Source organism: Emys orbicularis, chromosome 10 (assembly GCF_028017835.1).
Source record: "Emys orbicularis isolate rEmyOrb1 chromosome 10, rEmyOrb1.hap1, whole genome shotgun sequence".
Taxonomy (NCBI): domain Eukaryota; kingdom Metazoa; phylum Chordata; order Testudines; family Emydidae; genus Emys; species Emys orbicularis.
Genome location: NC_088692.1, coordinates 54270981 through 54415159, shown reverse-complemented (window position 1 = coordinate 54415159; position 144179 = coordinate 54270981). Strand labels below are relative to the sequence as shown.

The following is a 144179-nucleotide window of genomic DNA, read 5'->3' as shown; positions in this document are numbered from 1 at the left end:
GGCTTGCTGGAGAGGACTCTGAAGGCCACCATCCACCCGCTGTACGTGGAAACCCTGAAGCGTAAACCGGACCAGGGTAAAGCCTTTGAGTTGACCAGCAAGTGGGACCAGGGTAAAGCCTTTGAGTTGACCAGCAAGTGGGATGCCAGCAACCACTTCCTCGCCGGGGGCGGCTTCACCCATTTCGCCGACTGGCGGTTCATCCACCATGCCCGGCTCAACTGCATCCCGGTCAACGGAGCTTTTCTTGGTCATGGAAAGCCAAAGCTGAAATAACACAGGAAGTGTGAGAGAGAAAAGTATGAACTTTTGAGGAAGGACTTGGAAGTATAGTGCTAGAAGATAAGCGTGTGAAGAGCCTGTGGATGGAAGTCGGGCGCAGGGAATTCCTGTTGAAAGTCTGTAGCAGAACCACATTGGTCGTGTGGGCTCAGGAGAGACAAGATGAGTCATATAGAAAACCATCAAATGAATTTCAGACTCCACCCAACTGGCAATATATGCAAACAAAGGGGAGTACATAGGCCCATGGACTTCTGAGGAACATCTTATTCTTCTTATGGTTTTATGTACATGTGTGTATGAGCTTGGTAGGTATTCTAGAGACGAATAAAACAGCAGCCTTTTGTTTTGTTTTGTTTTGTTTTGTTTTGTTTTGTGAGAATAGAACCAAAGAGTAAGGACACAATGAAGGATAGAGAATGAGAGAGAAGGCCATGAGATGATGTTGGGCTTCAGCAAGTTACTAGGCTCCACACATGAATCACTAGTTGGAATTCTATGGCTGTGTTATTCAGGAAGTCACACTAGACAAAGGTCCCTTCTGGTCTTATGGTCCATTAACCTAATTATTAAGACTATTAAAGAGTAAAGGCTAATACTTTAAATTGTGTTACATACTGATGTAACATTTCAGGGTAATGTCAAGATCCTTCTCCCCCTCTTCTAGAAAGCCCTAAGCTTTGTGAATGAGGCTTAAATATCGAAGGCTTGATGCTCCTCCCTCCACTGCTGGAGGAGAGCAAAAGCAAGGAGAACTGAGTAGGGGACTATGGAAGTGGGGAGGAGCAGCTCTGTGGCATGTTGTCCCTTTCCTCCCCCTCACCCCTCAGAACATAAAAGCCTCTTCACAGACATACCAAGCAGTTAGGATCTGCAGTTCAGAAGGGAATGTGTTGTAGCAGAAGGGAGCCAGGGAAAAGATGGTCTACATGGCATGATCACTTCCTAGCCTGGTAGATTCCTTTGTGGAAGTGAATGCTGCTCTAAACAGCATTAACTCTTAATAGGCAGTAGGCTTAAAACAACCAAAGGGAAGTACTTCTTCACACAACACACAGTCAACCTATGGAACCCATTGTCAGGGGATGTTGTAAAGGCCAAAAGAATGACTGGGTTTAAAAAAGAATTAGATAAATTCATGGAGGATAGGTCCATCAATGGCTATTAATCAAGACGGTCAGGGATGCAACCCCATGTCCTCTGTAAACTTCTGACTGCCAGAAGCTGGGATGGGATGACAGGGGATGGATCACTCAATAAATTTCCCTTTCTGTTCATTCCCTATGAAGCATCTGGCATTGGCCACTGTCGGAAGACAGGATACCTCGCGAGATAGACCATTGGTCTGACCCAGTATGGCGTTCTTATGTTCTAACTCTTTCCTCTGCATCTCTGAACTATCTTGGAGATGAGTAGGGCTCAGGAGCCTATGCTGACACGGATCCTTGAAAAGCTAAGATCTAATATTGTGGCTCTTTAAAAAGGGTGTAGCTCACAGTAGTGAATGCCACCTTGTGTAGCTATTTTTTGTTCTATGTTTCATGACCTATGAGAGAAGATTGAAAAAATTGAGTTTGTTCAGTCTGGAGAAGAGAAGACTTGGGAGGGGACATGACAACAGTTTTCAAGTACATAAAAGGTTATTACAAAGAGGAGGGAGAAAAATTGTTCTCCTTCACCTCTGAGGATAGATTAAGAAGCAATGGGCTTAAAGTGTAGCAAGGGCGGTTTAGGCTGGACATTAGGAAAAACTTCCTAACTGTCAGGTTAGTTAAGTACTAGGAATAAATTGCCTAGGTAGGTTGTGGAATCTCCATCATTGGAGATTTTTTAAGAGAAGGTTAGACAAACGCCTGTCAGGAGGAGGAAATCTGGAGGACTCAGCAGTGATATTTCGATGAAGAAATCCTGCAGAAGCCAGCCATGTGACTTGATGTTCGTTCTATATTTTTCTCCTATTAAGTATGATATGGAAGGATCAGATGCACTTTATACACTAGGAGCAGCAGCTAGGGATAAATCAGAATGGATGATGATGATGAAGTATATATAGATCACTTTACATCTCTGCAAAGTGATTTACAAACATTAGTTACTTAATCCTCACAAACACCTGTGTGAAGTATAGAAGTATTATCCCTGTTTACAAGATGGGGACTGAAACACTTGTTTGTTGATTAGTAAATCCTCTTTACATAACATATAATTTAAAGACCAATATAAACTTAATAGGAGAAGATTTATAATGAACTCTGCAAAGTTCAGGTCTTTCTCTTGACTTCAGTGTTTAATGTAGGGGAGTACTTGGATCATACTGTTTCTGATTCAACTGACACCTTTGTGTGAGTCCAAGCATATAACTGTGAGTCACTCTCTGGTGACTGACACGAGTCGCTATTCATTTCTCTGTTTTTCCTAACATACTGGATTCCATTTATACTCTTTCAACTCAGTACCCTTTATTTGTGCCAAAGTATCAGCTCGTACAAACCCTTGATGAGGAATCTGGCAATCTTCTCTTCAGGTAGCAATTAACTAAATATACACATTTCATTATGTAACATACAATGTAATCTCCATGATGAGACATATTTAACTTCAGTAGAGGATGCATATCTTCCCTGAGGAAAATTCTCTTTAATGGTGCATTAACACTAGTTTGGAATCCTGTAGCCATAACTCAGATAGATAGAAGATTTTTTTTTCTTTAAAATGAACTCCATGAGATCATTAAGGAGCTGATCTTGAAAGGTCACGAGCATCCACAACTTCTTTTGGATTTCCACTCAGGATTGGGCCCCAGGTCTGAAAATCTCACCAGCTACTCAGTGTGCAACTTCTTAATGACATTACATCTGTTTCTATAACATTGTCCCAATGATCTCAGAATGTCAATGCAAGCATATCGAGACCCTGTTATCACAGAAAAACAATTTGGAAGGAACTCTCTGAAAACCCCTTGATGATTCTGTTATAATATGCATACCAAGAAAAGATTATAAAGTTGAAAAACAGTCTGAGTTTTGGATGTCTATTAGAATGTCATTATGAGGCCATTATATAAGATTACAATGGGAAAATGACTTTAATGCAAGTCAGGAGAGACCTGCTGATGATAATTCAATATGACATTATAACAACAGTACATGCAACAGCTTCCGGTGGAATTGTTGTCACAGGGAAAATGAAAGGATTTCAACACACATTATGCTGCCTTTAAAGAACAAAGGGAATTAAACACTAAAATTTATACTGACATGATATTATGAGTGATGTATAATCCTACAAATGCAAGGAAACATTGAGTTAAGGCAACCATGGCCATGTGTACTCAGCCCTTCTGGGGAAAAAAAGGCCTCTCTTAGAGGGTTCATAATACAGTGGGCTATTTACAAATGAAAAAATATATATCACTCACATGGGCTACACTTCCAATGCCCTGTGTGTGTCATGGTATTACAATCCAGATGTGAAGGAAATTGTTAAGATACCACAGTGATAAGCACAATATAAACTAACACAGTCAAAGAATTTCAAAACCGTAGCGTGCAATGCAGATCACCTGTATGACAAAAATATTCCTGTACCCATAGAAAAACAAGAGCCAAATCCTCAAGAGCCACCCAAGGAAGGAAGGAAAGAAAGAGCACAGCATACTGGAAATGGCATTGCGGATCAGCACAGCAGTGATGAGGAGTATTCAGCCCCAAGGAGATGATGCAGATTAAATTGCACAAGTGGCCCAAACAGTAGAGCTGTACTGGACATAGCATGGCAATTACAGTACATTGGGGGAACAGCCTCTGAATTTAGACCCCAATTCAGCAAAGCACTTAAGCACATACGTTACTATAAGCACATGACTCAAGTTATGCCTAAGTGCTTTGCTGAAAATGAATGGACTGATGAATGAGGGCCTTATGTGGGAGATGAATTTATTGTCTTTGCCCCATCACTATTTGCCTTTCTGCATGCAACTGCACTCATGCAGCTTTCTGACATATATTTGGTTTTCGAGAGTATTCCAGTGCATCAGTGATGCAAAGCTTTAAAAGTTTGCACACCTGGAAGGAGAGTGTGAGCAGAGAGGCAGGTCCTGGGTGCTATGGACAAAACACATTTCTAGCCCAGAAAAACTCTACTACAAATTCCCAAGGTATCATGGGAGACAGTGGCTCTCAACCTTTCCAGACTACTGTACCCCTTTTGGGAGTCTGATTTATCTTGCCTGCCCCAAGTTTAACCTCACTTAAAAGCTACTTGCTTACAAAATCAGACATAAAAATACAAAAATGTCACAGCACACTGGTACTGAAAAATTGCTTACTTTCTCATTTTTACCATATAATTATAAAATAAATTGATTGAAATATAAATATTGTACTTACGTTTCAGTGTATGTTATATAGAGCAGTACAAATAAGTCATAGTCTGTATGAAATTTTAGTTTGTACTGACTTCGCTAGTGCTTTTTCTGTAGCCTGTTGTAAAACTAGGCAAATTGAATTGATGTACCCCCGGAAGACCTCTGCATACTCCCAGGGATATGTGTACCCTGCTTGAGAACCGCTGACCTAGAGGATAGAGTACTGGACAGAGAGACAGGAAACCTGGATTCTACTACAGCTGGGCCATGGACCTGGAGTGTGACCCTGAGCAAGTCAGTTCCCCTCTGTGCCTGTTTCCCCTCCTATGTTTTGTCTATTTAGGTTGTAAACTTCTTGAGGAAGGGAGTCCTCTCTTACTAATTACCAGACCAGTGCCCAGCACAATGGGGCCATGATCTCAGCTGTGGCATCTAGGTACTACTGTACTACAAATAACTAATGATAAAAGTGCTTCTGCAGCTTTCCAGTCTCACATCAGCTCATCTTTGAGCTAAAATAGGCTTCGTTTAAAACTCTCACACGCTGTATGACATGTGTAAAGCTGATTCTTAAAGTTTTTATCATTTTAGCTCAGGTGGGCAGAATATTAGCAGCACCTGTGCGCTGACTGACACATCAGCCAAATGCACTGCAATTCATTTATCACAGCTCCAGCAAAACTAGAGACCATGGAAAATGAGATCTGCCAGTTATCATAATCCAGATAAAAAATATCTGCAGTTTAACCACAGAAAGTTAATGCCTTTATTGCAGTTTGGCTGTAACTTTTATTACCCTGAAGAGGAAACTGTCCACTGATGAAATCTGCTTGCACAGAAATTGATGTGTGTAATCAAAGAATTGTGACAGTTTAGTTTAATGGCCCAGCTGTTTGATTAATTACTAAATATAATGGCAGGTTTACAATGTTTTGATAGTTCTTTCCATTAAAATGTTATGTCAGAATTTTTCACATTAATTATAATTTGATGAAAAGACATCAAATTTAATTCATTTTAGAATAATTTATAGTTAGTGTAGGTACAGCTGACAATTTCACAGTGGAGTTAAAGCTGAAAATTCATTGTTCTAGGTGCTAAATAATAGAGATCGTTTGGTAACATATTTGGGTTGATTACTATTCATTTGATGTTAGTGTAAAATGAGCCCAATCCTTCTCCCGTTCAAGTCAGTGGCAAAACTCCGAAAGACTTCAGTGGAAGAAGGCTGGGGGCCATTATTTCTGTCTGTCAAAAAGGCTATACTGGAAATTAAACACCTTTTCATCCTTCCTTCTGAGAAATAAGATGTAATTGAAAATGCAGAACCAGAATGAAGAACACAATGCAGAGCATAAGGCCAAATTCTTCAGTGGATGTCTACATTACTTTTGGCAGTGATTTAATAGGGTTGTGGTGTTGCACTCTATATGATTTTATGAAAATATGCTAATGTAACTGGAATATGCTTCATGCAAAAGGTCTCTTGTAAGGTATCATTACAAAGCTTATAATCTACTGAGTGTGATCATCCTATTTGTATAAATGTACCACTCTTGTATCTGAAACTAGAAATATGAAATATAACTCTGAGGGCCTATTTTAATTATGCAAAGTGTGGGCCATTAATGGTGGTTTGGAATCTTGATGACTCCCATTAACCAGGACAATTGACTGCAGATGGCTCTGTTTTACCTGTAAGTCTTCCTGTATAAGTGTGTGCTGGCAAGTGGGCAATGAAGTCTTACAGTGACATGTGATCATGTCACCTGAACTGGAATCCATCTTTAACCTGGTGCTTTTCCATTGAGACCGGGGGGGGGGGGGAGGAGGGAGAACCCAGAGGGACAAAGGATTCCCGCCTTATGCAAAATATATATAAGTGGGTGGAACAGAGAAAAGGGAGAGCCATCATGAGGAATCCCCTAGCTACCACCTGAGCTGGAACAAGGGCTGTACCAGGGGAAAGGATTGTGCCCAGACTAGGAAGGCATCCAGTCTGTGAAATAAATGTATTGAAACATCTCTGAGAGTGAGATCTTATCTGTATTCAGTTTCTTACTGTATTAGACATAGACTTGCGTGTTTTGTTTTATTTTATTTTACTTGGTAATTCACTTTGTTTTGTCTGTTACTACTTGGAACCACTTAAATCCTACTTTCTGTATTTAATAAAATCACTTTTTACGTATTAATTAACCCAGAGTATGTATTAATACCTGGGGGGGGGGGGGAACAGCTGTGCATATCTCTCTATCAGTGTTCTAGAAGGCGAACAATTTATGAGTTTACCCTGTATAAGCGTTATACAGGGTAAAACGGATTTATTTGGGTTTAGACCCCACTGGGAGTTGGGCATCTGAGTGTTAAAGATAAGAACACTTCTGTAAGCTGCTTTCAGTCAAGTCTACAGCTGTTAGGGGACGTGATTCAGACCTGGGTCTGGGTTTGCAGCAGGCTAGCGAGTCTGGCTCAAACCAGGCAGGGCACTGAAGTCCTAAGCTAACAGGGCAGGAAAGCTGGGGCAGAAGTAGTCTTGGCACATCAGTTGGCAGCTCCCAAGGGGGTTTCTGTGATTCAAACTGTCACAGGGGCGTAGTCGAGCAGGGTCTGTGCACAGCTGATTGCTTTGAGATACTGGTAGTGATTTTAAGTGAGTTTTAAGTGTGGTGGCTGGAGAACAGACAAAGTGGTTACTGGTTTGATATTTTCTGTTTGCTTATTTCGGGCAAGGGAAGTAGGGACAGAAAAGGAAGCAAAATAAATAAGATTAAAGATCAGAAGAAGCTAGAACTATACAAGCTGCAAATTGCCCAGAAAGGCTGAACACTGGGCACTGGAAGAAGCCCCTGAGCTGAGTGCATCTCAGTTTCAGTGAATTGCAGATGGGTGTGGCCCAACCTCTGTGTCTGTCCTGAAGCCGACTGGAGTGTCTAATTTAGCAAGACAGGAGTGTAGGGGTGCCTGTTCTGGCAGGAGGGGGTTCTCTGTGGTATCCCAGTTCATCGAGTGACGGTCTCAAGGGAAGACAAATGGTTCCAAGTAGTAACAGACAGAACAAAGTGAATTACCAAGTAAAATAAAACAAAACACGCAAGTCTGTGTCTAATACAGTAAGGGCACGTCTTCACTACCCGCTGGATCGGCGGGTAGCGATCGATCTATCGGGGATCGATTTATCGCGTCTAGTGATACCTTACAAGATACCTTTTGCATGAAGCATATTCCAGTTACATTAGCATATTTTCATAAAATCATATAGAGTGCAACGCCACAAGGGTTACTGTAGATTTAGATCAGAGTAACACAGCAGAACTTGGTCCTTACTCTTACAGCCCTTTGTTAGTTGCTTTGCCTCTTTCTCCCACTCTAAGGCTATGTCTACACTATGCAGCTTTTAGCAACACAGCTGTGTCGCTACAGCCGTACTGCTAAAAGGCGCACAGTGTAGCCGCTGTTTTTGTCAGCAGGAGAGCTCTCTCACCGACAAAAAAGTTCCACCCCCAACGAGCGGCATTAGCTTTGTCAGCAGGAGAGCACACCTGCCGACAAAGCACTGTTCACACCGGTGCTTGTCATCAGCAAAACTTTTGTCCTTCCGGGGGCTGGGGGGTCTAACACCTCTGAAAGACAAAAGTTTTGTCATTCAGTTGCTAGTATAGACAAAGCCTAAGGGGAATTCACTGTTGGTCTGCATGAGCTATGCCAGTGCAAATGGGCTGCAAAGACCTTCCCCAGTGCAAGAGACCTCTCTGAGAAGCACAGAGCCAACTCTCTGCCCCTCTCCCTCACAAGCAGGAGCGGCGCCAGGGTTTTTGGCACCCTAGGCGGGGATCTTTCCGTGAGCCCGGTCGTCGTCGTCAATTCTGCGGCGGGGGGGGGGGGTCCTTCTGTGCTCCCGGTCTTTGGGGCACTTCGGCGGCGGGTCCCGGAGCGAGTGAAGGACCCGCCGCAGAATTGCCGCCGAAGATCCGGAGCACGGAAGGACCCCCCGCCACCGAATTGCCGCCAAGGGCGGCAAAAATGCCACCTACCCAAATCCTGGTGCCCTAGGCAACCGCCTAGGTCGCCTAAATGGAAGCGCCGGCCCTGCTCACAAGAGCCTCCAGTGTTGTGGGTATGCTGCGGAGGACAAGAGAAAGTAAGACTGGGGCATATATCCTGGCTGTTGCAACACTCACTGGGGCAATGGCAGATGGGGTGCAAGTTGCTCCACATTTACACCAATGTAACTGAGTGCAGAATTTGGCACTTGACTTCTGTAGAATGCCAATTCATGGAGAACCTTTGGCACACTATGTTTAAACATCATAAAGGATTTATAAGATAGAACTAGCATTTTACTAAATATAACAGAGAAGTAGCCGGATGTTTTTTTCCAGGTCCCTGAGGTATAATGAATAACAGCAAACTTTCCTTTCCACTTTTAAGAGAAAGCATATTCATGGAAAAATTGTTCCAGAACTTCTCTTCTATCTATCACCTCTTTGATATTTAAGAATCTTTAGTGATGTGAGACAAAGCTGAAAAATGGTGGGAAGTCTATTATTAAAACGGTCATAGACTGATATTTCAGTGCGAGAACAGCCAAGCAGTAGGAAAGCTCATGTGTTACATAGATGGAACCCACTTTATGTTCTACAGTTGCCTCACTATTTTTAACTCATACAACTTGTAGCATAAATTTACTCCCTCATCTCTATGACAAACAATGAAATTATGCTGAGCGTCTGAAGTGTTCATGCCCTAAACTTACTAGGTTGCCTTTCTGTTTTTTTATTTTGTAACATAAATGTTATAGTCCCCTCCTATTCTTAAGAAGTCCTGTTTTGTTTGTTTGTTTTAAAGCCGCATCCAGGATTACAGCTGGAATGTGGTTCCCTTCATCATTTAGAAGAGTACAGCTGTTTGACAGTGTTCAGGGCAGTCTATGTATACATGGTTAAACTTAGTTGCATTAAGGACTCCTTCATTTCATTGATGGGAAACTCATTGTACACCTTGAGAAGGAGAAAGGTGTAACACAGGAATAAATCAGGGACAAAGCGAGTAGGAAAAAGGAAGAGAAGGAAAAAAGAGACCAAAGGAACAGAGGGGAGGAAGAAAGGCTGGGACTAAACAAAACCAAGAAAGAAAAAGTATTTGGAAAATACTGTTGAAACATGTTTAATATAAAGCCCTCTCCAGAAAAGAAAAGCTGAGTTGACAGCATCCTCCAGCTCTTCCAGTGTTTTTAGTCTTATCTGTGACTGTGCTTTAGACTGTAAATTTCTTCAGGTCATAGACTCCTTATATTTATATTTTGTACAGGTCTGGTGAGGGAGGGGAAGCAGGATGAAGGGGGTGGAGTTTGGGAAAAGGGAAATCTTCTTCTGAATTTAAAATATTGAGTGCCGACTTAGTGGTGTATGCTTTTAAACCCATTCTGCTAATATAAAGGAAATATGGGGCAGAAAGAACCTAGTGTGACCTTCAGATCCCAGGTTGAATACCATCCTTCCTGAGCCACTACAGGCCAGGCATATTTTGTGGCTGGATTTGCTCATTTTCTTTTGGGAGAGACACAACATTATGAAACTGGGGATTTAGGGCCATTCTCTCACAGCTCCATACCATACCAGTGCTAGTCTCTATGGGCTTCCCCATGCTGGCTGAAGAGGAAGGCTAAGCAGATACAACAGAGACGGAAAGACCTTTCATAAAGCCTGGTTATGCTCAGGGACAGCTTTTTTTAAATGTCAACAAAACCCCATTGTGAAAGCTGTCTGTTGTATTGCAGGGTAGATGCCTTGTCTGCATACTACAGTGGCTTCAGGTAGCTTGTCTGCATGCTGAAAAACCCCCTTCTTTATATCTTCCATGAAGGTTGTGTATTGCCTGGTGTTAGGTTATGTCACTACATGGTTCTGAAAAACAACAAGGAGTCCAGAGGCACCTTAAAGACTAACAGATTTATTTGGGCATAAGCTTTCGTGGGTAAAAACCCCACTTCTTCAGATGCATGGAGTGAAAATTACACTATATAATTTTCTCTCCATGCATCTGAAGTAGTGGGTTTTTTACCCACAAAAGCTTATGCCCAAATAAATCTGTTAGTCTTTAAGGTGCCACCGGACTCCTTGTTGTTTTTATGGATACAGACTAACACGGCCACCCCCTGATACTTGACACCATACGTGGTCCTGTTTAACCTGGTGCAGTGTTATGCAAAGCACTGTATCAGAAATGAAAAGAGAGGGAATGGATATTTTTTTCATCCACATCAGGCTAACACTACTCACAAGACACATATAACTCTGAAATGCCAGTGGTTCTCACAGTCTTTCTTTCAAATCAGCATGTAACTCCCATTGACTTTTCAGTCCAGCAATAGTAGATTAAGGTGGAGATTTTCAAACCCACCTATAAGAAATTAAGGGGAATTGAATGACCAAATCACATCAGTAGCTTTGAAAACTCCTCCCCAATGGCCCACTTTTGCTACCTTTATTTACATGGAGTAATGTCTTACTCCTTGAGTACTCCCATTGAAATCAGTGAGACTACTCAACAAGTAAGGGAGGCAGAAGCAATAGGCTTTGGCAAAGAGGGGTAATATGCTCCACATGGCTATATCAGCTGGCAGCTGTGCATCATCCGATGTTTTCAGATGGTCTTCAAGGAGCCATATAAGGCCCAATCCTGTACCACTGAAGTCAATGGAAGTTTTAACATGAATGCCAGCGGTGGCGGTGTCTGACCCACAGAATGTGTAGCAAGAATATATTCTATTACAGAAGAACATTATTCCACCCCAAGGTGATGTAAGGAGGGAAATTGTGTTGAAGTGCAAAGTGACTGCAAAAATGTCATTGTGGGTTTCCGTGCTTGTCATCTCTGTGACTCCAGATCAAATCAGCTCAGATTCCAAGTAAACAGGTGTTTTTTCTAACTGCCAGCCCTGCAAATTGATCCCGGGATCTAAAGGTCATGCTGGTTTCTTTTTGCCTCACCCATCAACAACAGTAAAGATTCTGCAATGGGAGCTTAGATGATAATTGTTGACAGGTCCGTCCATCAGAGCAGAAATGCCTCTGGAGTGCTAAGAGTGAAATACTGTAAACAAATATTTCTGTCAATAACATGAGCAGATGTCCTATTTGATAACTGGGAGCAGACTTACTGAGGAGGAAGGTGCCACTTTTGGAGTAGAGCTGTACTTTACAGCCTGCTACAGGAAATGATGTGATGGTGCTCAACAGGCCAGGTCATATTGGAACAGTGGTCTAACTAACCCTCCAGTCGTTCAGAAAAATAGACAGTCTTCCCATAAACCTCATTCCAAATCTTCCCCAATTTCCCTTGTTCCCCTCTCCATCACGTAAAGGCAATTCTGTAGACATTGGCTGTATGCTTACCCCCAGTCCTGCCACCCGGGGGCTGTATGTTATTACCAGTGCTGGAGGTATAGTGCTGAATATAGGGTCTATGGCCCATGATAAGTTTATCTGAATTCTAGTCTAAGGTGCTCCTAATATGTCCTTTGACAAAGCTTTTTTGATCTCTGCAACCTGGTACAATGAATACGGATGCAAAACCTTGAAGTAGATCAAATCTATTATTTTTGTAGCTTAACTCTTATAATTTGTGTTATGGTAGTGTCTGGAGGCCCCGACTGAGATTGTATACATATTTATAGTGAAAAACAGGTCATGTCCTGAAGAGCTTAACGGCTAAATAGACAAGGCAGACAAAGGGCAGGAGGGAAAACAGGCACAGAGAGGTGACGTGGCCTGCCCAAGGACACACACTAGGTCCGTAACAGAGTTCACAAAAGAACCCAGGTTTCCTGATGCTGAGCCCTTTGATCTGTTCTCTAGACCGCACAGCCTCCCCAGTAAATCAGTTGCTATACCTAATAAATTGTCTAATGATGTGGTCAAGATGCATATCAAAATAATATAAATCTCTGTTATTCCATGAAAGACTATTGAAAGAAACTGTCTACTTACTTTAGGGCTACATTAGCATTTGTATCTTAAACAGGCTTGTTGGGAATCTGTGTTCTCTCACTTCCAGGGAGGCAGGAATTGAGAACATCATGGAGATTCAGAGGGTGAGACACACACCTCTACAGAGGAGGGAAGAACTAATTGTATGGCTTTGAAAGTAGCCCCAAGCTGGCCATGTATAAAAAGATGGTATACATGTTCCAGCTTGAGCCCTCTACCGGTGCTGTATGCCTGCTAAGGAGTAAATGGGATGTTCCTGTTGGATGAGCTAAAGGGTTCTGTTGGAAATATCCCCCTTGATTGGGAGGTGGGAGGAGGGGTTTTGATTAAAAAAGAGAAATACAGCTTTCTAAATGGTCAGACCATCCTCCCTCTCAAAGTCCTGACTCTGTGCCCAGACAAGTTTGGCATGGCCAGGAAGCAGGTGTGAATGGGGAAATCAGATGTATTTATGGGGAAGGGGGAAGCTCAGGATATTACTTCATGTGAATTTGCTTAAAATTGAGTAAGAACCTCAGGATTCGGCCCATAAAGTATTAGTAATTGTCTAATTAATTTCCATTGTTATAAAATGCTTTGAGATCTTCTGTTGAGAGGCACTGGGTATTTGCAAATGATTATTGTTGTTGCTTTTTAATATTATCATTTCATGATATTGACAACATCACTCCAAAGACCCAGTCGGATTAAAGCCCTGCCAAGCAGTCTTCTCTTTTTACAAATAGCATGCCTTAGATGTCATTCTTTTGGGAATGAGACTTCAGCACCAGAAAATATGATTGGACAGGGTTGCAACCTCACTTTTGGAGATGGTACTTCTAAACATAATTTAGTACAGCACGTTAGTGCACAAAAGGGATGATATCTACCATAGACCTGGTTAATGGGCATTTTACTAATTCCGCTTGCTATGCTGTTAATGAACTATAAAATCAAATTGTGAAATGCTTGAAATTGATCACCAGCAAACTAGCATTCACCAGTGTTAAAAGGCTAAAACTGGAAACAGGATGCAGCTGGGACTGGAATACATTTTCCAATGGATTTAACAATATTTACACCTTGCCACTGCAGTATGATGGGGCATGTTTAGTCCAAAATACAAGGATGCACTCTTGTGGCTATGAGTTGCCATTAGGGAATATATCTCATTGAAATCATCTTCCTTAATTGTTTTTTAGAAAATATATACTTTGCATTAAAATATGTACAAGAGAATATCTACCCTACCATCACACATTTCCACAGACATATCAGTGGCAATGTATTGTATCGTTGTAGTGTATGCTCCTTTCACTTGTGGGGAGGGGAATCCCATCATTTCCCCTTTTCCCACCCCCAGTTAACACTGTTTTGTCTTATAAGGCTCATGTAGCAGCAACTTTCCCTCAGCAATGGGGTGCTGCATGGGCTTCATCAAAGCCATTCCTGAATGGTTGCTGTAGATTTGGTTAGCTCTTTTGGATAATGCACTTGTACCACTAGTTTTCTGAAATTTTTTATGGGGCGATGCATGCCCTGAAGTGATATACCTCTGTCAAACTTTCACAGCTGCCTGGTAAACAGATGCTTCTCTTGAGGGAGGGAAGCTATGTAAGAACAAACATCTGTGATAACAGAGCCAGCTGTCTCACCCATGTGCTGTGTGTGCTGGGTTTTGCCTTCTCTCCTGATAACCACTGTGACTCTGTCGCTACTGCAGACAATGGAAAGAACCCACAATCAAGGCCTTAGGTGATTGTCATCTACCCTCTCGTGACAATATATTTTACATTGGTGGAGAGGAGAAGTTCAGTGATGGGATCAAGCAGAAAATGGCTAGGAGTCAGTGCAGCTATTGCATGTTGACATTGACCAATGAGTAGCAGAATCACAGCCAGGGGATTGAGAGGAAAAAGATAGGTTAAGGTAGCAGATGGAGACTAAGGAAATCCTTTAGTTCTGAATTAATTTTTTTATTCAGTTATCCTTTCTTGCAAGTAAATAATGCAAATATTGGCCCATGGATACATGGATAGAAGCTTTATAGTCCCAAGGAAAAAGCTTTCCACAAACAATATCAGAAAATAAAGATTATAATAGTAGATTTCACGTGGCGTTCATTGGGCAGGCATATACAGAAAATGCCATATACTGTACATAACTTGTATACATTTTAACAACTGTTAACAGGCCGATAAATTTAACATTGATGAATATACATAATTGTCCAGAAATTATTTTCTTTGCTTGAACTTTATAGTTCTGTTTTACCTTAGGCACATTCAGCTCTGCTATACCAGCAGAACTAAAACATAAGCTTAGTAGGAGATGAGCCAAACTCCCTCCATGGCAAATCATACATACATATGTTTGGTGGTCTGGTCTCAGTTAAACGGGTATAAATCCAGAGTAACTCCGATGTATTCAGTGGGATTACTCCATATTTGCACCAGTGGAACTGAAAGCAGAATCTGGCACAGACCTACATCTTTATCAGAAGGCCATGGCTGGAGACTTTCTTTGATAACTGTTGTTCAGGCGCCATCTCCTGGCTGCCTGTTCCATATTAACTGTTTCTCAGTTCGAGAGACATCCCCGACCCCTTCCCTAGTCTTTTGCCCACAGGGGTGAGTCAAGATGTAAAATGATCTTGCTAGGGATGATAGTTATGATTTCTTTTGCTTTCTTTTTGTGTCTCTTGCTTTCCCCTGGGAAACATAGGACTAATGATAAACAAAGGATACAAAAGGCACCTGAGTTGCTGTACTTGCCTACAGATAAATGCACTGAAGAGGGTATTATTTATTAAGGGTCAAGAGAGCTTGGATATGTACAAACCATGGGATACAACATGGTCTCTTCCCCAAGGACCATACAGTCTAAATAAATGGGCAGCACAGAACATATTGGGTGACCCAAAGGAAGGCTCTCTTTCCAGTGTTTGGTTTTGTTTCATAATGGGCAGAAAGAGGGGCATCATGGAGGAAGTTATTCCATAGTTGGTTACTTTGAGGTTTCTTGCAAATTCCATTGAATCAGCTGTGCCTGGCCACTGTCAGACACAGGGTATTTGATTAGAAGGACCATTGGTCTGAACTCATATGGCAATTCCTATATTCCACAGTAGGAGCAGGAGGCCACAGAAGGGAGTTGCATGGAGGGGAGCTGAACAGCCCAAAAGCACATAGAAGGGAGCTGGGAGGGGTCAGTGCAGGAGAGAAAGGCAACAGGACAGCATGTGCCTCCCTCCTACCTCAGAGCTGCTCTGCACTACCTGCCTTGTACGGCCATTACTCCATATGGCTGAAAGGGGCAGGGCCAAGAGAGTGAGGGAAACATCCTCTCCATGCAGCAAGTTATTCTTCCAATCCATTGAGATGCAAGGTGCTTTAAGCAGACCACTTGAGAATAGAGTTGACTATAGGAATCTCATCTCCACGGGGAGTCATATTTTGCCCGTCTTAGTGGAAGAAATTTTCAGCCCAATGTGTGGTTGACATTAGTGGAAATAAAGGAGGGGACATAGTGGAGATCCTCTGTGCTTAGGAGAACGTCTAGGGGGAAAAAAGTCAATGTTGGATTTTCCATCTTTAAAAAAATTATTTTCTTTATACTTTTTCATCAGAAACAAAAATCGTCTTCTAGATACTAACAGACTCCTGCATGCATTACTATTAATTTCTGCAGCTTCCATTTTTAAAAGTGTTTAAAAGAACATAAACAATTTCTACGCCAAAATTAACTTGGTCACTGAATTTAAAAGAATTGAGTCTTTTGTTGTCACATAATCTCACTATTGTCTAACCAGTGTAGATTAATTCATGTTTCCTTAACTCATTTTGACATTGTGACAGATGGTGGCAGTTTGGTGACCCAAACTCCTATCTTTCATTATAGAAAGACAAAGAGTCCCTCCATACTTAAAGGGACACAGTCAATTTGAAATCCAGTCAATTTAAAAATCATTGGTTAAAAGGAATTTCAGGTACTACACCTGCCCATGTCCCCCATTGCTCTGTGTTTTACAGTCAAATTTTCCTATTTAAAAAAATGTTTTTTTGTTCTCTGCTGCTGTGTGAACCCCTCCTCCTTCCCCTCTCCATAAACAAAGGAAACTGATTGACAATACCAAGGAAACAGAGAAAATCTAGCTGCAAAGTGCTGCCACATAGACAAAGTAAACTGGCTAAAAACAACAGAGAAAGGTGTTTGTTCCCTCTACTCTCTCTGTTACAGTCAGGGCCGGCTCCAGGCACCAGCCGAGCAAGCTGGTGCTTGGAGCGGCAGCTTGTAGGAGGCGGCATTCCGCCCAATCCTAGGGCGGCACGGCCGCTTTTTTTTTTGTTCCGCTCCGGCCGCCCTGTAGGGGGCGGCGGCGCGGAGGAGGGGAGCACCCTGCAGCAAGCCCAGCAGGGCAGCCCGCGTCCTTCCCTCCCCGCCGACTGGAGCGGCGCGGAGCCCTCCCAGCAGGCGGCCCAGCAGGAGGGGCCGCGTGGCAGCGCCCCGCCGAAGCCCTGGCCGCCCCCGTTCTCTCTCCTCCCCCCGTCCCCGCCCCCCGCTAGCTGGGGCACATCTGCAGTGCAGGGAGTCCCCCTGCACCCTGGCTCCGGCCGTGCCGCAGGGTTTTTTTTTGTTTGTTTGTTTTTTGCTTTGCCGTTCTGGCCGCCCCGTTTTTTTTTTTTTTGTTTGGGACGGCCAAAAAGCCAGAGCCGGCCCTGGTTACAGTAATCTTAGATGTGATACTTGTGGCAATAGTAGACTAAATAAATTCTGATAGAGGTGTGGTTTTTAAAATAGTCTGTGTTCACTACAGCTGAAGCTTTCCACATTAATAAGCCTGATTTTGATCCTCTCCCTTAATTTCACTAAAACCAAAGTGATCCTCTGGAAATTTCAAAGGCCAGATCTTAATCCAGGACTGAGATAGAGCTTCCAAAGATGCTTCTCCATTGAAGATTTTCCTAAAAAAAATTTGGCTCACCATAACTATATGGTGAGTGTAAGGCAGGGGTCACATCTGGGTGGGGAAATTGTATGCAGGGCCATGAATGTAGGGCTGGGGCAGGGTGTTGGGGTGCGGGAGGGAGTGCGGGGTTTGGGAGGGGTGTGTGATCAGGAAGGGGCTCAGGGCAAGGGGCTGGGAGGGTGCGGGGTGCAGGAGGGAGCTCAGGGCAGGGGGTAGGGTGCATGGTGGAGGGATTTGGGGTGCGGGCTCCGGCCCGGTGCCACTTACCTCGAGCAGCTCTGGGGTGGCAGCGGTGCGCAGTGGGGCTAAGGCAGGCTCCCTGCCTGTCCTGGCCCCATGCTGCTCCCGGAAGTGGCCAGCATGTCCGGCAGTGGCTCTGGGGGCTGAGGTGGGGCAGGCGACTCCGCCGCACGCTGCCCTTGCCTGCAGGTACCACCCCCGAAGCTCCCATTGGCTGTGGGTCCCCATTCCCGGCCAAAGGGAGCTGCAGGGGGCGGTGCCTGCAGGCGAGGGTAGTGCCCAGAGCCCTCAGCCCCACCCCTCCCCCAGAGGCCACAGGGACGTGGTGCCGGCCACTTCCAGGACCGATGTGAGGCCAGGGCAGGCAGGGACCCTGCCTTAGCCCCGCTGCGCCACAGGGCTGGCAATCCCGCAGGCTGGACTGAAAGCGCTGACGGGCCGGATCCAGCCCGCGGGCCGTAGTTTGCTCTCCCCAGGTGTAAGGGATAGCCATGAACCAAGGGTTCTTTAGAACACATACTCTCATCCTAGGAGTGACAACATGCTCTTCTTTATCACCATTCCTACAGCAACTGCACTGAGATATGGATTCTTGACTGAATTTAAAGTGAACATGATCATCTCTTCAGCCATGGATTTCTCTATTATAAGCAAATTAGGAGGCTGGTAATCAACCTGTTCATCTTTTCCTCTTCCCTTGAAGGATTCAAATATCATGATCTTCAAATGCCATCTGACCCTTCTCAACTACACAAAGCAAATTAGAACTCCAGGTAGATGGAAATTCCTTAAAAATGGAATTGGATCTCGGATCTGAAGTATCAGTGCTCTCTCAAAAGGATTTTGATGTATTCTACAACAGTCTACCTTTGGACTTCGATGCATAAGAAGTAATAAAGTCAGCAGTGGGTACTGCATGTGTCTAGGTATACTTAATCCTGCCTCAGTACAGAGGGATGGAGTAAATCATAGAATCATAGAAGATTAGAGTTGGAAGAGACCTCAGGAGGTCATCTAGTCTAACCCCCTGCTCAAAGCAGGACCAATCCCAATTAAATCATCCCAGCCAGGGCTTTGTCAAGCTGGGCCTTAAAAACCTCTAAGGATGGAGATTCCATCACCTCCTTAGGTAACTCATTCCAGTGCTTCACCACCCTCCTAGTGAAATAGTTTTTCCTACTATCCAACCTAGACCTCCCCCACTGCAACTTGAGACCATTGCTCCTTATTCTGTCATCTGCCACCACTGAGAACAGTCTACCTCCATCCTCTTTGGAACCCCCTTTCAGGTAGTTGAAGGCTGTTATCAAATCCCCCTCACTCTTCTCTTCTGCAGACTAAATAAGCGCAGTTCCCTCAGCCTCTCCTCATAAGTCATGTGCCCCAACCCCCTAATCATTTTTGTTGCCCTCCGCTGGACTCTCTCCAATTTGTCCACATCCTTTCTGTAGTGGGGGGCCCAAAACTGGACACAGTACTCTAGATGTGGCCTCATCAGTGCCAAATAGAGGGGAATAATCACTTCCCTCGATCTGCCGGCAATGCTCCTACTAATGCAGCCCAGTATGCTGTTAGCCTTCTTGGCAACAAGGGCACACTGTTGACTCATATACAGCTTCTCATCCACTGTACTCTCCAGATCCTTTTCTGCAAAACTGCCGCTTAGCCAGTCAGTCCCCAGCCTGTACCAGTGCATGGGATTCTTCTGATCTAAGTGCAGGACTCTGCACTTGTCCTTACTGAACCTCATCAGATTTCTTTTCGCCCAATCCTCCAATTTTGTCTAGGTCAGTCTGGACCCTATCCCTACCCTCTAGTGTATCTACCTCTCTCCCCAGCTTAGTGTCATCTGCGAACTTGCTGAGGGTGCAATCCATCTCATCGTCCAGATTATTAATGAAGATGTTGAACAAAACCAACCCCGGGGCACTCTGCTTGATACTTGCTGCCAACTAGACATTGAGCCATTGATCACTACCCATTGAGCCCAATGATCTAGCCAGCTTTCTATCCACTTTATAGTCCATTCATCCAATCCATACTGTTTTAACTAGCTGGCAAGAATACTATGGGAGACTGTATCAAAAGCTTTGCTAAAGTCAAGGTATATTATGTCCACCACTTTCCCCATATCCACAGAGCCAGTTGTCTCATCATAGAAGGCAATCAGGTTGGTCAGGTATGACTTGCCCTTGGTGAATCCATGTTGACTGTTCCTGATCACCTTCCTCTCCTCCAAGTGCTTCAAAATGGATTCCTTGAGGACCTGCTCCCTGACTTTTCTGGGGACTGAGGTGAGGCTGTAGTTCCCCGGATTCTCCTTCTTCCCTTTTTTAAAGATGGGCACTATATTTGCCTTTTTCTAATTGTCCGGGACCTCCCCCGATTGCCACGAGTTTTCAAAGATAATGGCCAATGGCTCTGCAATCACATCAGCCAACTCCCTCAGCACTCTCGGATGCATTGCATCTGGCCCCTTGGACTTGTGCATGTCCAGCTTTTCTAAATAGTCCTTAACCTGTTCTTTTACCACTGAGGGCTGCTCACCTCCTCTCCATACTGTGCTACCCAGTACAGCAGTCTGGGAGCTGAGCTTATTTGTGAAGACTGAGGCCTGGTCTACACTACGAGTTTAGGTCGACTTTAGCAGCGTTAAATCGAATTAAGCCTGGACACGTTCACACGACAAAGCCCTTTCTTTCGACTTAAAGGGCCCTTTAAACCGGTTTCTTTACTCCACCTCCGACGAGGGGATTAGCGATCAAATCGGCCTTAGCGGGTCGGAATTGGGGTAGTGTGGATGGAATTCGACGTTATTGGCCTCCGGGAGCTATCCCACAGTGCTTCATTGTGACCGCTCTGGACAGCACTCTCAACTCAGATCCACTGACCAGGTAGACAGGAAAAGCCCCGCGAACTTTTGAATTTCATTTCCTGTTTGCCCAGCATGGAGAGCACAGGTGACCACGCAGAGCTCATCAGCACAGGTAACCATGATGGAGTCCCAGGATCGCAAAAGAGCTCCAGCATGGACAGAACGGGAGGTACGGGATCTGCTCGCCATATGGGGAGACGAATCAGTGCTAGCTGAACTCCGTAGCAGTAAACGAAATGGCAAAATATTAGAAAAGGTCTCCAAGGCCATGAAGGACAGAGGCCATAACAGAGACGCACAGCAGTGCCGCGTGAAAATTAAGGAGCTAAGGCAAGCCTACCACAAAGCCAGAGAAGCAAACGGAAGGTCCGGGGCAGAGCCGCAAACATGCCGCTTCTACGTGGAGCTGCATGCCATTCTAGGGGGTGCAGCCACCACTACCCCAACCGTGTGCTATGACTCCCTCACTGGAGAAACACACAGGGAAGCGGGTTCGGGGTACGAGGAAGATGAGGATGGAGATAATGTAGATAGCTCACAGCAGCAAGGAAGTGGAGAAACCGGTTTCCCCAACAGCCAGGATATGTTTATCACCCTGGACCTGGAACCAGTAACCCCCGAACTCACCCAAGGCGTGCTCCCAGACCCTGAAGGCGCACAGGGGACCTCTGGTGAGTGTACCTTTGTAAATATTACACATGGTTTAAAAGCAAGCGTGTTTAATGATTAATGATTAATTTGCCCTGGCAATCGCGGCCAGTACAGCTACTGGAAAAGTCTGTTAACGTGTATGGGGATGGAGCGGAAATCCTCCAGGGACATCTCCAGAAAACTCTCCTTCATGTACTCCCAAAGCCTTTGCAAAAGGTTTCTGGGGAGGGCTGCCTTATCCTGTCCGCCATGGTAGGACACTTTACCACGCCAGGCCAGTAGCACGTAGTCTGGAATCATTGCATAACAAAGCATGGCAGCGTATGGTCCCGGTGTTTGCTGGCATGCAGACAACATCCATTCCTTATCGCTCTTTGTTATCCTCAGGAGAGTGATATCATTCACGGTCACCTGGTTGAAATGGGGCGATTTTATTAAGGGGGGACATTCAGAGGTGCCCGTTCCTGCTCTGCTGAACAGAAATATTCCCCGCTGTTAGCCACGCGGTGGGGGGGAGGGGTGAAGTGATCATCCCAGAGAATTGGGTGTGGGGGGGCAGGGGAGTTAGTTGGGTATGTGCTGCATGTTAACCCGGAAACCGCAGCCCCTCCTTTTACATTGCAAACCCATTTTAAATGGCCAACCCAACGGGTGCTTGGTATGGGAAATGAGAGCGCTACTGTTTGAAACCATTCCCACGTGTTAAGAAGGTTAAAAAAGCCAAAAGACTGTGGCTTACCATGGCTGCCTGCAAGCCGAAATCTGTGGCCTGGCACTGCGTGAGTGATCTCTCACACCAAACCGGCAGGCCCTCAATATAAGAGGAAAAATGCGACCTTGTAACGAAAGCACATGTGCTGTGTAATGTGAACAGCAAAATTTAACGTGAAAGAGTGTACCCATTGTTCTCTAAAATGTGTCTTTTTTAACCACCTCTCCCTTCTCCTCCACCAGCTGCAAATGTTTCTCCTTCACAGAGGCTAGTGAAGATTAGAAGGAGAAAACGGAGGACGCAGGATGATATGTTCACAGAACTCCAGATATCCTCCCACGCTGACAGAGCACAGCAGAATGCGTGGAGGCAGTCAATGTCAGACTACAGAAAAGCACAATATGAACGAGAGGAGAGGTGGCGGGCTGAATCGCGGGATGAACAGAGCAAGTTGCGGGCTGAAGATGATAGGTGGCATCAGCTTGCAGACAGAAGGCAAGAGTCGATGCTCCGGCTGCTGGAGCATCAAACTGATATGCTCCAGCGTATGATTGAGCTGCAGGAAAGGCAGCAGGAGCAGAGACCGCCGCTACAGCCCCTGTATAACCAACAGCCCTCCTCCCCAAGTTCCATAGCCTCCTCACCCAGACGCCCAAGAACACGGTGGGGAGGCCTCCGGCCACCCAGTCACTCCACCCCAGATGATTGCCCGAGCATCAGAAGGCTGGCCTTCAATAAGAGTTAAAGTTTTAAACTGCAGTGTGTCCTTTTCCTTCCCTCCTCCCCCATCCATCCCGGGCTACCTTGGCAATTATCCCCCTAGTTGTGTGATGAATTAATAAAGAATGCATGAATGTGAAGTAACAATGACTTTATTGCCTCTGCAAGCGGTGCTCGAAGGGGGGAGGGGAGAGTGGGGTGGTTGGCTTACAGGGAAGTAGAGTGAACCGGGTGGGGGGGGCAGAGGGTTCATCAAGGAGTAACAAACAGAAGTTTCACACCGTAGCCTGGCCAGTCACAAAACTGGTTTTCAAAGCTTCTCTGATGCGCACCGCGCCCTGCTGTGCTCCTCTAACCGCCCTGGTGTCTGGCTGCGCGTAATCAGCGGCCAGGCGATTTGCCTCAACCTCCCACCTCGCCATAAATGTCTCCCCCTTACTCACAGATATTGTGGAGCGCACAGCAAGCAGCAATAACAATGGGGATATTCTTTTCGCTAAGGTCTGAGCGAGTCAGTAAGCTGCGCCAGCGCGCTTTTAAACGTCCAAATGCACATTCCACCACCATTCGGCACTTGCTCAGCCTGTAGTTGAACAGGTCCTGACTCCTGTCCAGGCTGCCTGTGTACGGCTTCATGAGCCATGGCATTAAGGGGTAGGCTGGGTCCCCAAGGATCACGATAGGCATTTCAACATCCCCAACGGTTACTTTCTGGTCCGGGAAGAAAGTCCCTTCCTCCAGCTTTCGAAACAGAGCAGAGTGCCTGAAGACGCGAGCATCATGTACCTTTCCCGGCCATCCCACGTTGATGTTGGTGAAACGTCCCTTGTGATCCACCAGGGCTTGCAGCAGCATTGAAAAGTACCCCTTGCGGTTTATGTACTCGGTGGCTTGGTGCTCCGGTGACAAGATAGGGATATGGGTTCCGTCTATGGCCCCACCACAGTTTGGGAATCCCATTGCAGCAAAGCCATCCACTATGGCCTGCACGTTTCCCAGAGTCACTACCCTTGATATCACCAGGTCTTTCATTGCCCTGGCAACTTGGATCACAGCAGCCCCCACAGTAGATTTGCCCACTCCAAATTGATTCCCGACTGACCGGTAGCTGTCTGGCGTTGCAAGCTTCCACAGGGCTATCACCACTCGCTTCTCAACTGTGAGGGCTGCTCTCATCCTAGTATTCTGGCGCTTCAGGGCAGGGGAAAGCAAGTCACAAAGTTCCATGAAAGTGCCCTTACGCATGCGAAAGTTTCGCAGCCACTGGGAATCGTCCCACACCTGCAGCACGATGCGGTCCCACCAGTCTGTGCTTGTTTCCCGGGCCCAGAATCGGCGTTCCACGGCATGAACCTGCCCCAGTAACACCATGATTTCCACATTGCTGGGGCCTGTGCCTTGTGAGAGGTCTATGTCCATGTCAATTTCCTCATCACTCTCGTCGCCGCGCTGCAATCGCCTCCTCGGCTGGTCCTGGTTTTGCTTTGGCAAGTCCTGGCTCTGCATATACTCCAGGACAATGCGCGTGGTGTTCATAGTGCTCATAATTGCCGCAGTGATCTGAGCGGGCTCCATGATCCCAGTGCTAGCTATGGCGCCTGGTCTGAAAAAAGGCGCGAAACTAGTATCTGACGGACCAGGGGAAGGAGGGAGGGAGGGAGGGGCGAGTGACGACATGGCGTACAGGTACAGGGAATTAAAATCAACAAAGGTGGCTGTGCATCAGGGAGAAACACAAACAACTGTCACACAGAATGGCCCCCCCCCAAAGATTGAACTCAAAACCCTGGGTTTAGCAGGCCGTTGATTTCACGGAGGGAGGGGGAAGTTAATGAATACAGAACAAATCTATTTTTTACATCTTAAGCTGGCAGCCAACGGTGCAGCATGACTGATAGCCACTGCAGTATGATGACGATGGATACCAGTCGTAATATACCATCTTCTACCAAAAGGCAAGGGGCTGCTGCTGTGTAGCAATGCAGCCCCACGTCTGCCAGCCCCACGTCTGCCAGCACCCAGATCGCCCTCGGCCTCTTCTGGGTGCTTAGCAGAAAATACTGGGCGCTTGGCAGAAAATAGCATACTACGACCGATAGCCATCATCGTCAAGACAGTTCAATAGGACTGAGCATGTCTGCCCAGGTGCCCATGATCGACAGCCACTGCAGTACGATGACGATGGATACCAATCGTAATATACCATCTTCTACCAAAAGGCAAGGGGCTGGTGCAATGCAGCCCTACGGCTGCCAGCCCCACGGCTACCAGTCATGCTGCACCGTCTACCGCCAAAAGGCAGTTAGCTGCTGCTGCTGTGTAGCAATGCAGTCCCACGTCTGCTGGCACCCAGATGACATATGGTGACGGTGAGCTGAGCTGAGCGGGCTCCATGCTTGCTGTGGTATGTTGTCTGCACAGGTAACCCAGGTAAAAAGGCGCGAATCTATTGTCTGCCGTTGCTCTGACGGAGGGGGAGGGGCCTGACGACATGTACCCAGAACCCCCCGCGACACTGTTTTGCATCATTCGGGCATTGGGATCTCAACCCAGAATTCCAATGGGTGGCAGAGACTGCGGGAACTGTGGGATAGCTACCCATAGTGCAATGCCCCGGAAGTCGACGCTAGCCTCGGTACTGTGGACGCGGTCCGCCGACTAGAGCACTTAGAGCATTTTATGTGGGGACACACACAATCGGCTGTATACAACCGATTTCTATAAAACCGGCTTCTATAAATTCGACCTAATTTCGCAGTGTAGACATACCCTGAGGCAAAAAAAGCATTGAGTACTTCAGCTTTTTCCACATCATCTGTCACTAGGTTGCCTCCCTCATCCAGTAAGGGTCCCACACTTTTCCTGACCTCCTTCTTGTTGCTAACATACCTGTAGAAACCCTTCTTGTTACCCTTCACATCCCTTGCTAGCTGCAACTCCAATTGTGCTTTGGCCTTCCTGATTACACCCCTGCATGCTCTAGCAATATTTTTATACTCCTCTCTAGTCATCTGTCCAAATTTCCACTTCCTGTAAGTTTCCTTTTTTTAGTTTAAGCTCACCGAAGATTTCACTGTTAAGCCAAGCTGGTCGCCTGCCATATTTGCTGTTCTTTCTGCACATTGGGATGGTTTGTTCCCGCACCCTCAATAAGGCTTCTTTAAAATACAGCCAGCTCTCCCCACTCCTTTCCCCCTCATATTAGCCTCCCAGGGGATCCTACCCATCAGTTCCCTGAGGGAGTCAAAGTCTGCTTTTCTGAAGTCCAGGGTCTGTATTCTGCTGCTCTCCTTTCTTCCTTTTGTCAGGATCCTGAACTCGACCATCTCATGATCACTGCTGCCCAGATTGCTACCCACTTCTACTTCCCCTACCAATTCTTCCCTGTTTGTAAGCAGCAGGTGAATAGGAGCACAGCCCCTAGTTGGTTCCTCCAGCACTTGCACCAGGAAGTTGTCCCCAACACTCTCCAAAAACTTCCTGGATTGTCTGTGCACTGCTGTATTGCTCTCCCAGCAGATGTCAGTGTGATTGAAGTCCCCCAGGAGAACCAGGGCCTGTGATCTGGAAACTTCTGTTAGTTGTCCGAAGAAAGCCTCGTCTACTTCATCCTCCTGGTCTGGTGATCTATAGCAGTCGCCCACCGCGACATCACCTTTGTTGCTTTCTCCTCTAAACTTAACCCAAAGATTCTCAACAGCCTTTTCTCCAGTTTCATACTGGAGCTCTGAGCAATCATACTGCTCTCTTACATACAGTGCAACTCCTCCACACTAGGTTAACAAGCCTGCCTGCAAAGCTGCTCTTCCCTCTCTTCGTTAGGTGGATCCCATCTCTTCCTAGCAATCCTTCTTCCTGGAACAACATCCCATGGTCGAAGAATCCAAAGCCCTCTCTCCGACACCACCTGCTTAACCATGCATTTACTTCCACAATTTGATGGTCCCTACCTGGGCCTTTTCCTTCAACAGGGAGGATGGACAAGAACACAACTTGCGCCTCAAACTCCTTTATCCTTCTTCCCAGAGCCACATAGTCTGCAGTGACCCGCTCATGGTCATTCTTGGCAGTATCATTGGTGCCCATGTGGAGAAGTAGGAAGGGGTAGCGGTCTGAGGACTTGATCAGTCTCGGCAGACAGTCTGTCACATCCTGAATTCTAGCTCCAGGCAAGCAGCACACTTCTCGAGTTTCCCGGTCTGGATAGCAGATGGAAGATTCCGTCCCCCTTAGGGAGGGAGTCCCTGATCACCACCATCCATCTCCTCCTCTTGGGAGTGGTGGTCATGGGATTCCCATCCCTAGGACAATGCATCCCATGCCTTCTGGTCGATGGGGTCTCATTCTGATGCCTTTCCTCAGATGACTCTTCCAAACCATTCTCCACCATCTGTGCAGAGACCCTGAAAACGGTTTCTTACCTCTATCTGAACTGGGGTTTCATGGGTTCTCCTCGTTCTTCTTCTGGAGGTCACATGATGCCAGTTTTCTTCCCCATTCTGCACTGCCCTCTCTGATTCTTCAGCATGCTGTACCTCCAGTACCAAATGCTGACTTCTATCCAGAAAGTCTTCATTTTATCTGATGAAACGCAGGGTTGATACTTGGGTCTCTAGTCCTTTAACCTTCTCTTCCAATATGGAGACCAGCTTGCACTTCGTACAGATGAACCCGCTTCTGTCCTCTGGGAGAAAGACAAACATGGCACATCCTGTGCATGTCACAACAGCTGATCACTCACTATCCATATTGTCTTCCTTCTAAGAGCCTCTTCAGATGTTGTATTTACAGCTCACTAGGTTCGGTTTGCAACTGGCTGCTCTTTTATAAGGCTGCTGGCTCGAAGCAGTTGCCCCCGGCTCATAGACTTCCATCCAATCAACCACTCAAGGCCCACCTGGAACAAAGCACTCCCAATTCACACTTTTCAAACAACCAACCACACGGTCAAACAGTCCCTGCAACTAGCACCAGTCAAACAAATGGTCACAGCAGACAGACACTTGGATATTCACCCCACCAGCTCACAACACAGCCCCCCAATGCAGTACTCACCTTAGCTCCTCTCGGACAGTTCCCAGGCAAACTCCCTCTGTTGGCTTCTCCTCTATTCACAGATGACCTTGAGTTCCCTTGCAGCTCTACATTTCTGTGATTCTTTGTTGATGGCTGTCAGGGGCCTGTTGCCTTTGCATATCTGCCATTAGCACCAGTTGGAGAGAGTGATGCACAAATAGAGAGGCCCTCTGCTTGCTTTGAAGAGTGAGAAGACATACTGCCAGCATATTTATGGCCCACCATTTGACCTTAATGATAGACCATAAGCCTATAACATTCAGATCCCAAAAAGCTATTCCTATAATAGCTGATGTACTTGTGCAGCACTCAACTTTGTTCTTTCAAGTACTAGGATGAGATTGGCTTATAGGAACAGGTCAGAGCATTCAAGGGTTCTGCTGACTACCACCAGACAGTGTCGAATTAACTTCTAGAGCAGGCTCAGTGGATGTGTTTAAATTATCTCAAGTAGAGACCTTAACAATCACTTGAGCAATGCACCTCTTTACACAGGTATCTGTGGCTAATCCTATGTCCAAAATGTCACAGACGCACACAAAATCAAGATGTATAGGGTGGTGTTGAACAGAAAATTTAGCTTGCATGCAGAGATGCGTTGAAATTCAACCATTTTGCCATACAGATGGTTCAGCAAACTTTCTAAAAATGTTTGTGGTTTTGGTTTGAGTACTCTGCTTTGGCTTTTGTATTGGAGCAAACAACAAACATTCTAAGTAAAACTCAGTGAAGCTCACTAAAATATGTGTGGGTTTCACTGAAACTATAAATCCTTCCCAGAAAGCTGGGTAGGGTGGGGCTCACCTGAAGCGTTCATGAACCTTGATGTATCTGGGATGAGTTTTAGGGTATAGAACAAAATATGACATCAGATGAGATTTTGTCTAACTTCTGGTCTTCTTCTGAAAATTTGCACTTTTCTGTGTATTCTCTAATCCACTGCATGTGATTAAAACAGATTGCAGCTAGACCCACCATCCTAAACAAGAAAACCAAGGATCTGATTCTCCATTAGCCTGCAAATTGTGCAGCATTTACACCTTTGCAAAGTGGGTGAGAAAAATTCTGCTTTGCTAGCCTAACACCTGTTTTGCACTAAAGCCCAGATCCACAAAGGTAGTTAGGCACCTCACTCTTATTGATTTCAAAGGGAATGAGGTATCTAATTACCTTTGAGGATCTGGGCTTAAATAACTGCATATAGGGCAATGGCGAATCAGGCCCTTTGATTAGAAAAAAAAAGTGACTGCTGCCAATTAGATAACATAGGTGCTAAGTGCTAAATGAGAGAGGCTCCTGCAACAGTTCATCTACTATTGAAGTTCAGTCTTTCCCATTGTGAGAATGCTTGCTACCCAAAACCTAGCACTGTGTGGCACTTCAGATCAGCTGTATGTGCCAAACAATGGAAACTTCCTTAAAATTGTGGAGCTGATGGCTGAGTTTGATGCTGTACTCCAGGAGCACTAAGAAGAGTCACCTCCCAAGAAATGTACACACACCACTACCTTGGAAAAACAATTCAAAATGAGATCATACAGTTACTGGCAACAAAAGTCAAACAGAAGATTGTGGCAGATCTGAAGTCAGCAAGATATTACTCTGTTATTCTGGACTGCACACCTGACATCAGCCATACGGAACAAATGACTTTAATGGTGCGTTTTGTAACAACAGCAGAATCTAGTGAAAATGTCCTTGCAATGGTGACTGTCAGAGAGCATTTTCTAGAATTTATTGACATTGATGATACTACAGGAGCTGGTATGACAAATGTGCTTCTTAAAAAGCTGGAAGATACGGGAATTGCAATAGCTGACATGAGAGGTCAGGGCTACGATAATGGTGCCAACATGAGAGGAAAGAACAGAGGAGTGCAGACACAGACCTGAGAGTTAAACCCTCGAGCGTTTTTTGTCCCATGCAGTTCTCATTCATTGAACTTGGTGGTCAGTGATGCAGCATCAGCTTCTAGTGAGGCTGCTGAATTTTTTAATGTAATTCAAAGCATCTATGTATTTTTCTCTGCATCAACTCATCGATGGCAAATTTTGAAGCAACATCTGGGAACATCCTCTCTGACACTGAAACCACTGAATGCCACACGATGGGAAAGTCGAGTGGAGGTGATAAAGCTTATCAAACACCAAATTGGGAAAATAGATGATTCCATTGTTGCCATTGCTATGACAGGAACTGTTCGTGGGAGAAGAGTGGCAGAGGGAAATGGAATCACCAGAAACATACATAATTTCAAATTTCTGTGTGGCTTAGTGTTCTGGCATGACATACTGTTTGAAATAAATGTTGTAAGCAAGAGACTCCCAGGTGTTGACCTTGATATATCTGAAGCAATGGAACAACTGGACAAAGCAAAGTCATACCTACAGTCTTACTGGTCAGATGAGGGATTTCAAAACGTTCTGAAGAGTGCACAGAAGTTGGCAGAGGAACTTCACACTGAAGCTATTTTCCCACCCATTCAAGAATACAAGAGTCACCGAAGAAGAAGACATTTTGATTACGAGGCACGGGATAATCCCATAAGAGACCCCAAACAACAATTCAAAGTTGAATTCTTTAACCAGGTGCTAGATTGTGCAATACAGTCAGTTGAAGAACGTTTCATGCAGCTCAAGGAACACAGCAGTATATTTGGGATGTTGTATGTGTCGGAGAATAACAGAGTTCTCACTTTTTGTTTGGGTACAGCAAATCAGATACTTTATTTTCTCTAACAATTGCTTAGAGGGAGAGAGCTAAACAGGTCTCTCAACAGGTAAACAATTACAGCAAGCATTTATACCTTTTGTTACAGACAATAATGAGCAACAGCTGCATTTTGTTTATACATAGGTCATTCTGATATCTTGTTTTGCTCACTAATGTAGACTCTTAGTCTACATTCCATTTTATCTACACATTATCTACACAAGGTCGCAACAACTTCTCACACAGTTCTTTCCCACTCGCCTCACACATTCCTCGCTTCTCCAAATCTCACGTTATTAGGGTTACAGTTAGCCTGACTCTTGCTAACGAACTGTCATGCATTGCATCCCCTTCCTGTCAGTTCTTTCTCTGCTTCCACATATGATATTCCAAAACTTCTCACTATATCTGAAGAAGATCTACACCAGCAATGCAGGGCACTAGAGATAGTGTTGACACATGATGACATGCATGATATTGATGTGAGTGATTGAGGTGATGAACTAAAAGCCCTTTCAAGATACATTTCAGCAGGATCAACTCCAAAGACTGTTCTGGAATATATGTGCACAAATAAGATGACCACCCTCTTTCCAAATGCTTTTGTTGCTCTGTGCATACTTCTAACACTTCCTGTAACTGTTGCCAGTGGAGAACGCAGCTTCTCCAAGCTGATGTTAATAAAAACACATCTACGCTCCACAATGACACAGGAGAGGCTGGTCAGCCTTGCAATCATCTCAATAGAGCATGAGCTGGCCCAGACTGTGGACCTTCAGGAAGCAGTTCAAATCTTTGCAACCAAGAAGGCACGGAAAGCACCACTTTGATTATTCAAACAGATAAAAATGACAGTATTTACTATGCAGACAAGAAAAGTTACATTTGCTGTTCAGGCATTTGAAAGTTAAGTGTTACTTAAAATTTTTGAATCAGGCATTTTAAGTTGTTAGTTCTCCTTTATTGGGGTAGGTAGCAGAGCAGTACCATGAGAGGAGTAGAACAGGAAAAAGGGAGAAGTGAGACCTTTCAAAGTTTTGGCCCAAGCGAGGGAGTATGGGGTATCATTTGAGCTCCCCGCTTCAGGTGCCAATATGTTGTGGGCTGACACTGGTGAGAACAGGCATTTTCATGGCACTTTTGTAGCCAGCATTACAAGGTATTTACGTGCCAGATATGCTAAACATTCGTATGCCCCTTCATGCTTCGGCCACCATTAAAGAGGACATGCTTCCATGCTGATGACGCTCGTTAAAAAAAATAATGCGTTAATTAAATTTGTGACTGAACTCCTCGGGGGAGAATTGTATGTCCCCTGCTCTGTTTTACCCACATTCTGCCATATATTTCATGTTATAGCAGTCTCGGATGATGACCCAGCACATGTTGTTCATTTTAAGAACACTTTCACTGCAGATTTCACAAAACGCAAAGAAGGTACCAATGTGAGATTTCTAAAGATAGCTACAGCACTCGACCCAAGATTTAAGAATCTGAAGTGCCTTCCAAAATCTGAGAGGGATGAGTTGTGAAGCGTGCTTTCAGAAGTCTTAAAAGAGCAACACTCTGATGCGGAAACTACAGAACCCGAACCACCAAAAAAGAAAATCAACCTTCTGCTGGTTTCAGCTGACTCAGATAATGAAAATAAACATGTGTCGGTCCGCACTGGTTTTCGAGCAGAACAGTCATCAACATGGATGCATGTCCCCTGGAATGGTGGTTGACGCATGCGCATCTGGCATGTAAATATCTTGTGATGCCGGCTACCACATTGCCATGAGAATGCCTGTTCTCACTTTCAGGTGACATTGTAAACAAGAAGCGGGCAGCATTATCTCCTGCAAATGTAAACAAACTTGTTTGTCTAAGCAATTGGCTGGACAAGAAGTAGGACTGAGTGGACTTGCAAACTCTAAAATTTTACATTGTTTTATTTTTGATTGCAGTATTTTTGTATATAATTCTACATTTGTAAATTCAATTTCATGATAAAGAGATTGCACTAGAATACATGTATTAGGTGAATTGAAAAATACTATTTCTTTTGTCTTTTTACAGTGCAAACACTTGTAATCAAAAATAAATATAAAGTGAGCACTGTACACTTTGTATTCTGTGTTGTAATTTAAATCAATATATTTGAAAATGTAGAAAAGTACAATTTATTTAAATAATTTTGGATTTCTATTATTGTTTAACAGTGCGATTAATCGCAATTAATTTTTTTAAGCGCTTTAATTTTTTGCAATTAACGTTCTTAAGCGCTTGACAGCCCTATTTATATCCTTAAGCTCTTTACATCTAAACTAAAATAAATTGGGTCACATCTTTCAAACCCTACAGATATTAGTTTATATCATTGCACTACTACACAGTATGGCTGCTTGATAAAGTTGGCAGTTTTTGCTCACAGAGACCTTTTTCTGGAAGTGGAGTGGTACTGCAGGTGTGCACTGGAGTACAAGAAAAGGGGTATGGACAGAGTCAGAAGGAAAAGGGAAAGTTTATTAGTATTGTAGTAGTGCCAAGAAATCCTAATCAAGATCAGGACCCCATTGTGTTAGGAACTGCACAAACACAGAGGAAGAGACAGCCTCTGCCTCAAAGAGCTCACAAGCTAAATAAACAAGATAGACAAAAGAATTATTATCCCCATTTTACAGAATGGGATCTGAGACCCAGAGAAATTAAGTGACTTTTCCAAGGTCTCACAGGAAATCAGCAACTGAGCATGGAATTGAGCCTGGGTTCCTTGAGTTCTAGGATAGTGCCTTAACCTCAAGACCACCTCCCCTATCTAAGTCTATACTACTATAATAATAGTATATTACACCAACACAGTTCTTGGTTGCAGTGTGCACTATCCGCTCTCAGCTGTAGTGAATGCCTAAATGAAGAAAAGAAACACTAGATAAAAATGATGAGGCTTGGTATCCCAGAAATCCAGCCATTTCCTGGAAGAGTTAACTCATTTATAAACCTTTTAGTGAGCCTTATTGACTACAGGGCAGTGCACATACCAGCTGTGGATGATGAACAAACAATGAACAAAGAGGTAGATTTATCTGAGTATAAGTTATTTCCTGATACAAAAAGGAACCTTAATTGGGCTAATGATGATGGGCTCAACCTTACATTGAGACTATCCAGTTATCATGAAATTATCTTACAGTGAGCTCATCTGTTTGCCAGGGAGGAGGCTTGCATAGTAACAGCATCTGGTAGAAGATACAGTGGTTATTTATAGTCTGTGACTGTATTTTTAAAGAACAAGATGACTTAACCACAGGATCTATTTCAAAGCACAGTGGCACTAACCTCTCTGGTAAAGCATGTCTCTGACTCTAAAGAGGAGTACCTGCTAGAAAGGAGGTTCCTTGCTTAAAAGCAACTGTTGAGCTCCTTTGCAATACTGAGGGCCTTATCTGTATGGGCCAATTGCTGGACAGAGCAGTTCGAGGACTTCCTTGGGCTGTTATGAATATGTATGGTGTCTTGAGGAGGCTGGCAAAGTACTGCAACCCCAACTGCCAGAGTTGTTCTGTGAAACAATTTTCTGTTAAAATGTAGGCTAGTGTTCCTAAAGGGGAGGAGTGTGAGATCTCACTTCCTGACATGCATTTCCTGTCTCACTCAGCCGAGCCACGCTGCGGGTAGCAAACTAAGTTTTCAAACTTGTTTTTGGCTCCTGTTCCAAAAGCCATCTGTATGGATCCTTTGAAAACCCTTCTCAAGTTATATTTGTGAACGTGGATGCTTTCTTCAGAGAAGTGATTATGAGAATTGCCTAGTTCCTGGACCAAACATAACAAGTTAACCACAAGGCAGTGATGAAACGGAACCTCCAGTATCTAGAAGTTCAACTTCATCCTCTCATGCTGGGTGGAACGTTATCACAGTGCACTGAACCACCCTCTAGCTGCTTCTTGCCCAGAGCTGGACAATTTGGCAGCAACTGTGGTTTCATACCCCTGACACTTGTAGTGACACACCAACGTTGGGTGAAGTGAAGCACATGCAATTTGCAAACTGAAAAATGGACGTGCAGCCAGCTCTGATGGTATACCTCCAGAGCTGCTAAAATGTGCTTTTGACCCTGTAGCGGAATCACTTCTGGCCATATTTCACCTGGTTTGGAGAACTGGAACCTTCCCAACTGCCTGGAAGGACAGTATTGTGATCTCACTTTATAAGCGCAAGGCACCACATAGCGAATGTAAGAGCTACAAGCTGATCACCTTGTTGTCCATGCCAGGGAAGGTGTTTGTGCGTGTTCTGCTGGCATGTTTGGAGCCCCTGCTCTTTAGAAGCATTGCCCTCAACAGTCAGGCTTTACAAAGAACAGGTCCACATTAGATGCCATTTTGGCCCTCCACTTGTTGTCAGAGATACTATACACCGCAAGCTCAAGAAGCCCCTGCATGTGGCGTATGTCAGTCTTAAGGATGTGTTTGATTCATTTGACTGAGTTGCGCTATGGAAGGCCTTAAAAAGTGTATGTGTCCCAACCACTATTCTAGACTTGATTAGTGAGCTGCATAGTGGAACGACTGCCCATGTACATCTGCGGAATTGGATGTCAGCACCTTTTAAATTAGTATCTGGTGTCAGGCAGGGCTGTGTCTTGGCCCCTGCACCCTTTTGTTGGGCAATGGACTTCATAATGCAACATTCTGTCAGGTCCATAGGCATTCAGATCGGTGATCTCTCACTCTCAGATCTTGACTATACTGATGACGTTGTTCTCCTAGTACAGAGAGAACAAAAGGCACTCCATGAGTGCCTCCATGAGGCACTCCAGCAAATGGAGGAGGAGTCAGCTAAGGTCAGCTTCCATGTTTCATGGTCAAAGACAAAGTTGTAAAACCTAGGATCAGGTCCACTCACAACTCCAATCTCTTTGAATAATGAAACTGTCAAAGCAGTCTCCAGCTTTTGCTATTTGGGTTCTATACTTACCAGTTCCTCCAGTTCTCATATGGAGGTTCTTCTCCGGATTGGCATCACAGCGTCTGCCATAGATCGTTTACGACGAATATGGAATCAACATCATCTCGGCATGACAACCAAGTTCAGGATTTATTCGAGCTGTATCCTCTCTGACTGTTGTATGGTTGTGAAACATGGATGCTATGCCTCTTAGACTGGACAAAGTTGGAGGCTTTCCACACAAAATGCCAACCTTGTATTTTGGGCATAAAGTGGAATGACTTTATTCATTAAGTAGATGTTGGTGGTCACTCCAGTCTACAGACTATTGGGGCCTTGCCCGCAGCTGGCATCTTATGCTTTTCAAACATGTTGCCAGAATGCCATAATACATTCCAGCAAATGCCATTCTCTCAGTGGCTTGTTACATCTGGGATAAAATTGCACCCACCAAGGGGTGTGGGCAGCCCTGTACCCCTATTACATGGGTGCATGCGGTCTGTTCCGACGTTGGACTTTCAGCCCGTCAAGCCCTTGAGGCTGCACAAGAACAGACCAAATGGCCAACGATCACTATGGCCAACCGTTCGGCTAAGTGTTGAAGAAGAAGTGTCTAGAAGGCTGAAATCATGCTGCTAACCATGATCAGTTAGTGGCCTTTTCCAGGAGTGTTTCTGTTATGTTCAAACAATAGCTTTGTTGGCAACTTGTCAGGAGCATGAGGCCTTGGCCTAATGGATTTATTGTAGCCATCCATGTCTTTAATATGGCTGTGTGATCCATAGAAAAAACCTGCAGGTGAATCCCTATCCATCATCTCATCGTGGGGGCTGGGATTCCTCCTCCCTTGCGAGAAAGGCCTTGTGGATCGTAGGGGCTCTGCAGGAGGCCTGGGCCAATAGCACAGAGCCACTGTGCCTCCATACTGGCTTTGTACTTGGCAGAGCCCTCCAACTCCAAGCTCCCTGGCAGTGCAGCTCCATCATAGCCACTCTACCAGGACTCCCCCAGGCTACAGTTCCCCATGGGAGTCCTAGGGGAGGTTCACTCAAAAGAGATTACAGCCTGAAGCTGAATTTATGTTTTTCCCTATAATCTGCAGGGCCAGAGAAGGGATAATGTGCATCCACCCACTCCTCCTCCCAGTCTCCACCTCCTGCCCTCACACAGACCCTGGACTCCATGGAGAGAGTGGGATGGTGCCTGGAAATGGCAGAGTCCCCGTCCACCTTGAAGGAAGATTCACACACAGAGGGGCCAAGGTAGATAATCTGCTAGGTCCATGTCAATCAGAGAGGCCATAATCCTCTCTTCATAATGTCACAGCTGGTTGCTGTGGAAATGATGATGACATCCCAAAGGTTTAAGGCCCTGATTCAGCAAAGTAGTTAAGCATTGACTTTTAGCTTTAAATGTGTGCTGAAATCCTGTTGATTTCAATGGCCTGCTCACAGGCTTAAAATTAAATGTGTACTTAAGTATTTGTTGAACGTGGGCCTATGTGATGTGCCCTGTTTAAACCCTCTGCATTGGCCTGATGATGCCATGCTCAGAAGTCGGTTGCTCAATTATATCACATCACCTCACCTCCTTCTGAGACCAGGAAAAGAGTCAGTGTAACAAGAGCAGTTTTCATGAATACCTTGGTAATTGGACATGGGGAGATAAGGGCATCTTTTAATTCAGTTTGCCACATTAAAGGAATCCAACATTAAATACTGGGTATGGAGAAGTTTGATAGTGATGAGCAGCCACACTTTAAATTAATATGTTTGTAATCTAAGGAATATTTCAGTGTTGCCAAATCTTCTGACATTTAGCAGTTTTTTTTAAAGCCTCCATTCCTGGAGTTATGCAGTTACATCAGAATCTCTTTTTTCATTTAAAAATAAAAAGGTTTTAACCCTTTGTGAGAAAAGCTTGGAAATGTGGTATTTTAAAATCTCAACAACAACCCCCCCCAGAAGTTAAATAAAAAGAACTCAAAATGTATTGTTTTAAAAAATCTCATGATTTCTCAGCTAATCTCGTGCTTTTGGGGCCTGAGTATTCCATTCATATTTGAAATATCATTTGAAATCTAACGTGGGAAATTTTACAGATTTACATCAGCAAGGTTCACACAGCACAGCCACTATATTTAGTTACCTGAATTTTAGTACAAATGAAATAGCTTCAATAGGCTACGTTCCTCTGCAACATGGGCACAGGTCACTTGCAGGTTTAAACTAGTGTAAATGGTGGATTCTCTGTAACTTGAAGTCTTTAAATTGTGATTTGAAGACTCCAGTAACTCAGCCAGAGGTTAGGGGTCTATTACAGGAGTGGGTGGGTGAGGTTCTGGGGCCTGTGATGTGCAGGAGGTCAGACTAGATCAGGGGTTCTCAAACTGGGGTGCGGGACCCCTCAGGGGGTCATGAGGTTATTACATGGGGGTCGCGAGCTGTCAACCTCCATCCCAAACCCTGCTTGCCTCCAGCATTTATAATGGTGTTAAGTATATAAAAAAGTGTGTTTAATTTATTAGGGGGGTTGCACTCATAGGCTTGCTGTGTGAAAGGGGTCACCAGTAAAAAAGTTTGAGACCCACTGGACTAGATGATCATGATGGTGCCTTCTGACCTTAAAGTCTATGAGACAGCACAGCTAACTGAGCACAAACGGATAACTTATATTAGCTAGTAAAGCCAAGTGAGCAATCCACAATTACTTACTTATTTAACACATGTTGTTTTTTATCTTATTCTGAAATGATCAGATTTATTTGCTATTTGAAATTATTTGTATATTTCTTCAGGAAATACATTTTGCTCTGTAGATACAGTAGAACCTCAGAGTCATGAACACCTCAGGAACAGAGGTTATTCGTAACTCTGAACAAAATGTTATGGTTGGTCTTTCAAAAGTTTATACCTGAGCATTGACTTGATACATCTTTGAAACTTAAGTATGCAGAAAAAAATGCTACTTTCCCTTTATTCTTTTAGTAGTTTACATTTAACACAGTACTGTGCTGTATTTGGTGGTTTGTTGTTGTTGGGGGTTTTTTTTGGGGGGGGGGGAGGAGTGTCTCTGCTGCTGCCTGATTGTGTCCTTCCAGTTCCAAATGAGGTGTGTGGTTGACTGGTCAGTTCATAATGCTGGTGTTCATAACTCTGAGGTTCTATGGCACAGCCTGATCCAAAGCCCGTTGAAGACAAAAGAAGGAAGCAAGCAGTTTATTGCATATATTCACAGCTTGGATTGTGTTGGTTAGTTATGTGAGTCACAAGGGGTTGTTTCTATTGACCTGGTTGACTGATTTATGTAACTATACAGCAAGTAGCTTGAAATACAATTTGAAATCCACTGTCAGTGCCAGATCCAAAGTCCATTAAAGTCAAGGGGAGCCTTTTTGTTGATTTCATTGGGTGAAGTATTGGACCTAAAATGAATACTCCACTATTCAAGATAAAAATTCATGTTTTGTGGATATTTGTGCTACTAAAGCTCAAGGGGTAGATCTTCAGCTGGTGTAAATTGTCATAGCTCCAGTGAGTTCAATATGGCTAAGACAGTTTACACCAGCTGAGGATCTGCCCGAGAGCTCAAATGTTCATGGGAAATGAATGTGAAAGGTCACAAATTCGAGTCACAATTTGCTTTCAAAATCAAAGAAATATTTGTGGAGAATTCTTTCCACTATTTGCTCTGCTCTGACATCCAGTATAACATTGTACTTTTCCAAGAGCTTTGTTTGCAAACAGCTAAGATTTTTATGAATGAAAAGGATCTTAAAATATTACAGGCTAATCTCCTTCCTGGAAGGGCTGTGAGTCTTAACACATTACATATAAATCAATGATCATTCAGGTGGGTTTGCTGATTCTCAAATATCAAGACAATAAGACAGAAACAAACCAATCCACAATCGCATCTTATTAACGAGTCACACTGATCTAAGGAATGAATGAGACCTTGTAGTCAGCATTATCCAGTTTCATGGACAAGGCCAAAAGGAGAACAGAAAGGCCCTGTTAACTCCACCCTGAGGTCATCACAAAGCAGGGGGGCTGGAACAATTTGTATAATGGGAGTCCTGAGAGCCATTGAACCTAATTGTAAACCCTGTATATGCTGGAAACCACTTCAAGATAAGGGGTGCGGCAGAACTATGTCACAAAGGGAGAGCTGCTCCGTGAGACAGATTAGGATTAACTGTACTGTATAAACCTTGGGCTCAAATCCTCAACTGTGCCCATTTTATATCTGTGCAGTTAAGGAGGGCAGAAGCAAAGGTGACCTTAAGCCACTTTTCTGCTTCTTAATTATGGGGCTGGCCAAGGGCCAATTCAGCCACTGGCACAAATCAGTGCAGTCTAAGGACTCACACCATTTCAGTGCATTTCCTTCAACCCTTGCCACCTTTCTCAGGTGATGGGTAAAATGTGACTGACCATGCTGAATACTGCAAAGGGATTCAGGAATATGAAAATGGTTGTCTGCCCTCCTTCTTTTGGCAGCTATTCATCCCAACTGGCATTGTGTTTCCCCTCCCCTGGCACAAGAAATGTACATGTCTCTAGGACAGAGATGACAGCATCATTAAAACTTGCCTGTGTCTGCTTCACCTCCCAAGTGACTATGTACTGACCAAATATAAATGAAGTCACCCAGACTGCAAACAGCTGCAGAAACATACAACATATTAAATAGAGGAGTCATGCATTTGGCCAGAACTGTGGACCTGGACTGCACTTTTCCATGCCAGAGCTGACCTTCCCTGGAAAAGCTACTAGTTTTTAATCCTCTTCCTGCAGCAAAATTTTTAGCCGCCAAGTGGCAGTGTGAGCTCACTCAATAACTCCAGTTTCATGCTTGCTGAGAGGATCTGGTTAATACAGCATCTGAGTGGGATTCTTTTCTCTGCTGTCTGCTCTTTACAGGGCTGTTAACACTGTCAGGAGTAAATCAAAGATTAAAAGTGTGTACCCAAGTGTATTTAGTAGTTTGGACTTTGTTGAGGTTGGGAGGGAAAGCTCTCCGATTGGCTCTCTAATCTAGCTCCCTGCATCAGACCTAGATGGCTCATTCTCCTGTAACAATCCCCACTAGGTGGAGGCCTAACCTCAGCCTTCAATAGCTCAAGATAGAGCAGTGGTTTTCAACCTGTGGTCTGTGGACACCTCGGGGTCCACAGATGACATCTAAGATTTCTAAAGGGATCTGTGCCTTCATATGAAATTTGTTAGGGGTCTGCAAATGAAAAAAGGTTGAAAACCACTGAGTTAGCGTGATTCCAAACCTCCTCCGGGCAGCTTGTCCTGTGCCCAAACTGGCCTTAAAGTTTTTCATAATGCTAACCGTAATTTTTCTCTGCTACAGTTGTAGCCCTTTACTGATTGTCCTATCCCCCAAAAAATCACAGACTCTGTAAATGGAAAAGGAGTGGTAGGTCCCACCTAGCCCACATCTCTGCTCATACAGGATCATTCCCTCCAGCACCAAGGATTCCTTTGGGAGACTATTCCACAGCTTAATGCATCTCACTGTCAGGAAGCTTTTTTTCTGACATTTAGGCTACATTTATCCTTTCTTAATTTTATTTCCTTCCTCCTACTTAGGGCAGCTCCCCCTCTCCCCTCGTGTCGTGCTAAAAAATCTTCCCCTTGCTTGATGTTCACAACCTGCAAATACACTTCTCCCTCGATATAACGCTGTCCTCGGGAGCCAAAAAATCTTACCATGTTATAGGTGAAACTGCGTTATATTGAACTTGCTTTGATCCACCGGAGTGCACAGCCCCGCCCACCCAGAGCACTGCTTTACCGCGTTATATCCTAATTCGTGTTATATCGGGTCGCGTTATATTGGGGTAGAGGTGTAGCTGTAGACTTATGTCATCCTGAGTTATCATTTAGCCAAAGTATTCGCATGAAGCCAGTTCCTCAACCCTGCTAAATCTGCTTAAGCTAGATGAGCAAAGGTCATCTTCCAATGATGCACAGCCGCCTTAACCAGCCCTACATCACCACCCTGGCAACCTCCTGCAGAGGAGGCAGGTGAGAGTCTTGGCTAGGAGATAGGGTGTATGACTGGAGCACTGCCACACTCTGGTGATCCTGTGCTAGCCACACTTAAATTTCAGCCTTATACTCTGAGGCTGATGTATGTTGTGCCAGGGACTAAAATGACCTCCAGACAGCTCCAGGAGGGACATAAAGGAAGGTCTTTCACTGAGTGGAGCTTGATTAGGCCTGAGAATCAAGCCCATGATATTTATCTCTTTTAATCTCTCTTTGTAAATTTGCCCATCCAAGCCCCATGATAATTTTTGTTGTTGTTCCCTGATCTCTCTGCAATTTGTCAATAACTTTCTGTCCAGAACCAAGTGCAGTATTCCAGATGCAGCTGCAGCACAGTGGTGTAGAGAGGGACCATCCCCTCCCTGTACCATGATGGAATGACCCAGCATATGCAGACTAACATTGCACTGACCTTTTTTTTTACTGCCATGTCAAATTGCAAATTCATGTTGTTGTAGAAGCAGCAGTGACCTGTATGCTCTGTATAACTATGCTATGTATAATCTGTATACTCAAAAGGTCTGTTATACTTTCCCCCCCCCCCCCCCGTCTCCTCTCCCTCTCTGAATACCTGTGACGTGGCTTTCCCTCTCCCCCTCCCTCCTGGAATGCTTGTGGGATGAAGGGGCTGGTTGAACAGCTGGAAGATCAGAAGAGCTTCCAGGTAGACAAGGTGTTTGGGACTCTAATTAGGCAGCACTCACACACCCAATGCATGGACACTGCCAGCGGCGGCTCCGGGCACCAGCGCTCCAAGCGCGTGCCTGGGGCGGCAAGCCGCGAGGGGTGCCCTGCCGGTGCCTGCGAGGGCGGCAGTAAGGCAGCCTTTGGCGGCATGCCTGCGGGAGGTCCTCCGGTCCCACGGATTCGGTGGCAATTCGGCGGCGGATACGCCAAAGCCGCGGTACTGGCGGACCTCCCGCAGGCAGGCCGCCGAAGGCAGCCTGCCTGCCATGCTTGGGGCGGCAAAAAAGCTAGAGCCGCCCCTGGACGCTGCATGGACACTGCCCGAGATGGAGTGTAACCAACCAGATGTGGCCAAGTAATCTCTAGTCGCAGGCCATGAGGAGCAGGTCCTTAAAAGGGGAAGGGGCCATGTGCTCAGGAGTGCACTCACAAGCTTGTACCTCCCGTGAAGGCCCTTCGCCTGGACCGCTTTGCCAGTGGTTCACTGCATTGCATTCCGTCGTGCCTCAGGAAGACTTACCTTCATCGCACCATCCAGCGCTGTGCTGTGGGACACTTACCTTGAAGAATCCTGACATCTCCAGTGCCGTGCCTGTCCTGGGAACATGAGTATGCGAGTGTGAGTGTGACACCCCCCACCCTTCTTTTGAGCTTAGCTATCAGTATAATAAAAGTACTGCTTTCTGCCAAATTCTGGTGGGTCATTAGTTCTCCCTAAGCTTACTAGCTGGCCCAATTTCGGGTAACACATGTCTAATTTCTAGCCCATAAGGACTTGTCTATACGATAGTTTAGTCCCACCAGAAACGTGTAAATTTTTGTCTACGTTAGCATGTCATGCATTAACTGGTCTGTGTGGACGCTGGTGTCATGTACTAAATGTTCCCCAGTGCATGTTAATGTAGTCCCATTTCAAGCAATACTACATTCACACACACTAGGGAACATCAAGTATGTGCCAGCAGGGTCCACAAGGGCCAGTTAGTGCATGACATACTAGTGCAGACTAGTAGACAAACCCTTGGTCTCATCAGGCATCATTCTTTCCCAGGTTTCTACCTCCCTTTGGATTCATTTATTTTCTTCTCCTGTTTCTGATCTCTCTAGATCCCTTTGTGTTATTTCTCTGTCCTCACTAGTATTCACACTTCTACTCACTTTAGTATCCTCTGCTAATTTTATCAATGTAGTATTCACTCCTCTCCCAGATCATTAATGAAGACATCAGATCAGACCTAACACAGATCCCTTCAGTACTGGACTAAACACCTCTGCCAGCTCAATAATTTGCTACTTATTGTCCCTTGTTCACTGTTCTTAAACCAGCTTTCAAGTCATGCAAGTGCTCAGTTATGTCCAAACTGATCTGAATTAAATTTAGTTAGATTTTTGTGAGTCAGTCTCAAATGCTTTATTAAATCCAAATATATTACTTCTGCCACTTTCCTTTCATCTATCAAAACAAACACTAAAATTTGCCAATATAATTGCTTGTGGTTCCATTATCCTACAGATGTTTAGTGGAGACGGGAGGATTCTCTCCATATTTGTTCCATTGTTTTAGTTGGGAGAGAGGTCAGATTTACAGAATGGTGATTACTAGGATCATGCTTCCCTTTTTCTGAAGATTGGCATTACATTTGCTTTCCTGGGACCTCTCCGGTTTTCTGTGACTTTTCTTCAGTAACACAAGAAAATAATTGGATCCACTTTTCATATCGTCCTATAAACTGTCTGTATTTAGGCCCAGTTGTAATATCACCCTTATTTATAAATTATAGGAGCTAATTTTCCAAATGTTGTTGACTACGCTTTTAATGCTACACTTTACAGGGCTAGTTATCATGCATTCGATACTTAAAAGTTGGTTGTAGTTATTGTGATTTATCATGTATGTATATTATCATAGTTATTGTGATTTAACATGTATGTACCAGATGTATCTTTATTACCTACTTAATCAGTGTCTTAATTCTGAACAATGCGGTGTGGTTTAGAGGAACGAGAACAGGAAGTTCTTCTTCGAGTGCTGTCCCTGTGGGTGCTCCACTTCAGGTGTTGGTGTTTCCCGGTGCCACTGATTGGAGATTTTTGGTAGCAGTGCCTGGTCAGGACGTGCATGTGCAGTAGCTGTCTCACAGTACCATTGGCACTTCATCTAGCACTGGTGCATCCCGACCCCCTCAGTTCCTTCTCAACCGTCCTCAGTTGCAGATGGAGCTCCAACAGCAGTGTCAGATATTTACCTAGAAAAGATTTAGAAATAGTTATTGTTAAGTTTAGTTCTCAGTAGTTAGTAGTTAGTTAGTCTTAGGTTTCCATTTAACCACTTAGACTTTCCCTGTTTAAAAAAAAAAATCCTTGGAGAGCTCTCCTGTCCGTTTCTATCTCCTTGTACCATGACAAAATTGAACAATGAAAATGCCAGGCTTCCCTGGTTTTAAACACTGCACTTCATGTAAGGATGCTATGCCTGTCTTCGATGGACACTCACCCTGTGTTCATTGCCTGGGGAAGGCGAACATCCCTCAGAAATGTAACCACTGCAGCAATCTTAAACCCAAAGCGAGGAGAGAGAGGGATCTCAGACTTAAAATGATCCTTATGGAGAAATCCCTAACGCCGCAGTCAACCTCGGGAAAAACCCCATCGGGGGATTCCCCGGGTGCCTCCTCACTGGATAGAGCAAGTTCCCTTTCCCACAGAAAATTGAGGTAGAGAGAGGCATCTCCGACCCACGGAGAGCTATTGAAGAGGAAATGATCTTCAGCACAATCACTACCCTCGGTGCCGACAGCCAGCAGGGTGAGCATGTTTGATGCTCCGGGAACCTGTGGCACCGTCCGTACCAGGACCTCTGCCGGCAGAGATAAGGAGTCGAGTAGTAGGCACAAATCAGCCTCCTCCTCCACGGCACCAAATACCCCGAGGAAGGACACGGTGCCGGCAGCATCTCTGCTCGCCATGCCACCTCCACCGATTCCCCATAATACAGAGCTGATGCCTGACCACATTAAGTTGGCACCACCAGCCAAGGCCACACACAAGCAGAGAGCACCGATGGGATCGACCTCCCAGGCGCCTACACATACAATCACAGCACCACTGCCCACGGCACCATGCTCCCTCACTCAATCAGCTGACATTGAAATTTCATCCATGCCGGGATAGCCTATACTCGGCACCAACAGTTCTCCGGTGCCGATGGCACTGGTACAGCCAGACTCATCAAGTGCCCCGCAATTCTCCAGTGATGAGGAAGCTGATCTGGATGAGGCAGTCTTCTACTCCGGACATTCCTCTCCATCAGGCACCGAGCCACCGCCGTCACATGCAAGTGCCAGGGACCATCTACATAGGGACATGCCCCCATTGCTGGCTAAATCGTGGATGTGCCCCCCCATGCCATTCCCAATGCACTGGGCACAGTGGGACCCAGGGGTGGTCTACAGAGCTCAGGTCCAAAAGCCCAACACCTCACAGAGGCAACAGATACACCCTCCTACAGCTACTGCACTGCGCCTCAGAGTCACATGAGGATTCTGTAGAAGAATTGGATGATTCCAATACACAAGACTCCTCACCAACCCACAACTCATCTTCATCTCCAGATGAGGTGGTAATTCCGCCCACCGTCGCAGATGACTCAAAGCAATTTCAAGACTTATTCAAACGGGTGGCACAAAGCCAGAACATCCCACTGGAAGAGGTGGCTGAAAACCAAAATCAGCTCCTCAAAATACTACACCCAGCATCCTCGACAAAGATTGTGCTGCCAATTAATAGTGCCCCGATGGAGCCGGCAGAATCAGTGTGGCAAACACCAGCTACCATACCTCCGACGTGCAAAAGGGCGGATAGGAAGTATTATGTGCCAAATAAAGGTATGGACTTCCTATTTTCGCACCCTCAGCCAAACTCCTTGGTGGTGGATGCGGTGAACCAACAGGGGAAACAACCCCATTTTAAACCCATCCCATAGGACAAGGACTCTAAGAGATTGAATTTGTTCGGCTGCAAAATCTATTAGTCTGCAACCCTTCAGTTTCGCACAGCCAACTACACCACCGTACTGGCTAAGTACGACCATAACAATTATGAGAAACTTAACGAGTTAACTGTGGACATCCCAGAAGATAGAAGGGAGCAATTCCAATCTATACTAACCAAAGGACAGCTAGTCGCAAGGACAGCACTACAAGCGTACCTTGACATCGCGGACACGTCCGCTCGCATGACAGCTACAGCTATAGTCATGAGAGGGGAATCATGGTTATAATCCTCCAGAATCCCAAAGGACCTCCAGATTAAAGTCGAAGACTTTCCCTTTGACAGAGAAAAATTATTTTCCGCAAAGATTGACAATGTCCTACACTCACTAAAGGACTCTTGAACGACGCTCCAAACCCTGGGCATATATACGCTCCCTAATAGACATAGGAGATACCAAACTCATAACCGAAACAGGGACACATCGGTTCACCAACACAGAGACCATTTAACAATTCATGCCAAAGACATCAGCCACAGAGACGCCAACCACATCAGTCCCAGTCAACTGCATCAAAGGCATTACCGGCCAAGACGCAATTTTGAAGATTTGGTCGAGGGTCTGATCGACCTCCCCTGACAACCAGCGCATGTTACACAAACTGCCCAGATGTTTGGCCACCGACTACAGCCATTTTACCAAGCGTGGGCATCCATCACCACAGATCACTGGTTACTGGAGATAGTACAATCTGGTTAACTATGTCCTTCATCTCTATCCCGCCTACCCATCCCCCTTCCCTGTCCCTCTTCAGGGACCCATCTCATAAGCATCTTCTACAACAAGAAGTAAACCATCATGTACAGGTAGGTTTCGTGGAACATGTTCCAGTACAGCACAGGGGGAAGGGATTCTACTCAACTACTTCTTGACTCAGAAGAAAAATGGAGGATGGAGACCCCATTTTAGATCTCAGAAAACTCAACAAATTTATATGTTCCCAAAAATTCAGAATGGTGATGCTGGCGTCAATAATTCTGGCGCTGAAAGAAAGGGACTGGTTTTCAGCCCACGACCCACAAGATGCATATTTCCATATCACTATACACAGACGATTCCTGTGGTTCACAGTTGGGAGAGACCACTTCCAATACAGAGTGTTACCATTAGGACTCTCGACAGCTCCAAGAGTCTTTACCAAACCCTGGCCATAGTAGCAGCACACCTACGCAGACAGGGAATTATGATATTCCCATACTTGGATGATTGTCTATTGAAGGGTCGCACTCAAACAGAAGCAATACATGTCACACAAATGACTATGACACTTTTCCACACCCTAGGGTTACAAGTAAATGAGAAGAAATCTACCCTAGATCTGGTTCAACAACTAGAATTCATCGGAGCTTACCTAGACTTGATAGAAGCCAAAGCTTCATTACCAATGACCAGATTCTCCACAATGACCACTCTCATATCGGTAGTCACAAACAGTCCAAGGGTCTCTGCACGCACCTGTCTACAACTATTAGGACATATGGCGGACTCTAGCTTTGTGGTCAAACACGCATGACTACACATGCACGGTCTCCAGGGATGGCTGAGCACAGTCTACATACCATGCAAGCACAGTCTAAACAGACTCCTGTCACCACCACCAAAAGTCATACAATCACTACAATGGTGGATAAACCAACGCAATTTGTGCACAGGGGTCCTGTTTCACCAAGGCCCAGCATCCATCCTGATCACTACAGATGCATTACTGATCGGATGGGGTGAACACTTGAACCAACACACAATACAAGGGAAATGGTCTGCTGCGGAGTTGTTATTACACATCAATCTATTCAAACTAAAAGCAGTCTGAAATGCATGCCAACATTTCCTACCAATGATAAGAAACAAATCAGTAAGAATAATGACAGATAACATGGTCTGTATGTTCTACATGAACAGACAAGAGGGAGCTTGATCTCATTCCCTATGCACAGAAGCCATAAAATTATGGAACTGGTGCATTACCCACAATATTACCATTACTGCGTCGTACCTCCTGGGCCAACAGAACACAATGGAGACACATTGAGCAGACAGTTTTCCCAAGAACACAAATGGGAATTGAACGACGACATTGCACAACATGGCCCAGATAGACGTCGTTTCCATACCTGAACTGCATGGCGCTTTGTACCCCTTCCTCTCCGGCAGGATCTTCTCTCTCAGGACAAGGGTCATGTTCTTCACCCGAATCTGAGAAAACTCCACCTGAACGCATGGCTCCTCCATGGCTCCATCATGACAAACTAACTTGTTCGGAAGAGGTGTTGCTAAGCAGCAGGAAACTTACCATGCATATCATTACTTCCATAAATGGGAAAGGTTCTCCTTGGGTTGTCACAACAGACACATACCAGCACTTACAGGGCCAATACATTCGATTTTGGAGTACATGTTGCATTTGAAACACTTGGGGGTTATCTGTTAGTCCACTTTGGGTACACCTCACAGCCATAGCTGCTTTTTGCCACAAGATAGATGGTTTTTCAGCCCTTGTGCACCTGATTACAAAATGCTTCCTTGCAGGCATTCAGAACATGTACCCTGAAGTCTGCAACCCTACACCAGCATGGGACCTAAAGCTAGTCCTCGGAGGCCTTACTAGAGCCCCTTTCAAACCATTTGCTACCTGTTCTCTACTACATTTATCAATGAAGGTAGTGTTCCTGGTCACGATCACCTCAGCACATAGAGTGGGTGAAATTGGGGCCCTCATGGCCCATCCTCCTTACACCATATTTTTTAAAGACAAGTGACTATGTGACCACATCCTAAATTCATACCGAAGGTACCTTAATCATTCCATCTCAATTGATCTATTCATCTACCTACGTTTTACCCTAAGCCACATGGGTCTACACAGGAATCTATTCTCCACACTGAAGGGCACTAGCATTCTACCTAGATAGAATGAAACTTTTCCGTAAGTCACCAAGACTCTTCATTTCCACGACTGAATGATCAAAGGGTGCAGCCTTTTCCAAACAAAGACTATCGAAATGGTGTGACGGGTTGGATCACAGAAACCCCCTTGGGAACAGCCAGCTGATGTGCCAAGACTACTTCTGCCCCTGCTTTCCCTGCCAGCCTGAGACTCCAGCACCCTGTCTTGTTGAGCCAGACATGCCAGTCTGCTCCAACACAGACCCAGGGTCTGAATCACGTCCCCTAACAGCTGTAAGCTTAAACTGAAAGCAGCTTACAGAAGTGTTCCTGTCTTTAACACTCTGATGCCCAACTCCCAATGGGGTCCAAACCCCAAATAAATAGAAGCTTATACAGGGTAAACTCATAAATTGTTTGCCGTCTATAACACTGATAGAGAGATAGGCACAGCTGTTTCCCGCCCCCCCCCCCCGGTATTAATACATACTCTAGGTTAATTACTAAGTAAAAAGTGATTTTATTAAATACAGAAAGTAGGATTTAAGTGGTTCCAAGTAATAGCAAATAGAACAAAGTGAATTACCAAGTAAAATAAAATAAAACACGCAAGTCTATGTCTAAGAAAACTGAATACAGATAAAACCTCACCCTTAGAGTAATTCCAGTAAGCTTCCTTTTATAGACTAGTCTCCTTCTAGTCTGGGTCCAGCAATCAGTCACATCCCCTGTAGTAACTGTCCTTTGTTCCAGTTTCTTTCAGGTATCCTTGGGGGTGGAGAGGTTATCTCTTTAGCCAGCCGAAGACAAAATGGATGGGTCTCCCAGGGGTTTAAATAGACTTTCTCTTGTGGGTGGAGACCCCCTCCTATCTCCTATGCAAAGTCCAGCTCCAAGATGGAGTTTTGGAGTCACATGGGCAAGTCACATGTCCATGCATGACTCAGTTTTTACCAACCAAGCCACATTCCTAGGAAAGCTCAGATGTGGATTGGCATCTTCAAGTTCATTGTTGGCTTAAGTGGTTCTTGATTGGGCACTTAATTTGCACATTTCTTTCTCAAGAAGCTGACCAAATGCTCTACTAGGCTAGTTAAAATCAAGCAAGTACACAGCCAATATTCATAACTTTGAATACAAAAATGACACATGCATACAAATAGGATGAATATATTCAGTAGATCATAACCTTTACATAGATATGGTACATGGCATATGTAGCATAAAACATATTCCAGTTATGTCACATATACATTCATAAGCATATTTCCCTAAAGCCTTATGGAGTGCATCGTCACAAATGGATTTTGAATTGCATCCATTTATGTTACCAACAACAAAATATAGAACTCCTGACAGGGATCAGAGCTCATTCAACGAGATAAATTTCTACCTCGACCGCATTCTTACATAACGTTCCAATCAGAGAAATATGCCAAGCCGCCACTTGGGCTTCCGTACACACATTCACAAACCACTACACAATAACTCAGAGTTCAGAGGCCGATGTGATACTTGGCCTTACTGTATTAGCCTCAACTGTACAGCCAACTCCGAAACCCATCCTTCCATAATGGAGTACTGCTCTAGAGTCACGTGAAGTGGAGAACCCACAGGGACAGCACTCGAAGAAGAAGAGAAGGTTACTCTTCTTGTGCAGTAACTGAGGTTCTTCGAGATGTGTCCCCCTGTGGGTGCTCCACTACCCTCCCCTCTACTTCAGAGTTCACAGAAAGGACTCTATGGTAGAGAAGGAACTGAGGGGGTCGGGACATGCAAGCGCTAGAGGAAGCGCCAACAGTACTGCAAGACAGCTACTGTGCATGCACTGCTACTGAAAATCTCCAATCAGCGGCGCCAGAACGCACCAACACCTAAAGTGGAGCACCCACAGGGGGACACATCTCAAAGAACCTCAGTTACTGTACAAGGTGAGTAACCTTCTCTTCTGTTGTGGTGCTGGTGAGAGCAAGGAGCACAGAGAAGCACATTTGGTTACAGGAGAGGGTAACAGCTGTACTAATGGTAACCCAGAGTTATACAGAAGAACCAGCACTATTTCTAACTGGAGTGAGACCTTCTACATTAATCCTATAAGGCCCAGTCCTGATCCCTGTTCAACTCCCTTGTAATCAAATCTCCTTTGCTGGGGGTTCCCAGAATGAGGGAACTACTAATAACCATAAAGCATGAATAGCCAGCTTCTGTGGTATCTTCTTGGCAACCTTTGGCCTAGGGCAGTGGTCCCCAAACTGTGGGGCATGCTCCCTAGGGGGGTGCAGAGGAACATCCAGGGGAGTGCAGCAGGGTCCGGGCCAGCCCCCACGAAGGGGCGGGGAGGGAGCGCCACCCAGGCCCGCTCTGCCCCGAGCTCCACTCCAGCCCCACCTCTGGCCACAGCCCCCAGCCCCAGCTATAGTCCCAGCTGCAGTCCCAGCTCCATTCCCAGCCCTGGCCCCTGCTCTTGGCTCCTGGCTATAGCTCTGCTTCCAGTCCCGACAGCAGCCCCCGGCCTGGCTGCGACTTCGCTCCCAGCCCGAGTGGGGCACAGACACATTCTATTATTGGTAAGGGGGGGACGCAAGAGGAAAAGTTTGGGGACCACTGGCATAGGGGGTGTGTTGGAGTGGGGGTATGATTTGCCAGAGACTGCTGGTGTAGTAGAGCAGCTTCTGCTCTAATCTATGATGAGGCCAGGGCTGGGACTTGTGGAGCCCTGGCCCCGGAATTAGGGATCCTCTACCAACTGCGTTGCACCCTCCCCTCAAACAGAAGCTGGGCGCAGCTGAGAAACTGGTACTAAGTTTCTTTTAGCATGAATCCCAGCTTTGCTCACTGAGTCAGATTCTGATCTCACTCTCAGGAATCACTCGAATGGAATCAGCTGAGTTACACCATTGTTAGTGAGATCACAGTTAGGCTCTTTGGATCTGATTTTCCCCATCCAAGAATGGGATAGTAATACATGCTGTGACTGCTTCACAGGGGTACTGGAATGATTAGTGTTTGTACGGCACTTTGAACACGTACATTCAGGGCTTGGATTAAGCCAGTATGGTGACTGGCACCTCATTCGTGCCACCACCTTATGCTCCAAAATTGAAGCTTACTCTTTTTTTTTTTATGAGAGATCCTAGCTGTTTTGGTTGCTGAGCTACATTCAGTTCATGTTTTCAAGGCTAACTGATGCAGTGATGTCTGGCTGCATTTGCAGAACTTGAAACAATAACTCTGTGATCTGCCTCATTCATCTCAGTGGGCACCAGCTCAGATGTCCGAATATGATACATGGTTAACTATTTCAGTGCTCATCAGAGCGTATAAGAAAGGAGAGGGATGATCACAGTATGAAGAGCTGCATAATCTACTGTGTAACAGCTTATTTTGGCACCTCCCCCTTTCCCACCAGTCAAGTCCAAGGAATCTAACAGAACCCAGCATCGCATCTGAGCTCCTCCTTTCCCCTCTTTCTAAACTCAATAAGCCCCATTGGGCGTATGAGCCTTACCAAGGGGAAGACAAGCATGAGGAGTCTAGCAGAGCCCATGTGTGTAATTTGGAACCCAGAGAAGAGGAGCCATGCCTGAGGAACCCAGATGGCATGTGTGATCATATTTTGAACATCTTTACAATCTGTTGTGAGCAGCATCCCAGGTGGTTATTTTGGGGGTGGAGTTTTTCTTTTTTCCAATCTGCCTTCTGATTACATTATTATTACAGTATTAGTCCGCACACTTAGAATACGACTGCATAGTCTTTGTTGTTATAGAGCATTTTTTATCCATTGTTGAGATATTGCATCAGTTTTTTAAATACTGAGGGAATACTGGGCATATTTGATGGCAAACCTGCATTTTTAAGCTGGCACATGCCCAGTTAGGTATATGATACATTTGTATAGAGGGGTCTAATCCACATCTAAAGCATCTTGATATTGTGAGTAACATTGCTTTGCATTTCTATAACACCTTTCTACTAATGAATTAAACTCCACAACCTTCCTCTGGGGCAGAGAAGTATCATTAGCCCCAGTTTGCAGAGACCTACTGACTATTTCAGCACTTCACAAAAAATAGTCAGAGCTACAGATCTAGGGGTACTAATGAAATCTTTAAAAAATGTTTGATGTTTCCTGCTTAGGGTTATGGAGTTAACAAAATTCTTCCATATTCTGAGCAAAAACTTCCTAGCTAAGGAGATACTTGACCCTATTACTGTTAGCCACAAAAGGAGCAAGAAAGGGCTAAGAGAAAGTGTAACTGAAATTTTCTTCTGCAGTCCTTTGACCATTCTGCCTATCTGTCTCTCTGTGTCTTTATACTGAGCTCATCACCATGCTATCCAAGTGCTTACTGACATCTCCCCAACACCTCTGCATGAAAGCCTGGGCAACAGCAAAACCAGCTGCCCTAGCTGGGTGAAGATGTAAATAGGTTTTGAAATGTCATTTCATGAGAACTATATCTTTTGTAAGTAATCCAGTTATTTGAGGGGCTAAGCTATTGCATATCCACCATATGCATGGAGTCGCCCAGTGTTTTTTGGAATTACATTGATGCCCTGCGCAGTAGTTTCAGTGCCTTTTATGTCTTGATCAGTTGCATTGGTGTCCTCAGATTATTTGAAAGTGGCTTCAGTATCCTGGCAGAGATTTTGATTCTCTGAGTCCTGGGCAGTGGTTCAGAGGTTTCAGTGGCCTGGCTAAAACTTGGGTGCCTGAAGTGACCTGGACAGCTTGAATCATCATAGCCTGAGCAAGGAGGATCTTGGCACTAGCCCTCTTGGCTCCAAGTTGTGCTTGATCCACTGCTTTTCTGTTCATGATGGAACCTTCCTGTGCCCAAGCTGCCAGGTTCTTGGCTTCGTCTGTTTCTACATGGGCCATGGCAATTATTTTTTTCTGTTCTCAGGGTTCTGCTGTTGCCTCCGTAAAACCATAACAGTGTGTGTTCATGTTCCGGGATCCAGCTATTAGCAAGTGGTCTGATAAATAACCTCCTCCTTCATTAAAACCAATTTACTCCTCCTCAGATCCCATAAGCCTCTCCCTTCCTCTTCTCCCCCTCCTCGATGACTCAAAGGTATTAAGGGAGGGGGACTTGTTTCTAAAATGGCAGCTCTTTCCTCAACAACTTCTGTTGCTGAAACTCACCAACCAATTCAACCCTCTCATGGAGCTGCATTGGGGCCCAGACTGTGGGAACCTTTCTAAAGGGTGGGGAGTGAATTGGACAAACAGCAGCAATCTGTAAAATACTTCCAGAGAAAGAAATAGATCCTGTGCCAGGTTGCAGAGTCTCAATAAAAAGAGCAGCCGCTCTGCATAAAATGTGTAGGAGGTTGAGGGGTAAAAGTGGAAATGCAACAAGAGCTGACAGAATTCACAGGAAAAAAAGACTGTCTGACTAACCATGACATTCATCCCTTCACTGATAATTCCCTTCCCAGAGTCCCCTGATAACTCCCACAAAGCTGTGCTACTCTGCCTCTCCTGTCTATATCCACTCACCTCCTCCCCAATGGCACCCCAGATTCCCATCTCTTTCCCAGAGATTCCCCTCCACATACCCCTTTGCTGCCTAGCCAGCCTCATATGCTCACTAGGCATATGTGCCACTGATGAGTCAGGGACAGAGCCGGTTGTAAAATGCTGATGGAAAGAAAATTTCAACAAAAAAAGAAAAAAGAAACCAAAATTTCTGATGATGTTTTTCCTGTTTTCTGGTCAGCTGTAGGCAAGAAAGCAGTAGCAGGAAAAAGTAGCTGATGGAGCTGAGCAGTTTCTTTGGCTACTCTTAGTGAAATTCAGTTAAATTACCCTAAATAAGGGGAATTGCCTTTTTCGTGTTTAATTTTGGGTGGGGGCACAGGTTGTGGCGTCTGTAGCTATTTAACTGGATGAACCCAAAGAAATGTGATGAAAACAGGACAAAATTTCTCAAAGAAATTCAAATTTCAAAATTTAACCTCTACAAAAATTAGTAAATATTTACTTTATAAATTGTATAATTGTTCTCTGAAGTCAAAACTGTCCACTGTGCTAAATTTTGAGACTAAATTCAATCACTGAAGTGTGCAAAAAGGAATTTTAGTCTTGCTTAAAATAATCTCAATGCAGCCCTGACTGCAGTCAGTACAGATGCCTCCATAATGCCAGGAGTGATTGATAGAATCTCACACAACATTCCTGAGGATCTCCTCATGGATAAGCCTCCCCCATTCACTATCTATCTCTATCTCCTCATGCCCTGCTAACTTTAGATGCCAAATAATTCAAGGCTCCTGTGTTACCTAGATGTGGCTCTCGGCACACAATCCCAGCCCAACAGGGATGAATCAGACACGATGAAGACCTTCATACACCTCTAAAGCAGTATACTTTATTCCAGAGAGCAAAGGATCCCTGATGTGTTCTGAAGGTCTTTATCACAGGAATGAATTCACAGGAGGTCCTATTACATTGCAGCTTGAACAATGTAGAACTAAATATAGATAACTGTTACGGGAGATTTATAGAAGAGTGGAGTCTGTGTAGACGTGTATTGTTTCTTTAAATCTGTAGCAGGAAGGCAGGCAGAAGGGGGCCGGGAAGGATCTAGGCAGAAACTCTATAACAAATCTAAATAGATCAGCTTTAGAGATAATATAGTTTTCCTTATTCTAATAAAGTTCCATGTTCAGTCTTAGAAGAACTCAACTCTGTGATTCTTTTCTATTGTCATATGGCTGGACCAAGGAACGGAGTTTCTTTCCAATCCAGTATTTTGGTTTGGACTGCTAGAGAGAGTGGGACTATCTAAATCGTTTGTATCTAGATCTAACTTTCCTCAACATTTGGGAGTGTTTAGAAATGGAATTTGGTTTGGGACTTTATTTCAAAATGAGACATTTAGAAATCTCAATTTAAAATAAACCCTCTTGTGTATTATTTATATGGAGCATTGCCCTCCATGTACTAGGTGCTTTCAAAACACTCAGGAAGTTTTTGATATGAGGGGCTCACGATCTAAGAAATTTATATAGATTGTGAAATATAATAATCTAATGTATTCATATTGTCACAGCTTCATACAGTGTTAGAAATACAAATGAACCTCATCAGATCCGAAGGTCTTTCAAATGGAACCTGAAAAAATAGGTCCTGTCCACACTCTGGATGCTAAAAGACCCCATGTCACCTTTTTAAAAGTAGAGGTTTGCCTTTGGCCAACATTGCCCTGTCCTGCTAGTGTAGAGAAGCATGCTGGGTACTAGTTCCATGCTTCTCTGTATGCTGGAGACATATCTGTGGTGGAGGGATATAAAGGTGCTGAAAACTCTGGTCCTAATCTGATCTGAGTTCAATGGGACTACTTATATGATTAAAGCTAGCCAGGTGCACAGCTGTTTTGCTTGATAAGGGCTAGAGTGCTCCTCACCTTACAAGATTGAGCTCATAGTTTGTGGTGTGCTGTCAGACCCTTTTTCATTCAAAATTTCAGACCTTTACTTCCCTGCTTATGCTGGAGAACCTTTTGGAAGACTAGAGAATTAATGGGATAGTGAAATCAACGTAAAAGATTAATTTTGCTGGGAAAGCTGCAATTCAAGTCCATTGAGAAAGGAAGATTATGGGCTTTTTGAGGGGATGGGGAAAGCAATGGGAGAAACAAACATGTTATGTTTCAGGGGGTAGCCGTGTTAGTCTGTATCTACAAAAACAACAAGGAGTCTGGTGGCACCTTAAAGACTAACAGATTTATTTGGGCATAAGCTTTCATGGGTAAAAACCTCACTTCTTCGGATGCATAGAGTGAAAGTTACAGATGCAGGCATTATATACTGACACATGGAGAGCAGGGAGTTACATTGTTATGTTAGACAACAATAACTGTGTTTAATAAAGGATAACTGAAAAGCTGCTAATAAACAGAACAGGATGGGGGGGGGGTAACTGGGAAGCTTGCAGAAGCAGCCCAGCAGAGTGTGTGTGTGTGAGCCGGGGAGCAGTTAGAGGGAAATTGGCAACCTGGTGGGATTAGCAGAGCAGGGATGGCTGGGGGTAGGGTGACCAGACGTCCCATTTTTAAGCGGACAGTCCCATATTTAAGACCTCCTGCAGATGTCCTGACTTTTTCTTAAAAATGGGCAAATTGTCCTGTATTTTCTGTCTCCCCCTATCAGTACTGGCAGATCCTGCTGCTGGCCGGATCCCAGCTGCCCTCCCACCAGCAGTGAGTGGGGGGTTCCAGTGGCTGATGATGATGAGGGTGAGTGTGCAATGCTGGTGACGGGGCCGGACGCTCCCCCTGCTGGTCCATCAGCGCAGCCCCTGCTGCATGCTGGCTTTTGGCCAACAGGGCCTTGCCCCCCCCCCCCCATTTCTGGCCGGAACTGGCTGTGCACTGCAGTGGCTGGTAAGTACAGGCAGGCGCAAGGCAGCAGCTGGTTATGTGTCGCCTGTGCTGCCCACCCATCCAGGGCCGGCTTTAAGCCAATTGGGCCGATTCCCCGGAATGGGGTCCTGCGCCTAAGAGGGCCCCGCAAAATCCGGGACTGCCGGCGGAGCGGAAAAAAAAAAAAAAAGCCGCGTCCTGCTTCTCCCCCCTCCCTCCAGCGCTTGCGCTGCCATACAGCTGATCAGAGCAAGCCTGGGAGGGAGGGGTGAGGAGGAAGAATGCAGCGTGCTTGGGGAAGACATGGGGCCAGGGCGGGGATTTGGGGAGGGATCCAATGGGGCAGTGAAGGGGCGGGGCCAGGGCGGGGATTTGGGGAGGGATCCAATGGGGCAGTGAGGGGGCAGGGCCAGGGCGGGGATTTGGGGAGGGATCCAATGGGGCAGGGAGGGGGCGGAGTTGGGGCGGAGGGGCGCTAGACAATTCGCGTCCCGGCGTGGGGCCCCGCACGTGCTAAAGCCGGCCCTGCACCCATCAGCCCTTTATGTGCTCCCCCTCTCACTGTCCTCTCCCTGCTTTTGCCCCTTCGCCTCCCCCAGCTCTGCTGCTCCTCCATTTCCCTCCTCTGCCCCCCGGCGGGGCGCATCCTGCTCCCAGTGCTGTGTGGAGAACCAGCCCTGGGTCAGAATGCTCAGCTCACTAACAGCCTGGCCGGCAGGCTCCTTCCTTCCCCCACTGCCTCTGGCTGGGCTGGCGCCCCGGAAAAGCCCAAGACCCTCCGGCCTGGGGTGCTGGCCAGGAGGAGCCAAGCCCTGCATGTGCCAAAGCCCCACACAGTGCTGGCATGGGGAAGCCTCTCTGCCCCTCATCTAAGCTCTGGGGTGCTGGGGGGAAGCGATTTCTAGCCTGTTCAAGCCCTAAACCTGCAGTCTCCACAGCAGCCCCCTGGGGCAGGGGCTTAGCACTCGCTCCCCCCCCCCCCCCAGACCCCTGCCCTGGGTCCTGCCTCCAGGGAGCACGGGTCTGTTCCATCCCCTAGGCACCCTGCCCTGCTGAGCCCCTCTCTGGCCTGGTTTGCTGAAGCCCCTGCAGTCAGGTTCCCTGGGCCCTGGTGCACAATGCATCTTTAGGGCTTAACCCCTTCCTGCCTGTGCTGTAGCCAGGGGACAGGAGGCACCTGGGTTATGTAAGTGACCAGCAACAGCCTGGAGGTGTTAGCTGCCTTTCCACACTGTGCGGGCAGAAAGGGACAAGCTGCTTCCAGCCACGGGCGGGGGGGGGGGGGGGAGAGAGGCGTGGGAGCATGGAGGAAGAGATGAGCTCTGCAAAGATGGGGGCCAGGTCATCCCTTCCCCCTTCCCCCACCCCCGTGACTGGAAGTAGCTCCCGTCCCTTCCCTCGCGCACAGTGCCGAAAGGCTGCTGCTGGCCACATTCTGGTGTGAATCCTGGCAGAAATCTGGGGGGGGGGCATGCAACCCTGTGTGCCCCCCACGGATTGCATAGGGAAGACGCGGTGCCAAGTACCAGGAGAGGCGGGTCCATCCTGGGGGCCCAGCCAGGCATAGAGGGTAGAGAGTGCCGGGCAAAGAGGTTCAGCTTGGTCAGTCACCCCGCCCCCCCGTGTAAGAGAGGTGTACAGGAGTGTGTGTGTGTGTGTGTCACCTCTCCCCATGTGTGTGTGTGTGGGTAGGGGTGTGTGTGTAACCCCTCCTTGTGTGAACCCTAAAGCCTTAAAGATAAGAAGGTAAATAAAAATAATTCAACTACACAGTATTTTTTAATGGGGGCTCAGTCAACTTGATGTTAATTTGAACGTTTGTACTGCATAGTTCTGATTGATTACTGTTGAACTCGCTTGAATACAAGTAATTTACTATGTGTCCCATATTCAGTATAGGAAAATATGGTCACCGTAGCTGGGGGAGAGAGTGGGAGACTGGTAAGGCTAGTGAGTTTGTCAGGCATGATAGGAGTTGCTGTTACAGAACAGTGAAAACCCTTTGCAAGGACCACGAAGCTGGTAGGGCTAGTGGATGGGGATGGAGTAGGGAGTCAGGTCAGCCCTGATGTGCGTAGCAGACCTAGTGGACCAGGTTGGACCAGACCTAGTATATATGTCTTTGGAGTGGGAAGGCGAGTAGGGACCCCACTCTGCCCTGTGGCTGCTGGGTGAGGGGTTGTAAGTACAGGGCTAGCCCTACTCTGGTGTGTATGAGTGGAGAAGTACCAATTGGGCTTCAGGAAGTGGGCGGGCATAAGCCCGCCCACTGCTAAAGGATCCCCCCCCCCCAGCCTAAGGGGAGGACCCACAGGGCCTAAAACCCAAATGATTACGGGGGACAACTAATGTAAAAACAGGGACAGGAGTGCGGTCAAAGGGTCAAAAGAAGGGAACCTGACGGGGACACCGAGCAGAGAACCCTGGACAGCGCCCACTGCTCCTCAAAGGTGTCAAGGGAGCCAGTGGACGCCGCCCAGAGGAACTCTGCCCGGATACGTGAACGGACAGAGGATTGGAAACAGGCCCCACAGTCACAGGAACCTCCATCGGTCAACCTCCTCTCCCTGGTTTTATAGACGGCCTGTTTAGCCAGGGCCAAGAGGAAGTTGACCAGGAGGTCCCGTGACTTTGTGGGGCCACGGATAGGGAGTGCATAAATGAGAAGGTGAGGGGAAAAGTGTAACCAAAAATGAGTGGAGAAGTAGGGAGGCAGGTAAGCCCTGGTGAATGTGTCTGGGGGAGGGGGAAAGATTAGGGCGTGGCACAGACTTGGCACATGAGAGTGACTAGAGAGCTGGATCTACACTGGTGTGTGAGTGGGAGGAGGGAGGTGAGCAAGGAAGATAAGCCCTGCCCTGGTGTGAGGTGTGCATGGGGCAGGGCTAGGAGTGAGTAAGGGCCCTGCCTTGTTGTATCTGGGATAGGAGGAAGGAGGCCAATCCTGCCTGCTGGGTCTATGGTTGGGAAAGTGAGCAAGGAGGGTGGGTGGGCCCTGCCCTGATGTGTGAGGTGTGTGTCTCATGCAGGGTAGGGGTGAGTTAAGTGCCCTGCCCCAATCTATGTCTGGGGTAAGGGGCCAACCCAGCCCCAGCTTGAGGGATGAGGACATCTGGGGGCAAGGATGGTCCAGCCCTCTGGGGGGGAGGGTTGAATCCTGCCCTGCTGTGTGGGGGGAGGAGGGATGAGTATAGGTTGGCACTGCCAGTGTGGGTGTGGGTGTGGAGGGGGGGTGAACCCTGTCCTAGGGAAGGGGAGTGAGTAGGGGGCTGGCCTAGCGCTGTCCTGGGGGGCGGGGGGGGGGTGAGAGGAAGGGTTACAGACCCTGCCCTGCTATATGTGTGGCGGGTAGGGGGCCCTGCGTGGAGGGAGCCCGGCCTGAAGGCAGCGGAGCGGGGAGGGGCCGCCCTTGCACTGTTGCGTGGGGCGGGGTGGCTGGTGGGCCCGGCCCAGCACGGTTGGGGAGGGGGTGGCTAGCTCCGCTGTTGCCCTTTTAAATGTGTGAGAGGGTGCTGGAGGCTGGTACAAAGGGAGCTGCCGCCGCTCCTGCTTCCTCCACCGGCTCAGGCTGCTCCCCGCCATCTTCCGCCCAGCAGGCGCGGCCGGGTCAGGCCGGGCCGGAGCCGAGCTGCGCGGGGCGCGTGAGGCGAGGTGGCGCAGGCCCGGGCCCGGAGATGAGGCCAGGATGTCGGTGTCAGGGCTCAAGGCCGAGCTGAAGCTCCTCGAGTCCATCTTCGACAAGGACCACGAGCGCTTCCGCATCGTCTCCTGGAAGCTGGACGAGCTGCACTGCCAGTTCGTGCTGCTGCCGCCGCCGCCGGGGAGCAGCCCGCCGCCGCCGGCGCCGCTCACCATCCACTGCAACATCACGGTGCGGGCCGGGCCCCTGGCGGGGGAGGGGGGCACTTGGCACCCACTTAGCCGGGAGCAGCGGGTGGGGGCACGCAGCGCTCGCGCAGGGCGCCCAGCACCCACGGGAAGGGGGTAGAGGTAGCCGTTGCCCCTAGGGTATGGGGCACGGCCCCCTAGCATGGGGTGACTCAGCACCCCGGGGTATGTCGTCCCCATTGGGAAGCAGCATATGGCACCCAGGTGAATCCATCGCCTGCGGGGGCGAGTTTACCCAGTGCCTAAGGGGGCACAGCACCTAGCAACCAGTACACGGGGGGCATGCCAGCTGTGTGCCAGCGGCGTCCTCCGAGCTCGGTCCTGAGACACACTGGGGCTGCCGCTGGCGAGACACTACGCGTGTAGCCTGCCTTCTTCAGAGCCTCGCCTATCCCTGCCTTGATTCCCCTACAGATGGGGAGAAACACCCCTTTCTGCCCCCCACTGATTCGGGCTGCCCCTTTCTTTTCTTTTCATTTCATAAAGTATTGAATCAGCACCCCCGCTTTCTGTTTCTCCGCTGAAAATGTCGCCTCTTTTAGCCTGGGGGCATTCTGCGGGATGGGGGGAGAAAGGGGTTTTGCCCACCACTTGATTAGTTATGCTGCGTGTCTGGTTCTTAGTTCGGGAGTTGGAGAAGCTGGGAGCCCTAAACAAAGAGAGTGTAGGCCCTGGAGAGAGCGAGAGCCACCCCCTTGTGTATCCCCACCGTTCCTGCTGTTAGTTTTGTGCCCTAAAACCCATGGGGTGAGGAGAAGGAAAAAGGAGATTGCAGGGGAGAAAAGTACCTCTCCCTAAAGGATTTTAGTGGGACGTGGTAAGTATTTTGCTCCCTCCCCCAAAAGGTGGAAGCCCAGGAAGAAGGTGGAGTGTGTGCACATTACTGAATACGCAATACAAAACCAAGGCCTGAGCTGAGCAACTTGCTTTTCTGTGTGACCCAGCCAAGTGAACGCCACAGAAAAGCTAACTGTTGTTTTGGGGCTTGGAGGGCAGAAGGCATACAGATCTTTTGGTTTTCTTCTACAGCCTGGTATTTACTTTATCTGCCTTTCTAAAATACAATTTTAAAATATGTGTGTAATGGTGAATAGGAGATTTCACTTCTGAAAGTGACTGAGTTAGCAAGGAGACTGAGGAAACTTAATAGTTGCCCATTTAAAGGGATAAAACTGAGTGCTTGCTGAATAAAATACTTTTCTTGCATAATAAATTTATGGAGGGGGATGTGTTTTGAATAACTTATTTGTGGGGTTTTTGTTTTTTGTTTACATGAGTGAGTAAAACTGGGGAGCAAGCTCCTTATGGTAAAGATAGATAAGTAAACTTTTTTCTAAAATACCCCTTACCAGCTTTAGAAATACTATAGACCCTGAGCATGCAAAAGGATTTGAACATATGGGAACTACTTCATGTAGAATGCCATTCTAGGTTCACTTTGCAGCATTGGGGCCATGTATAGGTACACGTACCAGTCTATTCGGCAAGACTGTTCTTAAAGGTAGACTGTTTTTAAGGCTTGACTGGGTGAAATTGGGATTTAGTATGTTGGGGGGGTCAGAGTAAAGATGACAACATAATTCATTGTCTTTCAGAAAAGGATGAAAGTGTCTTCAAACAGACATCAAAGGGTCTGACTCTGCAAATGCCCAAGTACTGAAAGCTGAAAATTTAATTAAATTAGGAATCCTCAGCCTTGCAATATTAACATTATTCTTTAATATAATAGAATCAACCACTTTTTACCTGTATCATCAGTTACTTAAATTAGCTTAGGGGGGAAAAAACTACATATTTTAAAAGAAGGATTGGCAGGTTTGCCAGTTAAATGTCATGGAATTTGTTTTGTACTTACAAGTAGCTGAATAGAAGGGCACTTAATCCAAGTGTACTTACTTTTTTTGAAAAACACCAGTAACTTTTTATAATGCAATAGGCAACATGTTTTGGAGCTCTATGTCTAGAAAAATCAGATGAGTTGCATGACTTCCTATAAATAAAGTTATTTCAATAGAAAACTATTGCTCTTTTGCTGAGGAGGTTGATTGCTACTTTACCGAGAGCATGACCTCTTTCATAAGTTTCTGAAAAGAATATAAAAGATAGTGTTTCTGCACCATGTAACATCAGTTCAGGATGATGGGTTGTTTTTCCTGTCAAATGATAAGTAGTAAAGCAGCCAGTAGCAATGGATTCTGGGTTTGTGCTGTGGTGTTTCTAGCCTTTTTCTGCCTCTAAGGTCACTTTTGGCAGCGGCTCATACATATTTTTATTCCAGGTTGAAATTTGGTTAGTACTTTTTGGTAGTTGCTTAATTGTCTTATGTCCGAGCGTGAAACCAATAATGTAAAGTGTGACCTAAGCTTTCCCCAGCTTATAGTGGTGTCTGTTTACTATGTTGTGCTGTTATGGTCACTTGCCCCAAAGGGCTGAAACCTCAGCTATGCTGGTTTAAGTGGCATGTGACCTTGCCACAAAGGAACTGAAAATGGCTGTTTCAAACAGAAAAGCCAAGGCTTCTGCTTTGCAAAGTGGTAAGAGTTGAAGCGTCTTGGAAGTTGTATTTTGCACTTCTGCCTAAGGAGGTTGGTGCTGTACAAAACTAGTTTAAATTCTCACAGTATAAATAGTGACTTACTCAATCAGTTTTACAGATCGGGGATGGAAACTGAGGTACAGAAGCTGACTTTCACAAAATCACGTGGGAAGTCAGTGGTACAGCCAAGAATAGAATCCTGGTCTCCTGATTCCCAGGCCTGGTGCTTTGCCACAAGTGTGCACTTGCCTTCCTATTAAGGCTTGAAGTGGTGAAGGGAATTCCCTGTAGCAGAGTCATACTCAATCTTGTGGTTTTAATTCCGAAGTGCTGCCAGCTTTGTCTCTAGATGTTGTATCTAGTTATAATTCTTACCCCTTGTCCTGCATGGGATCTAGAGTGCTTTTCTAGAGAGTTGGGTCAAGGCATTCTAGGATCTAGAATATATTTTCTGATGACAGTGTTAGCACACACAAACCTGTAATGTTATAAAAAGCTGATGGTAAACATGTGTGGTTCTCTGGAGAAACTCAGCCATTGCTAATGGAGGAGTTATCTCCAGGCTCTGGAATTACAGTGCAAATATGTAACTTTTAGTCTGTTTGCCTTTCCTAGACAACTTAACCCTCACAATACTGAAAATCCTCAAGGATATTTTCTTCTCCTTTGGAAGAGGACTCCTGGCAAGTGCTACTGTAGTTCCATAGGCCATTAAATGTTTATTTCCTTCCTCCTTTGTGATGTCACAGAGACTAACATTAGCTGATTACTTTTTAAAAGGTGGTGTTAAAAACTTTCCCAGCTAATCAGTTTGGAATATATGCTTGCTACTTAACACAGTAGTAGGTTTCTGAATGCCAGAAGACTCCTATTTATAAGGGAAAATAAATAGCAACTAACCATGTGATCCTTTGCATAGTGTCAATTAGCAAAAACGTTCTACCTTGTGGGACCGTCGTACCATATGTACAGTGTGGTGGCTATATAAACACTCGTGCATTATGTATGGGCATGAAAACTATTAATATTTATAATGATCACTCTCTTACAAAGGAACAAAGTTCTTTCAAGAACTTCTGGACCAAGACCTAAAGGAGATCTGATAACTTACATTTCTTTCTAATTAATCTTAGAGAAATTCTTTCCACTCTCCAATCTAAAGAGAGACAGCAGAGGGAATACAGCTAAAAAAAATTACCTCTGATTAAGAAACATAGGTTCTCACAAGGAATTCGGTGTGCTGAGTTGACATACTTTGACTAGCAGAGTGTGTTTCCTGGAATTTCCCACTGAGCTGACATTTTCACTTTGAAGGCATGGAATAATATCTCACTGGAAAATCAGTTTGTTGAACTACCAAAGCTCAATGTTTTCTACAGCTTCCCAGGAATGTTATCCATCTAATTCTTAAAGACCCCTGAAATAAAATTAAGATCTAACTAAATTAATAGCTGATCACCTTTTGGATATAGGATAGGAGTGGTCAAGTAGGCATCCAGTCAGATTTTGAGGAAACTGTTTGCTTTACCCTTGCCAGGAGATTGATCTATATTGGACCTTAAATAGTTAATCCTATTAGTTTCAAAGAGGCATTTTAGGGTGGAGTCATCCTTCTCAGAAATACTGATTCTCTGAGAACTATCTAATTATTGAACTTGTTCAGGCCATGTACCTTTACATTCCCACTTGTGTGCCAAGAGCAATATCTCTGCTCCACAGTTGTCATCTACCTTTTTTGTGCTCCCTTATTGGTTAGCGACAGCACCTCAGTTAAAGTCAGACTGAACAAAATTTGCCTGTTACAAATTCCATGCGGATTTACTCTTCTCCCCTTGGGGTGTTTTGAATAAAAAGCCAATCAGTGGACTTAAAATCAGTAGTTTATTGCTTTTCTATAACAATGCATCTAACGTAAACATGTCTTTATTTGAGATCTGTAGAGTTTCAATTCGAGATGTCACAGCCTAAGTCTGGTAAGGTACCAAAAGTTAAGTGTTGTGATTGGATGTTCTGCTTTCTTTTCACGGAAAGAGAAGGAACTACCCATATGAACTGGTATCTGAAATGCAGAGACTGAGTTTTAGGTAGCACTCTTATTTTCTTTTCTGCAAGTGGTTTTTAAATTCTTGGCTCACTTCTGTACTTAAATGGACACACACTTGAAAAACCACATTTCTATCAGAACACTTTGCACCTATTCTTACAATTAACTTACAAAAATTTACCTGTTATAGTAATTTTATATATACAGTTTAAAGATCTGTGTAGTATGATATGAGACCTCTTTAGAGTGCTGGCAGTGGAGGGACAAATTGGACTCTAGTCTCAGCTAGTGTCTATCCAAGAATGAAATTTAATCCGTAGACAGACAGCAAAAGTCTTATGCACCGCTCAAGTTTTACTTAGTGCTTACATGGGGCCTATGTCGAACATTGTCCTTGTGTCAGCTGTGTCTGCACATGGGGTGAATTTTGTCCCAAATGAGTACTACTGGTCACAAATCATGTAAGGTGACTTATTCTGGGACTTGGTTATTTTTCATATGGAAAGACGGATCCTCTGCCTTTCCTGAAAAGGTAGTCTGCTAAATCAGAGTTCAAGCTACTATGAAAGATGTAAAAGGATGTGGTGTCTGGAGATAATTGCAATCAATGAGAAAGGACTTTACTTTTCGGTCTAATACTTTTCTGTTATCTGTTTGGGTTCAGAATGCAGAATTTCTCCTTTTAACGCCACAATCCTTTTACAATTTAGTACAGACAAAAATATATATAGGCATATCACATCGTGCACCCTTTTTTCTGGGTATTAATATTAAAGGCAATACCTAGAAGGGGGATGATTTGGAAACTATTTTTTTTTCTTTTTAAGGATGCTCAGTTTATACACAACTCATTTCATAATGAATGAGCCACCAACTCAAAAGAAACTACCAAACTTCTCGTATGATGGTAAATCCTTATAGTGATGGTTAGAGTTCAGATTATTTCCTATGCAGCATATAAATACAAGGAACAACCTGAAAAAGTTACTGGACATGTTTCCTTTTCTTCAAAAAGGAAACATTGTAATACCCAAATTCTAAAATATATAAAACTCCAAAGAGCTAGACATGTTGCAAGGAGGCATAATAATCTTATTTATGCAACAAAGTATGAGAATAATAAATTAGTAAGGTGTTCCTTCTTTAAGGAATGCACTTCTGCAAAAACAAACAAAAAATTCAAGAACAGAAATACTAAAATTCAAAGAGTGCTGAGTTTTCTAGCTGCATAATACACTTCTACACTGCAAAGCTCAAATTGGAGAAACTAAACTTTGCTAGAACAATATTTTTTTGGAAAAAATTCCAACTGCACCAGAACTGAACGAAGGCTTATAAACGTCTGTAGTTTCTGTAATTTCTGTTTTGTTATTTACAGCTGCTCTGTAGCAAGAATCCATGGCCTAAAGATTATATTAAGAGCTTTGCAGATAAATTGCTCTCATTCCCCTCTGTAAAATGTACCTCTAATATAATAAATTGCCCCAACATATCACATGACATCACAATGATAGGCCCCAGTGCTGCAGATGTTTATTACGTGTGTCGAACTGTAAGCATCTGAGTAGTCCCATTCAAGTCTAGGGGACTACTCATGCATGTGTGAACTAAGAAGCAAGTAAATATTTTCAGGATTGGGGCCACCTGACCCCCAAAACAGGCTTTTTTTTTTTTTTTTTTTAATGCTCATTGATATTAATGAAATCAGGTGACAATGTAAAAGTTTGATCTGGCTTAGGTACTTATATGGCTCCCATCACTGTAGTATCTGAGTGCCTCACAATCTTTAATATAGTTCTTTTCAAAGCATCCCTGTTTGGTAAGGAAGTACTATATCCCCATTTTACAGATTACAGGGGAATTGAAGCACAGTGATTTGCCCAAGGTCACACAGGAAGTCTGTCCCAGAGCAGAGAATTGAACCCTGGTCTCCACATCTTAGGCTAGTGCCCTAACCTTTGGATCATTCTTCCTCCTAGCCTACATACTTGCTCAATCAGATTAGAAGTAATGCTTCCCAATGCTAACACGGACAAAGTGGTCTCTGTAAAACTTAGTCACTGGTAATCTTTGCAGGTTTATTAACATTATTCACTTATTCTGCAGAAACTAAAACATAGTTTAGGATTACTTCATTGGATAACTAGAAAACATTTAGTGGCCTAGGGTGGCCATTTGTGTTTCATGTTATCAAAAACATTGCATTTGAGCCAGAATTTGAGTAATAGCTTTATGTGCACTATGTGGCCCTACAAGTGACACTCTTTGTAAATAGCATTACTATTTCTCCATTTAATTTGACAAGGTGTACACGGCAAGGATGTCTACTTTTGCTGCTTCTGTTTGATGTGGTATTAGAACTGATAATAGCCCTTATGTCAGAGAACTAGCGGTTTTATTTTACTTGCCACAAATCGTTCTAGTTGACTTCCAAATTAATGAATCTAATAAAACAGTTATTTCCTACTTTGTTTCAAGGAAACCTATGATATCTTGGACACCACTGTGTGATAACTGTTGGCAAATGTTTTTTAAATAGAATTAACACCTCTATACTTGCTCTTCATAGACTAACTGCTTAAAATATCTAACAATTTAAAATGCTTTGTTCAAAAATTTTAAGTAACACTTAACTTTCAAATGCCTGAACAGCAAATTTAACTTTTCTTATCTGCATAGTAAACACTGTCATTTTTATCTGTTTGAATAATCAAAGTGGTGCTTTCCGTGCCTTCTTGGTTGTAAAGATTTGAACTGCTTCCTGAAGGTCCACAGTCTGGGCAAGCTCATGCTCTATTGAGATGGTTGCAAGGCCGACCAGCCTCTCCTGTGTCATTGGGAGCATAGATGTGTTCTTATTAACTTCAGCTTGGAGAAGCTGTGTTCTCCACTAGTAACTGTTACAGGAAGTGTGAGAAGTATGCGCAGAGCAACAAAAGCATTTGGAAAGAGTATGGTCATCTTTGTGCACCTATATTCTTCAGGTATCGTGAGGAGTTTTAGAATATCATACAACATCCCAGATACACTGCTGTGTTCCTTGAGCTGCATGAAATGTTCTTCAACTGACTGTATTGCACAATCTAGCACCTGGTTAAAGAATTCAACTTTGAATTGTTGTTTGGGGTCTCTTATGGGATTATCCCGTGCCTCGTAATCAAAATGTCTTCTTCTTCGGTGACTCTTGTATTCTTGAATGGGTGGGAAAATAGCTTCAGTGTGAAGTTCCTCTGCCAACTTCTGTGCACTCTTCAGAACGTTTTGAAATCCCTCATCTGACCAGTAAGACTGTAGGTATGACTTTGCTTTGTCCAGTTGTTCCATTGCTCCAGATATATCAAGGTCAACACCTTGGAGTCTCTTGCTTACAACACTTATTTCAAATAGTATGTCATATCAGAACACTAAGCCACACAGAAATTTGAAGTTTATGTATGTTTCTGGTGATTCCATTTCCCTCTGCCACTTTTCTCCCATGAACAGTTCCTGTCATAGCATTATCCTCCATAATGGCAACTATGGCATCCTCTATCGTCCCAATTTGGTGGTTGATAGGCTTTATCACCTCCACTCGACTTTCCCATCGTGTGGCACTCAGTGGTTTCAGTGTCAGAGAGGATGTTCCCAGATGTTGCTTCAAAATTTGCCATCGATGAGTTGATGCAGAGGAAAAATACATAGATGCTTTGAGTTACATGACAAAAATTCAGCAGCCTCACTAGAAGCTGATGCTGCATCACTGACCACCAAGTTCAATGAATGAGAACTGCATGGGACAAAAAAAGCTCGAGGGTTTAACTCTCGGATCTGTGTCTACACTCCTCTGTTCTTTCCTCTCATGTTTGGCACCATTATCGTAGCCCTGACCTCTCATGTTTGCTATCGCAATTCCCATATCCTCCAGCTTTTTAAGAAGCACATTTTGTCATACCAGATCCTGTAGTATCATCAATGTCAATACATTCTAGAAAATGTTCTCTGACGGTCACCATTGCAGGGACATTTTCACTAGGTTCTGTTGTTACAAAACGCACCATTAAAGTCACTTGTTCCGTACGGTTGATGTCAGGTGTGCAGTCAAGAATAACAGAGTAATATCTTGCTGACTTCAGATCTGCCACAATCTTCTGTTTGACTTTTGTTGCTAGTAACTGTATGATCTCATTTTGAATTGTTTTTCCAAGGTAGTGGTGTGTGTACATTTCTTGGGTAGTGACTCTTCTTAGTGCTCCTGGAGTACAGCATCAAACTCAGCCATCAGCTCCACAATTTTAAGGAAGTTTCCATTGTTTGGCATATACAGCTGATCTGAAGTGCCACACAGTGCTAGGTTTTGGGTAGCAAGCATTCTCACAATGGCAATGAGTCTTTTCAGAACATTTTGCCAGTAAAGAGAGACTGATGCAATCTTCTCTTGATGCTGATCATCTATGGTAGCCTTTAACCTTAGTCTCATCTCAAGCTCTTTCCACCTATGGAATGCTCTCTGGTGATTTGCTGCCTTCTCATGGCATGCCAGATTTTTCCAGTCCTTTGTTCCTGTAGAACCCAATATGACTGGAACATTAGACTGGAAGAGTTTGCAACAAAACCAGTATGCAGCATTCTGGGGTTTTGAGTACATAAGCCATGGCCTCTCCACTTGGTCACCATTGGGGATTTTATGCCAGTAATGTGTTGGATGGAAACTTCTATTTTCATTGTCTGTCTTTGGGGAACATGAGGTTTTTCACTTGCTGTGGCCCATGCAGTACAAGGAAGTCCTTGAGGCTACTGCTCAAGTGAGTCCACAGTCCTGGATCACCTAGACTTAAGGAACTAAACTCAGCAGTAGCTGTTTCTTGCACCTCCACCACACTCTTCTCTGATCTACACTTTTCTTCAGGAATGTGCATGGTTACATCCATTTGAGATGGAGATATGGATGCTGCAGTAGCTGCCAGGTCACCTGCACTCTGACTGACTGGAAGATCAGGCATCTCCTCACCACTCACATCCTCATTGGGGCCAGAAGGCTCACTGTGAACATTTGTGTCTATGTATCTCTGGAGAGCTCCTTCCTGCTTAGCTGGAAAAGCTTCCTTTGCTTGCTTGCTTTCTTCTGAATGCTGTCCCAGAGGGGGGTTTTCTTCTTTCACTCATGACTGCTGTTCTGTGCCAGCTATAGTGGCTCTCAACACTCAGTTGAAGGGGACAAATAAGCAGGCTGGTAGCAGGGCCTGAGTGAGGAAAGATATCAGCGTCTTAAGGGCCTAACTGGTTCCTACTACTTCAGTTGACTGCCTATTCTCCTCCAGTAGGTTCAGGGAAGCAGCAGGAAACAGGAAGCTTCCTGAAGCTGGTGTTAATCAGTTCAGGCTCCTGGGGGTGCTAGAGAGGTAGATAAGAGGCGGCGGCTCCTCTTTCTCCCTGTAGCTCTTGCTGCTTTCTGTTCTTCCCTCTCACCTTTTCTCCTGCCTGTTAAGTCTCTTGTGCCCTCCTTCCTCCAGCACAGCACTCCACCATCTCTGTGCATCTAGAGCAGAGAGAATACATATGCTCCAGCAGCAGACACAATTTTCTACACTCTGGGTCCTAGTAGCGTCCTTCCCCCGCCTCAGTTCGCCTCATGGTAAGGCCAGCCCTGCTGGCAAACATTGATTGGGATGCTCTTCAAGCATAAGAGGGATATATAAGGAGGAGCAGGGTTAGCAATAGGCAAATCAAACTAAGGATATGTCTACACTACGTAATTAGGTCAAATTTATAGAAGTCGTGGTTGTTTTTTTTAGGAAGCGATTTTATACAGTCGATTGTGTGTGTCCCCACTAAGTGCATTAAGTTGGCGGAGTGAGTCCACAGTACCGTGGCTAGTGTTGAGTTTCGGAGCGTTGCACTGTGGGTAGCTATCCCACAGTTTCCGCAGTCTCCGCTGCCCATTGGAATTCTGGGTTGAGCTCCCAATGCCTGATGGGGCAAAAACATTGTTGCGGGTGGTTTTGGGTACATGTCATCGGTCGCCCCTCCCTCCGAGAAAGCAACAGCAGACCATCGTTTCTCGCCTTTTTTTCCATGCGGGTGCCATATTGCTTTCAGCATATGGTGCAGTAGGACTGCTAACCGTCGTCATCAAACTACCACTTCCGCTGCCACTCTGCTCTCCTGGTGCCATGAATCCACCTCGCAGGTCCTCTTGTCATTCTGAATAAATATCTATTCTCATGGCATCTGCTGCAACTCTGCTCTCCTGCTCTTGTCTCGCCATACCACAGCAAGTGCGCAGCCTGCTCAGCTAAGGGACACCGCCAGTGTTGTGTCCTGGTGCTGCTGGCAGCAGATGGCGCAATAGGTTGGCAAAACTGGACATCCAACCACTGCTTCCACTGCAACTCTGATCTCTTGCTCTTGTCTTGATCGATAGCAGATTTCTCCATATTGGCTGTCATGGGCTTCTGCTTCCGCTGCAACTCTGCTTTCCTGCTCTCATGAATCCACCTCGCAGGTCCTCTCGTCGTTCTCCATAAATATCTATTCCGTCATCCACCGCCGCTGCAACTTCTGCTCTCCTGCAGATGCCATACCACGGCAAGCATGGATCCTGCTCAGATCACCACGGCAGTTAAGAACATTGTAAATACCTCGCGCATTATCCTGCAGTATGTGCAGAACTAGAACCTGCAAAAGCAGGCGAGGAGGCGACGGCAGTGCGGTGACGAGAGTGATGAGGACATGGACACAGACTTCTCTCAAAGTACAGGCCCCAGCAACTTGGACATCCTGGTGGCAATGGGGCAGGCTCATGCCGTGGAACACCAGTTCTGGGCCCGGGAAACAACCACAGACTGGTGGGACCACATAGTGTTGCAGGTCTGGGATGATTCCCAGTGGCTGGAAAACTTTCGCATGCATAAGGGCACTTTCATGGAACTTTGACTTGCTTTCCCCTGCCCTGAATCACAAGAATACCAAGATGAGAGCAGCCCTCAGAGTTCGCAAGCGAGTGGCGATAGCCCTCTGGAAGCTTGCAACACCAGACAGCTACCGGTCAATCGGGAATCCATTTGGAGTGGGCAAATCTACTATGGGGGCTGCTGTGATCCAAGTAGCCAACGCAATCACTGACCTGCTGCTATCAAGGGTAGTGACTCTGGGAAATGTGCAGGTCCTAGTGGATGGCTTTGCTGCAATGGGATTCCCTAACTGTGGTGGGGCGATAGACGGAACGCATATCCCTGTCTTGGGACAGGACCACCTTGGCAGCCAGTACATAAACCGAAAGGGGTACTTTTCAATGGTGCTACAAGCACTGGTGGATCACAAGGGATGTTTCACCAACATCAACGTGGGATGGCTGGGAAAAGTACATGACGCTCGCATCTTCAGGAACTCTGGTCTGTCTGAACAGCTGCAGTAAGGGACTTACTTTCCAGACCAGAAAATAACCATTGGGGATGTTGAAATGCCTACAGTTATCCTTGGGGACTCAGCCTACCCCTTAATGCCATGGCTCATGAAGCCATACACACACTCTGGACAGTAGTCAGGAGCTGTTCAACTATAGGCTGAGCAAGTGCAGAATGGTGGTAGAACGTGCATTTGGACATTTAAAAGCTTGCTGGCGCAGTTTACTGACTTGGTTTGACCTCAGCGAAACCAATATTCTCCTTGTTATTACTGCTTGCTGTGTGCTCCACAATATTTGTGAGAGTAAGGGGGAGATGTTTATGGTGGGAGGTTGAGGCAAATTGCCGAACCGCTGATTACGCACAGCCAGACACCAGGGCGGTTAGAGCACAGCAGGGCACGCTGCGCATCAGAAGCTTTGAAAACCGGTTTCGTGACTGGCCAGGATATGGTGTGAAAGTTCTGTTTGTTTCTCCTTGATGAAAACCCGCCCCCTTGGTTCACTCTACTTCCCTGTAAGCCAAACCTCCCCCCTCCCCCCCCCATTCTTGGGCGTCTGGGTAAGGAGGATATGGAACTTTGGGGAGGAGGGCGGTCGGTTGCACTGGGGCTGCAGCAGGGTCTAAGCTCCTGCTGCCTTTCCTGCAGCTCAACCATACGCCAGAGCATATCAGTTTGATCCTCCAGTAGCCTCAGCATTGCATCCCGCCACCTCTCCTCTTAAACGTCCCTCCTGTCCTCGTGTTCATTTTGTGCTTTCCTGGACTCTGACGTTGTCTGCCTCCATGCATTTTGCTGAGCTCTTTCAGTGCGGGAGGACATTACATAGCATGTGCTTTCAGTACAAGGTCGCATTTTGCCTCTGAATGTCCCCTTAATAAAATTCCCCTATTTCAGCCAGGTGACCATGAATGATATCACTCTCCTGAGGATAACACAGAGAGAGAGAGAACGGATGTTGCTTGAATGCATTCCAGTAGCTGTACTAGCTGCGAATGCATCCCAAGTCTTCAGGGCAAATTAATCATTAAACACGCTTGCTTTTAGATCATGTATTATATTTACGAAGGTGCACTCACCAGAGGTGCCTTCTCCGCCTTCAAGGTCTGGGAGCCCACCTTGAGAGGGTTGGGAGGGTATTGTCTCCAGGGTGATAAACAGTTCCTGGCTGTCGGGGAGAACGCTTTCTTTGCTTGCATGCTGTGAGCTACCGTCATCCTCCTGCTCCTCCTCATCTTCCTCATCCCCCAAAATCCTCATCCCTGTTGCGTGAGACTCCCCCCTTGCAGGAGTCCACGAACAGCGGTGGGGTAGTGGTGGGGGCACCCCCTAGAATTGCATGCAGCTCATCATAGAAGTGGCATGTCTGGGGGTCTGACCCGGAGCTGCCGTTTGCCTCTTTGGTTTTTTGGTAGGCTTGCCTGAGCTCCTTAACTTTCACGCGGCACTGCTGCGGGTCCCTGTTATAGCCTCTGTCCTTCATGCCCTTGGAGATTTCCTCCTCTTCCCCCCCCCCCCCCGGAATATTTTGGCATTTTGTCGTTAGAAACTGAGTTCTGATAGCACAGATTCGTCTCCCCATACAGTGATCAGATCCAGTACCTCCTGTTCAGTCCATGCTGGAGCTCTTTTGCGATTCTGTGACTCCATGGTCACCTCTGCTGATGAGCTCTGCATGGTCACCTGTGCTGATCAGCTTGCCACGCTGGCCAAACAGGAAATGAAATTCAAAAGTTTGCGGGGCTTTTCCTGTCTACCTGGCCAGTACATCTGAGTTGAGAGCGCTGTCCAGAGCGGTCACAAGGGAGCACTCTGGGATAGCTCCCGGAGGCCAATACCGTCGAGTTGCGTCCACACTACCCCAAATTCAACCTGGCAATGTCAATTTCAGCACTAATCCCCTCATCAGGGAGGAGTACAGAAATCTATTTTAAGAGCCCTTTAAGTCGATAAAAATGGCTTCATTATGTGGATGGGTGCAGGATTAAATCGATCTAACGCTGCTAAATTCGACCTAAACTCGTAGACCAGGGCTAAGAGGGTTGGATGGAACAGTGGCAAGAGGATGTAGAGAAACTAGTGAGAATTTGCCTCATGGATCACCTCCACAGACTCTAGTAGGATATGGTCCACCCATGGAAAAATCAGAATCCTTGAGGAAGAGATAATAAAAGTGAGAAAGAAGGCATGAATGTTAGAATAAGAGCAGAAGGGAGACATCTTACTATGAATGATGGGTGAAGGAATTGTCTTAAAGGATAGGGGGAAGATGAGAACTCTGCCCAGATCCCTTATTCTTGAAATCTGTAAGATACAGGGAAGTGAAGGGGAACTGGATACCAGGTATGATGGTTCAGCTTTCACCACTTAAATGGTATTTTGACTTCTAAACCTAATGGTGACTGAGTAAAAGCCAGTCTTAGCTACTTCGCTACTGATACGGCTAATACTTTTCTAGTAAAGCTGTTCACGTAGCTATAGAAATAAAGTGTGAATAACTCTTAAATATACTTATCGGAGGGGTAGCCGTGTTAGTCTGGATCTGTAAAAAGCAACAGTCTCCTGTGGCACCTTTAAGACTAACAGATGTATTGGAGCATAAGCTTTTGTGGGTGAATGCCCACCCACAAAAGCTTATGCTCCAATACATCTGTTAGCCTTAAAGGTGCCACAGGACTCTCTGTTGCTTCTTAAATATACAAGAGTTGCCTTTTCATTTCAGGAAATCAGTGGTTTTTTGTTTTTGTTGTTCTTCCAGACATCCAAAAATTAAGTTGTGTGGTATTCACCATGTCACAGGCTGAATCATACTAACTCCTTTAGAATCTGATACAAAAATCCATGCCTTAAGAATAGACCTTTTGGTGACTAGATGTTACAGAGAATAAATATATATTGCTTTACCTCCTCAAAGTGTAGCTTTTTAAAAATTCCAGTTACTAGTTTCTTCTAAAAAATAGTGACCTTTCATTGTTCAAATGAATAAGAATATGCTCTTCTTTTAGGTGTTCTCCTCTTCCTTCCCTCCCTCCCTTCCCCCCCCCCCAACTGGCTTGCTTTAATTATACCACTCAGTATTAAATTTCCTATAGCACTACTACAAACCCATAAGCAAGATACTTTTTTTCTTTTGTTTGTTTATAATTATTTAGCAAGGGGATGTGCCAACTTAAACTTGTGCAGTCTGGCAGACTCACTTCCTAGATTGGTTTACCCAACCCATAATCTCCCCAAGGTTGATGTGGTGTTTAACACATTGCATTCATTAAAACAGTAGGTATTGAGTTATAGCCTGAATAATAAACCCAATTTAAGTGGCTATAGAACTCTGCCTACAAGAAGCCTAATAACTGTATGCCATGACATATGTCTACATTCATGACCTTGACAATTTAACTGAAATCTATTCTTTGCTGATTGTTACCTTCCATTGCGCATACCCTGGCTTATTGTAAGATGTATTGATCCTAGAGAACTGTTTTTATTGTTTTGTTTTGTTTGTTTTAGGAAAAGTTTATGGGCTGGGGTGAGAGGTTACGTGTGTGTGTGTGTGTGTGTGTGTGTGTGTGTGTGTGTGTGTGTGTGTTTACACAGGGTAGAGAGATTCAGAATTGCAATCAGCTTTATCCATTTTATTTTACAAATTTCAGAATTATTACACTTTAGAGCATCTTAAATTGAAAACAAAGTTGTTCCTTTTCCTTATGCCAAAGTAATAATCTTGATCTCTAAAATGTTTTTACTTACTGCCTTAACTTTTTTTAAATTCCGCTACACTTATAGATTCTGTAACAAATCCAAGAAAATTCTGTAGAACTAACTTGTATTTGCTATAAGCTGCATGGTTTTGGAATAGCTTCCAGCAAACATGAGAACTCTCACCCAAATATTAGCCCACTTAATGTGTGTATATATAGTTACTCTGTGGTCACTGTCCTGTGAATACTGCACTGGCATGCACCACTGATAGGGTGAGCAGGCAGCAAGTGTGACAAATCCAGACGGGGTGAAGGGGTTATAGGAGCCTATATAAGAAAAAGACCCAAAAAATCAGGACTGTCCCTATAAAATCAGGACATCTGGTCACCCTAGCCACTGAATCCACCACCTGCTGCAGAACTGTAATCCAGAATCTAAACTTTCATCTTACTTACAAAAATATTTCTAATCCATATGCTTGCAAAGAAAACACTGAAATGTGTACAGTGAGATAACGGTCTGCCTGAATCTATACAAGGCTGAAATGATAACTCAGAGGTGTGAACTGCTCCAGTCTTCTCAACAGGGTTTTAATTGTGAAACCTAGAAATGATGATTGGTTAAATATTGGCTGACTATTTTCTGCTTATTTCAAGCAGAAATATCTAACGTTAACAAAACTTTCTACAAGAGTAAAGCTTATCTGTGCAGGAGTCAGATCTGTCTCACGTGGGCTGGCCCAAGACTGGAATAAACTCCCCCAGGACCCTGAGTACCATCACAAACCTCACCATGTCCCACTTTTAGTGCAAGGTACATTTCTTTGACCCTTGACTTCTCAAACATATAGTTGTGAGTGTATTATTTTTTTTAAAAATCCAAACAAAACACTCCACTGCACACACTTCTCCCCCTAGGGAGAGGGTAAGAGAACAAATACGTGACAGATATTAGTCACATTGCTTAATACACTACTGAAAGGTGCTTGGATACTATCTTGATGAGCACAGTATTAGAACCTATATAGAACAGGATTACGGGATTCTTCTCTAACATGCCTCCCACACCTCCCCAGATGACTAAAGCCCCCACTGTCACCTGCATAACTACGAAAACCTCCAGTTACCTTCATGACTCTCTTCCAGTATAGTTATACCTTGTCAATTCAAAATCTGTGTAGGAACAGCATCATATTGAATTTAATATAGAAATTAATGAACTGAATATGAACATATGGAACAATTACTATAATAACCTCTTTTTATTTTTTTTAATCTTTAATCTTAAATGAAGCTTTAGCAGAACTTCTAGGGTATGTCTACACTACGAGGGTATTTCGATTTCACTTAAATCGAATATGTGGAATCGATATTGCAAATTCGAACGTGTGTGTCCACACTAAGGACAGTAATTCGACTTTGTGAGTCCACACTAACGGGGAAAGCGTCGCCATTGGAAGCGGTGCACTGTGGGCAGCTATCCCACAGTTCCCGCTGCCCATTGGAATTCTGGGTCGAGCCGCCAATGCCTTCTGGGTAAAAAAAAAAAGGGTCGAGGGTGCTTTTGGGTACTTGTCGTCATCCGTCTGTCACTACCGCCCTCCCTCCCTCCCTGAAAGCGCCGGCGGGAAATCAGTTCGCGCACTTTTCGGGTCAGTGACAGCGCGGACGCCACAGCACTGTGAGCATGGATCCCGCTGCGACCATCGCTGCAGTTGTGGCCGTTCTCAACGCCTCGCAGGTTATCATCCACCTTTCCCAGAGGCAGATGCAGATAAACCAGGCGAGGAGGCTACGGTACCGCGGTGAGGGCCTGAAGTCTGAGAGTAGCACAGGCCTGTCAGAAAGCACGGGACCCAGCTCCGAGGACATCACGGTGACAATGGGTCATGTGGATGTTGTGGAACGGCGATTCTGGGCACGGGAAACAAGCACGGACTGGTGGGACCGCATAGTGCTGCAGGTCTGGGACGAATCCCAGTGGCTGCGAAACTTTCGCATGCGGAAGGGGACTTTCCTTGAACGTTGTGAGTTGCTGTCCCCTGCCCTGAAGCGCAATGACACCCGGATGCGAGCAGCCCTGACTGTCCAGAAGCGAGTGGCCATAGCCCTCTGGAAGCTTGCAACGCCGGACAGCTACCGGTCTGTCGCGAACCAGTTTGGCGTGGGCAAATCTACCGTGGGGGTTGTTGTGATGCAAGTAGCCAACGCAATCGTTGAGGTACTGCTCTCAAAGGTAGTGACCCTGGGAAACGTGGATGTCATCAGAGATGGCTTCGCCGCGATGGGATTCCCAAACTGCGGTGGGGCTATAGATGGAACTCACATCCCTATCCTGGGACCGGACCACCAGGCCAGCCAGTACATTAACAGAAAGGGCTACTTTTCAATGGTGCTGCAAGCACTGGTGGACCATCGGGGACGTTTTACAAACATCAACGTCGGATGGCCAGGCAAGGTTCATGACGCTCGCGTCTTCAGGAACTCTGGTCTGTTTAGACTGCTGCAGGAAGGTATTTACTTCCCGGACCACAAAATAAGTCTTGGGGATGTGGAGATGCCTACAGTGATCCTTGGGGACCCAGCCTACCCGCTAATGCCCTGGCTCATGAAGCCCTACACTGGCGCCCTGGACACTGAAAAAGAACTGTTCAACTACCGGCTGAGCAAGTGCAGAATGGTGGTGGAGTGTGCTTTTGGACGTCTCAAGGGGAGATGGAGAAGCTTACTGACTCGCTGTGATCTCAGTGAAACCAATATCCCCATTGTTATAGCTGCTTGCTGTGTGCTCCACAATCTGTGAGAGCAAGGGGGAGACCTTTATGGCGGGGTGGGAGGTTGAGGCAAATAGCCTGGCATCTGATTACGCCCAGCCAGACAGCCGGGCGATTAGAAGAGCCCAGCGGGACGCGCTGTGCATCCGGGAGGCTTTGAAAGCTAGGTTCCACAGTGAGCAGTGACTTTTAAGTTTCTGTACAGAGAAGCTGAACCTGCCCCCGTTTCTTTACCCAGTTAAGGATGACTATCCTCTCCAGTCACAGACCCCCTCCACCCCCTTCCAAAAAAATAAAATCTGTTTTATTTTGTTATTGAACACCGTTGTCTTTAGTACTGTTTTCGCGGGAATGTTTGAAACCTGGGACGCAGACTGTGGTGGGGAGCGGGTGTAGTGTACTGATGCAAATGATCCTTCTAAACTCCAGGAATGACAGGATTCGCAGTGGCGGACTGGTTGTTTCAACGGAGCCTGCCAGCCCTCCTGAGCGGGACTGCGTGTATGTGGGGGCTATGTGACTTTATGGCAGGGGGAGGAGGGTTACAGATCCCCTGCTGCGTGGCTCTGTGATCCAGGACAAGGACCGCTGCATAAGATCTGTAACTGCCCTCCCCCGCCACAAAGTCACAGAGCAACCAACCCCCGCCCCCCACAGAACATGAAAACCACCTCCCAGACTGACCAGGGTAACTAGTCACTGCACTGTGTATGTGCCCTGCTGCTGGACCTGCCCCCGCCTCTGTACCCTGCTAAAGGTGACTGTCCTGTCCTGTCCTGCATAGGACTGGTATTGAACTTGAAGATCCTTTTCCTTTTGCATGTTCAACTCCCATTAATACTGTGCTTAGTATATGGTCACTGTAATCTGCTTTTTCCACTCATTTTTAAACAAAAATGAGTAAGTAACATACAGCTCAAGAATATAGAAGAGAAAATAAGTGCCTAATGACAAGTGTTTCGTGCCATACAAAAACAGGACTGATATTGCCTGTGTCTTAACATGCTTCCTCACATAGGGTGAGATTTACTTTACTTGCAGAAAATCCAGTTAGTTGAGAAGTGTTGGAGTGGGAAGGGAGGATGAGAAGGTGAAAATCATCCAATGCAGGATACCTGCATATCCTATCAGCCACTCAACCCAACTTACATATTAGGACCACCAGATCCACAAATCTAGTGCTCTCCTCGGAGGCTGCCCTGCTGTCATTTCTCCTCCCCAACACACTGGTTACTGTAAATGGTGCAGAAGGTATTGCTTGGGTCCTCCAGACTGGGGTGAATTTTGCTCACACAGCTGAAGAACTCTACTCTGGATATCTTAGTACTGCTGGGGGCACATGGTGGTGTGAGAGAGCCTTTAGAATTCTAGGGAAAGAATATAAATAGAAAACTACTGTCCCAACAGATTCCAAATGCATTGTTTGGAAGAATGAACTGTGAGTAAGAAGTTGTCTCCTCCCATTCCCCTTTGCACCCAAAGCCAGGTTGACACAACTCTGGGCAAGTAACTAATCACTCTGATTTATGGATGATAATTAAATAGGGAGATTCATACTTAAGATTTGGATTAAATTATTTAACCAAATGCCCAGTTTCAGTGGAAGTTGAGTGTCTCTTTGTCATGAGATCATTTGCCTGGCTGGAATAACATATATATCATCCAGGTCTCTCAAATAGCATTTAATGTTTCTAAAATCTTTCCTTCTCTTTACCAAGACAAGAATACAATTAGAAAGGTTCAGTAAATCCAAAAATTCTTGATGGAGTTTGCTTGTCCTCTCTGCAGCTTATAATGAATGACTTATTGCGATCACCTGTAGACGTAAAGAAAATACAGGACTGTAAAAATTTCCATTTTTGTTCAAGAACTCCTATATCTATATGTACACCTTCAATTGTAAACCAGGAGACCAGTGGCTACATTCAGTTACAGTGGGTGCATAGGGGGCATGGTGGAGGAAAATTCTAAACTCTGCAGACTTGTAGCAGCCATTTTAACAATTTGTAAAACTTGGTAGTATAGGCTTTATTTTCAAGCTACATTTCTCAATCCCCTCTATATCAGATAGTCTTCACCATGGGGCATTCCCTGTCTCTGTGGCACCTGGAGGCAGACCAGATCTTTGCTCTGAGCCTGTGCTTAGGACTGCCCTTCAGGAAGAACATCCCAGAATAGTCTGCCTCCAAGCAGTGCACCATTTTCTTTTCCATATAATCAGATTGACTTGTATGTCAGAATCAGTGCAGACTGCTAGCCCTCTATTGTTCCACCGTCAGTGGGTTGTCTTCCCTCTCTTTACAATGACAGATGGATTTCTAATGTGCTCATCTACAGAATCTAAATGATTTTTTTTTTTTTTTTTTTTTTTCATGGAGTTGTATCAGAATTTTCTGGAATAGAATCACTGTCTAGCTTAGCATATGAAGTCTGTGAGGAAAACAGGTCTCTTGTTGGCAGGATTTTTGGCATATTTACTTCTCCCATAGGGATTGTTGAAATATCGTTGGACCCCTCTGTCGGTTGCTGGGATCTTCCTCTCTCTATCAACTTTCTGTTGGGGTTGCCGACTTTCTAATTGCACAAAACCGAATACCCTTGCCCTGCCTCTTCTCCAAGGCCCCGTCCCCACTCACTCCATCCCCCCTCCATCTGTCACTTGCTCTCCCCCACCCTCACTCACTCGCTCATTTTCACTGGGCTGGAGGTTGGGGTGCAGTAGGGGATGATTGCTCTGGAGTGGGGCTAGAAATTAGTGGTTCAGGGTGTGGGAGGGGGCTCTGGGCTGGAGGTGGGGGTTGGAAGTGCAGGAGGGGATGAGGGCTTCGGCTGGGAATGCAGGCTCTGGGCTGGGGGTGCAGGCTCCAGGGTGAGGCCAGAAATGAGGGGTTTGGGGTATAGGAAGGGGCTCTGGGCTGGGGCAGGGGGTTGGGGTGCAGGAGGGGGTGTGGGTTCCGGGTGGCGCTTGCCTCGGCTGGCTCCCCAGAAGTGGCGACATGTCCCTCGGCTCCTAGGCAGAGGGACGGACAAGGGGGCTCTGTGCGCTGCTCCCACCCTGAGCGCCAGCTCCACAGCTCCCATTGGCCAAGAACTGCAGCCAATGGGAGCTGCTGGGGTGGCACCTGTGAGTGGAAGCAGCGTGCAGAGCCACCTTGTCTGTCCCTCCACCTAGGAGCCAAGGGACATGTCGTCATTTCTGGGGAGCTTCGCAGAGCCAGGTAGGGAGACTTCCAGCCCTGCGCCAACTGAACTTTTAGTGGCCCAGTCAGCAGTTCTGACCAGAGCTGCCAGGGTGCCTTTTCAACTTGGTGTTCCAGTCGAAAACCGGACACCTGGCAATCCTAATTTCTGCAGTTACTTTATATAGTAATTAGTGGAAGCTACATCTCAAGACACTTAAAGCTAGAGTAGGCAGACCCCTAGAAAATATTCTGCAGCAGGAAAATCTTAAGGCTTCATCCCGCAGCCATGGTCATATGAATGCAGATTCCAGGATCAGTCCCTTGCATTGTCTCTACCTCACAAAAGTAAGGCTTAACTCATTCATGAAGCACTTTGAAATCTTCAGATGGAAGGGTGTTATAGAAGGGCCCAATACTATTGCAGGAGGATGGGACTATGACTAAAGAGGTCTCATTACTACAAAGTGGAATATTTTAAGTGCAGTATAACTTTTGATTTTATCACTTTGTATAAGTGTATTGCTTATCTTCCGAGAAAATTGCTTGTCTTCTGATAAAAATTGTAAATCTTGGCTAAAAAGGGTGTTTAAAATATCCTTAAGATAGGAAGACATATGATCAAAAACTACCTCATTCAGTGGCTTTAATCTTGGAAAGAATTGCACCCTTCTCCCTCCCACTTTCAAAGTGAAATTGGCTAGGTTGCCAGTGGCTGAGACTGTAAGATGCTGGGGGAAGAGCGCTATGTGGTGCTCAATAATAAACTTGTTCCTTAATTGGAGGTTAATAGGTTCTACAAAGAACCTGTTTGTGGATGGAAAAATTGAATTAAGATGACCACTAAACATACAAATATCTTGAGAAAAGGAAGAAAGTGAATAACCAAACCTGGCTGTTTTGGACAATTTATTTAATAAATACAAATCTACTTTTGGAGACTTGGCCTGATTTCACCTTAGCTCATTCCCCAAAAAACCCCCAAACTCTGGGTGCCTTGGACAGAGAATTATTTCTGTATCTTGGAAAACACTTTCGACTATTTCTGGGAGCTAAAACTTGATAGACGTCTCAGGGGCCCTGCTTTATTTACAGCATGCTTGAAAACAAAGTGAAAAATGACTGATTTTTAACACTGCTCCTCACTATGTAACACACACAGTCTTCCTGAATGATACTCTTAAGCAATTCAAACATTTAGGGAAAAGTTGCTTCTCTGGAGTCTTGTAAAACTCAGTTTTATAAAACCTGTCAGTTACTAGTAGAATTTTGTTGTTGCTAATTTGTCTATAAAACAATCTTATCTACTGACATTTATAAACTCTGAGGTCAGAGTATTTTTGTTGTATGTTGTTGGGGATGCATTCTGTACTGAACTATCTTTATTGCCAAAACCTGCTGCACCTTGTCTAGTCCTATGACCTCTTGCAAAAATCAGCTTTTCTTCAATTAGAAGGGTTATCTGTGAAGCAACTCGAGTGCTAATAAGAGCCAATTCTACTATGCTGGTATTTCTCTATTTAAAAGTCTGGCGGTACATACTCTGCACTTTTGTTTTAAAAACATAGTGATTTTGCAAATGATCAAAATGCCTAACCCTAAGTAGGAAGATCTAGCAAAGTCTTTTTATCCATAATATTCACTTCCAAAGCTTGTTCAAAACCTTGTTTGGGGTTTTAATGACTGAATAGTAACATTAGATCCTAAACTTTAGGGGCAGGAATCATGTCTTCTGTAAAAATTCCCAGCACACTCTGGGGTACTGTAAAGCAAAGAATAAATATCACAAGAAGGAAACTGTGTAAGGATATAGTCATAGCGCACACTTGAATGCTATTAATTTCATTAGTCACTAAAACAGCCAGTAATCTTGCAGTAGCAATGGGAATCTTTACTGCAGTTAGTAAGCTGTGAAATAAACTTTCACTTAAGCATAGTGATTGTGCGGATACTGGTGCACTCACAGCCTGGAAAAGATATTTTGTGGTGTTTCCAATGGCTCTTCAGTGAATAAAAAAAAAACCTTAATTTTTTGTTGTACAAAACTGGGGGGGAGGGGAAGGAGATGTGTGGTGTTGATAGGTTGCAGATGACAATGTCTGGATGTCTAAACTGGTACAGTTCAGTGACTGGCTGAGAAGGTGGAACATGGAACTTGGCCATCAACAGAGATCTCTTGGGCTGGAGACTTTCCTGGGCACAATTTAGTTTAGATGTGCATAGCCATGTGGTCATGATCAAGGAAACGGGGATGGGTGGGCAAAAGTTTACTACTGACTTGCATAATTTGTCTCACTTTCTGGGGGAAGCCACTAATTTCCCCATATCTCAAAGACTTCTGAAGAATGGCAGAGGATTGAAGTGAGGCCTCAATATTTCATTACTCTTACAAAGGCAAATACACTTTAAAATATTCTAAATTTAAAATTAAACTACAGTTGTGTAAGTGATGATAGTGTCTCAAAACATACTTTGTTCTTTGATTTATTTTGTTTACTATGAGGTTAAATTGTTGCTTTGTTTTTTTTTCTGAAATATGTGGGAGATATGGAAGTATACTGAAGGTGCATGTGCCTAGGCATAGTGTATGTCCACAGGGTTAGAGGCAGGTAGAACGCCTGCTGTATGTGCTGTATAGTATATAGCATTTATACAGCTTCTCTTGGAGTTTCTCGCACCTGCCTTATCCCCTCATTCCAACACCACATCTACTGTAAGATGCTGTCTTGCTTTGGGCTTGGCAGACCCTGGCAATACCAGCCTATGGCTTTGTCTACACTGGACTTTTGTATTTCGGGGGTGTGAAAAAAACACAAACCTCTGAACGACAAAAGTTTTACTGACGAAAAGTGCCGGTATGAACAGCACTTTGTTGGTGGGACAGCCGACAAAGCTACCACCACTCACTGGGGGTGGAAGATTTTGGTGTGCGGGAGAGCTCTCTCCTGCCAACAAACAGTGGCTATGCAGCACGGCTGTAGCGGCACAGCTGTGTCACTAAAAGTGTAGTGTAGACATAGCCTTAATTGTGCCTCTGTTCTGTGGGAGTGCACAAAGCTGAAGAGGCTCCTCTTTTACTAACCCATAACCATCTATGCTAGGATAGATGATCTGTTGATCCTAACTACCAAGATTATTCAGTAACTCACAGCAGGCTTCTTCTGAAGAGTCTGAGAATTTCCTAAAAGCTGCAAAAACAATTTGTAGGAATATTGAATGTTAAATAAGTGGAGGATGGAGTGGTAAACTTGTCTTATAAGTAGTGTAGCAGTTTTAACTTTGAGTTATCTTTGGTGGCTTCTAAATAGCATAAGACGTGCTTCATGATTGTGCAGAATTCTTTTTATTCTAACTAGCTTATAAATATATTTGGCATTTTGCTATCAAACAAAACAAATTTAAAACCCTTTTTGGGTCATAGTGGTGTCTTGAAAGCAGCCTTGAAGAAGGAGGTTTTTGAGACCCTGCTCTCCAGGAGGCAGTCTTTAAACTCTGGAGGGCCTTTCACAAGCCCACAGTAGCAGAAGCATAGATAAAATTGGTGCCTCTGAAAGTCCTGGTCTTGGAGGACATAATGGGGACATGTTACGTGAATTATTTACTCATGTACACCTAGAGCACACTTCCAAAGCAGTTAGGAGAAACTCGTTCCAGGGTTAAATGTTGGTGCCTCTTCTATGGTACTGTCAGGATTGTGAATAGGTACCAAATGCTTTCATGTTTTTGTTTCACTTACTTGAGTGAGTCTCTAAAACTTTGACAAACAGGAAGTTGGGATGCAGGTATGTCTGACTCTTGTCCTTCAAAATATAGCTCTAGCTTGTAATATGTGATGACTCTGTACTAGGTTCATTGACTTTCTGTGGTGTCCACTGCCCTCCAGATTTAAACTTCAGAAGTGAAGGAAAATTTACTTTTAAACCTCAATCTTTTGTATGTCCATTGTTGGACTGAGAGGAAAATAGGCTGAAGTTTAAAACTGCAGGAAAAAGCTTGAGTAACAAGTTGAGGTAGAGAGGTTGGGGGAAAGTTATTTTTTTCTTAAAGTAAATCTGAGGTAAAAGCATCAGTGCTACTACATAATCTAACAGTTTTTTAAGTTAGTCTGACACTAATATTGTATTGCTTAACACACAGCCATACCAATAGTTAACTGTCATTTCTATTACAGGAGTCTTATCCCTCTTCATCACCAATATGGTTTGTGGAATCAGATGACCCAAACCTGACTTCAGTGTTGGAGAGATTAGAAGATATTAAGAAGAGCAATACTCTGGTGAGGAACTAGTGGTTTTTTACTTTTTCATTAACTGCAGGTCAGATTAAATAAAAAGTGGTTTCACGTGGCAAGGCTCCACTCCCACCCCAATACTTTTGGCTGTTTTGCATATACTTTCATATCAGAATGCAGGCAGCTCTTTTTAAAGTACTTGAATAGTAATTCCAAAAGGCTTGAGTTTTTTGCATGACTTGAAACTGTCTGAGAGAACATTTGTTAAATTGTCAGTGATGTAACTTATGCATTCTGAAAATAGTTAAATGATAAATAGATTTGCACATAAGAACTTAAAACCTATTAAAATCTCTTAATGGGAAGCATTTGAATATTAGTCATTGGTATTTCCATTATGCAGAAATTATAATTATTTCATTACTTTTGGGGGTAGTTTAATGTGTGGTTTTAGAGTAAATGTGCTCCAGAATTCAGCTGGAACTGTGGTTTCCACAGCTGTATAATTTCTCAAACTGAAACCTGAACATTTTTCAGAGTCTTTGCTTTTAGTAGGAAAGATTTTAACAGATAACTAATTTTGTCCTAGACCGCTTTGCAATCAGGTGGTAATGAAATTGGGCACTTACATGATGGACTTGGAGGACTGGAATGTACAGATTGTTTAAGTTGAAAACTGCTGGAGTACAAGTTCTGTACCAGTAAAGGCTGTTTGGTGGCATTATTTCTGGCGTGAGAACCCTTTGGTGCAATTACGGGGAAACCCCGCTATAACGCGCCCCACGATAATGCAAATTCGGATATAACGCGATCATAAGGTGGCTCCTGCCGCCACAAGCGCGCGCAAAAAAAAAAAAAAAAAAGGCGGCCGGAGCACCGCCGAAGAAAAACAAAAAAAGGAACGTGCCGTCCCCACTGCCTCTTCCCCACCCCTGCTTCTCCTTTTGGCAGGAAGAGCCATTCTCCCCAGCTGCTCCTCACTCTTCCTCTGCCCCTTGCACATCTCCCCTGCTCTCTGCCCAAGAGAAATTGACCTGCTTGAAACTGACCGGCTTTAAATGGTACAATTTTTGTAACCCTGCTATATTGCAACTCCGCATTTATCTCAATTGAATTTTTTGGAATTTTAGCGGGGTTTCACTGTATTTGTATTAGAATTGTATCAAATCAAAACATTACTTTCTTATACTGTGCAAGGAAGGTGAATGGGACTATGTCCCCAGCGGCTTTTGATTGCTACAATGTTTCTTTTTTTGAGAGAGAGGGGGGGGGGATCCTAATTTTTGTGCAGGATATTAGTTGCCATATGGATTAATATTGGTTATATATGATTCATCATACATTCATTTGTTTGGGCGGGGGGAAATAGGGAAATATTCATGTAATTTGCCTGAAATGTTCAGCATGTAGACTTGGTTCTTGACGTGTGGCTTTTAATTATCTGAATGTAAAAATGCACAGGATAAATTACATTTAGGAGACCATGCAGAAATAGCAAGGAAATTCACCACTGAAGGTGAAATTTACCATATGTCTTCCAATAATTAGACATAAAGGCATTTTGGCGCCTACGGGAAGAAGCCTCCCAGCTCAGGTCGACAGACTTGGGTTAGTGAAGCTTGCGCTAATGTACTAAAAATAGTCTAAGGAGGGGGGTGGGCTTCAGAGCCTAAGGTCCAGCCCAAAGTGCTGTCTGTATGGCTGTATTTAGAGCGCTAGTGTGAGTCCCGCTAACCAGAGTCTGTTGATGCAGGCTGCAAGGTTCACTTCTGCAGACTCCAAAATGCTATGTGGACATACCTGAAGGGGCACCGACTTAATGCACCCTGTTGGACCTACTTATGTGAGGAAATGCGGTAAACTTCACCTTCAGTTGTGGATTTCCTTGCTGCTTTTGGTATAAGTGGAACATTCTTCTAATTGTAGTTCTTGGTGTAGTTTTTAATAATTTAGCTTTTTAATACAACCTTTAGCAGAAGGAGTTATAATGATAGATGTGTTCAGGTTCTGGCAGTGATCATCAGTAGACCATATGGCCAAACAAATGGTGTCCTGGGATACAATTGAAGAACTTTCCAAAACTTGCTTGGCTTGTTGTTTAGTCTCTTTGTGAATTCATTATTGTTCAGTGATAACAAATTATTCAGTAAGCATGGAATACTTTTGCTTTTATGTTTAGATTTGGGCTGTCAAGCGATTAAAAAAAAAAAAAAATTAATCATGATTAATCATGCTGTTAAGCAATAAGTATACACCTCTACCCCGATATAACACAAATTCGGATAGAATGCGGTAAAGCAGCGCTCCGGTGGGGCGGGGCTGCACGCTCCGGCAGATCAAAGCAAGTTCGATATAACGCGCTTTCACCTATAACACGGTAAGTTTTTTTTTTTTTTTTTTTTTTTTTTTTTTTTTTTTTTGTGGCTCCCGAGGACAGCTTTATATCGGGGTAGAGGTGTACTATTTATATAAATATTTTTGGATGTTTTCCACTTTTTCAAATATATTGATTTCAATTACAGCACAGAATAAAAAGTGTACAGTGCTCACTTTATATTTTTTTTATTATAAATATTTGCACTGTAGAAATAAAAAATAGTATTTTTCAATTCACTTAATACAACTACTGTAGTGCAATATCTTTATCATGGAAGTTGAATTTACAAATGTAGAATTATGTACCAGAAAATAACTGCACTCAAAAACAAAACAATGTAAAACTTTAGAGCAGGGGTAGGCAACCTATGGCACGCATGCCGAGGGCGGCACACAAGCTGATTTTCAGTGGCACTCACACTGCCTGGGTCCTGGCCACCGGTCCGGGGGGGCTCTGCGTTTTTAATTTAATTTTAAAGGAAGCTTCTTAAACATTTTAAAAACCTTATTTACTTTACATACAACAATAGTTTAGTTATATATTATAGACTTAGAAAGAGACCTTCTAAAAACATTAAAATGTATTACTGGCACGCGAAACCTTAAATTAGAGTGAATAAATGAAGACTCGGCACACCACTTCTGAAAGGTTCACCCTGCTTTAGAGCCTACAAGTCCACTCAGTCCTACTTCTTGTTCAGCCAATCGCTCAGACAAACAGGTTTGTATACATTTACAGGAGATAATGCTGCCCGCTTATTATTTACAATGTCACCTGAAAGTGAGAACAGGCGTTCGCATGGCACTCTTGTAGCCGGTGTTGCAAGATATTTATATGCCAGATGCGCTAAAGTTTCATATGTCCCTTCGTGCTCCAACTACCATTCCAGAGGATACGCGTCCATGCTGATGATGGATCATTATTGAGCAGAATCCAAAGCAGTGCAGACCGACGCATGTTCATTTTCATCCTCTGAGTCAGATGCCACCAGCAGAAGGTTGATTTTCTTTCTTGGTGGTTCGGGTTCTGTAGTTTCCGCATCGGAGTGTTACTCTTTCAAGAATTCTAAAAGCATGGTCCACACCTTGTCCCTCTCAGATTTTGGAAGGCACTTCAGATTCTTAAATTTTGGGTTGAGTGCTGTAGCTATCTTTAGAAATTTCACATTGGTACCATCTTTGCATTTTGTCAAATCTGCAGTGGAAGTGTTCTTAAAACGAACAATATGCTGGGTCATCATCCGAGACTGCTATAACAGGAAATATATGGCAGAATGTGGGTAAAACAGAGTATGAGACGTACAGTTCTCCCCCCAAGGAGTTCAGTCACAAATTTAATTAATGTATTATTTTTTTAACTAGTGTCACAAGCATGTCCTCTGGAAGGGTGGCTAAAGCATGAATGGGCATACGAATGTTTAGAATCTCTGGCATGTAAATACCTTGCAATGCCAGCTACAAAAGTGTCATGTGAATGTCTGTTCTCACTTTCAGGTGACTTTGGGCAGCATTATGGGGGGGGGGGGGGGAGGGGATAGCTCAGTGGTTAGAGCATTGACCTGCTAAACCCAGGGTTGTGAGTTCAATCCTTGAGGGGGCCATTTAGGGATCTGGGGCAAAAATCTGTTTGGGGATTGGTCCTGCTTTGAGCAGGGGTTTGGACTAGATGACCTCCTGAGGTCCCTTCCAACCCTGACATTCTATAATTATCTCCCGTACATGTATACAAACCTGTTTGTCTGAGCGATTGCCTGAACAAGAAGTAGGACTGAGTGGACTTGTAGGCTCTAAAGTTTTACATTGCTTTGTTTTTGAGTGCCGTTTTGTAACAAAAAAAATCTACATTTGTAAGTTGTGCTTTCACGATAAAGAGATTGCACTACGGTACTTGTATGAGGTAACTGAAAAATACAGTTTCTTTTGTCATTTTTTACAGTGCATATATTTGTAATAAAAATAATATAAAGTGAGTACTGTACACTCTTTGTATTCTGTGTTGTAACTGAAATCAATATATTTGAAAAATGTAGAAAAACAGCCAAAATAGTTAATGAATTTAAATTGGTATTCTATTGTCTAACAGTGTGGTTAAAACTGCGATTAATTTTTTAATTGCGATTAATTTGAATTAATCACGTGAGTTAACTGCATTTAACTGACGGCCCTAGTTTAGAGAACTACATGAAAACTTGTGACAAGGCAGTAAACTTGTCACAAACTTGTCCACGGTTTGTCATACTGAATTGCACTGAATATATGCACAGTGTCTGTGTATGCAAATACTAGTTGGTGTCCAAGAAAAGCTCATGGCTGGAGGAGTGAACACAGATTTTTGGTTATGCACTTCATCAGGAATGCTACCTTCATAGGGAAAGAGTTACTTATTTTGTTAGTCACACCTGGCAGTGACCTGTTCATCTCACCATTGTATTGTTTTATAGGATATACTGCCTGTCCAGGGCCTCAGAGGAACAGGCGAGTGGTTTAGTCAGACAGCCAGGGATTCCAAGCAGGGCCCAGAAATAACTGGGGCCCGTTAATGTCTGTGGAAACCAGCCTGGACCACACAAAAGAAAGGAGCAAGGTACCAGAGGCTGGGAGTGGCTTAAGAGTGAAGTAGCCATACGGAAATCTGCAGGGACTCCAGACTTGGTATGGAGGCAGCCCTAGTGTCAGGTGTGCCTTTTGCTGCTATCCCTGTGTAAATTTCCCCCCAAATCTGGTCAAGTTGTAAGCCTCTGAAAAAATGTAGTTTGTACATGCACAGGAGAGGCTTGTTAGAGTTAGGTCTCTAAATATTCAGTCAGCACCAGGCATGCGCCAACCTCGGGTGAGCAGGACTCTTCCTGGCAGCCAGAGGGTACTTATCTGGGCAGAGGCACTGAGAACAGGGAGACAATTGCTCTTGTGTTCTCAGTGCTCCTCCTGCTGGTGCCCAATCAGAGAGGAGAGGAAACGGCATGACTCAAATGCACGGAGTGTGGGGGCGGAGGCGTTCAGAGGAGGGGAAGGTGCGTGAGTGGGTTAGCTGGGGTATGTGGCAGGGGGCAAAAGGATGTCTGAACACACTGTTCTCTGTGGCTCCTGGGTGCAGTTCTAAGTTCTTAGTCTCTTCATTCCTCTGTCGATCCGTAGCTGTAAAACCCACTGACAGTATCTCATCCCTTTCTAGTGGCTTGTCCACATGAAGGAAAACAGACTACTAGAGCTACTAGTTACACCATTAAATTGACTGGTAGAGATCTGTGCTGTGCATCTGAGGATCTGGACCCTGCTGATGACCCAAATTAGGCATCAATATGGTTCCACATGATATCACTTGTGTGGTGTTTTTTTTGTTTGTTTTTTTTCTGTTTGCTTCTTTAAAAAGTGGGAAACTACTATTTATCCAACTATACTACTTCAAAAATTTGTGATTAAAGACCATCATAATTCATATGCACAAAGGAGCTGAATTAGGGTTGCATGGACAACTTTATTTCTGGCATTTCTGAAATTTTGAGTGCTTGACTTTGCAACTTTGATATTGTTTTTTAATATTTTTTACACAATATAGATGTCTGTAATGTGTATAAGTTAATGTAACTATGAGCATATTAAAACTTCCCAAATTATGAATTAAAACACTCTAATTCTTATTTCAGTGAAGAACATATAATCTCCCTCGTGCAAATTATTCAAACAGTAATAACTGTATTTCTGCTGGGATCACTAAGGGTATGTCTACACTATAAATAAACGCGGCTGGCCTGTGCCGGCTGACTTGGACTAGGGGATTCAGGATAAGGGGCTATTTAATTGCAGTGTAGTCATTTGGGGCCAGAATGCAGCCCGAGCTCTGGGAACCTCTGATTTCACAGGGTCCTAGAGCCCAGGGTCCAGCCAGAGCATGAATGTCCACACCGCAATGAAACAGCCTCTTAGCCCGAACCCAAGTCATCTGGCATGGGCTAGTTGCAGGTTTTTAACTGCAATGTAGACATATACTAAGGGATCGTGTAGGATGGAAGCTTCATTTTTTTTCTGCTAAAACTTCAAACATCTACAGAAAATGCTTGGACACTATTTCAGTCATAGTAAGAGTTGCTGTTTCTCTAAATAGTGTGACATATATGAAGCAAGATATTTTCTACTTTTTTCTCCCTCTTCCCCTTCATGCTGTCCCTCCCCATCATGTTCTCTGCCTATTTCCTAGAGTGGAAGGCTAGCACTTATTGCTGCATTGCTATGTATTCTTTTATCCAGTGTGTTTCCTAGGTGGTCAAAGGCACTATGCTTCACAGTGGAGCCAGGGAATACATTAATTTTACAATTAAGGATCTCTAAAATTCCTTGTGCCTTTGTGCTGTAATGGAAAAATCTCTAAAGAATGTATAAAAGGGCCTCTTGTGTGGGCCAGAGTTAAATAAAACTTGTCATATTCATAAAATGTGAATACAGGAAATTGAAAACAATGTCTAAACACCTCTTGGAACTATAACACCATCACAGCAACTGCAAGAACAAGTTCGCAGAATCCCTGAGGGGTATAAATAATTTCATAGCTCTATTTGGAGTTACTCAGTTACCATGATATAACTCAGGTGTGTGCAAGACTATTTCACAGTTCTCCTGTGGTGTTTAGGATGTTTTCCTAAAAACACAATGTCCTTCTGCCCTCCTGCAGAATCTTTTTTGATGTAAGATTCTGCTAAAAGAACAAAAGTAGATTTTCTTGGTAAGTTTAATATTCGGATAAACAGTCAGGTATTGAGAGATGAGAGGTGTCTCAGTCAGCCTACAACTGAAGTTGCCATTAAAATGGTGCACAAGTTGGGGTGGGTAGGTCTCTCCTCAGCCATGGTCATAGCCCTCCAAGAACTTCTAAGTCATCCTGTTATGGCACCTCTCTCCTGAAGATTCTCTGGCTTGTCAAATCTAGACAGTACTCAGATACCTTACAGGGAAGAGGAATCTGATACACAAGAATCACTGGTATTCTGGCTTAGAGATTGCATCTTTCTTGGATAGCCTGGATCTAGAAGATCTAGCCCAGATTTTCTGAGAATTTGGAAGCAATACATTTTAAAAAACAAACAAACCCCACCAGAAACAAACAAAAAAACTGACACTAAACATAGATTGACTTGGACAAAGCAGATGATAGACTGGAAGATACATTCTCTCACCTGAAAAATGGCTTGACATGGTAGCCAGAATAGCGCAGGAGGAAAACTGACAATGATTGTTTCAGAGGAGCAGTTTGGGGCAGAGGGAGTGAGGGGAAGGTATCTGACTGTGGCCAGAGTTTCTCATAAGTGTGTGTTACCAGGGAAGGCTCTCAGAATACAGCTTCCTCTTTGGTTTTGAGCTGTTAACTGGGTGTTTCCTCTTAGACTTGTCAGAGCATTAGTACAACCATTTGTGCTGCTTACTGGTTAATACCAATTAAAACAATTGTCTGATTCCAACACCTTTCAGAAGTAGCTGCATTCCTTCTGGAATAGTGGCTGATTTTTCTGTCGTCTTCTCAAGCCCTTGAAACAGAACACGGGGGGGGGGGGGGGGGGGGTTAATCACAAGAGATCTCTGTCCTTCAGTCATGATGGTCTGAGCTGCCTCATTTGTGAGGGTATGTCTACACTACGAAATTTGGTCAAATTTATAAAAGCCGGTTTTATAGAAATCGGTTTTATACAGTCGATTGTGTGTGTCCCCACATAAAATGCTCTAAGTGCATTAAGTCAGCGGACCGCGTCCACAGTACCGAGGCTAGCGTCGACTTGCGGAGCGTTGCACTGTGGATAGCTATCCCACAGTTCCCACAGTCTCCGCCACCCATTGGAATTCTGGGTTGAGATCCCAATGCCTGATGATGCAAAAACAGTGTTGCGGGGGGTTCTGGGTACATGTCGTCAGGCCCCTCCCCCTCCGTCAGAGCAACGGCAGACAATCGATTCGTGCCTTTTTACCTGGGTTACCTGTGCAGACAACATACCACAGCAAGCATGGAGCCCGCTCAGCTCACCGTCACCATATGTCATCTGGGTGCCGGCAGACGTGGTACTGCATTGCTACACAGCAGCAGCTAATTGCCTTTTGGCAGTAGACTGTGCAGTATGACTGGTAGCCGTCATCGTCATATTCCTCAGTGAGTTCAATCAGAGGCACCTGGGCAGACATGTTTTGTCTCCTGGAGACTCAGTCCTGCTGGTAGTCCTATTGAACCGTCTTGACGATGATGGCTAGCAGTCGTAATACAGCATTTTCTGTCAAGCACCCAGAAGATGCCGATGGCTATCAGTCATGCTGGACCGTCTGCTGCCAGCTTAAGATGTAAAAAACAGATGGACCAGATTTGTTCTGTATTCATTTGCTTCCCCCTCCCTCCCTCCCTCCCTCCGTGAAATCAACGGCCTGCTAAACCCAGGGTTTTGAGTTCAATCTTTGGGGGGGCCATTCTGTGTGATAGTTGTTTGTGTTTCTCCCTGATGCACAGCCACCTTTGTTGATTTTAATTCCCTGTAAGCCATGTCGTCACTTGCCCGTCCCTCCGTCAGACAATAGTTTCGCACCTTTTTTCAGCCCAGACACCATAGCACTGGGATCATGGAGCCCGCTCAGATCACCGCAGCAATTATGAGCACTATGAACACCACGCGCATTGTCCTGGAGTATATGCAGAGCCAGAACGTGCCAAAGCAAAACCAGGCGAGGAGGCGATTGCAGCGCAGCGACGAGAGTGATGAGGAAATTGACATGGACATAGACCTCTCACAAAGTACAGGCCCCAGCAATGTGCAAATCATGCTGTTACTGGGGCAGGTTCATGGCATGGAACGCTGATTCTGGGCCCGGGAAACAAGCACAGACTGGTGGGACCGCATCGTGTTGCAGGTGTGGGACGATTCCCAGTGGCTGCGAAACTTTCGCATGCGTATGGGCACTTTCATGGAACTTTGACTTGCTTTCCCCTGCCCTGAAGCGCCAGAATACCAGGATGAGAGCAGCCCTCACAGTTGAGAAGCGAGTGGCGATAGCCCTGTGGAAGCTTGCAACGCCAGACAGCTACCGGTCAGTCGGAAATCAATTTGGAGTGGGCAAATCTACTGTGGGGGCTGCTGTGATCCAAGTAGCCAACGCAATCAAAGACCTGCTGATATCAACGGTAGTGACTCTGGGAATCGTGCAGGTCATAGTGGATGGCTTTGCTGCAATGGGATTCCCAAACTGTGGTGGGGCGATAGACGGAACCCATATCCCTATCTTGTCACCAGAGCACCAAGCCACTGAGTACATAAACCACAAGGGGTACTTTTCAATGCTGCTGCAAGTCCTGGTGGATCACAAGGGACGTTTCACCAACATCAACGTGGGATGGCCGGGAAAGGTACATGATGCTCGCGTCTTCAGGAACTCTGGTCTGTTTCAAAAGCTGGAGGAAGGGACTTCCTTCCCGGACCAGAAAATAACTGTTGGGGATGTTGAAATGCCTATCGTGATCCTTGGGGACCCAGCCTACCCCTTAATGCCATGGCTCATGAAGCCGTACACAGGCAGCCTGGACAGGAGTCAGGACCTGTTCAACTATAGGCTGAGCAAGTGCTGAATGGTGGTGGAATGTGCATTTGGATGTTTAAAAGTGCGCTGGCGCAGTTGACTGACTCGGATAGACCTCAGCGAAGCCAATATTCCAATTGTTGCTGCTTGCTGTGCGCTCCACAATATCTGTGAGAGTAAGGGGGAGACATTTATGGCGGGGTGGGAGGTTGAGGCAAATCGCCTGGCCACTGATTACGCGCAGCCAGACACCAGGGTGGTTAGAAGAGTACAGCAGGGCGCGGTGCGCATCAGAGAAGCTTTGAAAACCAGTTTTGTGACTGGCCAGGCTACGGTGTGAAACTTCTGTTTTTCTCCTTGATGAACCCTCCCCCCCCCCCCCCGGTTCACTCTACTTCCCTGTAAGCTAACCACCCTCCCCTCCCCCATTCGAGCACCGATTGCAGAGTCAATAAAGTCATTGTTACTTCACATTCATGCATTCTTTATTAATTCATCACACAACTAGGGGGATAACTGCCAAGGTAGCCCGGGAGGGGTGGGAGAGTAGGGAAGGACAAGGACACCCTGCAGTTTAAAACTTTAACTCTTATTGAAGGCCAGCCTTCTGATGCTTGGGCAATCATCTGGGGTGGAGTGGCTGGGTGGCTGGAGGCCCCCCCCCACCGCGTTCTTGGGCGTCTGGGTGAGGAGGCTATGGAACTTGGGGAGGAGGGCTGTTGGTTATACAGGGGCTGTAGCGGCGGTCTCTGCTCCTGCTGCCTTTCCTGCAGCTCAACCATACGCTGGAGCATATCAGTTTGATGCTCCAGCAGACGGAGCATCGACTCTTGCCTTCTGTCAGCAAGCTGACACCATCTATCCTCTTCAGCCCGCCACTTGCTCTCTTCAGCCCGCGATTCAGCCCGCCACCTCTCCTCTCGTTCATATTATGCTTTTTTGCACTCTGACATTGACTGCCTCCACGCATTCTGCTGTGCTCTGTCAGTGTGGGAGGACATCTGGAGCTCCGAGAACATATCATCCCGAGTCCGCCATTTTCTCCTTCTAATTTTCACTAGCCTCTGTGAAGGAGAAACATTTGCAGCTGGTGGAGGAGAAGGGAGAGGTGGTTAAAAAACCCACATTTTAGAGAACAATGGGTACACTCTTACACGTTAAATTTTGCTGTTCACATTACACAGCACATGTGCTTTTGTTACAAGGTTGCATTTTTCCTCTTATATTGAGGGTCTGCTGATATGGTGTGAGAGATCACTCACGCAGTGCCAGGCAACAGATTTCGGCTTGCAGGCAGCCATGGTAAGCCACAGTCTTTTGGCTTTTTTAACCTTCTTAACATGTGGGAATGGTTTCAAACAGCAGCGCCCTCATTTCCCATACCAAGCACCCTTTGGGTTGGCCATTTAAAATGGGTTTGCAATGTAAAAGGAGGGGCTGCAGTTTCCGGGTTAACATGCAGCACAAACCCAACTACCCCCCCCCCCAATTCTCTGGGATGATCACTTCACCCCTCCCCCCTACCGTGTGGCTAACAGCGGGGGAACATTTCTGTTCAGCCGAGCAGGAACGGGCACCTCTGAATGTCCCCTTAATAAAATCACCCCATTTCAACCAGGTGACCGTGAATGATATCACTCTCCTGAGGATAACAAAGGGAGATAAGGAATGGATCTTGTCTGCATGCCAGCAAACACGGGGACCATATGCTGCCATGCTTTGTTATGCAATGATTCCAGACTACGTGCTACTGGCCTGGCGTGGTAAAGTGTCCTACCATGGCGGACGGGATAAGGCAGCCTGCCCCAGAAACCTTTTGCAAAGGCTTTGGGCGTACATGAAGGAGAGCTTTCTGGAGATGTCCCTGGAGGATTTCCGCTCCATCCCCATACACGTTAACAGACTTTTCCAGTAGCTGTACTGGCCGCGATTGCCAGGGCAAATTAATCAGTAAACATGCTTGCTTTTAAACCATGTGTAATATTTACAAAGGTACACTCACCAGAGGTCCCTTGTGTGCCCTCAGGGTCTGGGAGCACGCCTTGGGTGAGTTCGGGGGTTACTGGTTCCAGGTCCAGGGTATAAACATATCCTGGCTGTTGGGGAAACCGGTTTCTCAGCTTCCTTGCTGTGAGCTATCTTCATTGTCTTCATCATCATCTTCCTCGTACCCCGAACTCGCTTCCCTGTTGCGTGATTCTCCATTGATGGAGTCAAAGCACACGGTTGGGGTAGTGGTGGCTGCACCCCCTAGCATGGCATGCAGCTCTGTGTAGAAGTGGCATGTTTGCGGCTGTGCCCCGGACCTTCCGTTTGCCTCTCTGGCTTTGTGGTAGGCTTGCCTTAGCTCCTTAATTTTCACGCGGCACTGCTGTGCGTCCCTGTTATGGCCTCTGTCCTTCATGGCCTTTGAGATTTTTTTCTAATATTTTGCCATTGCGTTTACTGCTACGGAGTTCAGCTAGCACTGATTCATCTCCCCATATGGCGAGCAGATCCCGTACCTCCCGTTCTGTCCATGCTGGAGCTCTTTTGCGATCCTGGGACTCCATCATGGTTACCTGTGCTGATGAGCTCTGCGTGGTCACCTGTGCTCTCCACGCTGGGCAAACAGGAAATGAAATTCAAAAGTTCGCGGGGCTTTTCCTGTCTACCTGGTCAGTGCATCTGAGTTGAGAGTGCTGTCCAGAGCGGTCACAATGAAGCACTGTGGGATAGCTCCCGGAGGCCAATAATGTCGAATTCCGTCCACACTACCCCAAATTCGACCCACAAAGGCCGATTTTATCGCTAATCCCCTCGTCGGAGGTGGAGTAAAGAAACCGGTTTAAAGGGCCCTTTAAGTCGAAAGAAAGGGCTTCGTCGTGTGGACGTTTCCAGGCTTAATTCGATTTAACGCTGCTAAATTCGACCTAAACTCGTAGTGTAGGCCAGGCCTGAGAAAGATTAAGGACTCTTAAGGGAAGAGCTCATCTGCAGTAGGAGGCAGAATGCAAAGTTGTAGTAATCTTTCTGATGCCTGTGCTGCTGGTAGAAAAATGAACATGGTAAGGTACAAACAAGTTCCCTGTGGCCCAGCGAAATCAAACTTTATGAACTATTCATTTCCAACTCCTACCAAGTGCATGTAGCAGGGAAAATGTTAATGACCTATCTGTTGGCAAGAAAAGGCTGCCAGCCTGTTGGAATCAATGTCACTGCTAACCTGTAAATGGCTTTTTGAGTGCATCTCTTTCCCCGCCCATCTCCAAACACACACAGGTGTCAGGCTTCTACCTCTCCTTGATTGGAATTCTGCAAGTTGTCCACACTGACCATGATTGGGTTACAGGCCCTTGGGTACCAGCAGGTCCACCAGGGTTTATTCTTTGGGAGCCCGTGATAGTACATATTTTGCTGTGAGATCGAAACAGCTTCTTCAAAACAAAGCCTGGCTTATTTTGGCCAAAATGGATTTTAAAATAATAGACTTATAAGTGTAGTCCCTTGCCTAAACTTAGCCTCTATGCCCATCTCAGGCAGGTTTGTCTTATTCCACATCTCTGAGTTGGGAGAAACAGCTTACACTGCCTGCAGCCTTCTCCCTGTCTCTGACTGTCTGTCGGTCTTTTCACTGGTACATCCTGGCCAGTCTCTTTCAGCTCACCCAAACATAATGCCTCCCTTTTCTAGGGTCTGTGTGGTTTTGTAAGCCTTTTTTGATCCAAGGTTTAGTCTTGGGAAGAGTAAAACATCCTACCATGGATGGAGCCGGCGAGGTAAATTCTCCTGCCACTTGATGGCCCAGCCATCGTTACCTTCTTTAAAGCTGTGTATGTAAGGCTGACTTATTTCTGCCATGGCTTCATCTCATGTGCTGAATTCTGTAAGACCCCCCTTCTGTAGCGTCCTTTGATTTAGCACTGAGCATTCAGGCAGGTCATAGTACAAAATTGGTCAGCATCTTTATACATTGTTCTGACAGCTGGGGAATTTGTGGCTTGCTAACCTTGCTGGTTTTAAGGAAGGTGGTGGTGACCCTTAGCAGGGGGAGCTAGTGTTTGAGACAGATTGGTGCAGGGAAACCCTGGAAATAGCCAGACTGGATAGGAAAGAATGGCCTTGTGGTTGACATGTCAACTGGGGTTCAGTTCCCAGCTTTGCTGCAGCCTTTCTGTGTGACCTAGAGCAAGTAGTTTTACTTGATGTCTGTTTCGCTTTCCGTAAATGAGGTTACTTGCATACCTCACAGGGCAGTTGAGACAGAATTTGAGCTGCTCCAGAGGGGATGTGTTATTGAATTGCTAAGTATTTTGTACTATCCAGAAAGAAGGGGGTAAGGTAGGAGATAACTGGGTCTATGGGCAGCACATGATGAGACGCCTATTGTACACTATTTCCGTAGCTCTTGTGACGGGTTCGGTCACAGAGACCCCCTTGGGACTGTCACCAGATGTGCTGAAACTACCTCTGAGCCCGTTTTCTTTGTCAGCTTAGGACTTCAGAACCCTGCCTTGTTGAGCCAGACACGCTATCTGCTGGAACACAGACCCAGGTCTGGTCCACACCCCCAAAGCTGCAGTCTTTAACCAAAAACTGCTCAGCAAGTCACCTATCTCCAGCACCCAGACATCCATCTCCCAATGGGATCCAAACCCCAAATAGATCCGTTTTACTCTGTATAAAGGTTATGTAGGGTAAACTCATAAATTGTCGACCCTCTATAACACTGATGGAGAGAGATGCACAGCTGTTTGCTCCCCCGAGTATTAATCACTTACTCTGGGTTTACTAATAAACAAGTGATTTTTATTAAGTATAAAAAGTAGGATTTAAGTGATTTTAAGTAATAACAGACAGAACAAAGTAAGTTACCAAGCAAAATAAAACAAAACACGCACGTCTAAGCCTAATACATTAAGAAACTGAATACAGGTAAATCTCACTCTCAGAGATGTTCCAATAAGCTTCTTTCAAAGACTAGACTCCTTCCTAGTCTGGGCCCAATCCTTTCCCTGGTACAGTTCTTGTTAGTTCCAGCTCAGGTGGTAACTAGGGGATTTCTCATGATTGGCAGCACCCTTTGTTCTTTTCCACACCCTTTTTATATCTTTGGCACAAGGTGGAATCTTTTTGTCTCTCTGGGTTCCCACCCCTCCTTCTAAATGGAAAAGCACCAGGTTTAAGATGGATTCCAGTACGAGGTGGCATGGTCACATGTCCTGTGAGACCCAAGCCTCCATTCTTCTCGGCCTGGCTCACAGGAAGGCTTGCAAGTAAACAGAGCCATTTACAACCAATTGTCCTAGTCAATGGGAGCCATCAAGATTCTAAACCACCATTAATGGCCCACACTTTGCATAATTACAATAGGTCTTCAGAGTAATACTTCATATTTTTGCTTCAGATACAAGAATGATACATTCATACAAATAGGATGAACACACTCCGTAGATTATAAGCTTTGTAATGATAGAATCATAGACTATCAAGGTTGGAAGGGACCTCAGGAGGTCATCTAGTCCAACCCCCTGCTCAAAGCAGGACCAATCCCCAGACAGATTTTTGCCCCAGATCCCTAAATGGCCCCCTCAAGGATTGAACTCACAACCCTGGGTTTAGCAGGCCAATGCTCAAACCACTGAGCTATCCCTCCCCCTTACAAGAGACCTTTTGCGTAAAGCATATTCCAGTTACATTATATTCACACTCATAAGCATATTTCCATAAACCTATGAAGTGCAATGTCACACTTGTCTAGTAGGGATTAAATAATTTGGAAGTTGTTTCAAGGCGCTCCACTTCAATTGCTGGAAGCAAGGAGGAACTCCTCTTCATCCTCTTGGATGCAGGAGAGTGGCAACCTTCTCCCTTCCAACCCCTGACTGTGGGAGCTTCTCTCATCCTTGTATCCCATTGGGAGAGGCAGAAAGTGGCTTTTTATTCTCTTGTAATCCCCTTTATTTCTCTTTAAAAAGTGTGTGTGGGGGGGGGGGGGGGAAGCAAGGACAGAAGTAATAAGACTTTTGTTCCTCCTTTCTGCAATCACACCCCACCCTATGCTGCTGCTCATAGGCTTGTTCCCCACCCCCACTAGTAATAGCAGAGCTAAATCTTTGTCTACACTACTGGATTAGGTCAACGTAAGCTGCCTTGCATCGATCTTGCTGTTGAAGTGTTTTCAGTTAAATTTGGCTCCCGCTGACGTAAGTGCTTTTCTATGCTGATTTAGTAACACCACTTCCTCCAAGCGGCGTAGAGTCACGGTCAATGTAATAAGGTCGACACACTGTTCAGTTTACACACTGCGTTGCTTACATCGATTGTTACTGGCTTTCAGGATTCGTCTCACAATGCCAAACGCTGATAATACAATCGATACAAGCGTTCCCGGTGAGGACGTGCACCACTGACACAAGAAGCTAAGTGCGTGCACGAACTTAGCAAGTGATATTTAATAACTGCGGTGGCTGTATGCCGATGTAAGTTAGGTTGACATAATTTGGTAGTGTGGACATTGCCCTAAAAAGTCCATGTGCTCTGAAGCTATAGCTAGCCATGTGAAAACTGACCAGATTCTTTAGAAGTTTAACTACAGGTATTGGGCCTTCAGAAATGCTCCTACTGGGGAGTGGTCTCTTACAATAAAATTCACTTTTTAAAATAAAATTTTAAATGTTGACTCATTTATCCCTGAGTTTTAGTGCTTTTATTCTATTCCCAGGTGTATATACACACAGGCCCTCTCAGAGGTCCAGAGAGACCTGGGCCACTTCCAGCTTTTGAAGCCACTAGCCATAATAAAAATAAAAAATGACATGTGATCTTATCTTGTGCCATCAGAACTGATATATTTTTATTAATATTTATGAACATTTTTAACTCATTAATATGACAAAATCTATATCAGTTAACAAAAAAATTGTCATTTACCAAATCACATCTCTTATTTGCTTAAATTTGCAGCTCTAAGCTGAGAGTGTGTCACATTTTGATCCGATAGGGATGCGCATAAAAACAAGTTGCGAAACTTATCAAATGCCAAAAAATTAACAAGTGTCTAAATTTGAGGCCCCCTTTGAGCTTGAGGCCCAGGCCGAATGGCTCTCCTGGGCCCCCCTCTGATTCGCCCTGTATACACATGTGGTAGAGACATCCATGTGATATTTATCATCTGCCTCATCTGCACTCCACCCACCAATCAATCTCCTTAGGACTCTTAACATTCAGAATACCTAGAAGTGTCAGCTGCTTTTAGAAAATAAATAAAAAGCTACAGAAAAATAGCACAACTGATGAGTGCAGTCTTCCCAGCTGTGTTGCTAAAATCTTCTACCACACACTGTTTTCCTTTAGATGTATGGTGGTAGTACACAGGCTTTATTGGCATGACCTATGTTATTCATGAGGAGTTGTCAGGATGACCTGCAAGTCTCACAGAGACCTAGAAAGTGTGGCATAAGTAAGATACAAAAGAGCTATTTTAGACTTTTTATTAATGTACTGGTACTGTAATTCATAGCTTTCTGCCTGCAAGAAACTTTCCTTTTTAAGGAAAATCGGGGTACAAAGTGGGAAAATAATTACTCATAACATTTTTTTATAAACTTTTTGAAAGCTGCTTTTCTGTCAGCTAAGAGGTCCCTAAAAATCACTGTCTTGCTACTAGTCTGAGCTAGAAACAAGTGCTTTATGCCATTGGAAAACCTGGATTTTCAGCTCCAGTGAGATAAAGTAAGTGTATCTAGCTCAGCTAATCATAAGGCCTTGTATCTTTAAAATGGTTGCCAATTCCAGGACTAGCGATGTAAAGAAATGTAATTACTAATCACCAGGGCATCTAAACACCAAAATAAACTAATTGAAGTATCTGTATTGTCCTGACTGATTATCTCTTCTGCACCCTTGATGAGGCTGGATTGCCTCCTTAAAGGGAAATACTTAAAGGGAATTGGGGCTTTCTGGCCTAAAAATAGCTGCTTCTACTGCAGGAAGACCTGTGTAAACCAATATCTTGTTTTGCACTCTGAAAGTGGCAGGAAAACTTTTCCTCATATCTTGTAGAAGGGAGACCTATGCCTGGCTGCAACTTAGTACCTTATCTCCAGCTCCTGCAGGTAGGGTTGCCACTTTGGTTGGCCATATTCCTGGAGGTTTTGTCACATGATGTAATCTTTAATTAAAAATTTATCTTAATTCCTGGAGACCCCAGGACAATCCTGGAGGGTTGGCAACCCTATCTGCAGGCTTCATCTTCTGTATTATAGTGCATAGTTCTTGTTGATCATATAGCAAATATATAATCCGCAATCCCTGCTTCTTTGCCTAATTCATGTTGTTTGAGGGCTTGGAAAGGAGGAAGGAAGGAAGGAAACATTGTGTGATAGTGTTTTTTTTTTTTTTTTTTTTTTAGTGTTTGTGAGTTGCTCAGAGGTTTGGAATGTTAGTAATCATGGAAATGAATTCATGCGCACAGTTCAAGTATAGTGGTAAGAGGCAAAATTAATGCCACTATTCCTCACATGCAGAAATAAAGGAATTTATTCTATGCAGGGAAGTGGGGAAAAGGCATAGATCTCCTCCCTTTTCGTGTCTCCCCCTCCCCCCACCTGACCCTCCACTTCCCCTTCCTCCACCATCAGCAGCCTGACATGAGCCATGAATACCTACACCTGCCCCCTGTGAATTTTAATGAGTGTTGTGACCTGGTGCAAATCTGAGTGGTGTGGCAATCAATGTACCTGGTTGCAACACCACCCAGTCGCATTGTCACTAAGGTTTGGCCCAGCCAAAAGGTGGTTAGACCATGATCACGGTGGCACCACCCACTCCCCAGTTCTGCAGCCAATGCTGTGGATACCATGACCATGTGAAGTCTCTTCATTTTACATATTATAACTTTATTGCAAGATACAGTAATCAATAGCACATTAATAACTACTGGAATCCAATAGTTCTAGTAATTTGGGCCGAGATTATGCCTGAGCCTATTACAGGAGGACAGGTGTGAGGAGAGGAGATTACTCTTCCTCTTATCCCTGCACAAGGGCCAGTCTCATTGCTTATGCTGGGACTGCTATCTCCCACTGCTCCAGGGGTGTGTTTTCCCCAAAGTGGGTTGGAAAAGGGTAAGGCCATGGCTCTAGGCTGTGGGGTAGTAGGCTGCATTCCTATTTAAAAAGCATACTTCTCCAAGACAGGAAGCTGGGAGATAGATTGTGCCTCTTGAGATGTAATCCATTTCACTGCTCTTAGGGTAGAGCAGCTTCATGGACATTGCTGGCACAAATTTGATACTTGAGCTGTGAAACCCAGAAAACTTTTACAGTTTCCATTGTTGACTTGCCATGTTGGTGGTTTCCTGATTTAGGAATTTATAGGAGTGTGATCATTATAGAGAAATGAGTGTCTGAAACTTAATTACTCGTGTTATCATTCTGTGGACTTAATACTGTGTGGACTTAGTTCTGTACTTACATGTTAAAATGACAGGCTGAATGTTCAGTATCTTCGGTGTAGAAACTTGGAAATGTGTTAAACTGTGTTAAAATAAAACTTGTCTTTTAATTTTTATAGCTTCTTCAACAACTGAAGCGATTGATATGTGACCTCTGCAGATTATACAACCTTCCTCAACATCCAGATGTTGAGATGTTAGATCAGCCATTACCAACAGGACAGGTAAATCCAAAAGATCTAGACATCTAATGGAAATTAAAAGCCTGTTCTTTAATTCTAACAAGATTTATATATAGCAAGAAGGAAAGGAATGATCTTAAAGTAGCCAGTGTTTGGACACACTGCTTTATATTGCTATTGCTTTATACCAAAACTTAAGGCACCTGTCCTTCCTTTTTAATTTTGTTGTAGGATTTACTTACCTTTTCTATCATTGACAGAATAATGTACAGCTCCCCTTTCCCTCCCTTCTCCCCCCCCCCCCCAATTCCCAGTGAGAGAGAGGTTGTGGGGAAGTGTTCATGTGTACAACCTCTGGACTGTCAGTTGTGAACTTGGCCCAAGATTTTAGTTTGGGGACTCAAAATACCCGTGTAGAATATTTTCCATCAATTGTTTGACTTTTTTCCCATGCTTCTGGAACAACTTTGAGTAACTATTTTTATACTCATTCTTTTACTGCATATATCAGTAGGTGCTCAGTGAACAAAGGACATTCCTTCTCCATCACCCCATGCCCTGAAGCAGCTAGCAAGAGGCATGTTGATAGTGATTGCCTTTTCTATTATTGTTTGTTTTCTTCTCCTCCTATCTATTTATTTGCCATTCTTTGGGCTCATCTGTCAAAATTAACTCCACTGTTCCCCTTCCACTTAGCCGTCATCTACTGCCTCATAACTCCTGGCTCCCCTCTCTTCTTCATCTGTCATCTACTCTTATCCATGGTGACTTTAATTATTATATTGACTGTCTCATCTGACCCATTGGCCTTCTACCTTCTCTCTCGCCACCTCATTCAGTCTTCAATCCTGACTCAGCTCTGTCACATGAAAATACAGCCATTCCTTGGACCTAGTCTTCACTAAGCACGGGTCTCTCTATTACCTCTCTTGCTGAATTCCTGATCTCAGGCCAATATATCAGCATCCCACAACTCTCTTTTGTGACTTTCAGACCATCAACATCTCTGAATTTTCCACTGTTCTTGTTGTCCTTCACATCTCTAGTCTGTCCTCCCAATCTGAGTTTCACCCACTGCACTGCTGCCACCGCTACCCCTCTCCACAAATGTACTTCGCTCCAACCATGACCCGTATTGGCTCCCATGGCATTGAAATCTCTGGAGAAAAATCTAGAGAACTTCTGCCAATGCAAACTTTCCCTTTATCTTTTGCCATTACTGTCTAGCTCCCCAAATGACTCTACTACTTCCTCATTGAATCCATTGTCTGTCTGCCATCTTCAACTGCTTTCTCAGTCCTCTCTTCTCGTCTAACATGCTTCTTCATCTTCAAGGAGAGAGTTGTATTTTGTTATCTTCATTTATTCCTACCCTCCTGCTCTTGCTAGTCACCGATCTTTATCTCTCACCTATTCTCTTCCGACTCATACTCCTCTGACAGCCAGCCTCTCATCTTAAACCATAAAAGTCTCCTTTGTACACAGAATGGAAAGGGTCAAATAAGCTTTGGTAAGCCACATCATCTTAAAAACAAAAGATTTGACTCTGACTAATATATTGCCTCCCCCTTCTACTTCATCTTTCAACTTGAACAGTCTGCCTACAACCACTGCATTAACTTCCTCACCTCAAACCACTGGATCTACTGTAATCTACCTTCCACCATCTCCATTTCATGGAAATTGATGTCACTCGCTCATTCTCTTTCTGGCTGTCATAGGGGGCCTATGTTCAGTCCTCTTTGATCTCTCATGTGCCTCTGATACTATTGATTCTTAACCTGCCTTTTCTTGGCTTTCATTACTGTTCTTTCCTGATTCTCCTCTTACCTCTCCAGCCACTTTGTCAGTGGTTTCTTTGGCGGCATCTCCTTCTCTGGAAGAGGGGTCCAAGAATAGAACCCGGAGAGACTCCACTCACATGGGCCTGTCTACTCAAGTGTACTTCTCCACTTTGGATGTCATATCTAGCTGTCTTAGACATCTCTGCCTGGATGGTTTTGTTATCTCAGGCTCCCCAGGGCCGCAACTGAGCGTATCTTTCCTCCCAGATGCTTTGTTACAATTAACCCCACCATTCTCCCTGTCAGCATGGGCTGTTACGTGGAATTTTCAACTCCTCCCTTCTCCACCCAAATACATAAACATCCAGGCTGTGCCATTCTGTTGCTCTTTCCTCTGATGCTTCAAAAATTCACCCACTCCACTTTCTGGTCCCCATAGCCAAATTGCTTAGGCAGCCTAACTGGCTTCTGCTTTAGCTATTCTAATCTTTTTTTTGTTAAATAATTTGGATTAATTTTGTCTGTCTGACTATTGCCCACCACAACTTGAGTCATTTTTCTACTTCCCCATGTACTGCACATAACATCTTGGTCCTATCTCATGGAGCCTTTGCCTAAATCTGACATGGCTGTCTCCTTTTGTGTTTTCAGCTATTTAAATCTGAAATGTAACGGTGTTGTAATTGTAGGGGTCCTGACCCAAAAAGGATTTTTTGGAGGGGGGGGGGAGGGCTTGCAAGGTTGTTGTGGGGGAGGGGGGGTTGCGGTACAGTTACCCTTACTTCTGCACTGCTGCTGGTGGTGGTGCTGCCTTCAGAGCTGGACAGCTGGAGAGTGGTGGCTGCTGGCCAGGAGCCCAGCTCTGAAGGCAGCGCCACCGCCAGCAGCAGTGTAGAAGTAAGAATGGCATGGTATGGTATTCCCACCCTTACTTCTGCGCTGCTGCCTGCGGAGCTGGGCCCTCAGTCAGCAACCGCCACTCTCCGCCACCCAGCTCTGAAGGCAGCAGCGCAGACGTAAGGGTGGCATGGTATGGTATTGCCTCCCTTACGTCTGCGCTGCCGCTGTCAGGGCGCTGACTTCAGAACTGGGCACCCAGCCAACAGCCGCTGCTCTCCGGCTGCCCAGCTCTGAAGGCAGTGCAGAAATAAGGGTGGCAATACTGTGACCCCCTCTAAAATAACCTTGCGACCCATCCCTGCAACTCCCTTTTGTGTCAGGGCCTCCAATTTGAGAAACCCTGGTCTCCCCCATGAAATCTGTATAGTGTAGGGTAAAAGCACACAAAAGACCAGATTTCATGGGGGGAGACCAGATTTCACGGTCCGTGATGCATTTTTCATGGCCATGAATTTGGTAGAGCCCTAAGTATATGTAATAGGCTCTGAGAATATTCCTTTTAGTTGTATGTATTAAGATAACAACATGGCTTCTAAACTCCTGTAGAACAGCAAACAGTTGTCATGTGGTAAAATAACTTACAGTAATATAGTAATGACTAAACGGGAATGTGACCAAAAATGAGCAAGATTATAGTTGTATAGTGAATCTGTCTTTCCCCAGTTACACACAAGGAAAAGGAAACTCCACTCTGGGATGGACTTGTAAGTTACTAGATCATTATAAAAGGAAGTAGATTCACTGAATAGTTCTGCTCACACCAGGAAGCTCGAGGCAAACCTGAGAAAATCTACAGCAAGTTACTGAAGAATTGATTCAACTTGCTGTTCCATATAATATGCGACAATTCATTACAAATTTGAACTAAACCACATAGTCAATACCTTACAATAATTGTTGTACAATTTATATTTACTATAGAAGTCAACAGATTTTAGTTAGCTCATGACTTAATTGAGGCCATCATAATATCCATGTGGACTCCTGAATGTTCTGAAAACCTAGATAGCTTTCTGAGGTCATGACAGTCATCTATTTCATTTTAGTAGGTTACCACTGTCTTTAAATAGCTATCCTTGTATCATATCCTTTTTAAGCTCCCACTTTGCTAGATTTAATGTTACAGTAGCTAAACTAATAATGGCATGGCAGCATTTTAACTTGGACTTTGCACAGAAATATATCTGTACCACTTTTCCTGGTAATGGAGTAAATAAGACTAGGCATGCATCACCTTTCTGTTTGATCCATTTAGATTAAGCTGCAGTCCTGTGTGAATCTTGGTAAATGTAAATGTCATATGTACCAGAGCTGCTACTGTGATGCTAAGCCAAAAAAAAAAAAAAAAATCCATACAATTCATGAAACCTAATTTTGTATTCCAGAATGGAACAACGGAAGAAGTAACGTCAGAGGAGGAGGAGGAAGAAGATATGGGTGAAGTATGTGTATGAGAATTTGTTATACTGTAAATCTGATGTTTGTGTTCAAGAGGCTGCACGATCCTTGCCTTGATTGCTAATGAAAACAAAATGCACATATTCTAGGCAAAAAATGGCCCTGTGAAAAGTGCTGCGTATGAACGTTGACCAAAAAGTTCAAAGCTTTGCTGGCGTTCTCAGATAACCCTTCATGCACGAAAATATAGTTTCTCAAAGTATTCTGCTGAGAATGAGGTACTTGGATGTTGAAACATGGACATCTGTTCATTGTTTGTCCGAACAATATATAAAAAGCTTGTGCCATATCAGCAAGTTTGCATTGTAAACCCTTATTTCCAATAGTTTATAAACTGGCTTTGTTTATGTTTTAAAAAGTTTCCCAAGTTGGAACTGAGGCTTCATGTTGAGAGCAAATTTGTTCACTAACTCTCATAAATCAGCTGAACCATTTAAAAAAAACTTAACTTCAGATATATTGAAGAGGTGGAGCAAAGTGTGAAACGGCAGAGACCAAACTTTAAGTGGGTAATATGATTGTATAGCAACATGATACTAATTTTAATAAGCTCCTTCATATATGCAACTCCCACCTCAAATTACTTCCCTAATATGCTAGAATGGCTCAAAGAGAAGCAAATATCTGTGTTTAAACAATATAAAGGTTTTATTAGACAAGAACTGCTCAGGCTTAAAATTTATATTTTTAATAAAAAGGATATTAAATACAGTTCCCTTTGTTTTTTGGAATAGAGAATTAATACAACTTTTTCAAAAAGAACCTAAATATATGTACCTCGTGGAATGGAATAACTCTAAAGGAGTCTGCTGTGGCCAGCTACTAGGTAGATCAGAATTAACTAGTGTTGGAGCATTTCTAGAAGTGTCTTAGAACTTGCTTGCTTTTAACCAACCCCGTATTTCTGTACAAATGACACTGGGCAAAAGGGTTGTCTTCGCTATATAGAAGCAATGTATTGCTTCCCTGAAGACAGATGAGTGTCAGACATAATCCATTTGAAAGCTAGTCCAGATTTTAAAACCATATAATTTGGGGTATTATACCAGAGCACTGCTTATGATTATATCCTTTTAAAAATGTTTCTCTCATCTGAAAGAACCTCATAGATGGGAAATGCACACAAAATGCTGTCAAATGCACCAAGTAAGTGAAGACACTTCTAAAACCTTTCCTAGTTTTCAGGTAGTCTCTGACGACCTCAAGGTTTCCAGCATATAGTTTATACTCCCAGTCTGGACTCTTGGGGAAATAACCCTTCATTTTGTATTGAAGGATTCCAAAGTATGTTACATCCTGTATACTTGCGTTACTGAAATTCAGCCTCCTTTTTAGCAATGAGGATGTCATCTGAGGGGGACAAATGAAGCACAACAGTGGCAGGAGGGAAAAACTTGGACAAGAACCCTAGAGCAAATACTGCTTTTTAGTAACTTATGAACTCTTACCTATCTAAGTATTTGCATGGCCCTCATAATCCTAGTACTTGAACAACTTACAAATAATTATGTTAGCTTCACAACACCCTTTGAGGTAGGGAAGTACTATCCCCACTATTTTTAAAAACACAGAGGTTAAATGACTTGTCCAAGGTCAGAATGACTGTATAACTGATACCTGAACCCAGATCTGAGTTGAGGTCTAATGTCTTCAACTGTGACATACACCCCCTCTGTCCTTTTTAACGTCCATGTAATGCAGATGCTCCCTCTGGCCTCTTTCAGATGAAAGCTTCACATAGTGAACTACATGTACTTTGTTTTTCTGTCTTTCATGTTTGGCAAACACCAAATGTGGATTAGAAACTCAGCCATTGTAAAACTTTTACTACTGTGGAAGTGGAAAGTTGCAATTAAGATTCTGTAGAGGATGCTCTAGACAGGTTCATTTCCAGCTTCTCTGGTCACGTTCCCTCTGCTCCCTTCAGAGGTGTTCTAGACCCCTGTTTTCTACTTGTCTCAGTGGACTGGTAAACTGCAACCTCCCCTTCCCACAGCGATGCCTTTTTGCCACCAAAGTCTGCCAGCAGAAGTGTAGATGAGTGTGGGCCTTGTGTACAATCACACAGCCTCCCTAAATTACAAGAGAATGTCCTGTTAATGGTGATAGCAAAGTCTAGGCAAAATAAAAGTAGCATCAAAAGATGACTAATTTGGTACTCTTCACAGTACACCATCTATGCCCCAGAAACCCCAGCATGGAGAGCAATCTTTTGTGCTAACTGGACTGTTCATATGTTTCAGTGAATTTTCCTCCATCTTGTAGGACATTGAAGACCTAGATCACTATGACATGAAGGAGGAAGAGCCTGTTGATGGAAAGAAATCTGAGGATGAAGGCATTGAAAAAGAGAACCTTGCAATTTTAGAAAAAATCAGAAAGAATCAAAGACAAGACCACCTAAATGTAAGTGTACCTAGGTATTGGACTTAATACACTTACACTGCAGCAGAACCCAGTGCTACATATATCTAGCAAATAAATGTTGCTACTGTGTATGCAAACATTGTAGCTGACTTCTACCATGTATTAGGAAAAGAAGCCTCAAGCCATGAAACTTAAGAGGAGAAGCTAAACTCTGTTAAGCTGGTTTGGTAAAAGACTTCTAAAACTCCAAAGTGAACTGATCACTACCCTAATGTCTTCTCAAAATCCTTCGCTCTGAAGGGGTTTTGCTCGAAGCCTGGATTCCAGAGAGGCACTGTGACAACTTCAAAGTGCTCCATGGCGTGCCCTCTTTCATCTGAGCTGGAAAATGCCAATTTAAATTGAATTTGTTTTGTAAGGTAGATTAAAGAATTTCTGGCATTTCAGCTGAAAAACAACTTTCACACTGGTGAGAGTGAAAAAACTTACACCAAATCCATTTTTCACACTTCATAACATTTCTTAGGTCTCTTGCCAGAGGTATCTAGCTAGCTGGTTTTCCTTCTCCCTAGTCTGTCTCCTACTTGCCTCCTCTGATAGGAGGACTGTTTTCTCTGCAGGATCAACAGGAAGCAGCTAGGTTGTAAGCGAGAGCTGTTGCTCATACCTCTTTAGAACATTTAAAGATACAAAAGGCAAAGTACAGTAATCTCTAATGCAGTCAGTACTTGCAGTTTTACACTTTCTGAAGTATTTTTACCCATTTGTGTACTTTATTTAAAAATTAAAAAAAAAAAGTGGAGTCCTATCACCCTCTCCACTTTGGCACAGAGTATATCAAAGAAGCTTGACTACTAGCAAAATCTATTTGATAACCACAGAAGGCAAGCTGTAGGCTGCAAAACACCTTCCTTCTTTCTGATGGTGGAAATCTCACTGTGCAGTTGAGGTGTTAGTGTTGTAGGTATTACTTTCAGGAGGCAGAACTGGGAGCAGTTGTTATCTACAGTATCATCCTTTGGAAAGCCAGCAGAAATATCCCCAGAAAATATAGCAGTAAAAGCACTGCTTAGCCTTGTAGCATCTATCCTCTCCTCAGAGGCTTGGGAACTTCATGTAGCGAATCACACTGTCTGCCAAATAATCTTCCATCTCCCACAGGTTCACTCTGGGAGGGAATTCTATGACCCGTTAATGAAATAGACAGTTCTTTTTATGGGGGAGTTTCTTTTCTTACTAAAAATTAGCATAACATCTCTAAATCAAGATATTTTTTTTTTCTTGATTTTTTAAATTGAGGTGATTCAAATAAAACAGCTTTTGAAACCTTCTATTCCTGGAACCAAGACTCCTGCTAAAGAAATGGAAATTAGATTAGAGACCACGGCATGCTTGCTATAAAATACTATACTGAACCAACTATATTTTATCTTCAATGCTTTTCTGAGTGGGATTTTTGAGGACCTTCTACCTACTCCATCTGTGTTGTCCCTAAATCTTTATCATGACTGTCCCACTTATAAAGAATCTCTTTAATTTGCTGTTGGTATTTCAGTAGATGTGAGTATTTGGAGACATGTCATCTGTCTAGAATGAAAATATTGGACAAAAAGTGGTGCTGCTTATGTCTGGAACCAATAATATAATCTCAGTAGCTGGGCCTGGGACATATCCAGCTCTATTTTAAGATTTTTCTTGCGATTGTTAGCCTGTGACACCAATGAAGCCCTAGATAGTTTAGGATCTGGCTACTTGAGACAGCTTCTTCCTTTTCAGTACCATCACAGTTTAAAATAAGTGGAGGCACTGCACCCTGCTTTTCAAAATGGAGTGATTAAGTTGCAAGGTATCCACCATGAAGGTTCCTCAACTAGAACTGCTCCTGTCCCCGCATCAGTCTGACACTGGTTGAATTTGTTAAGCCTGGTGGAGCATTCTGAGAGTTGTGCTTTTCTTGAGGTGGTGGATTGAAGGAAATAGGGTGGCTGAATGGAGGGCACTGTGCTTTTTGTTGAGTGATTCTTCTATATTCCCATACCCTGACTTCAGGTTCTTGGGTCAGAAAGTTATGCAGTTCAGAATGTTATCCCTAACTTTCGATCTTTAAACCAAGTCAAACTGGACTCTGCTTTTGCCATCTAAGGACTTGACCATTAAAGCTTGATTTCTTTTTTTAAACTTTTTTAAAATGTGTACAACCACTTAGAGCTTCAGGATAGACACCACTTAAAGGAATATGTATATCTAAAATTCATGATCTCATGATGATGGTACAATAATTGTAATTAAAAAAACAAAAACTTGCACAACAGTGTGAGGTGACACAATCCAGTCACTCTGTCCGTGGAAATTAAATGGAGTTGAAAATAGGCCCTGTAGTTTTAATTTTATTCTTTATGGTTAAGCTGTGAATTTTCTTTCCTTACAGATTTTGTACTTCCATTTGGCAAACGTTGGCTTTCCTCTTCTCTCTTTCTCTCTTTTGGAGCTGAAACGAACATTGCTGGTTTTTTTGTTTTTTGTTTTTGTTTTTTCCACAGCTGCAGCTTCAACTTACATAATAGCTCTTTCTCATGCCAACACACTCTTGTTTATGCACCAGCATCAGCAAGGTCATCTGGGCCCAGGGAATGGTGTATTCAACTCCTGTAAGGAGCCACAGTATTTGTGTGGGTCACCAGAAATAGTAGCTCCTGTTCTGGTTAAATGCCTTAAAAGTTTTTGTTCCTTCGGAGTTGAGATCTGAAAGCTACAGATCCACCACTGAGCAAAAGAGAACTTGCATTAATTAATCTCATACTTGCATTAATGTCCACTGCTGCACTACTAGACAGCAGATGGTGGAACCATAGCAGAATGTTGATTCTAAAATGGTGTGCAATGTGCCCTACATACTAAGAAAAAATGAACTTTGACTCTAAACTGTTTGGCATTAGGCTTTCTTTTCTTATAGCACAGTATGATGGGGAATTCTCTCAGTGCATTGAGGCACAAAGGCAAATCCCAAATTCCTACCTTGTTTTTACACAATTACTGTTCACTTTATCTTCTTCAGAGGATGGCAAAACAAACAAGTACATATGGAATTAGAAAAAGGAATCACATTTTTAATACCCATCAAACCTTCAAATTAAATTATTTCTAATGTTACAAGGAGGAGGCAGATGATAACTATAACTAGTTTTATTTGGGATCCCAAATAAAACTCTGTACCAGTCCACCCGTATTTTATGTTTCAAGTTTCTCTGCAGTTTAATTTAGTAAGGGCTTTCTGACAGTCAGCACAGCACCAAGTGGGTATTGGAATCCAGAGTTTCACTGGTTGCTTTGTGCTCTTTTTCATAGATTGATAGATTCCAAGGCCAGAAGGGACCACCATCATGATCATCTAGTCTGACCTCCTGTATAACATAGGTCATAGAACTTCCCCAAAATAATTCCCTGAGCAGATCTTTTAGAGAAACATTCAATCTTGATTTAAAAATTGTCAGTGATGGAGAGTCTGCTACAATCCTTGGTAAGTTGTTCCAGTGGTTAATTACCTTCACTGTTTAAAAAAAATACATATTATTTCCCATCAGAATTTGTCTAGCTTCAACTTCCAGCCATTGGATCATGTTGTACCTTTCTCTGTTAGATTGGAGAGTATATTATTAAATATCTGTTCCTCATGTAGGTACTTGTAGACTATTAGTTCACCTTCTCTGTAAGCAAAATAGTTTGAGCTCTTTGAGTCTTTCCCTATAAGGCATGTTTTCTAAGCCTTTAATCTTTCTCATGGCTCTTCTCTGTAACCTCTCCAATTGTTTAACATGCTTCTTGAATGGTGGACACCAGAACTGGACACAGCATTCCATCAGCAGTCACATTAGTGCCAAATATAGAGATTAAATAACCTGTCTACTCCTGCTAGAGTTTCCCCTGTTCATGCATTCAAGGGTTGCATTAGTTCTTTTTGGTCACAGCATTGCGCTGGGAGCTTGTGTTCAGTTGTTTATACACCATGACCTCAATCTTTTTCAGAGTCACTGCTTTCCAGAATAGTCCCCCATTGTGTAAATACTGTATGTCCTATATTTTGTTCCTAGATGTATGCATTTATATTTAGCCATATTTAAAATGCATATTGGTTTTGTGCCCAGAATACCAAGTGATCCAGATTGCTCTGCATCTGTGCACTGTCCTCTTATTTACTACTCCCCAATTTTTGTGTCATCTGCAAACTTTATTAGTTACTTCGTTTTGTTCCAGGTCATCGATTAAAAATGTTAAATAGTATGGGGCCAAAAACTAATCCTTGTGGGATCCCACTGGAATCGCACCTGTTTGATTCCCTGTTTACAGTTACATTTTGAAATGTATCAGCTGCCAGTTTTTAATCCATTTAATATGTGCCATGTTAATTTTATATAGTTATAGTCTTTTAGTCAAATGTCATGTGGTACCAAGTCAATGCCTTACACAAATCTAAGTATGTTTCATTTAATACTATTTTATCACCCAAACTTGTAATATCATAAAAAAGATAACAAGTGAGTTTGATGATATCTAGTTTCCATAAACCCACGTTGATGGGCATTAATTATATCACCTTCCTTTTAATTCTGTATTAATCAAGTCCTGTATCAGCCGCTCTGTTATCTTGCCCAGCATCAATGTCAGACTGACAGGCCTATAATTACTTTGGGTCATCCTGTTTCCCCAACATTAGATTTCTTCCAGTCTTCTGGAACTTATTGAAAATCAGCATTAATGGTCCAAGCAAGCGCCTCAACTTGCATCCAAGAGTATTGAAAAAGCTGGCGATCTGGACCTGCTGATTTTTAAACTAACTTTAGTAGCTGCTGTTTAACATCTTCCTGAGATACTAGTGGAATGGAAAGTGTTATCCACTTTATATCACTACACAGACTCCTAGACTTTAAGATTAGATCATTTAGTCTGACCTCCTCACCCACCCACTCCTGTAATAGACCCCTAACCTCTGGCTGAGGTTACTGAAGTTCTCAAATCATGATTTAAAGACTTCAAGTTACAGAGAAACCATCATTTACATATAGTGGACATATTTATTGAACATCTCCCTTTTCTGCATTATTAGTTGTAATTGGACCATAATCATCTAGCAGTGGACGAATACCATTCTTATGACTTTTTTTTTGTTCCTGTTATACTTAAAGGACAATAAGGATTTTTTTTTTTAAACTCTTCTGACCTTAGATTTCTCCTTGTCTCTTTGCTTCCCTTATCAATCTTTCTACAATTCCTAGCTTCTGATTTATATTCATTACTATCAACTTCCGTTTTCTTCTACCTGTTTTGATATATTTTATATTATTTTTTTATAGTTGCCTTCTCTTCCCCTCTAAACCAGATCGGGTTTTAACCAGTATGATCTCCTTCCTTGATTTTGGGATTGTGGCTTTTTTGGCATCTAGTAAAGTATTCTTAAACAATTTCCAATGATCATTCACATTTTTCTGATTAAATTCTCTGTCCCTTTGTTTTCAGCTTTGTGAAATTGGCCCTTTTAGAATACCAACTATCTATATATCACTGTTCTGGACTTGATTTAAATTTATAATGTGCGAAGATAATAAAGTCATGATCACTTGTACCTAAGCTACCATTAATTTTTAGTTCTGTGATCAGTTCCTTTTTATCTGTCTAGATGAGATCTAATATAGAATTCCATTGTGCTGGATGCAACACTTCTTGAGTTAGGAAATTGTCATATATAGTATTTAGAAATTCCAAGGATGTTTGAGTACTGTCAACATGAGACTTCCAGCATGTGTTACTCAAATTGACGTTCCCATGATCATGCAGCTTTCTTGCCCAGATGTTCTAGATCTAGTAGGTGCATAAGGTGCTGGTATTCCTGTTCTCTGGTGTGATTTGAGGTCTGTAATAGACACCAGCTAATACCCCATCTTGTATTTTATCTGTTGAGACATTGATACATAAGCGTTCAAGATCACTTTTATTCCAAGTTATCAGTGACTCACTCAGAAACAGGTAATGCCATTTTTGACATAGAGGGCCACTCCCCTTCCTCTTTTGCCCACTCAATCCTTCCTAAATAGGTTATGACCATTGATTTTTTTAACATTTCAATCATGGGAATCATCTTCCCCCCCCCGGTTTCCGTTATAGCAACTATATCAAATGTGTCCTCATAAATGAGCAATTCGAGTTCTTCTTGTTGCAACAGTATCTCATTTGCAAAGGGCATTGGCAGTGGCACATGCTCCAACATGCTTGCTTTGTACCATGTCCACCTGACCTAACTTCTTCTGATTTTTGAACAAGCAAAGCTTAATTAACAACTCTTTAAAAGATCGTACTCTTAGCTTACTTTGCCTGTGTAAACTTCAAGACACCCACACTTCAACAGCTGTCACTTAAATATTAAATGGCCAGGTGTTTTTTTGCTCCTCATCTTCCTGTTCATGTCCCTGCACATCTTAAAAATGAACATGACAGAACTAAGATGCTCTAAAGAAAAATCACCTTAAAGATTATAGTTAGATTGTGCTCTTGGAAGATAAAGGATAAATATGAAAAAGCTGTCTCATTCAGTGTGTGGCCTATGTGGACGTTGCTCTTCCTGATGATCCCCTCTCATTCACTATATATTGTTCCTATTCTGCAGCACATGAGGTAGTGCTCCTCTGAACCAACACCTATTAAACCACACAACCCTGTATCACAACTCTGTCCCCTTGTGAGTTCAGGTTGCACAGACAACCTTAACTTTTGCATTTACAGACTTGAGCGCTTCATTTTGCGGTCTGAACTTTCATCTAATACAGCTTTTATATGGAATCTCTAGTGGGTATCTTTAAAATTCCATCCATGTGCAACTGCTAAACAGCAATAGAACTCTCTTCCCTGCCCAGTTACGTCAACTAGTGAGGCAAAGGCTACTGCAGAATGCCCCCATTGCATATTAAGGGGTGGGGTCTTTGTCTGGCGTAATGGAGACAAGTAGTCAGTTGCCACTGTAAAGGCTTCCCTTCCCTCTCCCCCCTCCACCATGCACACAGAAGGTTTACCTGGTCCATCTAGGAAACAGGGAGGGTCTGACCAGGTCAGCAGAGGGACTTGTGCCCTTCCTCCATGGGTGACCAGAAGAGGAGGGTATTTGTAAGGGGGGAGGAGGAGTTGGAAAAGCCCCTTTTTACCTGGACAATGAACCATGGTTCCTTTGAAGTATTGCCTCCTTATTGTGTACCTGTGCAAACCAAATGAAAGGAGACAGAGCTTCAGCAGAGCCTCTGTCTCTGTCTACATGCCTAATTGCAGACCATATTTCACAAGTCCTATGTATTAAGAAAAATGAGTAGAATTTCAGTTTGTGTATGCAGATCCAATGGAATACTAAGATGGATGGCCCAAGAGTAATACCCTTTGGCTATGTCTACACTATGGACTTCTGTTGACATAGCTGTGTCTGTCAGGGCTGGGAAAAGCTGTGTTCCCTGACAGACATAGTGGTGCCAGCAAGAGCTCCCAGTACTTTTGCTAGTGTAGCTTGTTCCACACACAGGAGGAGGGTTACTAGCTCTCTGCATTCATGGGAGGAATGCTTTGCCATCCATAAGCCCTTTGGGTTTGTTTTTTACCTGAAAAGCTCCTGGGTTTTACAAAAGCTGTTTAGTCCAAAACTCTGGTGAAAAATCAGGATAAACCAATCAAGTACAGGAAAATACTGAATATGTTAAAATCCGTAACTTTACAGTACATAGATGTGTTTTATGCTGATAATAAATTTGGTCTTAAGTGGAGTGCTAGGTAAACATGAAGTTCCTCTTTTTCTAGGTTTTGCTTTGAATTCTGGTTATCATTTAAAAGTTTAAAGACATTAAAGTTTGAGTTTTACATATTTATCCTGACTGTTTGCATGTATTCTAGCCTCTACACCAGGGGAGGGCAAACTATGGCCCGCAGGCCGGCTCTGGCCTGTCAAGGCTTTCAGTCCAGCCCGCAGGATTGCCAGCCCCATGGTGTAGTAGGGCTAAGGCAGACTCCCTGACTGCCCTAGCCCCGCGCCGCTTCCGGAAGTGGCTGGCACCACGTCCCTGCGGCCCCTGGAGGATTGGGGGGACAGAGGGCTCCGTGCGCTGCCCTTGCCTACAGGCACCGCCCCTGTAGCTCCCACTGGCCAGGAACGGGGAACTGCGGCCAATGGGAGCTTCAGGGGTGGTACCCACTGGCGAGGGCAGCGCGCAGTGTAGCCGCCTGCCCCGCCCCCCCACACCTCCAGGAGCCACTGCCAGACATACTGGCCATTTCCGGGAGCGGCGCGGGGCGAAGGCAGGCAGGGAGCCTGCCTTGGCCCCACTGCGCGCCGCTGCCACCCCGGTGCCGCTCGAGGTAAGCGGCACCGGGCCGGAGCCTGCACCATAAACCCCTCCTGCACCCCAACCCCCTGCCCTAAGTCCCCCCTGTATCCCAACCCCTTGCCCTGAGCCCCTTCCTGCACACCGCACGCCCTCCCACACCTTGCACACCAACCCCCTGCCCCAGCCCTACATTCATGGTCCTGCATACAATTTCCCCACCCAGATGTGGCCCTCGCACCCAAAAGTTTGCCCATCCCTGCTCTACACATTTTGTGTTTAGGGGGAGAGAAAGGACCGGGAAAAAAGCTAACATTACCAGGTGTGGCTTTTGAGTTTTCAAATTTGTCTTTTTCATCCAAAGTAAGGAAGCCATTGTGACAGGTTAGACCCCCCCTTCTGAGATGCCACCTGATGTGCTGTGGTTTAACTGAGCCTCCCCTGCTCAATCAGCCTGGGTTCCCTCTTACTGCTTTGCTGAATTAGGCTCTCTGGCCTCTTGCAGCACATACACGCAGGTAGGGCCGCATCCCACTGCAGATACAGACTGAAAGCAACTCGGTGTGAGATGGCTCCCCCAGCACTCACGTGCCCACCCCTTTTGGGAGACAAACCCAAAATACTACTGTCTTGCACTGTAGAGAAATACTTGTACAGTGCAAGCTCATAAAATTTGCCCTCTTGCCCACTGTGAAGAGAGATGTGCATGACTTCCCCCCCCCCCCCCCCCAGTTAGAAATTCTAGAAACTGGGTTAAATAAAATTTGTTTTGTTTATTATTAACTACAAAAGATGAATTTTAAGGGAATATAAGAGATAAAAGACAGAACAAAGCAGTTTACTGAACAAATAAAACAAAGTATGCAAGCTAAGCTCAATATACTTAAGAAACAGGTTACAAAATGTAATTTCTTACCCATATTATTATTTTAGGCAGGTTGCAAAGTTTCTGTAGTTTAGCATTCCAGTTATATTTCTTTTCAGATTGGACCTTTGTCTCAGGCTGGACTCCCCTCTGCCTTCTCTTCAGGTGGCTTTAGCAGTTTCTCCTGTTGGGCAGACAGGCCATGGAGAGGAGAAGTCCCGTTTGTCTTTCTCCCCATCCTTAAAGGATTCCTGCCTTATGTAAATCCTATTTGTTTTCCAAACTTAACCCCTCCCCCCCCCTTCCCTTCCAGTGGAAAGTTACAAAAAGTCCTAGGTAATGTTTAATATCAGATGATGAGACCACCTGACCTTGTAATGTCACAGTTGTCCCTGATGCCTCCCAGGAGGGAGAGAGATTAGTATCTTCATGGTTTTGTTCCTTTCTGATGGCTCATCAGATTTGATGGCCTGTCGTCTGGTGGATGTCTTCCCAATACACACCCAGTTGTAATTGTTACATAGTCCATATTTCTAACTTTAGATACATAAATGATACATTCATACAAATTGGATAATCACATTCAGTAAATCATAACCTTTCCAATGATACCTTACAAGACCCATCTTGCATAAAGTATATCTCAGTTATGTCAGTCATATCATAAGTATATTTTCATAAAGAATATGGAGTGAAACCTCACAACCATTATTCCTTTCCCCCACATCCTCTGGATCTTCAAACACCATTAATTTCTCTCCGTTTTAGGTAGCAGCCAATTTCCTAGAGAAAGTTTATCCCATCAGACTCATTCAGACTTCTGCTATCTGAGTTCAGCTACTGATAAACTGAAAAGTGTGCCTGTATGCTTGGCTCTCATTAATGGAAATATAAATTGAGTGAAACCACATTTTATTTGCTATCCCCCACTTTGTGCTCAGTTTCAGGAAGAGGCTTCTAAATAAGTCCCAATCATTATTTATTTATTTTTTTTAATTCACTGAATAGTTGTGGTGAAAAGTCCCTCTGAAGTACAATAGCCAGTTGAGTTTGCCTTAGCTTCATAAAGAGGTTCGTACCATATATACTTGATCATAAGCTGGTTCATTTATAAGCCGACCCCCACAAGATGGATAAGTAAAAATGGAAAATTTTTATAACCTGTTCATAAGCCGACCCTATAATTCAGGGGTCAGCAAACTTTGGCTCCCGGGCCATCAGTATAAGCTGCTGGTGGGCCGAGATGGTTTGTTTACCTCCAGCGCCCGCAGGCACGGAGGTAAACCTAAGTAAACAAAGTGTTCTGGCGCACCAGCTGCTTACCCTGACGGGCCAGGACAGCAACTGGTGGGGAAACTTTTTTGGGGGGAGAAACTGGGAGTTGGGAGTAACCCCTGTGACCACCCCCCACCCCTAGCCCGGGACCCCCACACTCTCCCCATCCCATCCCTTCCCACCTTATCTGGGGAGGGCCAGGGGAGGATGTCTCTGGCCTGGCTGGAGCTGCTCCGGCAGGCCAGACCGGGCGGCGCGGCCGCAGCCTGCTCTGCGGGGCGGGGCCGAGCGGTGTGGCTGCAGCCTGCCAGCCCCAGAGCTGCAGCTGCTTTGGAGGCTGGGGGGAGAGCAGCGTGGCCAGAAGCGGAGAGACTCTGGCCCCGCCTCCTCCCTTCTGGCTCTGCTGGCTGTGCTGCCTCTCCTTGCTCCCTCTGTTGGGGGGAGGGGCTGTGTCCCACCTCTCCCTCTCTGTACCCGTTCATAAGCCGACCCCCTTCTCTGGTGCTTCCCTTTTTTATTAAAAAAATTTGGCTTCTGAATGAGTATATAGGGTACTTTTCTAATGAACTCATCATTAGAGATTTATATATCCAAACTCATCTGACATTTAATTTAAGGGGTTCTCTCCAATTTCCTGGGTTCCCTGTAAACATCCAGAAAATAAGCCCTTTCTGTACAGGACAAATGATAACATGAATTCAGTGGGAGACAAGAATTGAGGAGTTTGAATGAGGTATCAGGTTTGTAAATCTAGGCAAGAATCTGAAATGTCATTCCTGTGTGTCTGAAGTGAGCAATAATACAATACACTTTGCATAATCTTAGCAGCCCTTTTCTAAGGAGCTGATTACTTCTGAAAAGGGGAATTAATAACAGTTACATTTATGGGCAATTTTACAGAGCCCCTGCATTTTCTTCATCTGATGTGTTCACTGGTACAATATAATAGATTGGGTTGAAAGACAAGAGCCATGTCTACACTACGAGTGCTTTACTGGTATACTGTATAGGTAGGCTTGGAAGGATAGATTATCAGTATATTTCACTGTACACACAAACTGACAAAATATATTCCCATTGATAAAAGAAATTTGCAGATAAGCAACTTTTTTTTTTACTCTGCCTAAGAACTTGTTGAAGTTTGATTTAAGGATATAATATAGTTTGTATATTTTGACATGTGATGTTGACAATTTGTGTTTTAACAATGATAAAGCTTTAACTTTTTTAATCTCAACATCTACTGTCACAAAACAATGGGGGTTGACAATTATTTTACCACCATTCTATAATTTCCCGCAACTGTGAACATTTAAATAGATAAAAATAGAAAAACATGCTTAAAAATAAATATGATATCCATTGAAATTATAAAATAAAGATAGGCTTCGCAGAATTCAATGTTTGGTCTTTATGATTTCCTGGGAATTGATTGATGTTTGTTACAAATTTTTAAAAAATGCGTGAAAATTGGGTGCAAAAAAACAAACTTCACAGTTTTCTGGGTAAACATTGGGGGACCGGAGGACAAAAAAAAAACTAATTGAGAAAAGGAAGAGTACTTAAATCACAGCATTTATAAACTTAAGAGTACTTAAACTACAATAAACTGCTTTTACTTTATTTTATTTTATTTTACTTTACTTCAACACAACGTGCACAAGTGTGTGTATATCTACATCTTCTACTACATTGCCTCACTTTAACAGACAACTTTCGGTGGGGTGGCCTCTTCTCTTAGTTGTTCATAAACTTCAAAATTCCTTTTGTGCAGAAATTTTCAGTGCTTGATCTTGAATCAAAGATTAATTCCTTTTAGAACTCTGAGCAAAATCAATTCAGTTGAGTTATAAGAACTTGTCAGTGGGAAGAAGAGGAAAGATAATTTCCTGCATGTCATGATCAGAACTTGTACTCACAGAGGTCCAATGGTACAGTAACTCCTCACTTAACGTTGTAGTTATGTTCCTGAAAAATGTGACTTTAAGCGAAACGATGTTAAGCGAATCCAATTTCCCCATAAGAATTTATGTAAATGAGGGGGTTAGGTTCCTGGGAAAAAAATTTCACCAGACAAAAGACTATATTTTACACTCTCTCTCTCTCTCTCTCGCGTGCTCTAAGTTTTAAACAAACAATTTAATACTGGTACACAGTGATGATGATTGTGAAGCTTGGTTGAGGTGGAGGAGTCAGAGGATGGGATGTTTCCAGGGAATGCCTTACTGCTAAATGATGAACTAGCAATTGGCTGAGCCCTCAAGGGTTAACTCTCACACTCTACTGTACAAGGCAGCAGGAAAGTAGGGAGGGCAGACAGAGATGCACACCCTGTGTGTGTGAGTGAGAGAGAGATGTGCATTTCCCCTTTAAGTATGAAGAGTGGGGTCAGAAGTACACTGCCTTGTTAATTAGATCAGCAAGCTGAGACCAGACCGAAGCTGCAGCTGCTGCTGCCTGGAAGCTCCCTCTGTCTTGTGTTGCCCCTGCTCTATGGAAGATGGGGTAAGCGGGGTGCAGGAGCAGGGGGGAGGGGGACACCCTGACATTAGCCCCCCTCTTTCCCCCCCCCCCCCAGCAAGCAGGAGTCTCGGGGAGCAGCTCCAAGGCAGAGGGCAGGAGCAGCACATGGCAGTGTGGGGAGGGACAGCTGCAATTACTAGCCTGCTGGGCAGCTGCTGTACAGGGAACTTAGGGGAGCGGGGAGCTGATAGATGGGGGGCTGTCGGTCCACCCTGGTTCTAACCACCCACCAGCTAGCTCCACCGGGCTGCCCTTCCTGCAAGCAGTGGACAAAGCAGGCGGCTGCCAAACGACAACGTTAGAAGGGAGCATTGCACAACTTTAAAAGAGCATGTTCTCTAATTGATCAGCAACGTAACAATGTTAACTGGGACGACTTTAAGTGATGAGTTACTGTATTTAGACATGTGGCTAGTTTTCTACAAGATTTGAAAACAAGCTACGTGTATAAAAGGATAGATGTTTAAAGCCAGCAGCTTTGTGTAGCAGCATTAGTATTTTTTGTTTGCCCTTGAAAACTAGTACGCATTTTGAAGATACTGTGGCTGCACAGTTCCTAAGCACCACTGGATTGCAGCCACTCTACCTGCACTACATTGAAGGAACTTGGGTTTTTTCCTTAAATTTGTTGCTGCAATCTTTTGCACTTCCCTAAAGCATTGTCACATGTATATATTCTTGTATTGCTGTTTTCTTTGTTAAATGTAAATACAATATACCATACTATTCAGTGTGTGAAATGTTGCTAAACTAGGATTGTGGGACTGATTTGGGGATTCTGACTATATAGGTACTTGACTTCTCAACTTGCATGACTGCTAGATCTGTGAAATTAATATACTCTACCATTTTGTGGTACCTTAATAGAGTTGCATAGACTTTGCGAGTATACAGATTTTTTTTTTAACATTAGTAATACAAATGAAGCTGTTAACTGTTGCCTGTTTTTTAATTTTAGGGTGCAGTGTCTGGGTCAGTCCAGGCTTCAGATCGACTTATGAAAGAGCTCAGGGATATCTACAGATCACAGAGTTATAAAACAGGTAAGGTGCTCTACATTTCTCTCCTTAGAAATGCAAGTCAGAAGCTTTTTATCTCTTGGTAAATATCCTCTGCTAATAGCTCTTTGTTTTGTACTTTATTTCATTATAAAGTTTTTAATTTTTTTTTAATCTTCGCTTCAGATTTTGAAGTTGAATTACTTGAATTTTCTTTAAGCATTTCACCTGTAAATTTTTTTTTTCTGGCTTTCATATTTTTCTAACCTGGCTTCTTTGCTACATAAAATTTCATGTTAACAGTAGTAGCATTAATATAACCGCTTGAGTGCCGTCTAGAGGTGATGCTGAACACCACAGATCACATTGACTTTAGTGGGAATTGTGGTTTTTCAGCATCTCTTGGGATCTAGCCCTCACACCCCAGGTACATAGGGCAAAAATCTTGCAGTGCTGTCCTGGTCATGTGGTACTGCATGTTACATTTGAAGCAATTTAAATATTCCTAGCACACAAGGGATTGCACTTGATTCAAAAGCCCTTTTCTATTGAATGCAATAAGTGAGATTTAGTCTTAGCCATATTTTTATCTATCAGTTCTCCTTTGATAACACTCTCTGATGCTCAGATTCTGTATGCATAGTGTTGCACATACACGTCCTGCCCTTTCAACTACTGAAACTATTGAAAAACCATGGTTGTATGTTTATTTTGTAAACAAGTGTTCATCATTTACCCCAATAGATTAGCTTAGTCAGATAAAGGCTGGCTATCCTCTTTACTCCGTATATAGAAATTGCCTGAAATAGCACAACAGTGGGGTGAGTGGATTGTGTTGTCTGGTCGCTTTCTGTAGTGAGTAGAAGTTTTATAATATAGTTGTTATAGTAGATTCATCTGCTGTAACTTCCTGAGCAGAACATAGCCATACTGGCTCAGCCCTAATGTCTTATTTCTTGCCCACACAAGGGACAAGAGTACAGGTACAGGTCAGGGTGGGAATAGGGGGAATTCCTGATCAAAAGTCTTCGGATTTGCTTGTCTGACAGGAAAATGCCTGTCCCAGCTGTCAGGATAGGAAGCCTCGTTCTCAAGTAAATTAAAAAGAATGATTGCTGCTCTGATTTGTCGAAAGGCATTCTCTGCATTTTGCCTGTCCTATTTTGAGTTACTGTGCCAGTTTTCTCATTCTAATGTGGCTGACCCTCACTCAGTGGCTTTGGTATTTTAATTTATATTTAAGAAAGGACAAAACTGAACAAGTAAGACCACCAGTCTGAGACTGTCTCCGTTCCATTTCAGAATATTTACTTTAATGTTATTATGGATTTCCTATATTTATCTGGTTTGAAATACAGATCTGATCATACAGAATAGTGCTAATCTCATGCTGCCTGCTGCTGTTGAGTGTTCATTTTGTGACACGATCCACCACTGTCTTTTTGTTCAGATTACCCCTTCAAGCCAGTAGAGACTAGTCAGTGGGGCTGAGAAGAATCTACAGTTAGGCCATTTGCTCTTATCTGCATTAAGTCATGGAGTGTGCTTTGCTGTCTATGTGGGGATTTCAGGTTTATTTTAGGAAAGCCATTTCCATCAAGAGCAGTATTCTTTTGAAAGGCAGGAAGCCTGGTTGCTAAAGTCTTCATTAAATATGCATGTGCACTGTCTCAGGTGGATTTAATGGTATTGAGTCATTTTAGATGCAACTACTGACCAGGGTGCCGTATTTCAATGCCTCTGTGAAGTGTTTAGCAGATTGTCAACCTATAGACTGGCATAATGGGCCAATTTGCTAAGATTATGCTACTGTGTGGAGTGAAAGTATTGAAACCATGTGACTGTCGAATACTGTAGCCTGAGAGCCCTATAGATAATTTTTTTTCTTCCTACTGATTGTCTTGGTGTTAGAGGACTGAGAATGTACAAATCGTGGTCTCTAAAAGTTCTGCATGCACTTGTCTGTGTCTTTGCTGTGATGCCACATATCTAGTTTGAACATAGTTTTATAAGAAAGAAGTCTGAGAGTGTATTTTGACAGCTGAGTGGCTTGGTCATCCATAGCTCACAGATTTGCACCAACACTAACAATTCCAAATGCAAAGATCCTAGAATAATAACTCATAATTGATTACCAGTGATAAAATCATAGCCTTGGGTATCAAAGAATCAGATGGTGGAAGTGATTACTGGAGTTGTATATTCCTTCAGAAAGGAATGAGATTTCTACAGATTGCATAGTTACCAGACTCTCCTGTTGGAATTATAATCTTCAGACTATTCCTGCCTGTGTAATTATGTGATTTTTATCCATGTAAAAATTACATCTTTAAAAACATACCAGTCTTGCCTTATACGGTAAAAGGTTTACTTGACTGTTTATGTATTCCCTGTACTTAATATACTGACTCCTTAAAATGCTTTGGTGAAGTTTAGTTATGTAAGGCAGCAGGCACATTTTCAGTATAATCTGTAATTTTAATTTGTACAATAAACAGTTTAAACATACACAGATCAGAGTCCCAAATCATGCTGTTTACAGGCTGCCAGAGACTGACATCCTTTTGTTTGCTGCTGGAGTGTCCGTCACTACCCACTGTGATAGCAACCCCCTTTTTTTATTTTCTATTCAGTGGTTACCTTTCTGGCAACATTGATTGGATCAGCCCCCACCTGCAAATTAGGAAATTGTTGGTTTGGATTAACGTGCATAATACTAATCTTTGTGCATACGTACAGGAGATGAAGCCTGTTCAGCATTGAATGAGTTGTGGCTATAGAAGTTAGGAAATATGAAGAGAACAGAAGTGGAAAAATTCTAGAATGGGAAAGGACACCCTTGATTTGTGTGGTATTCCCATTTGAAACTATTAGGAGATACAGATATTGACTTTTTTGTAACCTTATTCTGAAAGTACTTATGGTTATCTAAGGGAAAGCACATCTTGAATTGAGGCTCTTATCCCTTGATATATCTGATAGATTAATTGTTGCTTATAGCCACAGACTGGCCTGGTCAGGCACTTAAAAGGATATAACAGATTTTATATGCTTTTCCTTATTAAAGATGATAAAACATAACCTGTTTGGGATGGTGTTACACAGTTAATTCAGAACAGTACATTCTGGTTCCTAAATAACTTCTCTAATGCTTCCACAGGGATTTATTCAGTGGAACTTGTAAATGACAGCCTGTATGAGTGGCACGTTAAACTTCTAAAGTAAGTTTACATTTTTTTTTAAAACTCTCTCTCCTAAAGAACCCATTTTAATGCTGCTACACAGATTACAATATGGAATTGACACTGTCTAGCTAGAATGTACTATGAAGGCTTCCTGGATAGAGGTCTTTGGAATTTAATGCAGACTGAACTGAACTGCATTGGTAGAGCTGGCACTGAATACACCTGAATTTACACTGTCAAACCAGTGCTCTTTTACCATAATTTTTGACCACCAAGATTCTCTCCCCAAACCCTTACAAAATGGTGAACCTGTCGTACTGAATAATTTTTTAACTTGAAGAATAAATAGGTTTTGATCCTTTTTGAGTTATACAAAAGAACAGAACTGTTTTACTGGCATTAGCAGCTTTTATTGTTATGACTCAACAATGACATATGCCTAAAATGAAAAAAATACAATTCCAGGATATAGTCCTAATCACCTGTGTGTGAACTATGAAATGTAAACAAGATTGAAAATCTTAGGCTTTTTACTACACATGTTGGCCAATACTACTGACACATCTATACTTTTAATGTGTATATATCTTTTACCTTAAAAAATATTCCCAGAGCTGTTCCCTTGAAATCATCCCTGGTGATAGGGTAACATGCTAACCTACAGATTAACCTCTAAGAAGGAAAAACATACCCCAAACCAAGCTAGTTACATCTGTCCCCTAGAAGCGATGGAGTGGATCCCATCAGACTGCTATGAGGTTCTCCCAGAACTGCATGGACACACAGGACAACTGCTGTGAGGGAACACCCTCTCTGGATGGATCACTGACCCACCCCCAGCTGCCATGAGCACAAGCCTTGTTTCCCTCTCTGAGGGCTTGTCTACACTACACAGCTTTTAGCGACACAGCTATGTCGCTACAGCCATGCTGCTAAAAGTCGGGCAGTATAGCCGCTGTTTGTCGGTTCTCCTGCCGTCAAAAAACTTCCACCCGCAACGAGTGGCATTTGCGTTCTCCTGCTGACAAGGCTCTGTTCACACTGGCACTTGTCGTGGCAAAACTTTTGTCTTTCTGGGGGTTTAACACCTCTGAAAGACAAAATTGTGTCATTCAATTATCAGTGTAGACATAGCCTTAGTGTGGTTGTAGGCATTCAGAGAAGTGCTACTGGCTTCCAGTGGAATATCTACGGTCTTCAGCAAAGTGCTTGATGCATCCAGCACATATGTAACCAAACTTACAAGGAAGGGACTGTGTCTGTGTTCTTACTAAAAAGTGTATTGGGATGCCAGTTCTTGAGGTAGGATTAACCTAGCACTGCAAGAATTGATAACCAGGCTGCTAGCTATTTATAATCCTACCATCAGTGTCTGCCTACAAACAGGGTTGTTAAAATTGTGCTGATAGCAAAGACCGTTGGCTTTACTAATGCCACAGATGCAGAATTTCTGATTCAGTGGTAATCTAGAACTCTGCACTATACATCAAATGTAACTCGTTCAGTTAGTAAACATTGAAGGTTTGAGTACGAGTGTAAAAATCTCTTCATTTAAAAGCATTTAACTTTTAGAAGGATACCAAATTTCAGTGACGAGAAAATAAATTACTATTTTCAAACAAAAGGGTTTTTTATTTTGAATGTCTGCATTTCAAATCCTTGAATAACATAAATCTGGTAAGAACATGATACATCACAGTGAATCTTCTTGCTGCTACTTTCAACTGCAGAGTGTTTACCTGGCATTTGTGCTTTGATTAAGAATTGTAAAAGTTAACTGAAACTGCAAGAACATTAAAGGAGATAAAGGAACTCTTAAAGGGTAATTTCTCTTCTATAGAAAGCCAAATGATTCATTTCATTCTGTTTTGCTTTTCCCACCTGTTTAATTCCTAGAGTTGATCCTGACAGCCCGTTACATAGTGATCTTCAGGTCTTAAAAGAAAAAGAAGGTGTAGAATACATTTTGCTCAACTTCTCATTTAAGGTAAATGAGTATCAGTAGAGTACTGAGAGGAAATTTTTACTATCTGGATGTAGAAATCATTTTAAATGGTAGTAGGCCATGTGCTCTATTTCGGGGTTCTCAAACTTCATTGCACTGCGACCCCCTTCTGACAACAAAAATTACTTCACAACCCCAGAAGAGGGGACTGAAGTCTGAGCCTGCCCAAGCCCCACTGCCCCGGGTTGGGAGGCCAAAGCCCAAGCCCACTGCCTTGGGCATGGGGGGCCAAAGCTGAAGCTCAAGGGCTTCAGCCCCAGGCAGCAGGCCTGCAACCTGAGCCCTGCCGCCCAGGGCTGAAGCCCTTGGGCTTTGGCTTCGGCCCTGGGCAGTGGGGCTCAGGCTTCGGTCCCGGGCCTCAGCAAATCTAAGCCAGCCATGACGACCCCATTCAAAGGGGGTGGCGACCCACTTTGGGGTCCTGACCCACAGTTTGAGAACCGCTGCTCTGTTTGAAGGATGATGGTATAGCTTTCAAAAACAGATACGATTTTTAATATATTACTGTACTGTCACATTCCAAGGCTGATGTTCTGCTAGAAGTAATGTAAACTTCTACATGAATGCAAGATGAAGATTTAACTTTTCAAACTTTATAAACTATGCATTTCCCAAAGAATAAATTGAAATATCCTTTTCTTACTGGAAATCAGTGTTGCAGCATAGCTTTTAACTCTATACTTTGTTGTGCTTTTCAGGATAATTTTCCTTTTGATCCACCCTTTGTGCGAGTGGTATCTCCTGTGCTCACGGGAGGGTAAGTTTTTTTTTTTTTTTAACTCTGACTTGTATAAAAAGGTTTTGTAGTAGAAACTATGCTGAAGACACCCTTGATTTCTGGGAACTACAACCGGATTTTAAGGCAAGACCCCACAATGTATATTGGTGAACTGCTGTCGGATAGGAGACTATGACAACGCTCAGGAAATGAGAGACAGGCAGACACCGAGATTTGCGTCTCAATCACTGCTAATTCAAACCAGTGAGCTAAAGTAGCTTCCAGCTAGCTGCCTATATGAAATGTGTTGGTTTAGTCCATTGTGATGTTGCAAAGTGTGTGTGTACACTAATTCTTTTCCCTAGAACTTCCTGCTATTGACGTTGGCCGTAGCAATGATAGGTGTAACAGTAAGGATAACTGCCAGTGTCGTTACCTCCATGTGATTTAATCCTGCTCTGCTCAGAGCAGATGACGTGGTGGTTATAACGCTGCTGGCCAGTCTGTACTGGCTTTCACACTGGTGGAGCTGCATCTCTGTAACAGTGGGGAGTTTTAGGGGAAAAGTTAGTGCAAACATAGCCCAGAAGCATGAAACTTGATGACGATGACCTTCTTACTCCTAAGGGTGATTCCTTTAGAGTATTACTGAAGTACGTTGGCTGGGCGGTGTTGGGGAAGCTTATAGATATTTATTGGGACGGGATGGAATTCGGCATCAGTGTTGTAGGAAGGTAAGTGACAGTTCTTATTTAAAAAAAATTCTGAATTTAGTGGAAACTGGTACTGATTCTGACTCTGCCGTAGCCTATTGTCAACCTTAATTCGAGAAATAGTAATTTTGAATTGTAGACATGACTGCTGCTGTCACACAAATAAATATATAAAAAGTAATATGAAAACAGTGCATTCATTACCCATTTAGAAGCGCACTCTCTTCCTTAAACTGATTCTTCCTGGTGCAAAATTGCTGGTAAAGAAAAGGTTAGTAGCTCTAAAGGTCTAGATTTTTCATGACTATCGCAGAGGAATGTAACACAATTCCAGCTTCGGAAATGTGTCCAGCATGCTCCTGATAGTCCAGATGAAGGAGAACATTCTGCACTTTGTGGGCTTAAAACTCCCGTTACTCCATCCCATTCCCTTTGTTGCCCTGGCATGTTGTGAATTGCTGATGTTCATTCAGAGTGACTTTGCAGTATGTATAGTGCATGCTGGGGAGTTATTTGGTTTAGAAGTGACAAAATGCTTGAGAAGGTAAGTTTTAAGATTAAATAATGAATGCCCCTCTAGCCTGTCTCTTCTGTGAAGAGGAGGCCATTGCACATACTTGTAAAGTTGCTGGAATTGTGTTAAATTCCTTTTTGGAAGTAACTCTAAAAAACTATCCATTTGTACTATGTCTACAATAGAGCCATCAAAAATAGCATCCCTCTGCCACATTTTTCAATTCTGACTGTGTAAACTGTCCAGACTAGCTGAGTCACGGATTCTCACTAAGACTTTCCTTGTGGTTGGACAAAGCAAATTAGTTTCTCTCGTCTCTAGACATCATTCTGCTCTATATAAATAAATGTATATAGCTAACATACTGCAATATATTGCCCTTGCAAGTGCTGTCTAATTTTTTATAGCTGAGCAAACAGTGTGACAGACTAACTCATAACAGCCTGAGGGTATGACTGCATAGTAATCTCTTTACTAACTGGTCTTGAAAGATGCCAAATAAAAGCCATGTTGAATTCAAAATTTCTAATCTAACATTTATTTTTAGGTATGTCCTGGGTGGGGGTGCATTATGCATGGAACTTCTTACTAAACAGGTGAATATAAAATCAAAATCTTTTGTATTTTCTTTGTGTGTTTGTTTGTTTTTTTAATTGTCAAGAGTAATGGCGGAAGGGTGCAATGCTTAGTTGGAAAAAAAAAAAAGGTGATTGTAATAGCAGTTAGCATCCTGACTAGAACAAATAATATTTCTTAAGAACAGTAATAAGAAGGTGTTTTTGTATGTGAGCTTAAACACCACCGCCTGTTAGGATCAAAGGGCCAAATCATACACTCCTGTGGAAATGCTTGCCGTAGGGGAACAAGGTCCAGGAAGCTTGAGCTCTGTAAGGGTCACCTTACTGAACTTGCATCAGATCTTCCTCTTTACCCTGGAGGGACTGGGGAGGGAGAGGAAACAGGAAGTGCTGTTCTTTCTCCCCATCCCAAACTTGGTGGATTCCTGGAATCTGTGAGAGAGGGAACCCCAGGTCCAGTAAAAGGCGAGATCACTTTGTCCTGCTCCTTTGAAACCCCCCCCCTTCTACCCTAGCAGCTGCCCCACAAAATCCGATATGGGGGTGCAGGTGCTGAGCTTCGGTGAATGCTGCTTCAAGCAGCTTTAATTTAGGAGTAGATAGCTGCTGCCTATGGAAAGAAGATTGCAGTGGACAGCATCTCCCCTACAAATATAGCTCCTGTAAAAGTCTAGTAGAGACTTGTGTGAACCCTGGAAAGGTAAAACAGTGCCAGAGAGGCTGCCCAGCTGTGTGGAAACAGGATCTTTTTGCTCACTTAATTGCTTAATTGAGTCATTAAAAGCAGTCTTTTAAAGCTGTAATTGCTATTGTAAAGCTAGCTGAAAATTAGTAGAATTCTATAATGTAGTTGTGTTTTTCTTTGTTTTTTGTCTTACCAGATTCTGGAAATGTGTGCAACTTGGCTTTTTCCTTTTTCCTCCAAGCTCTTTATGCTAACATAGTTTACTTTAGTTTCTTGTGTTTCTCTTGGGAATAACTAATTGTTTTATAGTTTTTAAAAGCTATTAACCAAAAATACCATGGTTTGCTAGAGTTTAGCAAAAAGAAACATACTTTCCAGAGTGGATTTGCAAGGTGAGCGTAAGAATACAAGCACATATTCTGTAGAAGTATTTCCTTCTTCCTTTAGGGCTGGAGTAGTGCCTATTCAATAGAATCGGTCATCATGCAGATCAATGCCACTTTAGTCAAAGGAAAAGCCAGAGTACAGTTTGGAGCCAATAAGGTAAATATATTATGTATAATTATTGAAGTGACTTTTGTGTTGTGGGTAGATACTTGTTTTATTTTCCATTTTATGTTGACTCTTATAGAAAGCTCAAATATAAAACAGCTGTTGGTTTAAAGATTAAATTAAGGTCCATATAAACTTTTGATTCACTTTTTGTGTGCTGAAACATATTGGTGTATTTGTGGCTAGTTTGCTGGAAATGAACGATATGGGTTTGTTAGGAAACAATGTGTGTGTGGGCCAGAGGACAAATATTTTTTTTACATGGAAGGGTCAAAGAAGCAGGTGAAGCTCCTACTGTCCTCTTTCTGGCTTCTATTAGGCCTGGTCCCCACTAACCCCCCACTTCGGACTAAGGTACGCAAATTCAGCTACGTTAATAACGTAGCTGAATTCGAAGTACCTTAGTCCGAACTTACCGCGGGTCCAGACGCGGCAGGGAGGCTCCCCCGTCGATGCCGCGTACTCCTCTCGCCGAGCTGGAGTACCGGCGTCGACGGCGAGCACTTCCGGGATCGATTTATCGCATCTAAACCAGACGCGATAAATCGATCCCAGAACATCGATTGCCTGCCGCCGGACCCTCCGGTAAGTGTAGACGTACCCTTTGTAATTTAATGCAACATAAACTTCAGCCTGAACTTTCTCCCAAGATTGACTCTTCTTAAGGCCAGTGGTCTGTCACTCTGTCCCTAGTTCTCTGCTCCTGAGGACAGGCTCTAACCCTTCTTAAATTCTGATTGGTGCTAACTGAATCCATCTTGTATTTTCATGCCAGGATGAGTGAGGAGCCCTGCATCCCTATGCAGGATTCTGGAGCATGTCACTCTGGTACAGGGAGGTTGTTGTATCCAAACTAACTTTAAACAACTTTTTGCCTTCTCTTGGTAGTTGAGAAAAAGTATCTGAAGAAAGCTTTTTGGTAAACACTAAATAATATTTTAATAAAGGATGAAAAATTAATGAAATAACTATCCTAGATCTTTGTATGTGACTCTAAAAGTTGTCTGATCTTACCACTATTAAGGGGACACCTGTTCTGTGTTTTAATAATGTATGCATAGAAACAGACTAGTAATTCACCATAAAACAAGAGACAAACCATGTTGTTAGGTATTCTTTAAAATGTTTACCCAGGTCCCACTTTCAAGGTGGTTTAGGCACTTAATTCTAAGTCCCATGGACCTTTCGTAAGGGCTTAAGTTATGAATGAATTAGATCACTTAGGCACCCTTAAAATGCATTTTACCCATTGCTTCTACTTGCCCTTTGGTAGGAGACCGCTGTCCTATTGGTCCAGTCCATTGACTGTTAAAAGTTAAGCAGTTTTGCTGTTCTTATCAACCTACATTTAATTTCCATCATGTCTTTCTTAGGGTGTTTCTAATTTAACACTGATCAGATGTGCATTGCTATGGTCAAGTGGAGTTCTAGGGTCTGCAGGTTATTTAGGCCTCACAGCTCCAAACTGTAGCACAAATTTGTGAACCATCTCAAATTTGTGAGCCTGCAAATTTTGGAGGCATTTCTGATATTGGGTGCATGCAAACTGTGCCATTTGCACTTCTGCCTGCTCCACTTTTTTAAAAATAATTTCTCACCCTGAGAGCCAGGTATTTAATATTACAAGCTTTGTGTGGAAGATGGCTAATTAGTTTGACAGTAAGAATCTTTTTAAACATATGTTAGGTAGGTTGACTTTTGAAATCTATCCACCTGGAATGTCCCTTACCCTAAAAGTCATTCATCTATGAAATGTTATGTCTACACTGCAATAAAACACCTGTGGCTGGCCTTTGCTAGCTGTCTGGGACCCCAGCTGCAGGACTTTAAAATTGCAGAGTAGATGTCTAGGCTCAGGCTGGAACCCAGGCTCTGGGGTCCTTCCCCCTTTCAGGGTCCCAGAGTCCAGGCTCTAGCCTGAGCCCAGAGGTCTACACTGCAATTTTATAGCCCTGCAGCCTGAGCCCCTCATACGCAAGTCAGCTGACACAGGCCAGCCAGAGGTGTTTTTATTGCAGTGTAGCCATACCATTACTGTCCTAATATTTGCCTGTATTGGCACTATGGAAAAATATTTTTTTAACTTGTACATGATTCAGAATGCAATGTCTTAAGAGAGTCTTTTTTTAGGGGGTCGTGAAATATGCTAGGTGCAAGAACAGCACTTTAATGCAATGCACTTTGAAACCTGAAGCCCTGTATTTTATCAGTTAGCAAGTCCCATCACACAGCCACTGTACATGGCTTTTTAGTATGATGAGAGCCAACTCTTCAGTCCCCGAGGCCATGGATTTTGCAGGTTAAGACTGTAGTTGGTTTTCTTGCATGGCACCTCTTAATAGACATTTTTTTTTTTTGTTCTACTTACAGTACTGTCTAACTTTTCAAACAGTTACTTTATGTGCTTAAGTGACTTGGTGTCACTTCTTGATGGTAGTATTAAATGACTTATTTTTCTTTCAGAACCAATATAATCTAGCAAGAGCACAGCAGTCCTATAAGTCTCTAGTACAAATACATGAGAAAAATGGTATGTAAATATTTACATTGTGCAATTTTGTATGTTCTTGTCTGTACAAATTGTACAGAGCATGGAAAAGATAGTAATGCTTGAAACTAATATAATTGCCATACAATACAAACTTTTACCTGGTTTATTTGTGATAAAGCACGAATGGCCTATACCTCTTCCCGTGCATTGAAGGGCCTATTTTGCATTTTGTTTCCACCCTGATTATCCAGAATGTTTTGTTGTTATGCCTGAAATGTTTAGATGCTTCTCTAGCAAATAGACTCTTCCGTTCTCCAAAGAGCTTATCTAAATATAGCGCAAGACAAGTGAAAGCAATAATCAATGAGAGAATGAAGTAGAAGGGAGGATCAAAGGTTGAAAATACATGGAAAGTACAAATTAAAACGTGTAGCCTGAAAACTGTTCAGTCTGGCTCTGAAGGCGGGGAGGTATGCTTTTCCCCCATACAAAACCAGTTGCCACCAGCTGGTGCTGCTGTTCACTACTTGCGTGGTAAGGTGGACATGGCTCCCTCTAGAAATTAGTATTATTACTTTCCAGCTTGAGTGAGCCACCTGGGAGTAGATAACTGATCTAATATCCCACATCATGATTTGGCATTGTTTTGCAACTAGACAATTCACCTAGACTTGTCATCTACTTTTAAAGTTGACAAGGCTCTTACAAAGAGAAGTACAGTAACTCCTCACTTAATGTTGTAGTTATGTTCCTGAAAAATGCGACTTTAAGTGAAACGATGTTAAGTGAATCCAATTTCCCCATAAGAATTAATGTAAATGGGGGGGTTAGGTTCCAGGGCAGTTTTCCCTACTCTGCAAGCACCAGGGGCAGGGGGGCTCAACCCTCAGCCCACCCACTCCACCCCTTCCCCCATGCCCCCACCCTTGACCCGCCTCTTCTCCCCCCCCACCTCCTCCCCCTTTACTTCGCACGCTGCATCCTGGCTCCTCCTCCCTCCCTTCTAAACGCCGCAAGCCAGCTGATTGCCGCATTTGGGAGGGAGGGGGGAGGCGCATCGAGTCCTCGCTCCTCTCTCCACCTCCTGCCTGGGGCAATCAGCTGGCTTGCCGCGTTCGGGAAGCAGGGGGGCCTGCGCGCTGAGTCCTCGCGCCTCCCCCCTCCCTCCTGCCTCCAAAACGCCGCAAGCCAGCTGATTGTCGTGGGCGGGGGTGCGGGGAGGCTGCCAGCTGTGGAAAAAGCAGGCAGCCAAACAACGTAAGAGTGGAGCATTGCACAACTTTAAATGAGTATGTTCCCTAATTGATCAGCAACGTAACGAAACAACGTTAAGCGGGACGACTTTAAGTGAGGGATTACTGTATCTATTATTTATACTGTCTTGCTTTGCTGACTTATTTATCAAAGAATCTTCATCTAGGGACAGGGTGTGATCCAGTGGTTAAAACCTGGTACTGGGAGCCAGGAGAGCTCTGTCTCAGTTGGACCTTGAATATGTTTTTCAGGGAAACTGAGGTGCACATCTGTACAATAAGCACGTCTTCTGCATCAGAGGAAGAGATGTGTATTGGAAATAGTTGATTCTAAAGCACTTTGAAATGTTATGATTAGCTGCTATTACTTGAGCTTTTTGGTTGTTTTTATTCTAAAAAAGTCAATATGGCTCTCTGTTTTAGTTCTACCTATACACTACAGTGATTACCAATATACAAAGCATTCACAGTATTAAAGATGTTTAAAGGCTTCTTTGTTAACTTATGGCTACTATAGGTCCTCAGGAACAGCTTAAGTAGGCACTGTACTAATCATACAAAATTTGAGGCAGATCTCTTAAAACTTTTGCTAGCGTGGTGGGTAGAATTAAATAGATACTTTGATTTTAGCAGTGTCCATTTAAAAAAAAAAAGTGCACACTTTGGTGTCACAGACTGAACCGTCACATGATCAGAAGTTATTCTGGGTATGTAGCAACTGAAATATATATTGAAAGGTAAATTGCTTAGTTGGCATTTCTGAACTTGCTGTTACAGTTCATCATTCCCATTCCGTCCTCAGCGGGATGAAACAGACTTGTAACACCAGGAACATCTTGGTCTATATTTTCAAACACTTGTGCAAAAGTTGAGCATGTACTTGCAAAATAGGATATTCATATGCATATACACCTCTACCCCGATATAACACGAATTCGGAAATAATGCGATAAAACAGTGCTTCGGGAGGGGCGGGGGGTGGCCTGCGCACTCCGGCGGATCAAAGCAAGTTCAATATAACACGGTTTCACCTATAACGCGGTAAGATATTTTGGCTCCCGAGGACAGCGTTATATCGGGGTAGAGGTGTACCAATATAATCAAACAAATGACACTATGCAAGGCTTGCAGGATTGAAAATCATAGAAATGTAGGACAGGAAGGGACCTCGACAGATCATCTAGTCCAGTCCCCTGCACTGAGGCAGGACTAAGTATTATCTAGACCATCCCTGACAGCTGTTTGTCTAAACCTGTTCTTAATAACCTCCAATGACAGAGATTCCACAGCCTCCCTAGGTAACTTATTCCTGTGCTTAACTACCCTTACAATTGGGAAGGTTTTCCTAATGTCTAACCTAAATTTCCATTGCTGCAATTTTAAGCCCATTACTTCTTGTCCTGTCTCCAGTGGTTAAAGAGAACAATTTATCACCCTCCTCTTTATAACAATCTTTTACATACTTGAAGACTGTTATGTCTCTTCTCCAGACTAAAACCCAGTTTTTCAATCTTTCCTCATAGTCATGTTTCTAGATCTTTAATCATTTTTGTTGCTCTCCTTTGGACTTTCTCCAACTTGTCCATCTTTTCTGAAGTGTGATGCCCAGAACTGGTCACAATACTCCAGTTTTGAGGCCTTGTAAGTGCTGAGTAGAGTGGAAGAATTACTTTTCATGTCTTGCTTACAACATTCCTGCTAATACATCCCAGAATCTGGGCCTTTGTCTTAACTAAAGCAGATGGAAACTAGATCACATTACTCTTTGCGGTCTATATTGGTGTCTTAAGATTTGTCTAATTCAGCAGGATGGCTGCTGCTAACAGGAGCTCAATATTAATGCTTTATTTTCAAATATAAATACTGTGTCTGATCTTGCAAGGTGATGAGTGCTTTAACTCCCACTGAAATCAATAGGAGTTTAGGGTCTGTGGTGGATTGGTCTAGTTTTCAAATACAATTTAAATTTTAATTATACATCAAAATAGAGCCTAAAGCTGTCTCGCACTAAAGTTAAGAGTGCTTAATGTGTTTCTTTGTTCTTCTATAGGCTGGTACACTCCTCCAAAAGAAGATGGTTAATATTGTGGACTGTTGTACACCTGGACCAATGTCAAACAGCTCTTTTTTATTTCTTTCCAACACACACACAGACTCAAGCTACGAGTGCCCCTATAACAGCCGTACTGAAGACTTTAGCTATTAGATAAGTTAGTGGATAATCTGTCAACTGACACATCCAGTATAATTTACAGCCTTACCATTTTGCTCTTATTAGGTATCTTGGACTGAGCAGTTTTGGCCTTTACTGTATTTGTCCCTATGGATTAAGCATATTTGGGCCACTCCCTTCCTTCTCCATTTTTGTTTAAAAGTGCAAACTTTTTAAAGCTGGCTATTGAGTTACTAAAAGATCATTCAATAGGAGTCACTCACTACTTCTTACCTTTTGCAGAATGTGGACTGCAGAGACTTGCATTGTAATGTTTCATTTAAAGCCAACAAAGTTTAATACATTGTTTAATACTGTTTTAGGAAATTTCAGGTCTTGTATATCACAGTAGTTTTTCTGGTCTAAAATGAAAACATTTGTAGTATTGCCAAATTAAAAATATAGGAAAACAACATGTATGTTAAGTCATTAAACTTTTTTCATGGCTGTGTGAGGATATGAACTGTTTCTTGGAAGAGATTGTTGTATTTTTAAGCAGAGCAAGGCTGTGCCAATAAAACCTTGTAACTAGTCACTTCCACTGGGGCATCAGAATCTTGCTGGGCTGTTTCTGCTACTTAACAAAAGGAGCCACAGTATGAAGCTTGAAGTTATTTAAGATACTAAAAATCTTTTTAGGTGTTCCATTTTATTAACGGGTTGTTGCAATCATTTGTAAACTAATGAACTTATAAAGTGATTGGCACAAATCAAAATGAAAATCCTTGAACAAAAGTTTTTATATAAAAGCTACAATAAAATACAAAAAAGACATCACCTGATTGAGTTGTAAAAATAATGTTGCCATAGTCATGACAGTGCTTTTTGTTATTGAAAGACTAACAGGAACTATTCTTTCATTATTAGGAAATGAATCTGGGTCTGTGTAATTACTATATTTCATTGCCTTACCTAAATCAATTCTATTTTGGTTGTAGTATTAGTGATTAGACCTTTGTACTGCCAGGGATTGATATAAGGGTGTGTACCATGGATTAAGCACTTTTTTTAGCCCAGAAGCATGTGGGTTTTTTTTGTTTGTTTGTTTGTTTTTTTTTAGTTACAACTATCAAATTTGTGCTTTTCTTTTCTCTATCAGGCACCCATGGGCCCTTGTGCATTTGCTTCTAGATCCAGTTTTTAGCTTGAAAGAACAGATTGAAGGAATTTGGCACTACTCCTGATACATACTGTTTTGTTTCAAATAGTCTTCTAGGGAGTATAGTGGATGACTTGCCAGCCTTTCTGCTTACTTGGTTGTACATATATTCGCATACAATCCTGATAGCCAATTGCTCAGATAGCAACCTTAAGTGAAAGGCAGAACTCTTTAAGCATTAAAGTTCCTTAAAACCTGAGGCTAAAATCTTTGAATACATTATTGAATTCTTTAATATTCTAATGGGCTAGCAGGTTGACAGATGCACATTTGGCATGCTTTGTTTTGGATTTCATTTTTCATTGCAGAATTATTTGGCAATGTACAGTAATTTGTAAACTTGCATCAAGTTTATGAATAAAGAACCATTTTAAGAATTATTCTGTTTGTGGTTAGTCTTTGAATATAGATAGCTTTCTGTTCATGAACATGTGTGTGTTCCCAACCAATGCAATGTATAAAAGGAAAAACTGGTCAACAGGTCAAAACCTCTTTGGATTTCAGGTTCATGAGCACAAGTGTAAAAGGCTTGTATGAAAAGCACCACTAAGTATGTAGACCAATGCATTCTGCACTAGATGAAGTTCCTAAGTTGACTTCAGGTATGGCCCCATAAAGTACACTATAATCTAAGGTATAAAAATCACATGGATCACTGGTAGTAAGGCCCACGGGGGGGGAAGGGGGAAATGGACTTGCACAGCCACAGAAGAGAAATACTCATTCACTGCTGCTACTTTATCCTCTAAGGTCAATGGGACCTTCAA

General features: G+C 43.9%; 1 protein-coding gene across 2 annotated transcripts; it reads left to right on the top strand.

Moving 5' to 3' along the window:
• Window positions 1-61225: 61225 nt before the first annotated feature.
• UBE2Q2 (ubiquitin conjugating enzyme E2 Q2) lies at window positions 61226-142201 on the top strand. Of its 2 annotated transcripts, none has more exons than XM_065411501.1 (13): window positions 61226-61437; window positions 87240-87344; window positions 106770-106874; window positions 110902-110958; window positions 113240-113380; window positions 127308-127392; window positions 130508-130568; window positions 132429-132519; window positions 133236-133294; window positions 135030-135078; window positions 136193-136288; window positions 138761-138827; window positions 142092-142201. In XM_065411501.1, exons 1-13 carry the CDS (start codon window positions 61252-61254, stop codon window positions 142121-142123), a joined length of 1134 nt encoding a protein of 377 aa, XP_065267573.1. In that variant the 5' UTR covers window positions 61226-61251; the 3' UTR covers window positions 142124-142201. The 2 variants fall into 2 exon arrangements, with proteins under 2 accessions (XP_065267573.1, XP_065267574.1); XM_065411502.1 differs by lacking the exon at window positions 61226-61437 and adding an exon at window positions 62437-62487.
• The last annotated feature ends 1978 nt before the right edge of the window (window positions 142202-144179 follow it).

Bases quoted from the DNA above. Each gene is read 5' to 3' on its own strand.
- UBE2Q2 (XM_065411501.1), top strand. From the start codon at position 61,252: ATGTCGGTGTCAGGGCTCAAGGCCGAGCTGAAGCTCCTCGAGTCCATC. The intron at 61,438-87,239 runs GTGCGGGCCGGG...TTTCTATTACAG, and splicing joins CCATCCACTGCAACATCACG to GAGTCTTATCCCTCTTCATC. The intron at 138,828-142,091 runs GTATGTAAATAT...GTTCTTCTATAG, and splicing joins ACAAATACATGAGAAAAATG to GCTGGTACACTCCTCCAAAA.